This window comes from Microcebus murinus, chromosome 9, assembly GCF_040939455.1.
Source record: "Microcebus murinus isolate Inina chromosome 9, M.murinus_Inina_mat1.0, whole genome shotgun sequence".
Taxonomy (NCBI): Eukaryota; Metazoa; Chordata; class Mammalia; order Primates; family Cheirogaleidae; genus Microcebus; species Microcebus murinus.
In genome coordinates this window covers 10,245,096-10,389,274 of record NC_134112.1, presented here as the reverse complement: position 1 = coordinate 10,389,274, position 144,179 = coordinate 10,245,096, and the positions used below count along the sequence as shown (strand labels likewise).

Here is a 144,179-nt window from a genome sequence, read left to right as displayed (position 1 = left end):
ATATATATATATATATATATATACACACACACACACACACACACACACATTTTAAAACCAAAAAGTATAATAATTGGCATTTTAAAAGTTTTAAATTCCCTGGAAGGTTTAATAGCAGGTTGCAGGTAGTAGAAGAGTCAGTTAACATGATGACAGATCAATAGAAATTATCTAACTGGAAGGTCACAGAAAAAAAGTCTAAAGGGAAATGAACAAAGCCTCAGAAACTCATGGGACAGTATCAGATGGTCTAATACATGTGTAATTGGAGTCTCACAAGGAAAAGTCTGCAAAAATGAGGCAGAATAAATATTTGAAGAAATAATGGCCAAAAACTTCCCAAATTTGATAAAAAAAACATTAATTTACATATCCAATTTTGTCACTAAACCCAAATCAGGATAAACATAAAAATAATGACACTCAGACACACAAAGTTCTGAAAACCTAAGAAAATTCTGAAAGCAGTCAGAGGGTAAAAAAACACATTACATACAGGGGAACAATTTATATAATTATTACCGACGTCTCACCACAAACAACAGAAGCCAGAAGACAATTGAATGACATATCAAAGTGCTGTAAGAACAAAAGCTATTGGCAAAAAGTATTCTTATTCAACAAAAATGTTCTCAAAAATAGGTTGAAATAAGACATTTAGATAAACAAAAGTGAGAGAATTCATTGACAGAAGACCTGCAATACAGTCCAAGCTACGGACGTCCTTCAGGTCGAAGAAAATGGTACCAGATGGAAACTCAGACCTACAGTAAGGAACAGAGAGAGGCAGAGAGACCCAGAAGGCCCCACCTTGACCATGTGATAGAAGTCACCGGCACTAGGAGTGGGGCCAATCAGCACTGTGGGCTCCTGGTATCAGTGCCAAGAGAAGAACACAGTGTCACCTCTGCACAAATTATGACATTATTAAGGCAATAGGCAAACTCTGTGTTTTCTTTTTTTTTTTTTTTTTGAGACAGAGTCTCGCTTTGTTGCCCAGGCTAGAGTGAGTGCCGTGGCGTCTGCCTAGCTCACAGCAACCTCAAATTCAAGCAATCCTGCTGCCTCAGCCTTCTGAGTAGCTGGGACTACAGGCATGCGCCACCATGCCCGGCTGATTTTTTTTTCTATATATATTTAGTTGGCCATTTAATTTCTTTCTATTTATAGTAGAGACAAGGTCTCACTCTTGCTCAGGCTGGTTTCTAACTCCTGAGCTGGAGCCATCCGCCCCCCTCGGCCTCCCAGAGTGCTAGGATTATAGGCGTGAGCCACCATGCCCGGCCAATAGGCAAACTCTGAATGGGGGCTGTGGATTAGATGGAGGTAATGGATAAGGATTAATTTTCTGACTTTGTGAGTTGTACTGCGTTTATATAGGAAGGGAGCCTTGTGTCGCACAAGGGCATAAACAGATAATGAAAAATCGTGTCTACAACTTGTTATCAAATGATTCAAAAATGATATATTTTTATATATACATAGAGAGAGAGAGAGACTTATAAGGCAAATGTAGTAAAATGAGAAGAGTGGGGCAATTTGGTTGAAGAAAATATAGGAGCTCTTTGTACTATTTTGCAACTTTTCTGCAAATTTGAGATTACTTCAAAATAAAACAAACAAACAAAGCAGCTTTGTTAGGGCGTGAAGGACTAAGAGAAGGCAACAGAGTAGAGCAAGGGTAAAAAGGATAATGACTTTAATAATGACTTCTTGGTGAGGTTTAATATAAACACAGAAAAGTGCACAAATCACAAGTATACAGACTCAGTAAGTTCCCACCTTCACTCGCCACCCCAATAAAGACAAAGAACGATATCTGCATACCTCAGATCACCCCTCCCACAGTGCAGCTGCTGTTGTGACCTCTGCCAGCATCCATCAGTATGGCCTGGTTTTGAGGTCTAAACAACTGGAATAATAAAGTAGTTTCTCTTTTGTGTCTGGCCTTTTCCCCTTCAGTGCTATGTTTGTGATACCCAAACATGTTTCTGTGTGTAGCAGTAGCAATTTCTTATGGCTGTATAGGCTCAATCATGTGACTATACTGCTATTTATGCCTCCATGCCACTGCTAATGAATACAAGGGTGGTTTCCAGTTCTGAGCTGTGATGCATAATGCTACTATGAGCATCCTTGTTCAAGTCTTGGTGAACATATGCATGCATTTCTGTTCAGCAGATACCTACGAGTGTAATTTCTGGGTCACTGGGTAGATGGATGCTCACTTTTAATGGACACTGCCAAATGTTTCCAAGTCTGCCAGTTACATTCCCACCAGCACAGTAGGCGGTTCTGGTTGCTCCACAGGCTTGCTAACGACAACTGGTATAAGATTTTTAGTCATTCAGGTGGGTGTGTAAGGGTATTACATTGTGGTTTTAATTTTAATTTCCCCGATGACTCATGAGGTGCTCATGAGGGTGTGTGCCTTCTCATGTGTTCTTGGACCATTTGGCTGTTCCTTTTGGTGAGATGTAGTTCATGTCTTTTTCCCATTTTCCACCGGATTGTGTTTTCTTATGGATTTGTAGATTTTCTTTATATATTCTAGATGGGAGTCCTCTGTCAGATATATGCACTGCAAATCTCTTTTCCCAACCTGGCTTGTCTTTTCAACCTCTTGCACATTATTAATGGTGACTTTCGGCAAATATAAGTTCTTAATTCCAATGTGATCAAATTTATCAACTTTTTCTTCAGTGATGGCATCTGTGCCTTTTCTGTCATATTTAAGAAATTACTACCTGCTTCCAAGGTTATAAAGATATTCTCCTATTTTTTTCTCTACAGGTTTAATGTTTATTCCTCAGATTTAGTTCTACAATCCTTATGCATCTCTGTGTTGTAAAGTAGGCATCAAGTTTTCTTTCCTTATATATATTCAATTCACCAAGCAATAATTGTATTAAAAAATTATCTCCCTATTATATGAAAAAGTGCTAACGTTGTCATAGATTGACACACGTGTGGGCCTGTTTCTGGGCTCTGTTCGGTTCCATTGGTCTATTTGTCTACCTTTGACCAAGTTTATGCTGGATAATTACTGTAGCTTGATGGTGAGTCTTGATGCATGCTAGAATAACTCCTCTCCTCCTCCTCTAACTCTTCTGCCTCCTTTTCAAATTTATCTTACCTGTTCTTCTCTGCAATTTCAAGTAGATTTTAGAACCAGCATGTCATTTATACACACACACACACTTCTGGGATTTGGTGAGGAGGCGTTTGCTTTAAATCTAAAGCTCAGGTTCCAGAGAATTGAAATTATTTCAATATTGAGTCTTCTAATCCACGAACATGGTATATATCCTTCCATTTATCTAGGCATACTTTAACTTATCTCAATAGAGCTAATAACTTCCTGTGTAGAGGCTTTGCATGTCTTTGTTAGATTTATTACTAGATAATTGATGTTTTTAATACTATTTATCATAAATCATAATTTTTGTATCTCATTTTTATTATTTATTATTTTATTATTTATTATTTTTATTATGTATTATTTTATTATTTATTATTAATTATTTTTCACTGGTACATATAAATACAATTTTTTAAATTTTGGCATTTGTATTAGTCAGCTTGGGATTCCATAACAAAATACTGTGCAGCTTAAACAACATAAACTAGTTTTCTCACGGTTCTGGCAGCGAGAAGTTCAGGGTCAGTGTGCCAGGAGGGTCAGGTTCTGGTGAGGGCCCTCTTCTTTGCTTGCAGAGGCTGTTGTCTTGCTGAGTCCTCACTTGGCCTTTCCCCATTGCATGCACAGCGAGAGAGAGCTTTCTTTCTTCCTCTTCTTAGAAGGCCACCAATACTGCTGATTGGGATGCCACCTGTGTGACCTCATTTTACCTTAGTTACCTCTTAAAGCCCCATCTACAGTCAGGCACAACTTCTTTGGAGGTTAGGGCTTCAACATATGAATTTTGAGAGGACATAATTCAGTCCACATTCACATTGTAGCCAACAACCTTGCTAATTTCACATATTAATTCTAGTTGCCTGATTTTCTAATTTCAGTTGCCTGAAATTCTTTTTGATATTTTGTGCACACAATGATGACCTTTGTAAATAATAACTTTTGTTTCTTCCTTTCTAGCCTTTAAAGTTTTTTTTGCTTGCCCTTTGCACAGGACATGCTCTCCAGTAGAATGACAAGTAGTAGTGGTGATTGTGGGTATCCTTGTCTCATTCCAAATGCCAGGGAAAAGTTTTAAATATTTCATCATTAAGGTTTTTTATAGATACTTCTTAACAGAATAAGAAACTTTCCTTCTATTCCTAGGACATGATCTGAATAATTCTAATCTTTCTAAAATGTGTTGAAACTTATGGCTCAACCATATGATCAATTCTTGTAATGTTCCACATGCATCAGAAAATAGTGTGTACTCTGTCATTATTGGGTATGGCATTCTACATATGTCAAACATGTCAAGTTTGTTAATCATGTTGATCAGATCTTCTACTGTGTTTCCCCGAAAATAAGACAAGAGTCTTATATTTATTTTTCCTCAAGAAGACACCGTAGGCCTTTTTTTCAGGGCATGTGTTATTTTCCCCTCTAAGCGTCAGCTTACAGCACACACAGGATGGCTGGGACCTGACGGGGGAGCCGACCTTGTTGGTGGGGCTGCCCGCACCTTTCCGGTCACCTCTGGGACAGTAGCTGTCACGATGGGGCAGATGAGAAGGGCTGCTCGTCTTCTATACCGTTCTGTGACGAAATGCTTGGGTTGTGCAGATGGGCTGCGTAGCCACGCCCATCACTACGTCTTATTTTCGGGGTAGGGCTTCTATTGCACAAATGCTTAGAAGTCCTGCTAGGGCTTATTTTATCAGTAGGTCTTATTTTCGGAGAAACAAGGTATTTAACTGAGTTTTTGTCTGCTTGTTCTCTCATTTATTATGAGAAGTGGGTTAAAATTTTCCATTATGATTGCCAGATTTCTATTTCTCCTTTTAGCATTGTCAATTTTTATTTTATTTAAACGAAGTTGTATTAATTTCATACAAATTTTAAATTGTACATTTCTGATAAGTTCGCCTCATTATCACTATATGTCCCTCTTTATCTGTAGTTGTTTGTCCTTATATTCTTAGTGTCTATTTTATTTAATGATAGTGGAGCTACATTAGTCATTCTTTTAGGTAGAACTTGCATGGGATACAGTAAAAGGTTATCTCATCAGGCTTGGCTGGTCCAAACCCTGCACATTCCAAGAAAGGACTGTGGCCCTTGACAGGTTCCTGGGAGCTAACCTTTGAGTCCTTCAAATATCTTGCCTATAAAGTGTATTTTTGTTTGCCTGGGGCCTTAGGCCATGCTGTACCAGTTAAACTAGCATTATGAACCAAATTTTGTACCCCCTAAAATTCATATGTTAAAAGTTTACCCCCCAGTACCTTAGAATGTGACTGTATTTGGAGATAGGGCCTGGAAAGAGGTAATTAAGTTAAAATGAGTCCCTTAGGGTGAGCTCTAATCAATCTAACTTACATACATCCTTATAAGAAGAGGAGATCGGCACACAGCAGGATGAGCATGTGAGGACGCAGCAAGAAGGCGATCATCTGCAAGTCAACAGAAAGGCCTCATGAACCAACCCTGCTCAACTTGGTCTTAGACTTCCAGCCTCCAGAACTGAGGAAATGAGTTTCTGTTATTTAAGCCACCTTGTCTTTGGCATTTTGTTATGGCAGTCCTAGAAAACCAGTACCACCAGATCGCTTATGCTAATGATGTGACTTATGGTGAATGGCCGCTCTGGTATGCTTGAAGCCCTAGGCTATGCTCTATCAGTTTGGGGGCTGGAGACTGAGTAGCTAAGGTCAGTCATGTAGACAATGCATGCCAATGTGACTGATCCCCCATAAAACCCTGGACAGCAAGGCTTGGGTGAGCTTCCTTGGTTGGCAGTACTTCATATGTGTTATCACACATCATTACTGGGAGAATTAAAAACATTCTATGCAACTTCACTAGAAGGGGACATCTGGAAGCTTGTGCCTGGTTTCCCCTGGATTTGCTCGTGTACCTTTCCTCTTAGCTGATTTTAATCTGTAACCTTCTGCTTTAATAATTTGTGATCCAGAGTATAACAGTTCTTCTGAATTCTGTGAGTCCTTCTAGTGAATTGTTAAGCCTGAGAGTGGTCTTAGGGACCCATCATACACATGGTATATACTTTACATCCTTTTACCTTCGACCTCTCTGCATTCTTATATTTAAGATGTGTCTCTTATGGCAACATATAGTTTAAATTTTTTGGTTTTGATTTGTTTTCATTTGGTCTTAGTCTTTTTCTTAGAATATTTAGTCCACTTACATTTATTGTACTTCCTGATATGTTTTAGTTTATACCTACCGTGCAAGGATTTTTCTATTTATCACACCTGTTTTATGTTCTTTTCCCTCTTATTTCTTGCCTTTATTTGGATTATTTTTTATTATTCCATTCTCTCTACCTATTAGCCTGTTAGTTATGCATTCCTTTGCTATTGTTGTATTATTTACTATTTATATACTTTTCTATTGTTTTAGTGGTTAGCCTTGATGGCCGTGTGCCTAAAGAACTCTCTGTATTCATTTTTATCAACTTTTCTGAAAAATATCTTCATATTACCTTCACTTTTGAAGAATATTTTTGCTACAGAATTCTATAGAATTCTAGGTTGGCAGCTATTTTCTCCAGCACTTTAAAAATGTTATTTCTTGTCTTCTTTTTTAAAAAATTATTTATTTATAGACTGAGTGAGATGGTCTCACTCAGTCACCCAGGTTTGAGTGCAGTGGCACAATCACAGCCCCCTGCAGCCTTGAACTCCTGGGCTCAAGTGATCCTCCTGTTTCAGCCTCCTGAGTAGTTTAGGACCATAGGCAGGCACTACCACACCCACCACATTCAGCTAATTTTTTTCTTCTTTAGAGATAGGGTCTTGCTATGTTGGTCAAGTTGGTTTCAAATTCCTGGCCTCAAACAATCCTCCTGCCTCAGCCTCCCAGAGTGCTGAGATTACAAGTGTGAGCCACCACACTCAGCTTTCTTGCCTTTGGACTCTAAAAATTTGTGTTGAAAAGTCTGCTATCAGTCTAATTGTTACTCCTTTGAAGTTACTCCATTTTCCTCTGTCTCCTTTTAAGACTGTCTTTGTATTTCATCTTGCTTGAGATTTGTCCTGTTTCTTGAACTTGTGAATTGATGGCATTCATTTATTTCTAAAATTATTATACTCTAATATATTAATAAAAGATAATGCTTATGATCCATTCTCTTTTTTTTTTCTCCTTTTGGGATTCCAGATGTACATATTTTAGAACTTTTCAACATGTTCTACATATCTCTTACATTCTTTTCTATATTTTCCATCTTTTAAAAATCTTTGTGCATCAGTCTTGATATTTTCTGCTGTTTTATCTTTTACTAATCCTCTTACACTAATCCTACCAATCTACTTCCATTAATCCCCTCTCCCATTGTGTTCCATCCACTCTTAAACCCATCTATTGTATTCTAACTATCAATTATTGGGTTTTCAGTTATAGAATTTATATACTTTTTCTTCAGTGAAATTTTCAATCATCTAAATTTTCTTTAAAATATTAATAATAGTTATTTAAAAGTCTGTGTCTGATAATTCCAATATCTGTGTCATCTGAGAATTTTTTCTACTACTTTTTCTGGGTCTGCCTATTAATTTTTAATTGAATGTTGAACTTTTTCCATGACAAATTATAGTGGCTCTAGATGCTATTACATTCCTCCTGAGAGGGTTCACCTTATCCTCTGGGGACAGCTAGAGTGTGGGCAATCCACCTCGATCCAAAATAATAGGAGGCAGGATTGCAGTTCTGTGAAGCCTCCTCTCACCTTTGGTTCACACCCACTGCTAGGGTGTTGCCCTCCCCAGGCCCAGACTGAGATCTTAAGCTCCAATTTTTGTCTCTTCATAAGCATGAAATCACTGAAAACGTCACTCACTGACGTTCTTATTAGCGCATTAGCCTCTCACCGTGTGTATTTAACATATAGCCTAGTGCTTCAAGGGAAGCCTTGGGTTTGGAGCTCCTGGCCTCTTGAGTCCTGGATATATTGTCAGTTTTATAATTAGTTTTTTTCTTCCCTTCTCCATGAAATTTCTGAAAGCTTTGCTGGCTTCTTTGCCTCTTAGCAGTAATATCTATATGCTCAGATTCCTAGCCTCTCTCTAAGTCAAGAATTGGTAAACACCTGGAGGGGTAAGTAGTATGCAGAATAACAGCTCCTCTCTCTGCAATTCTTTTCTCTTTGGAAACTTGACTCCTTGAGTTGTCTGAAGGAGTTGTCTGAAGCTCTCTATTGCCTTCAAAACAATTTTTAAAATCTGAATTTTCTAGTTGTTCTCAGTGGGTGCAGTGATCTGCTCCAAGTACTCCATCATAGCTGGAAATGGAAACTCAAGGAAGGGTAATTTTATAGATGGAATCAAGTTGAATGTATTTCTAGACAGAGTGAAATGAACACATAAAAGTAATCATGACAGCTCCCCCTTACTAAGTACTTTTTATGTGCCAGACTTTGTGCTAAGTGGTTACATTATTGTTGCATTTGGTTTTTACAACAATATCATAGGCTGGGTACTGTATCTATTCCCATTTTACAAATGTGGAAATGAAGTTTAGAGGCTAGTTAACTTGTTCAGGCAATCTGTTTATCCCTGGAGCCAAAATGCACAGAAAACACTTTAACATATGACAAAATTTATTATTTTAACAAATTTTAAGTGTACAATTCAGTGGCATTAAGTACATTCACAAAGTTGTGAAACCATCACCACTATATTTTTCCAAAAACTTTTCATTACCCCAAACAGAAATTCTTATAGCCATTAAGCAATTACTCCTCTGTAATCTTTCTGTCTCTATGAATTTGCCTATTCTAGATATTTCAAATAAGTGGAATCATACACTATTTGTCCTTTTTTATCTGGCTTATTCCTCTTAATGTAAAGTTTTCAAGGTTCACCCATATTGTAACACATATTAGAACTTCATTCCTTTTTCTAGCTGAATGATATTCCATTGAATGTATACATACCACATTTTGTTTATCTATTCATCAGTTGGTGGACACTTGAATTATTTCCTACTTTTGGCTATGATGAATAACTGCTGCAGTGAACAATGGCATACAAGTGTCTGCTTAAATCCTACTTTCAATTCTTTCGTGTATATACCTAGGAGTGGTTATTTTATGTTTAATTTTTGAGGAACTACCAAACTATTTTCCACAGCAACTGTACTGTTTTATTAATATATTCCTACCAGCAATGTATGAGGGTTCCAATTTCTCCACATCCTCACCAACACTTGTTATGTTCTTTTCTTTTCTTAACACATTAACTGCCATGTGAGTTGTATTTAACTCATGCTAGTTTTGAGCCCAGGGCCTTGTGAAGCGTATGCAACTCACATGTCTCTTCACCTTGGGAGCCGTGAGAACTCTTTTTCAAGTTGCATATAACTCATGCACAGAAAACAATAAAAATTAACAAATTTTTCATTAAATTAGAAAGGATTGTTTTATTTTCAAAGTTTTTATTCTATTTTTGTAATAAAACACTGTGGCCCAAAGAAAAAAAATTTTTTCTAGTGTGGCAGCCAATATGTTAATTATTGCCATTCTAGGATGTGTGAAGTATATGTCATTATGGTTTTTGCATTGCCCTACTTAATACCGTGTTTCCCCAAAAATAAGACCTACCCATAAAATAAGCCCTAGCAGGATTTCTAAGCATGTGCACAATATAAGCCCTACCCTGAAAATAAGACCTAGTGATGGGCGTGGCTACTCAGCGTATCTGCACAACCCATGCATTTTGTCGCAGAGTGGTAAAGAAGATGAGCAGCCTTTCTCATCGGCCCCATCAGAGCTCTATTGCTCCACACGAGAGATTGGGGCCAATCTCTAGTTTCCCTTAGAACTCTAAAGGAAATAGAGTCTCATGAAATTCAGGATGGAATTCGGGGTTTGGAGAGTTATGATGATGTTCCAGAAGACGACTTGACTATATTTGAATACATGTAGATTGTTGTACCGTACTTAAAACAAATAACACATCCCCTGAAAATAAGCCCTAGAGTGTCTTCTTGAGGAAAAATAAATATAAGACCCTGTCTTATTTTTGGGGAAACATGGTATCTTTTCATATACTCATTGGCCATTTGTATATCTACTTTGGTGAAATGTCTATTCAAGTCCTTTGCCCATATTTTGATTGGATTGCCTTTTTTTTTTTTTTTTTTTTTTGAGACAGAGTCTCACTTTGTTGTCCAGGCGAGAGTGAGCGCCGTGGTGTCAGCCTAGCTCACAGCAACCTCAAACTCCTGGGCTTGAGTGATCCTTCTGCCTCAGCCTCCCGAGTAGCTGGGACTACAGGCATGCGCCACCATGCCCGGCTAATTTTTTTTTATATATATATCAGTTGGCCAATTAATTTCTTTCTATTTATAGTAGAGACGGGGTCTCGCTCTTGCTCAGGCTGGTTTTGAACTCCTGACCTTGAGCAATCCGCCCGCCTCGGCCTCCCAAGAGCTAGGATTACAGGCGTGAGCCACAGCGCCCGGCCTGGATTGTCTTTTTGTTGAGTTGTAGGAGTTCTTTCTACATTCTGGATACTAATCCTTATTAGATATACAATTTGAAAATATTTTCTTCCACTCTGTAGATTGTATTTCCATTTTTTTGATAATGTCTTTTGATGCACTAAAGTTTTTAATTTTAATGAAGTCCATTTAATCTATTTTTTCTTTTGTTGCTTGTACTTTGGAGTCATATCTAAGAAACCAATGTCAAATCCAAAGTCATGAAGATTTACCCCTAAATTTTCTTCTAAGAGTTTTATGATTTTAGCCGTTATATTTAGGTTCTTGATTCATTTTGAGTTAATTTTTGTATGTGGTATGAGAAGGGGGTCTAAATTTTTTCTATGAAATAGGCAAATCCATGGAGGTAGAAAGCATATTAGTGGTTGACTAGGCTTGTAGGTATACAGCAGGAATGGAGAGTGACTGTTAATGGGTACGGGTTTCTTTTGGGAGTGATAAAAATGTCCTAAACTTGACAGTGGTGATGGCTGCATAGCTCTGTCAATATACTAAAAACACTGAACTGTATACTTTAATAGGGTAGATTTTACGCTATGTGAATTATACCTCAATAAAGCTGTTATTAAAACAAACAAACAAAAAGAACAGCTGGAGGTGCATATGAGGGACAGGCCTGGCAGCTCTGCCTCCTGCTTCTGGGTGAGGAAACATGCTGGTCAGGAGCCCTCCTGTAGCTATGAGCTGGACCCCTGCACTGCCAGGGGCACGTTCTATTAATAAATTAAACTAAATCAAATAAGTGGACCCCTGTCACGGCTTTCCCAGAGAGTCAGAGGCAGCTCAGCCGGCCCGGGACACAGGCCTTCTCCATGGGGCCACATCTGCGTCTCCACAGTTTGGGTGGGACACATCTTCCTGTTTTTGGTGTCTGGCTGGCAGGGGAGGGGAATAATAACCAGGCTGCCCCTGCTCCTTAAAGCAATGAGCAAGATACCTGCCTCCCTGAGCCTCCTCCAGGGACCCGGAGCCTGCAGGCTGAGAGTCTTTGATTCCCAGGAAAAGCTGTTCAGCCAAACTTAGCACAAAATGGCAATTCAGAGGCTGAACTCTACCTAGCAACAAGATTAGCAGCTGATTTTGCGAGCTGGTATTTTTATCCCTGGGATGGGAACGGCTGAGAAGAGTGGCCACCTCCTGTTTCCCTGAGGAGCACTACTCCCTCCTGTGCCACCTGGGGACCCCGCCCACCCCCAGCTCCTCCTGGCCTCATGCCTGGCTCTCCCTTCCCTTCTGGCTTGCAGGAGTCTCTGATTCACAGGGATGAGGGTGGGGCCTGACAGTCGCCTAGGGGAAGTCAGCCCTCAGTTCCCTGAGGAAGCGTCCGATTCCAGGGCTCAGAGGCCCAAGCGGGTCTTTCCTCCTCTCCTCACTCTGTCCCTTTTCAGCATCCCTCCATCTCCCACATCCCAGAGCCTCTGCACTTTCCATGCTGTGCTGCAATATCCCTGTCACTTTTGGCCCCTCAGACAGAGGGATCGTGGGGCCAGGGCTCCCTCTTCCCCATGGGCACAGACAGCTGCATGAGGCTCTGGATCGCTCCCTCCTGTTGTCTCCAGGTGGTCCTTTCACCTCCCAGCTCTTCTCTGCATGCCTTCCCACCGCCCCTCACAATAGCCAGAAACTTCTAGTAGCCTAAAGCTCCAGTTCCTTTTATGTGGGCTGCCATCTACCAAAACTGCCACCTTAGGGGCAATGATGGCTCCTGGTTTTATAGAGAAGATACTGTGACAGTAAAATCACCCAGAGCTAGACTTCCAGTTCCAGAACAAGATGGTGTAGACTCACTTTTCCCAGATCTTCCCTCTCTGGACATAATTCAACAGACCTTCATAAAGTGACCTTGGAAGCTGGAAAGAAGGCAGACTGGCTAGGTACCTTGGGACTTGAGAACAACATGGTGGTGATTCCCCTGGGCTGTCTTTTTATCTCCCACCTTCCCTGGACTGGGCACAGGGAGCCCTGCAACCTAAACTGCCAACAGACATAGATACAACAAATGCACAAACAAACTATAAGAAAAGGCCAAAGGACTGGTAAAGGGGAAGCCCAGCAGAGCTAGGGCTTTGTGCTTCACAACCAGGACACTGAAGCAAGGGCCAGTCAACCCACCGGGCCCTGTCCTCCACCTTCTTATGGGCCTGCCATAAGAAGCCACAGGCCCAGTGGAAGCACCTTCCACCCTCCCAGGCAGCAGCACCAGCACAGTACTGCAAGGGCTAGGAAAACTAAATAAACTGCTATTGGAACTACAACCCACAAAAGTAGTCCAGATCTATATGTTAAACCTAAAAAGGGCGACTGCTTGCTAAAATAGAAGACCTAAATAGGAGTAAGAGTCTTCTAATATAACAACCAAAGTGTCCAGGATATAATCTAAAATTACTCATCATACCAAGAACCCGGAAAAACCACAATAATGAATGAGAATAACAATCAACTGATGCCAATGCCAAGATGAATCAGATGTTGGAGTTATCTGACAAAGAATTTAAAGCAGTCATCATGAAAACATTTCAACAAGCAATTTCAAATTCACTCAAAACAAATGTAGAAATAGAAAATTGTAGCAAAGTTTTATAAGTTTTTTTTTATAAACAAATGGAAATTATAGAACTGAAAAATACACTAACCAAATTAAAAACTTTGCTGAATGAACTCAATAGCAGAATGGAGATGACAGAGGATAGAATCTGTAAACTTGAAGACAGATCAATAGAACTTATACATTCTGAACACCAGAGAGAAAACAGACTGGAAAAAATGAACAGAGCCTCAGGAATCTAGGAGACAAGACAAAAGACCCAACATTCGTATCATCAGAATACCAGAAGGAGGGAAGCAGAAATGTGGGGCTAAAAAATAATGAAAGAAATAATGTCTGAAAATATCCCAATTTTAACAAAAGACACAAATCTACAGAAGCTGAGAAATCTAGAGAAGCTGAGAAAATCCCAAATAGCAAAAATCCAAATTGCAAATCCAATAGCAAAAATCCACACCAAGGCACATAATGATTAAACTTCTGAAACCTAGAGACAAAGAAAAAAAATCTTTCAAACAGCCAGAGAAAAATGATATATTACCAATAGAGAAACAGTAACTCAAATGACAGTAGATTTCTCACCTGACACCATGGCAGTCAGAAGCGAGTGGCATAATTTTTTTCAAGGGCTGAAAGGAAAGAACTGGAAACCCCAGTGAAATTATCCTCTAGGACTATAGGGGAAATAAAGACATTCCTAGATGAAGAAAAATTAAGAGAATTTATTGCTAGCAGATCTATCCTTAAACAATGGCTAAAGGAAGCTCTCCCAAACATAAAGAAAAGATAGCAGAAGAAGGTTAGAAACTTCATCAAAGAAAGAAAAAAAAATGGAAATGATAAAGATAAAAGTAAACATAATAGACTATTCATCACTTTATGAATTTCTTTAATCATATTTTATGGCCAAAGCAAAAATACTAACATCACCTGATATGGTTCCTCAACATAGAGAAAATACTTAAGACAGTTATATTTTAAGTTTTGGGAGGAAAAGGAGACATTAATGAAAGTAAGGTTTCTACACTCACTCAAAGTGATAAAATGTTGACACCAGCAGATTGTGACAAGTTATATATGCATTTGGTAATAACCTAGAGCAACTGCTAAGAAAACTATACAAAGCAATTACCAAAAAAAGTACAAGTAAATTTAAATAGCATTGTAAAAAAGGTTCAAGAAATCTACAGGAAGTCAAGAAAAAAGAAACAAGAAGAATGAGAAACAAGGGGAACAAACAAAACAAATAATAATAAAATGGCAGTCTACTGCCTAACATATCAATAATTGTTTTAAATGTATATGGTCTAAATATACCAATTAAAAGACAAAGATTGGCAGAATGAATTTTTTAAAATGACCTAGCTATATGCCACCTATAAGAAATTCACTTCAAAATAGATACACTGAAAGTAAAAAAATGGAAAAATATATATTGTGTAAATATTGATTAAAAATATAATTTTTAAATTTTTATTAATATAGAAGAAGTGGCTATATTAATGTAAGATAAAGTAGAATTCAGAGCAAAGAAAATTACTAGGGACAAAGATTGACATTACATAATGATAAAAAGATTACTCTACCAAGAAGGTATAGCAATCCTAAATGTGTATGAACCAAACAACAGGTCTTCAAAATACATGAAGCAAAACTGGTAGAGCTGAAAGGAAAAATAAACAAATCCAAATTGTCTTAGTCAATTTGTACTGTCATAACAAAATACCTAAGATTGTATAATTTATAAACAACTGAAATTTATTTCTTACAGCTCTGGAGGTTGGGAAGTCCAAGATCAAGGCACTGGCATCTGGTGTCTGGTGAGGGCTTTCTTGCTGCATGCTCACATGATGGTAGAGAGAACACTGTGTCCTCATATGGCAGAAGGTGGAAGGACAAAAAGAGCCTATCTAGTTCCCTCCAGCCCTTTTATAAAGTTGCTAATCTCATTCATGAGGGCTCTGCCTTCATGATTTAATCTCCTTCCAAAGACCCTTTCTCTTAATATTATCACATTTGGGTTTAAGTTCCAACATGAATTTTGTAGGGAACACAAATATTCATAGCAACAATTATAGTTGGGGGCTTCAGGAATTCCACTCTCAGAAATTGATACAACTACTAAATAGAGAATAAATAAGGATATAGAAGAACTGAACAATACCATTAACTAACAAGATCTAATTAATATTTATAGAACATTCCCTCCAACTAACAGTGGCAGAACACACATTGAAGTTGTGTGCTCCATTGACACTCACCAAAATAGACCATATCCTGGGTCATAAAACAAACCTTAACAAATTTAAAAGAATTGAAATCACATAGATTATGCCCTCTGATGATAATATAATTAAAGTAGAAACATTAAGAGAAAGACAGGGAAATCTCCAAACATTTGAATGGAAATTTAACACCATACTTCTGAATAATCCATGGGTCAAAGACAAAGTCCCAAAGAAATTAAAAGACATATAGAACTGAATGAAAACAATCAACATTTGTTGACTGCAACTAAAACAGTGCTAAGAGGGAAGTTTGTAGCACTATACCTACATTAGAAAAGGGGAAAGATCTCAAATCAATAATCTAAGTGGCTACTTCAAGAGACTAGAAAAAGAAAAGAAAAGAAACCCAAAGCAAACAGAAGGGAGGAAATACAAATGACAAGAGCAGAAATCAAAGAACTTGAAACAGGAAAACTATAGAGAAAAAGAATAAAGCAAAAAAAGATTCTTCCAATAAATTGATAAAATTGATAAATCTAGAGCAAGAATGATAAAGATGAAAAGAGAGAAGACACAAATCACCTTTGTCAGGACTGAAACAGGGTATATCAGAACAGACCCTACAGCCATTACGAAGATAATGAGAGATTACTATGAATACTTTTACATTCATAAATTCAACAATTTAGAAGAAATGGACCAATGTCTCAAAAATTATAAACAACCAAACCCAAACAAGATGAAATAGACAATTTAAATAGTCCTGTAACAATAAAATAAATTGAAGTTATAATTTTGAAATTCCTGAAAAACAAATCTCCAGGCCCAAGTGGATTAAGCATTAACACTAATTTCACACAATCTCGTCCACAAACTATGAGAGAAAGGAATACTTTCCAACTTTTTTATGAGGCCAGGATTACCCTGATATCAAATAAAAAAACACAGCATAAAAAAGAAAACTAAACAGCAATCTCTTGTGAACTTTTACACAAAAAGCCTCAACAAATCAAATCCAACAATGTAGAGACCAAGTGGGATTTCTTGCAGATATGCAAGGCTGGTTCAATATTTAAAAATCAATTATTGGTTCAATATTTAAAAATCAATTATTGTAACCCAACATATTAATGGGCTAAAGAAGAAAAACATATGATTATATAAATTGATTCAGAAAAAAACAGGTGACAAAATTCAACACTCATTCATGATAAAAAATCCTCAGCACACTAGAAATGAAGATGAATTTCCTCAACCTATAAAGAGCATCTACCAAGAACCTACAGTTAGTGTCATACCTAATGGTGACAAACTGGGAGCTTTCCCTCTAAGTTCTGGAACAAGCAAAGAAAATTTGTTGTCACCAATCTTTTTCAATATAGTACTGAAAGTTCTAGCCACTGCAACAAGAAAATAAAAATACATAAAAGGCATCAAGATTGGAAAGGAAGGCCAGGTGCAGTGGCTCACGCCTGTAATCCTAGCACTCTGGGAGGCCAAGGCTGGAGGATCGCTCAAGATCAGGAGTTTGAAACCAGCCTGAGCAAGAGTGAGACCCCATCTCTACTAAAAATAGAAAGAAATTAATTGGCCAACTAAAAATATATAGAAAATATTAGCTGGGCATGGTGGTGTGTGCCTATAGTCCCAGCTACTCGGGAGGCTGAGGCAAAAGGATTGCTTGAGCCCAGGAGTTGGAGGTTGCTGTGAGCTAGGCTGACACCATGGCACTCTAGCCAAGGTGACAGACTGAGATTCTGTCTCAAAAAAAAAAAAGATTGGAAAGGAAGAAACAAAACTTTCTCTATTTGTAGATGACATAGAAAATAAAATCCCAATGAATCAAAAAAAAAAAATTCCTAGAACTAATGGGTTTAGTGAGGTCACAGGATACAAGATCAACACAAAAAAGTTTATTTCATTTCTGTATACTGAGAATGAACAAGAGGAAACCAAAATTTTAAAAAATATAATTTATAAAATAATTGATCCAAAGAACATGAAATACTTAGGTATAAATCTAACTAAACATGTACAGAATCTATACAACAAAAATTACAAAATGCTGAGAAAACAAATCAAACAAGATCTAAACACTAGGAGAGACAAGCCATGTTCATGAATTGGAAGACTCAACATAGTAAAAATGAAAACCCTTCCTAAATTGATCTATAGGTTTAATGCAATTCTTACCAAAATCTCAGCAAGGTTTTTCGTATATGTAGACAAACTTATTCCCAGATTTATACAAAAAGATAAAAGACCATAGAATAGCCAAAACAAATATGAAAAAGAAGAAGAAAGTTCACTATGTGAAGGCTTATCATATAGCCACAGTAATAAAGATCACATAGATCAATGCATTAGAATAGAGATCCCAGAAATAGATCCACATAAACATGCTTAAGTAATTTTTTTTCTTTGTGACTCCTTCAAGGCAATCAATTAATTTTTGATTAAGGAGAAAAAGCAGTTCAGCGGAGGAAAGATAGCCTTTTCAACAAATTGTGCTGGAACAATTGGACGCTCAAAAATGGATTGTAGACTTAAATGTAAAATATAAACTATAAAACTTCTAGAAAAAAACATAGGATAAAATCTTTGAGATCTAGGATTGTTCTGGCAAGTGGACAGCAAGTGTAACAGCAAGTGTTAACAGCAACTGACCAGGGAAAGAACCAAATGGCACACAGAGAGTTGAAGAATCACACTTTATTCTGCAGGCTCAGAGGGGCTCTGAGCCCCGCTTCCTTGGTCTCCTCCAGTTTTATACCCTTGGTGGGATTCAAAAAGCATCCAATCAGCAACAAACTTTAACATCCAATCAGCAACAAGCTTTAACATCCAATCAACAACAAGCTTTACATCCAATCAGTAGTGAGTTCAGCCATGGGGGCCCAGGGTGGGGGTTTTTCCCTATCAGGACTAGGCAAGATACTTTTAGACTTGACACCAAAAGCCTGAGGAATAAAAGGAAATTTTGATATATTGGACTTCATTAACATCAAAAACTAACATTTTAGAAAAGACTATATTAAAAGGATGAAAAGACTAATTATAGACCAAGAGAATATATGTGCAAATCACATATCCAGCAGAGGACTTTTATCTAGAATATATTTTTAAAATGTTCAAAACTTGGCTGGGCGAGGTGGCTCACGCCTGTAATCCTAGCAGTCTAGGAGGCCGAGGTGGGTGGATTGCTCGACGTCAGGAGTTCAAAACCAGCCTAAGCAAGAGCGAGACCCCGTCTCTACTATAAATAGAAATAAATTAATTGGCCAACTAATACATATAGAAAAAAATTAGCCGGGCATGGTGGCGCATGCCTGTAGTCCCAGCTACTCGGGAGGCTGAGGCAGTAGGATTGCTTGAGCCCAGGAGTTGGAGGTTGCTGTGAGCTAGGCTGATGCCACGGCACTCGCTCTAGCCTGGGCAACAAAGCAAGACTCTGTCTCAAAAAACAAAAAAGAAAAAATAAATGTTCAAAACTTGATATTTAAAAAACAATTGATCCAATTAGAAAACAGGCAAAAGACTTGACAGAACATTTCCCCAAAGATATATATATATATATCATGGCAAAAAGCACATGAAAAGATGTTCAACATCATTAGCCATTGGGGAAATGCGAATTAAATCATGATAAGATGCCACCATACACCTAAAACAGTCAAAATAAAAAATACTGACAGTACCTATAATAGTTTCCTATTGCTACTGTAACAAATTACCACAAATTTAGTGGCTTAAAACAGCACACATTTATTATTTTACAGTTCTGAAAGTCAGAAGTCCAAAATGAGTTTCGTAAGCATGTTAGCCACCATCCATCTTCAAAGCTATCGATGGCTGGTCAAGTCTTTCTCACGTCACATCATTGTGACACTCTTTTATCTCCCTCTTCCACATTAAAGGACTCTTGTGATTCATTGGGTCCATCCAGATAATCCAGAATAATCTTTTGTTAAGGTCAACTAATTAAAAACCTTAATTCCATCTGAGACCAGAATTTCCCTTCACATAACATATTCCACAGGTTGTGAGGATTAGGACATGGGCTTCTGTGGGGGACATTTTTTCTGCCTATTACAGAACCAAATGCAGGCAAAGATGCAAAGAAATTGGAGTTCATACATTCCTGGTGAGAATGTGAAGTGATACAGCCACTCTGGAAAACTTTGACAGTTTCTTACAAAATTAAACATACACTTAACCATATGACCCAGCAATTGTACTCTTGAGTGTTTATCCTAAAGAAATGAAATTTTATGTTCACTAAAATATATAAATATAAATATATATATGTGTATATATATATATATATATATATATATGAATATTCTAGCAGCTTTATTTGTAATAGACAAAAAAAAAAAAAAGGAAACTACCCAAATGTCCTTCAGTGGGTGGATGAATAAACAAACTGGTATATCCATGTACCCTGGCATACTATTTAGCAATAAAAAGGAATGAACTATGATACACATAACTCCAATGGACCTCAAGGAAATTATGGTGAGAGAAAAAGCCAATCTCAAACATACACATACCACATAATTCCATTTAGATAACATTCCTGAAACAAGGTAATTATAGCTAAAAAGAACAGATTAGCTGTTTCCAGGGAATAGGGATGGGGGACGTGCCGGTAAAGAGGCAGCTTGTGGGAGCCCTGTTGCCACCAAACAGTTCTGTATCTTGCTTGTGTCAGCAGTTATGCAAAGTTACATGTGATGAAATTGCATGCAGCTACACGCCCACAAACGAGTGCATGTAAAATTGATGGAATCTGAATAAGGTCTTTGGATTGACCAGTGTCAGTCCCATGGATTTGATGTTGTGCCATAGCATCACAAGATGTTTCCATTGGGGCAGGCTGGGGGAAGGGTGCATGGGACCTTTCTTCACAACTTCCTGTAACTCTATAATTGTTTCAAAATAAGTGGTGATGGCAGCAAGATGGCTAACTAGAAGCCTCTAGTTAGCTCATTCCCCCTCATAAAGAAAGCCAGAACAACAACATTTTAATGAGAAAACTAAGGGAGAGCACCAAAGTGCTTCAGAAGAGTGACAGAAACTTTGGTGAGCACAGAAACTTGAAACAGCCAAATAAAGGAAGAAAGGATATACCAGACCAGCACCACCCAGCCCCCCATCTGGGATCAGCTGAGAACCAGGAGGAACTTCTCCCTGCCACAAGAAGGTAAGCAGGAGGATTCCAGCAACCCTCATCAACACCTTGGTCACCTAAAGACCTCACCACTGGGGTCCCCTGCAGTCCTCACAGGCACTAAACCCAGCTGAGGGAGCTGCCTGGAGTCCACATAGTTGTGTTCCCCCAAAACAAGGAGTCAACACTGGGCACTGTGCCCTGTGGCCCACATGGCTACTGTGCTATACCATCTTGAATTTGGAACTATGGCTGGAGTATGTCTTGCTCACAGCTCCCCTTCGTCCCTGAAGCTGAATCACCCCAACTTGGCCCCAAATCCCCAAGCTGAACTGTGAGCAACTGTTACACCCTTCCCCATGGGACCAAGCAGAGCTGCTCCAACTATCCCACCCTCTAACTCTTTGGACCAGAGGTAAAGCAATGCCCTGAGTCCTGGGAAAACAATACCTTGGCTGCTCAGACAATCACATCTCCCTGGTGCCTAAGTTGAAGCAGCACCCTGCATCCCAGGAAATGAATGGTGCCTCGGCCTCCCATAACAGTCATGCTCCACAGGCCTGAGCTGAAGCAGCACATCACCCCCTAGGGAATCAGTGCCTTGGCTGAGCTGAGCAGCTGTGTATCCTAGGGCTGAGCTTATGTAGTACCCCAAGTCCCAGGGAGACAGAGCAGTGGTTAAACTGAGACACTCCACCATGCAGGCCAAAAAACTTTAATACCCTGCTTCCTTGGAACTGAACTAGCTCCCTAGAGTCTGAGCTGCTGAGATACCCCTCTCCTTGAAGGGTGGCATCATTGCTGTGCTATTCTCTGCCCCCCTATGTCCACTTGACAGCTGTGATCTACCATTCTGGGGTCACAGAGTCTGGGATACTGCTGAACTCTACCATCCCAGTATCTGGAGTTACTACTACATGGTGCTTCATCCCCTGGGACCCAAATTGCCACTGAGCTCTATTGATTCAGCTTCACAAATTGCAGCCATAACTTGCTCTCCAGGCCCAACGTCTAGAGCATCCCTTCTGTCCAGGAGTCTTCTCAGGAGTACCCTGCCCCCTAGGTGTAGAATCACAGCTATAACCCAGCCTCCTGAGCCCAAGCTGCTAGGGGGTGCCTCAGAGTCACAGGTCTTGGCTCTTTGGGCAACCTACATCCAATTGTACCACACAGAATAAATCTGCACTCCAAGACCCAGGTGCCACAATAGATTACAGACCCTGAGCTTGGGATCCCAGCACCACAGCCACTCCAAGGATCTACAACTGGAACCCAGCATTGCTGCAGCTGCCTGTGGGCTGTGTCAGACCTGATGCCACAGGTCTCCCCATTGTGGGGAAAATGAGAATAGGAGGGCCCCAAACGCCATTGACACTGAGGACATTAACATCCTACACTGCTGCCACTGCTACCCCAAATTTCTGCAGTGTAGGCTGCTGAGATGTCCACAGTTACTGCTGATGTTGAAAAAACCTGAAGAAGCTGCACAGAGATTATACTACTGTACCTATGTAGAAATAGTCACCACGCTCTTCCCAAATAGCACCCTAAGACCCAACTGCAAGCGAAAGACTTGCTCTACAAAAGCCAGACTAGAAAGTTTGGAAGTGATGATCATTCTACCATATACACAGACATCAATGTGGGGACACAAGAAACATTAAAAAGCAAAGAAATATGACACCATCAAAGGAACATAACTCTCTAGTAACAGACCTAGTAATGAAAAGGAAATCAATGAATTGCCAGAAAAGGAATTCAAAATAATGATCTTAAGAAAACTCAACAAGATAAAAGAAAATACAAACAGATAATTCAATAAAATCAGGAAAACAATGCATGATATGAATATAAAATTCAACAAAGATATAAATCATAAAAAAGAAAAAGAACCAAACATAAATCCTGCAATTAAATCATTCAGTAAATGAAATAAAAAAATGCAATAGAGAACTTCAACGTAGACTTGATCAAATAGAAGAAAGAATCTCTGAACTTGAAGTTAGATTGTTTGAAAGCACCCAGTCAGAGGGGAAAAAAAGAATTAAGAATGAAAAAGTGTGAAGAAAGCCAACAAAACTTATGGCATAAGCATAAAATTAAGCATAAAAATATTTGTAATATGGGAATTCTAGAAAGAGAAGAAAGGGGAAAAGGTGTAGCAAACCTATTTAATGAAATAATAGCAGAAAAATCCCCAAGTGTGGGAGAGACATGGACATCCAGATCCAGGAAGCTCAAAGTTCCCAAATAGTTTAAACCCAAAAGTCCTTCCCAAGGCACATTATAGTCAAATTGTCAAAAGTTAAAGACAAAGAGATAATTCTAAAAACAGCAAGAGAAAAGTGTCAAGTCATATATAAGGAAATCCTCATGAGACTAACTATCTAGCACTCTGGGAGGCCGAGGCAGGCGGATCACTAAAGGTCAGGAGTTTGAAACCAGCCTGTGCAAGAGTGAGACGCCGTCTCTACCATAAATAGAAAGAAATTAATTGGCCAACTAATATATATAGAAAAAATTAGCCGGGCATGGTGGTGCGTGCCTGTAATCCCAGCTTCTCAGGAGGCTGAGGCAATAGGATTGCTTGAGCCCAGGAGATTGAGGTTGCTGTGAGGTAGGCTAAAGCCCTGACACTCACTCTAGCCTGGGCAACAAAGTGAGACTCTGTCTCAATAAATAAATAAATAAATAAACTAACTGAATATTTCTCTGCAGAAACCCCACATACCAGGAGAGAATGGGAGGATATATTTAAAGGAATGAAAGAAAAAAATTTGTCAGCCAAAGACACTATACCCAGCAAAGCTATCCTTCAGAAATTAGGGAAAAATAATGTATTTCCCAAACAAGCAAAAATTTAGGTAATGCATCACCATTTAATTTATATGAATGTTCAAGAGACTCCTGTATCTGGAAGTAAAAATATGATAATTACTATTATGAAAACACACAAAAGTATAAAACTCACAGGTTAAGCAGGTATACAAGGGAGAAAGAGAAAAGAATTGAATCTTATCACTATAGAAAACCACCAAACTACAAAAAACAAAAATAAATAAGAGAGGAAGGAAAGAACAAAGGTACACAAAACAACCAGAAAACAATTAACAAAATGACAGGGGTAAATCCTCTCCTAGTAATAATAACCTTGAATGTAAATGAATTAAATTCTCTACTTAAAAAATATAGACTGGCTGAATGAATAAAACACATGACTAGATTATATGCTGCTAACAAGAAAGTCACCTCACCTGTAAAGACACATACAGACTGAAAGTGAAGGGTTAAAAAAAGATATTCTATGCAAATGGAAACTAGAAGTGAGCAGGATTAGCTATACTTATATGAGATAAAACAAACTTTGAGTCAAAACTGTAAAAAGATACATAGAAGGTCATTGTATCATGATAAAGGGATCAATTCAGCAAGAGGATATAACAATTATAAATATATATGCACCCACCACCAGAATACCCAGATATATAAAGCAAACATTATTAGATTTAAAGGGATAGATAGATTCCAATATAATAATAGTTGAGGACATCACCACCCAACTCTCAGCATTGGACAGATCATCTAGACATAAAATCAACAAAGAAACACTGGATTTAAAACACACTTCAGACCAAATGAACCTAACAGACATTTATGGAACATTTCACCCAACAGTTACAGAATACACATTTTTTTTTTCATCAGCACATGGAACATTCTCCAGGATAGACTACATGTTAGTCCGCTAAACAAGCCTCAACAAATTTAAAGAATTGACATCAATCAAGTGTCTTTTCTGGCTACAATAAAATAAAACTAGAAATCAATAATAAGAGAAACTTTCAAAATTGTTCCTCTGGAACATGAAAACTAAACATGCTCCTGATTGACCAAGGGGTCAATGAAGAAATTAAGAAAGAAATTTTAAAATGTCTTAAAACAAATGAAAATAGAAATACAGCATACCAAAACCTATGGGATACAGCAAAACAGTATTAGAGGGAAGTTTATAGCAATAAACACCTACAAGAAAAAAGTAGAAAGATTTCAAGAAATAATGTAATGATGTGTCTCAAGGAACTAAACAAGCAAGAAAACAAGCCAAATTCAAAATTAGTAGAAGAAATAATAAAGGTCAGAGGAGAAATAAAGTGAGACTTAAAAAATATAAAAGAAAAAATAATATTAATAAAAAAGATCTATGAAATGAAAAGTTGGTTTTTTGAAAAGATAAATAAAATTGACAAACCATTAGCTACACTAGCCAAGGGAAAAAAGAGAAAAGACCCAAATAAATAAAATTAGAAATGAAAAAGGAGATATCACAACTGATACCACAGAAATGCAAAGGATCATTAGAGACTATCACAAATAGCTACACGCCAACAAATTAGAAAACCTAGAAGAAATTGCTCAATTCCTGGATACATATTAATACAACCTACCAAGACTGAACTAAGAAGAAATAGAAAACCTGAACAGACTAATTATGAGTAATGAGACTGAATCTGTAATAAAAAAAAGTCTCCCATCAAAGAAAAAAAATCCTGCTGGGATTTTGATTGGGATTTATTGAATCTATAGATCAGTTTAGGGGAAAATGACAGTTTACCAATATTGAGGCTTCCAATTTGCAAACATGATATGTCTCTCAATTTTTTTAAGGTCTTATTTAATTTCTCCCAGCATTTTAAAAATAGTTTTTAGTGTACAGGTCCTAAACATGCTTGGTTAAATTAATTTCTATTTAATGTTTTAGATGCTGTAGGTGGACCCCCAGCTAGGCTCCACCTTGCCCCATGTGGAGGTGACAGTGAGGGATGGGCAAGGTGGGGGAACAGCAGGGGCCACAAAATGCCCCTCTGAGGACAGGCCGAGAGAAGCCTCTCAGCTCCTTTGGTCACAACCCGTTCACCTGGCAGCCAACAGGTGCCTTTGTGGGACCTGCCCCTCCTGTATACCTGGGCCCAGGACTCGACCTTCCTGCTGGCGCCTGCCTTCCCGTGTCCTGGTGGAGCAGGTCTTAGGGCTGGGGCTCCTACCTGGGGGTCTTTGGGGACCACGAGTGGGGAGCCTGTGTGCCTACAGGGAGGAGAGGAGGGAGGGGGGAAGATGGGAGTCGGGAGGAGGAGGTTAGGGAAGGGGAGAGGAGGGAGAGCAGAGCCAGTCTGGGCCTGGGCAGGGCCACAGTGGTGGGGCTGAGGGTGGCCCTGCTCTCAGGAGCATGGCCGGGTTGGGGTGTCCCTGTCTCCCAGTGCCTGGCCTCAGCGTCTGGCTCCTTCCCTGCTCCTCTCTCTGCCTTCAGGGATTTGGGATGAACCCAAATACAGACCATGGCCTTTAAGATCTGGCCCCCAGGGTCCCCACCCTCCTTTCTCACCTCTGTCTCCAGGGCCCCTCCCCTCTGAGGGGATCCCCCCGGGTCCCCAGGCCCTGCAGGGTCCAGTGGAGCCCAGTCCTCCGTGGCTTATGATGGCAGAGTCCTTTGCTTCATCTTTAGCCACTGCCTGTGTAATTTGGGGTTTTGGTGGCCTGTGTTGTTCACTTGGGTCCCCAAAACACGGGCGTGGCTGTCTGTGGCAAGTTGGAGCCAGGCTGAGGCAGAGACAGCTGTCCACTTTCTGGCAGGATGTGGCATGTGTGTCTGTCCTGCAAACACGGGTGCTCACCGCCAGCAGACACGTGGCCTGCCTCCCGAGTAGGAAGGGTCTAGCACGGCGCCCATCTCCCCCAGGCCGACACACTCACGTTGGTGACAGTGGCAGGGTATCCACCAGGCCTGGGGGCTGGGCCTCGTGGCCGGCAGGGGGAGCGAGGCGGATGGAGTGAGGGGTCCCAGGAGGGGCCCGCCCCATAGGGGGGCAGGGGTCTCTGCCTGCACCTCCAAGGGCCCCTGCGCACCCTCCGGGCAGGGGTTGGAGAGACAGCTCCTCAAACCCGACCCGACCCGGCTGCCTGGGGCTTCCTTGCCCTTTTCCCTTCCTTACCTGAGTGAGTGGCGGCCCCTGCCCGGCTCTGCCGCTCAAATCCGACTCGCAACAGCTTGTGGAGCCGCAGGGAGCGCTTCTCGGCCTCCCTTTTCTGAGGAAGCGAGGACTCTTTCCCACACGCAGCCGCCTGGCACAGAGCTCGCGGCACCACGCTGTCCTGCCCACCTGCTTGGCAAGGCTGTGTCCTGGGGTGAACCCGGTGCCTCCTCCATGTGGGCCTCAGCCCACCTGTCCCCAAGCGGCTAACCTCGTGCCAAACCAAAGTCAGACACAGGGCGCTAAGGAGACACCCGCCTGGGGGTTCTGGCACTTTCCCCCTGCCTCGGTTTTCTCAGCTGTCACAGGAAGGACGGAGAGGACCTTGTTCAGGGCAGTGCTCCTCAAACCAGGCCCACCCCCGGGGCGTGTGGTCCCGCAGGATGGGGCAGGGTGGGACTTGCATCCCTCGCCAGCCCAGGCGTTGGGTGCTGCGGGTGGACCCCACGCTGAGAACCGCTAACGACGGGTAGTGAGGAGTGGTGCATGTGTCCCATAAACGCTGTGGCTGGTGACAACCCCTGGGATCAGCACAAGCCCTGCAAAGGGGACAAGATGGCCCCAGTTAGAGCTCTTTTTGCTCTAAAGACACAAAAATGACTTGACTTACCTTCAGCAAAAGAAGGATGTTTATCTTGATAACACAGTGTATTATGCGGCCAGGTAGGGCGGTAGCAAGCACCCAGGATCCCCCTCCCTGTCCCTCCATCCATCTGGGAGTGTGTCCCTCTCCCTCCCTGTCCCTCCGTCCATCTGGGAGTGTGTCCCTCTCCCTCCCTGTCCCTCTGTCCATCTCAGAGTGTGTCCCTCTCCCTCCCTGTCCCTCTGTCCATCTCAGAGTGTGTCCCTCTCCCTCCCTGTCCCTCTGTCCATCTGGGAGTGTGTCCCTCTCCCTCCCTGTCCCTCTGTCCATCTCGGAGTGTGTTCCTCTCCCTCCCTGTGCCTCCGTCCATCTGGGAGTGTGTCCCTCTCCCTCCCTGTCCCTCTGTCCATCTCAGAGTGTGTCCCTCTCCCTCCCTGTCCCTCTGTCCATCTGGGAGTGTGTCCCTCTCCCTCCCTGTCCCTCTGTCCATCTCAAAGTGTGTCCCTCTCCCTCCCTGTCCCTCTGTCCATCTGGGAGCGTATCCCTCTCCCTCCCTGTCCCTCTGTCCATCTCAAAGTGTGTCCCTCTCCCTCCCTGTCCCTCTGTCCATCTCAGAGTGTGTCCCTCTCCCTCCCTGTCTCTCTGTCCATCCGGGAGTGTGTCCCTCTCCCTCCCTGTCCCTCTGTCCATCTCAGAGTGTGTCCCTCTCCCTCCCTGTCCCTCTGTCCATCCGGGAGTGTGTCCCTCTCCCTCCCTGTCCCGCTGTCCATCTGAGCATGGCCCTCTCTCTCTGTCCCTCCTGTCTCTGCCAGCTTCTCACCCTCCAGCCATGGTCTGTCCCCACGCTACTCCCTAGGTGCTCGCTCAGGCCTCAGTGGCAGGTTTGGGCACTGGTCCTCCATCCCAAGGCCAAGGGCGGCTCAAGACAGGCCTCCCTGCTTCCCTGGGGCCGCAGGCAGGGCCGCCCCTCTGAGAGAGGCAGGGCCTGGCCGGTGCCCCTCAGACGTCTCCTTCAGCAGCTGCGTGGGGGCTTCCCGGGGCTTCAGCAGGGGCCCCCACGGAGCTGGGCGAACATGTGTTTCTCTGTCCCCAGCTGAGCCCCTTTCCCTGTCCCTTCCCGTGGGGCTCCAGCAGCGGCCTCTGTCCCCAGTGAGCTGTGACTCTCCGTGTCTGCCTGTCTGTCCAGTTCCGGGGTGACAGTTTGCTGTGTGACTGTGCCGTTGATTCTCAGGTTGCTCAGCTGTTCCTGTGCTGTCGTGCGGACAGGGGTCTCCCCTGCTACCTGCCAACCGCCGGCTGCTCCTCCCCGGCTGCGGTGGGGCTGGGGGTGCCAGGCTTGCTGGCTGGGGAAGCAGCAAGGGACTCCCAGACTCTGGGCTCAGGTGACCTTTCCCTGAAGGCTCCTGGGAGGGGGCAGGGGCAGGCGGGACATGGAGGGCTGGGTCACATGGCCGGCCACATCTCCACCTGTGTTTTCACCCAGAGCCAGCAGCAGAGAGCGCCAGACCCTGTCAGGCGGCTGGACCTCTGAGAGGGGCAGCTTCTTGGCCCTGGTCCTGCAGGGCCTCCAGGCTGAGAGCCAGGAGGGGCCAGAGCTGCTTCGGTGGGCTGGGTCCTTCCTGCCGAGCCCATGGCGCTGGGGCTCTCCCTGGGGACCCAGGCCGTCCTACTCACGGGCCGTCCTACTCACGGGCCGTCCTACTCACGGGCGGTCCTGCTCACGGGCCGTCCTGCTCACGGGCCGTCCTGCTCACGGGCCGTCCTGCTCACGGGCCGTCCTGCTCACGGGCCGTCCTGCTCACGGGCGGTCCTGCTCACGGGCCGGCCTGCTCAAGGGCCGGCCTACTCACGGGCCGTCCTACTCACGGGCCGTCCTACTCACGGGCGGTCCTACTCACGGGCGTCCTACTCACGGGCCGGCCTACTCACGGGCGTCCTACTCACGGGCGTCCTACTCACGGGCCGTCCTACTCACGGCCAAGGGCGGCGCTGCAGACAGGCTGCACGCTGGCTCTCAGCACAGCTGTGGGCCTGACGTGAGACCATGGCGGCTGCTTGGTGCCCTCTGTCTGGAAGCCCTGCTGTGATGAGGAAGTGGGCGAGGGATAGACCTTGCTCGTTCAGTCGCCCAGCAGGTCGTGAACGGGCACCTGTCTGCCGACCAGACAGTGAGTGGGCGCTGCCGCCAGCCTCAGCTGGGAGAGCAGGTCCCTAAATCTGCGGGACAGGCCTGGGGCGCACCTGGCTTTGGTGGGGGTCTGGGCTCCATCCTTGGAGGAGAGGCAGCTCCTGTCCCAGTACCTGCCCTGCAGCCCAGTCCTGCCTCTGTTTTCCACCTGCGAAATGTGGAGGAAATGCAGTGTGTGTCTGGGGACTCACAGTGGCCTGAGGACAGAGTGAGGCGTGATCTCCAAGAAAGCCCCCACCCAGGGTGGACGGGAGCTTAGAGTAAAAAAAGAGGCTTCAGGCTAGGAAACTCTGGAATAAATACAACTGACAAGGGTTTGTATTCAGAATGCTCCTATAATAAAAGCTTAGTAGAACAGCTTAGTAGAATAAATGGACAAAAATACAAACAGAAAGTTCAGAGAAGAAACCTGAATGACTAATAAAAATATACGAAAACGCCCAACCTCACCATGACAAGGGACATGCACAGGCAATCCAACTTTATACTCAGCATGACTGCAGACATTAAAAAGTCCAGGCCAGGTGTGGTGTCTCATGCCTTAATCCCAGCACTTTGGGAGGCCAAAGTAGGAGGATCACTTAAGGCCAGGAGTTTAAGACCAGCCTGGGCAACACCAAAACAAGAGACATTAGCCAAGTGTGGTGGTGCATGCCTGTAGTCCTAGTTACTCAGAAGGCTGAGGCAGAGAGATCACTTGAGCCCAGAACTCTGAGACTGCAGTGAGCTGTGATTGTGCTGCTGCACTCCAGCCTGGGCAACAGAGTAAGACCCCATCTGTTTTTTTTCTTTTTTTTTTTTTTTAAAGAAGCCCATTGAAATGGTGATGAGCTGAGAACAACACACTACCCCCTGCAGGGGTGCCTAGTGTTGTTGCCCTGTGGCCTGCAACTCCATTCAGGGGATGTGCCCTGGGGCGCAAGAATGCCTGCTGCATTGTCGTACTACTGAGAAACTGGGACCAACCCAAGTCCTCACCAGCCGAAAGTGGCTAACTGTGCTATTCACTCAAGGGACACACCGAAGACAGCGCACAAAGGTAAGGACAAAAGAAAGGAAAGCAAGCGACAAAGACATTGATTTATACAAGTTAGAAATATGTGTATAATAAATAATAACATCATGGAAAACTCTGAAAGGCTGTTATCTTGGGACAGAGATGGGGCGACTGGGGGGCTTGCAGGAGTCCCGGCTGCTCCGAAGCTGTGCCGTGAGGACAGCAGCGCCAGCTCAGAAGGCTGCCATCTGTCCAGGGCTTTGCACAGGGCCTGCTCCAGCCAGTGGTAGGTTGTTAGCAGCGAGTGGGGGGGTGGGGGGGGGGACAGGGTGTCCCAGAGACCCTCTGCAGGTCAGTCACCAGGGCCCTGTGCTTAATGCTATGCTGTTGCCATCTTGAAAGTCTTAATAAGTTTTGTACAGGGGACCCCACATTTCCATTTTGCATTAGGCTGAGAAATTCTGTAGCCAGTCTGTGGGGTATTAGCGTGCAGGACGAGGGGCCTTGCCTCCTTGGATTTTTGAAGATTAACACAAACATCCCAAGGGGCTGCTACAGATGCTGGGGAGGGCGTCAGGATGCACAGAGCCTGCAGCCCAGACTAGGCCCAGAGTGTCCTCATAGGAGATGGGGAGCTCTGAGAACGCAACTGTGGGGGCAGTTCCTGGGAGAGTCACCGAACCTTAAGGGCGTCCTGGTTAGAGACATGAGTGTGAACTCCAGGGTGGGGCTGCAGTCAGAGCTCTTTAAAAGCAGTTTGTGAAAAGGACTCTTAATTGGGAAAACATTTTTAAATTGGGTTATAAGTCTTCTATTTAGGAGAATCAATCAGTACTGCCACTATGGTCTTTATATACCACTACCCAAACTGCACCCATCCCCAAATGATTTCTAAAATCTGTGATATTGGAGGAGTCTGTGGACGACCACCTCTGAACCTGACCTGCTTTTAAGAGATGCACCTCCCCAGTTGGCCCAGATTTTTTTTTTTTTTTTTCAGACGGGGTCTTGCTGCTGCCCAGGCTGGAGTATAGTGATGTGATCACAGCTTACTTGCAGCCTCAAACTCCTGGCCGCAAGTGATCTTCCCACCTTGGCCTCCCAAATGCTGGCATTACAGGAGTGAGCCATCACACCCAGTCTAAATCATCCTTTTAAAGCTTCAAAGTGTATTTTCCAAACAGCGTCCTGCTAGTCTGCTCAGATCCTGGGGTATCCTAGTCTAGCCCTATCACTAACCTCACGTCCCCTGGGCACTCAGAGCAGATGGCCTGAGACAGCAGCTCGTGGCTAACTCTGCACCCCAGGTGGCTGTGCGGGCCAGGATGGCACTCACTTGGCAGGGTCAGAGTGAGGCACACACATCCCAGCCAGTGGGTGACAATGTCTCTGAGTGCAGCCACCTCTCCCAAGAGGACAGAGTTATTTCTCTCTTGATGATGTCACTTGACTTCTGGGTGTGCTCGTGCTGCCTTAAATTTCTGGGGACTTCAAAAGCTCAAGATGTGGTTCTTGTCATCATAGGGTCGATCATTTCTGGGGTGAATATAGGAGAACTGTTTAGGAGTTTCACCCAACGCACAGAGAGAGCCTTGTGCCACGGAAGACAGGCTGGCTCGGCTGCAGCACTCTCGGAGGGTGGTGGGGGGACCAGAGCACACTGCAAGGCTCTGAGGGGTGCCATGGGGGTGCGTCTCAGAGTAGGTGCTGCACGGAGGCGGGGAACGGTGGGTGCAGAGCTGGGTTAATGTCAGCACAGAGGTGTGAAGGCAATTCCTCTCTGAGCTAGAGGTGGAACAAAACTGGAAAACAGTTCGGTATGGAGGACAGACCAGCCCCAGGAGCAGATGCAGCATTCACCACCACCAGGCCCCACTGCTTGTGGCTCACGTTCCTCCCAGGACACAACAGCCCATGGTGGCCGGGGTCTTGTCACCAGGCACCCTGAACACTTTGGGGTGGCTGGGTCGGTCCATGTGAGGACAAGCCATGGATTGTACACTTGACCACTTTCTGGATAGGGCCTGTCCCGCCCCTCACCCAGCTCTTCCCTCTTCAGGGCTGCTGCAGACCCACGAGGGGAGTGAGCCCCCTGCCTGGACGGCCTGAGACAGCCCCAGAAGGATGGTCACACACATTGAGCCTGAGTCTGCCTTGCACGATGTCATCACCCTGTGGTGACAAAATCCCTTCTCCATACTGTCAGACTGGGAAACAGGTGGTCACCCAGGGCTGCTGGAACCTTCCTCACCTGAAAGCCTAGCTCCAATCTACACCCTCTTCCCTGACGGATACCTGGGTCTCCCAGCCTCCAATGACCCCAAATTATCTCCTGTTAAGGGTCACTATCTATGGTGTGTGTCCTGTGGGCCACCTGGTGAGGTCTCCCTACAAGCAATCATGGGGGAGTTCCTGAACTTCCAAGCTGGAGCTCAGTAGTCCCACCAGGGACCATCACTGGGTCATAACATGGCCCTGACCCAGGCTGCCTAGGGCAGCCTCCCTGGCCCAGCAGAGACCAAGGCTCACCTCTCCCTGTAGGAAGGGCCTTCTCCACGCCCCCAGCCCACCATCACACACCCTGTCCTCTGGCAGACCCCTCCCCACCTGTGTCTTGTACAAAGTCCACGCTGGGAGGCGAGACTGGTCTCTGCAGTGAGAGGGCAGTGTCCGGCAGGCAGACCAGGCCCAGTGTCCGAGTCAGGAGGTTCCCAACGGCTTCAGCACCTGCCACACTCTGCGTGGGGTCACCACAGTGCTAATGTGCGGGTTGCTGAGGGTTTCAGTGGTGGAATGATGCAGTGTGTGTGTGGGGGGGTCTTCCATCTCTCTTTCCCATCCAACACAGAGTGTCTGCCACATGCCAGGCCTGCGCTGAGCAACAAAGGGGACAAGACAGTCCAAGGCAGAGTCCCATGATGAACCACCTGCTGGGACTGGGGTCTGCAGCAGTCCCTGCCACTCACTTTGGGCATGGTGCTACAGAGCACGTGGCATGGCCAGGACTGTACCTGAGGCAGCTCTTCTTGCTTTTAGTTCTAGAGAGAAGGCAGGCACAGTGACCAAGCTCGGGCTGGAGGGACTGTTGGCCTCAGAAGAGGCTGCTCCAAGAAGCAAGTAGGAAATGAGGAACCACCGGTCCCACAGAGGGGATAGGGCAGTGGCCCTGGGCTTTCCCCAAGCCACTGGCCACATGGCCTTGGGAGTGTCACTTAATTCTGTGACACAATGAGGTATTGAACTACAAAGTCCCTGAGGCCCCGTCCAGCTCTGGGAAGAAAGCCTAGGGCTGAGAGGGGCAGCAGGGACACTGGCCAGGGTCACTCTCAAGATCCAGGCATCTTTCCTGCAAGTGCCTCCTAGGCAGAATGGCCTTGACCCCACTTGGCAGGAGACGGCACTCCGCCCCCAAGTGCCTGCAAATGGCCTCATAAATCCACCTGAGGGTGGCTATGTCCCCTCACCCCACGTGCATCTGCAACTCCATCAGCACCACCGGGAAGATGGTAAACTCCAGCATGCCAGGGGCTTACCCGGCAACCCAGCAAATACCCACAGTGGCCCCGGCAGGCCTGGGCCGGCTGGGCTCCGCAGCAGCTGCTCCTGCCATGGGCTGTGGGTTGCCACCCCCGAGGGGGCAGCTGGGCCCAGCCTGTCTTCCTGGCACAAGGTTCTCTCCACAGGCAGCGGCGTACCTCAGGCACCTGGTGTGTAGGGATGAGTGGCAGATCTAAAATCCCTACCAGGCCCGAGACACAAGGGAGCTCGGTGACGTTGGGTCCCTTCTCTCCCTCGGAAGGCAAGGTCAGTCTGATCAACTTTCAGTATTAAATAAAACCAAGAAAATAAGATAAAATGAGCAAAACCGTGTTAGTGTGAGCTAAGGAGTTCAGTGTGAAATGACGGAATATTAATTTTCCTCTTCACCCCTGAGGTAGTGACTGCACCATCCTGGCCAGGACTGGCAGGGGAGGCCCCGGAGCTTTCCGCCCACATCCACGTGGGCGCCCCCGTGTTCAGCGAATATGCCCTGGGCCACAGCCTGGTTCAGAAGCCAGTCCCCTAGAGCCTTCAGTCAGAGGATGGGAGCTTCACTGGCCACAAGGAGGCCCATGTTCTAGGGACACAGTCCAGTTCTTCAGGCCCTTGGGCCACATGGGATGCTCTGCCTCTGACCAAAGGGGAGGGAACTTATCAAGGGCTGGCTGGATTCCACGCTGACAACTTTTGTGCTTTCCATTTGCAAAGGGAGCCATCCCGTCCTTGGCTGAGCTGGCTGCCAGCTGGCCCAGTGGGGAGCATATTTGAGGTGGGGGTGAGGGTCTGTTCCCCAAGCGCAGTGTTCTGGGCAGTGAGTTCTCTGTGTAGCAGCTGACGCTACACATTGTGTGGACACATTCCACACAAAACACTTCTCGACTGTTCTCCCTCCTGTACTCTTCAGGGGAAACTTATTGAAGATGCCTCTCTTTCTGGTGGGTTATTTCTAGGAGTTTGCTTGGCAATTCTACTCTTAAGCTTTTAAAACGTTCTTCATTCGGTCAAGAAATACTTCTCACACACCCAGGTCCTGCCCTCTGTGAGGGGTCAGAGGAGGCAGAACAAGTGAGATGGATACCCATGGAATGGGGGTAGGGGCACAGAGAGGGACAGCCTAGGATGTGAGTGAGGGAAGGAGCAGGTAGCAGCCTGGGCAGGTTCTGTGTCAGAGCCGGGTTACGATCTTGCATAAGCCATGTTCCGAGGCAATGGCAGGTGTACACCTGGAGACTGAGGGCCAAGAGCCTGGTGAGTAAAGGCAGCCCCCCAGTAGAACTGATTAGAATTCTGCACTCACCCCGAGCTTTCAGGTAACAAGCAGAATCCCAGAACCTGCTTAAAATCATGCAAGATCTATAGCTATATTCTTCTTTTTTTCCTGATCAAAATCTTATGGGACTTCTGAAAGCTGTGTGAAGTCTTGCCCAGGGCATTCAGACCAGATGGGAAATAACTTCTAACAATTTCTCATTCTGGTGTTTGCTGTGCACTTGGGCCTGGGACCTCAAGGCTACAGTTCACAGGTAACGACCACACATAGACAGAACTGTCTCAGCAGCAAATGTTACACACAGACCCAGAATTGCTTAAATACAGATTTATTGCAAACCAACACCGAAGAGCTGGAGCAGCTTTGCAGACTGGATACCCCACTCTCCTGGGCCCCTGGACAAGGGGCATGAGTCACCCTGCTTTCCTCGGACCTCAGCTGGTGGGACTTAGTGGCCAAACTGCAGTTGTCATGTCTAAAAAGAGAAAAAAGGCAGAGTGCACCAGTTCTGGAGGCTGGGCAGGTCCAGGGCACTGCCTCAGGGCACAGAATCACCCAACAGTGCACAGGGACAGGCTCCACAACCACACCAAGCACTGCACAGGGCACAAGGACCAGATGCGGGGTGGCTGCTCCTGCCACAGGGCCAATATCCAACACTGCCCCTCCGCTGCTCTTCCTAGACGCTGGTTTATCATTTATTAAAGCAGGGCAGGGAGTGGGGAGAAATGCACACAGAAAATAATATCAGGCAAAAAGAAGACAACTCACCACAGAAGTGAACAACTCTCAAAGTCTCCCAATAACAAGGTGCGGGGTATTTTCACCCCACTTACTCCTTCTGGAAGACTGCCCATGGGCTGGGGCCTAACTTGGGGACAGGGAAGACAGGAGACATACACACAGGCCCTGAGAGACCCCCTTTCATTAGGCAGGGAAGCTCTCATGAGACAGTAGTGTGCAAATCCTAGGACCTTTGATGGGAACTCCAGGAAAAAATGACAAAGGCTTTCTCAGGACCCTTCATAGGCGACAGAGTTCTGCTACCCAGGGTACAGACCTCTTCAGAGGGGCCTCACCAGCTCAGTGACAGGTATCAGACAACAAGGCTCTGATTCCAAGGTGGGTATTTGGGGCCCTCTGCTCTAGCTTCACAGTCAGACCCACAGAAAACTTCCCAGGGATGCTTCCTTACGAGGACTATCAGCCACCACTGTAAACCAGAAATCTACCCGCAAATGACAATACACCAGCTCCCTTCCACAGTCAAAGGTGGTAGCCTCTGGAAGAACCAATCACCAACTTACTCTCCTAGATAGCCCCTTTCCCCCAAGTATTCTCCGAGAGAGCCTGCAGGGGACAGGGTCCTTTCCCCATGACAGCAGGCTTCCTCAGCATCTGCAGGCCTTCATTCTCGCTGGCTGCAATGGCACCAGGGTGCGGAGACCTGCAGGATGACTTATCCATGCACTGAGCTGATGGCCAAGTGGATGGCACCGGGTAGTGGCAGCACCACATTCCTGGTAATGGGCACACAGAGTGCCACTGTGAGTACTTGGGGCACAGGCCAAGGCCCTGCCCCACAGCCCACGATTGGGTCTTCGCACCTTGGCTAGAGTCAGTCAGTAGCCATGGCTCAGGGCATAAGCTCAGGGGTCCTGAGGTGGTGGCCAGTCCCTGGAGAACTGGTAGGATGGGGCCATGAGCTCCAGGAAGTGCAGTTCGGCACCTGGCACAGAGGATGGGGACATGGTCGTCTTCACTTTCTCTGGCTCAGTCGTGGTGAGGCAATGTACCTTCAGGCCCAGTGCAGAAATTCCTCCTTCCAGAGGCCCCTCGAGGTCAAGGCTGCCAGGACCTTTGGCTGATGTGCTCTGCTGATGGGCTGCTGGACATGCTGTGGTCTCCTCCTGAGGGTGCTGGATCTCCACTCCTGCCCACATTTTAACACAGTGTACCCAAAGTGGAGGTCTCACAGGGAGCCAAGCAGAACATACCATGCAGTGATGGCTGGGCTTAGTTCACTTCAGCAAGAACCAAAGTAAGGCAGCCACAGTCAGACAACAGACAGAAGCCCCACTGCACCTAGGCCTGAGGCCAGAACCCCCCAACATCTAAAACATGCAAACAGGACTCCAGTTTCCACTGCTCTGCCCATGAGGCTGAGGCAGGCAGAGCACATTTACAAAGGGATGAGCATGACAGCATATGCACATACCCAACAGAGGTCAAGGGGCAAGGAGTTTCCCAAAGCAGCCCCAGAAACAGCTGCACAGCATGCCACGCTTGCATCATGCAAGCTCCAAGCTCCACACACTTCAACAACTTCAGCTTCACCTGAGAGCCCAACAACATCTCCACAGCCCCAACCAAAAGCAAAGCAAGCAGAATAACAGCATCGAAACAACAGCAAGCAAAGAGCAAGGAAGGAAACAAATGCTGCCTGCAGTGGCTGGTTGCTGTGGAGACAAAAGCATGTGATTCCCAGTTTCCTGGGATGTCCCCTTCTGCATTTCAAACACCTTCACTCAGTGTCGGCCACAGTGGCCAACATCCAGCAGCTGGCCCCACACCTTCTCTGGAACAGTCTGGAGATGCAAGGTCAAGGTGGAAGGCCTGGTTCATCCTTCATAGAGAGGATGGCTAGGGGTGAACAAGACGAGCGAGTCCCTGGAATGCAGGGAGCTGAGAAGGGCAGCTGAGGACAAGGCCTCTGCCCCCTGATGACAAGGGTTTTCCTTTCCTTCTGGTCATTAAAACTGCACAGCCCCGGGGGAGATGTTGAACATGGCCGGGTCGAATCGCTGGCCTCGGAAGGGAGAGCCTTCAGCATCCCACCCCTTCTTCAGCATCTCATGGACTTTCTACAAACAGAAAATAGAGAGATTAAAAGGGATCGCAAAGCACTGCATACCTTCTCCCAGAGCAGACTCCAACTGCAGGCACAGCCTTCCTGCTCCCTCAGGGTCTCGGATGTGCCTGGCAAGACCAGCTGGCCAGGGGACCATACTGCCCCGGGCAGCCTGCGACCAGGGGACGCACTGCAGACTGCACTCTCCACAGACTGAATTTCTAACCTCCATCTTCTGTCCCCAGCAAAGCACTGGCCACTCTCTATGGTTCAACTTCTGTCCCTTTTCCACCAGGACCTCTGTCCAAATTCCAAACAGGCTATAGGCCCTACAGTCCCACAGACACTAGCTGAAGTGTGCAGGGGGGTGTCCCACGCCCACGGGGGTTGTAGAGAAAGTACGCCTGGCCCAATGGGGACTAAGATGTACAGAGAAATTGGCCCAGCCCCACCAGAGACATGACTAGGGTGTGCAGAGAGGGTGCTTCTTCCTTCCCCAGGGAGGAAGTTCTCAGCACTGAGAACTACGTCATCAGACGATCCACGGCTGACCCAGGGTGTGACGCGGAGGAAGAGGCCGCAGAATGTCCAGTGGTGGACCTGCCAGTCAGGAATGCCCCACTGTTTCCTTGGAGTCAGAGTTGGTTGACTAAGCTCTTCCCAGCATGTGGCCTTTCTGGAACTATCTAGCCACCAAGAGTCAGCAGCAGGCCCAAGCTGGGTGACATACAACCAGGGGATATCAGGAAGACTGTACCCGTGAGGGAGAACCCGCACCCGAGCTGGTGGGCCCTCCTTCCTCACAGCATCTCTGCGTCCACCCTCGTCACCCAGCCCACAAGTGTGCTCAGGGCTGGGGATGACCTCACCTTTCTTCTGACCACAAGAGACAAAAGAAACCATACAGGGCTAGAGGTAACCCTACTGATGTGATCCACGGTCCCTGTTACAGAAAGCCCTGCAGAATGGGCCCAGAAGATAGACATCTCTTCTTTTGTTACAAGATTAACAGACTCGAGCAGTGTGGGCGACTCCTGGCGTCTGATGAGGCTCCTGGACTCTCAGCACCATGGCCTCTCCTTAAATAAAATACAACCTTCCTGACAAGAGGGCTTTCTTTTTCCTATTTTTAAAGCTAAGTAAGTCAGCAACAAGCATAGCAAAGACACTTAATACACATTAGGGGTTAACCAATATTACTTTCAACTTCCTACAGGCAACTCACATCAGAGACTTTGGAAAGACCATTTCAAGAGCAAGGGGCTGCGCTGCAGTGGGACCTGAGCAAGTGGCGCACATCAGGTGGCTGGGGAGCAGGGAAGGCTGCGGGAAGCCCCGTGTGTGCAGCCCTGAAGGCCTGGCCTACCCCTCTGCCCGCTGGAGGTGTGGGGCTGGACAGTCTCAACCAAATACAAGATTGGATCAACCAGATGACCTAAGCAGGTAGCCACACAAGGCCTCTGAACCCCTCAATGGAGCCCAAGCCAGCTGGAGGGCAAGTGAAAGCTGTGGAGCCCTGCAGCCACCACACCCTGGGACCTAGGTGGCTGGGTGGAGACTCGGTGTAGGAAGCTGACAGTGCAAAATGCAAATTAGGAGACTTGATCCTGTAATGAAGTGAGTCCAGGGCATCAGGGTCAGTGCTCAGACCTTTCCTGGGGCAAAGGTGGAGAGCAGGCATTCTTATGTGCCTCCAGATTCACTCTATGACCAGAGACCACGCTAATGCTGGTATCTGCCTGTGTAATGTCACAGCTATTGACAGTTAGGGTCAGCCCCACCAGGCTGGAGAGATCCTAGACATAGTCCCATTGGAGTGTAGACTGAGCCATGGCACCTGTACACCCCAAACTCCTTTCCCAGATGTGAGGATCCTGTACAAAAGAAATTAAATTAGGGAAAAGATGAAGGGTATCAGATTTGTTGACTATATAAAGAAGTTACCTCATAGTGACATAAAAGAATTTAAAACAATAAGAGAAAAATGTTGTTATTTCAAAATAAAAATGCTTCAACTACATGGCGTCTGTGGTGTTAGAAGCATAATTTGAAATTGTGGCAAATTTAGAAAACTCAGAGTTCACACCATAAATGGGCATCAATGCCAGCGCACACTGGTAACTGTGACTATGCCAATGTGCACGGCAGATGGAAGCTGACACGAGGACCTGGCCCTTTCCCATCCTCTCTCACTACTGAGGCCTGGTGATCCCAGCGAAGCGACCCTGACCACAGAACTCTCATGAGGGTCCCTGCCTGTGAGGTGTCCCTGATGACAACTGAGCAAATGTGGCTAAACTGCTACATGAGGCCACGTCAGGGCACAGACCTACCTTTCTAGGTCTGTTTCTGTATTCAATTAGAAAAAAGGCGGTTACAGTCACTAAGGACATTTTACACAGACCCTCTGATTTAGTTAGGGCTCCCTTGTTTTGAAGATCCTTCCCCAGGCCCTGTCAAACCCAGAGAGGAGCTGAGACTTTAGCATCAGCACCAGGCAGATGTTAGACACGCAATCATCCCTGAGCTACCACACGCCTGAGAGGTCGGTTTCTTACTACCTATAGCTATGGGCCAGGGACCTGGTGGCTCCCTGGCTGTTGAAGAGCTGGTCAGCCCTGGTAAGGGGGTCACCTCACCTTCGTGCAACCAGCCCTGGGCTCCTGCATATCACTGAAGGTCTTGCGTGCTCTGGGTGCTATGCTCTGGGCAGGGACACACATCCCCTTAAGAGTCAGCATGCTGCCTGGCCCATGGCAAGTCCACAGCAGAACAGATCTGGATTCAAAATACACAGCTCTTTCCATTAGACCATAGTGTCTTTAAGATTCTTCTTTGGATCCTTCCTAACTGGGTCATTGCCCAGTCCCTGGGTTCCCTAGTGCTGGGTCACAAGCAGCTGTACACTGGGTACAGGCAAGCCCCCCAGGGACTGTCACAGGGACCTTCTGTTCTACATTGGGTGCTGTAGTACCCTGGGGGCCAGGAAGGCAGTTTGCCCAGAGGACACCAACAGGACGACCCACTGTAGTGCTGTCAGAACAGGGTGACAGGGAGCAGAGAAGACACCAGCTGCATCCTGCTTGCACACATGTGCACACGTATGGTGTGTGGCACCACCATCTCCCACCTCTTGAGGCTGATCTGTCCCAGGCTAGCAGTGAAGATCTTGGTGTGAGTCTGAGGCCCAAAACCTGCAATGCCTGGAATGAACAGACCACGCTGTGCCTGGTCCTGGGCAGCAGGCTGTGTGACAACCACCAGAATGAGAAGCCCTTTGGCCTTTGGGAATGGAGAGACAAGAGCAGCTGCTTCCTGAGGAGGATTATTGATGAGATTACGAAGCAAAACTGAAATATTTTTTGGAAAGGGTAAGATTAAAATGGCTGGAATCTTAGTGCCATGAAGGCAGATCTGTATCTGTCCTCCTCACTGACAAGCCCTGGAGAAGGGCAAGAGTAGGCAATGTCAGGGCATCAGCACAGAATGCAAAATCAGGGGTTGGGGAGAGTGAGAGGAAGATCAAGAAGAAGAAAGGATACAAAGGAGAGTAAAAGGAAACAGGAAGAAAAGGAGGAGGAAGGAGAAAAGAAAAAAGAGGGCAGGGTCAGCTGGAGCCCCAACACCCTGTGCATGTCCTGGCACTAATGGCAATTCCCATGATAAGCAGGTATTATTGCTGGCTTTGCTTTTGACTTTTATGTTCTGAAAGAGACAAAAATCACAAGAAATTTGAGGACTCAGAGATGAAAACAGCTGTAGAGTATTCTAGCTTCTGCCTTGTCCCACAGCTAATGTCTACAGAAGATCTTACTGAGGCTCTGACAAATGCACAAATATAGTTCAGACCACAACAAATAATTTTTATCACTTATCTATAACTAAGACTCAGTGTTGGTGTCTGGGGAAGATTTGAGGAACTACCTACCCTTAGTCCCTCCATCCTGTGGCAGAAAGGGGTGCTTAGTAAGACTTCCTTCTAACTTTCAAGGCAGTGGGTGTCTGTCTATGTTCATGTTCTCTAGCCAAAACAGACTCTACCCTGAAGATCAACTTGTGAATACATTTCAGCCCTTCTGTGGATGGAGCACTGAACCTGGGAACAGGGTGGCAGACCCCTCATGTCCCTGCCTCCAACTGCTGCCACAAGAAGCCCCACCCATAGGGCAAGGGTCCAAAGACTGGACTTTCACCTAGTGACTACAGGCAAACACAGCATAACTAGATTGAAATGTGACCAGGTAGGTATGGCTATCTAAGAAACTGAGATGATTTGAGCAAGCGCTGCAGTACTGCCTGAGGCCACCACAACCTGTGCAGGGACATGGGCCAAGCAGGGGTGTCCTTTAACCTTGCTGTGCCCTAGGGTGGAAAAGGGGGCCAAGCTGAGAGGAACATTCTCTCCTATGGAAACTCAAGCCAGGGCGGGTAGGGATAGAACAGAAAGATCTGAAATCAGATGAGAGATCAAATCCCACTCCTGCTGCTTGAGCTGCTGTGGGACCCTGAACACATTCCTGTGACCTCAATAACTCAACATCTCTATTGTAAAAAGCAGACAATCTTTTCAGGGCTTTGTGGGTTCCCAGCCTGGCTGTATGTACTAAGTGCTCACTACATGTGGCAGGGCTGGCATTCCTCTCCACAGGCTCCTGGACTTCACAGGAGCAGGATGGGCTTGTCTGAGAAGACAGGTTAGAGAGGACACACACAGTGGCAGAGCTTGCAGAACCACCGAGGGGGAACGTGCCACACCAGAAGGCAAGACTGGAATAATTCAAGTAAACCACAAAAGAAGGCTCCTCCAAAAGACCAACAGGAAAACATGCGAATCTGAGTGGCTTTGGGAGGTGGGGGGGGTGTCTGTGTTTATGGAACAAAAACAAGGAGACTGCCCCACGCCCAGCAGCTGACCCATCCCTACCGACCGGAGGCTGCACTTGGTCCACACATGCCCTGCCATGCTGTGGCCCAAACTCCCAGGCTGTGTATATGGGACATGGGGAGTTAAGAATAATCTGAGGAAAGCCACCTTTTCTTCCCTAAATAGCTACTCTTGGGATTGTTAAAATAGGAAGAACAAACGTATACATCTAATTAATCATTCTGTTTGTTGAGGCATACTCCACACTGGGCGCTATGCTGGTCAGACATGAACCTTCTTCCTCCTACTCCCCAACCTACCACTGACCTCACAAAGTCCTCACACACAGGCCTGACATCTGGAAACTGGCCCTGCAGCCTGGTGCCTTCCCTTCCTCCACCAAGGGTCCAGGGGAAGAGAGGAGGACACACATGTGGCTGAGGCACAAAGGCGAGAGCCATCTGTACATTCGAGGTTATTAGGCACGTGAGAGCAGTGCACTTCTCAAGACACCTTCAAGGCCCTGCTACCTGGGCTCTTGGCATGTGTGTGAGAATATGGCTGGAAGATCAGAGTGCCCTGTCCTCAGGCAGTGATCAGGGGACAAGAGCAGGTAAGACAGATCCCTTGCTGAGCCAGGACACAGCAAGGCAGCCCATCTGCACACCCTCTTCTTCCCCACCAGCATTGCCAACCCTTCTGTTGCTGCTTGGCCTTGTCACCAGCACAAGGGCCAAAGGGCAAGTTCTCCATGAGGACTGCCATGCTCGTACCAGCTCATGGCTCTGTGGCTTGCCCTGCAGCTTCTGGTGATAGTCGAAGGTGAGCCTGTCCAGCACCGCCTGCTCCTCCTCATCCACAGTGGCCATGGAGCGCTCCTTGTTGATCTTGTCAATGTCGATGGGTTCTTCTCCCTCCAGGATAGCATTCCACCAATACTCGCCCACCTTGCTCAGGTTCACCTAGGGACAAGCAGGGCAGAGACCTGCATCAGGGTCAGGAGACACAGCAGAGCCAGGGCTGGGGAAAGAGCATAGCCTGCTGAGAAACAGGCGCCCAGCCTGACCCCAGGACCAACTGTACAAAGGGTGGTGGCAGACAGGAAGGTGTGCCAGGATCCAAGGCAGCATCCTCTGAGCCTGAGGATGTATCTGCTGCCTGTGCTAACACATCCTGGTGAAGAGCTAGGGTAGAGGTGGGGCGTTTGAGGGGACTGGCATTCTGGTAAGTGCCTTTGTCTTTCTTTACCAGGCCCTCGATCCTCAGAGACAGGACAATGCCCACCCCGAGCACTCACCTCACCTACTCTCACTGAGAGAAGATGTTTTCCAAGATCCCTGATACACCCCTGTGCCAGGACCTGCCCCAGGCCATTCCAGCCTGCCACCCGACACCCACCACAGTAGGCCTCGCTTAGTTCTTATCAACCACCTCCCTCTTCAGTGATCTTTCTTGTTTCCATGACCTACCCTCTTGGGAAGAAGCTAGGATCTGCAAGGGCTCAGCCTGATGCACCACAGAATCTCCTAGGGACCCTTCACCCCCTCGAAAAGAGCCCCACCCCACTTCCTCCCTGGGCCAGGCTTGCTGCATGGATATGTCCTCTCCAGCCCCAGTCCTTGAACCTCCAATGGTTTGTAAAGGAAGAGCCACCATAAACAGCCACTAAACCTGGTCTGAGCCTGCCTGGGCACCACTGCAGGGATGGCCACAGATTCACCCCTAGTCAAAGGAACCAGCATTCACCCACTCACGATATAGCCCTGTACTGGGGTCTGGGAAATTCATGTCATTACCACAAAAACCCAAAGCCAAGTAGAATGGCCATATGGGAGCAAAGATGAGAGGTGTTGTATGAAGTTGTTGCCCAAGTGCCCCTGGCTATTTGGCTTGTCACAGAGACACAGAGAAATGCCCAGGCCACACCATCCCCTATGATCAGGGGTCATGGGGTCACACAGACAGCAAGGACACTAGCTGCATGCTGCGTGGTCAGTGCTGAGCTCATAGGGAAATTCTTGGGTTTGCTCACTTTCTCCTAGAACTGTCCATTCCCTGATGGGATGAAAACACTAAGTTATTCACAGAAAAAGGGAAGAGGCAGCAAAGAGCCAGCAAGTAAGAACTGCTCTTGCCCATGGAAGTGCAGCCACCAGGAGGAGTCATACTAACCAGGTGGCTGAACCCTGACAAGCTACACTCAGGGTAATGTTGACAGCTGGGAGGCCACAGTGAGTCAGCAGGATGCCCTGTGCCCCAGGAAGAGGACTGAAGACTCTGGCATTCACAGGCTTGAAAGCAGTGTCCTAACACAGCATCTCCTGCCTCTCTACCCCCAAGCCCTGCTGCCCAAACCCACCAACACCACAGAACATACTCAGTGCCTGACCCTGCAGAGCCAGGAGTTAGTCCCAAGAATGCTCTCTACTAATGAGGAAGGTGGGCACTGACAAGGAGTGGGAGGGCAAGAAGTGGAGATTTTCCACTATTGGGAAAGGACAAAAAGCTACAATCATGATCTGACACAGGCATCTCAGAAATCTTCTTGTCTGACGTTCCCTGCGCAAACGGGCAGTTGAGAGCAAGAAGTCCTCCCTGCCCCGCCAGCTCTGCTCAGTAAATGCTGCTGCTCTGCCAATGCCCAATTTCAATTTAGAATAAAGTTTCCATTTCCAGATACTCTGCTCAGCTAGCTTGTCACTGACTTTACAGTCAGGGGGGAACCTGACTCACCCTCAGAGATCCTAATGTTTAGAACTTCACCCTGTCTTACAGAGCGGATGCAATGAAAAACCTTCCAAGTGGAAGATACATTGTCTTCCCTATTCCACGAAAGACTCTGAGGAACTGTAGATCTCTGGAAAGAAGAGATCCTTTAAGTTTTTTACTTTTATCTTCACTAGTAATTAACATTATTAAAATCCACATATCAAGTCCTGAAAGCCTCGGAAGTTAGGGCCTTTCCTAGATAGCCCAGCATGAAACAGCAGGACAGAGCCACACTCAAGCTGACAGCCCCACCAACAGCACTGCGAGGCCAGGGGACCGACCCGCATACTATCCAGGGGACTCTGCCATTGCTCTTCCGCCTTTTTATACACTCCATGGGGTTTCATGGTCCAGGTCCAGACTCACACCCAGACTTCAGGGCTCTGTGGGCACAGTGGGAGACAGATCTGAGGATAATGAACCTATGGCCTGAAGGAGGGAGGGGGTTCACCTCTGAATCCTGTGTCTACATGTGTACTTCACAAACCCAACAAAAATCAAGAAGAGGCTGGGCAAGGTGGCTCGGGCCTATAATCCTAGCACTCTGGGAGGCCCATAAGAAGGGACTGCTTCAGATAAGGAGTTCAAGACCAGCCTGAGCAAGAGTGAAACCCCGTCTCTACTAAAAATAGAAAAAATTAGCTGGGTGTGGAAGCGCATGCCTATAGTCCCAGCTACTTGGGAGGCTGAGGCAGGAGGATCACTTGAGCCCAGGAATTTGAGGTTGCAGTGTCCAGGCAACAGTGTTAGACCCCATCTCAAAAAAAAAAATATATCAAGATGAGTCCTGTATTACTTTTTCATCAGATATATTTGATCTGTAGTTAGATTTCATAAAATTTAGAGTTGAAAGAATAGATTAAAATGCTCCAAAATACTTAAAAGTTTTCCAATATCTAAATCAAGTAGTTTTAAAATTAAAATTAAAAATTCAGTTCCTCATTCATGTGAACTACATGTCAAGTGCTCACTCAGCCACCACACATGGTCACTGGCTACTGTACTCGCCAAGATGGCTATCCTTGCTCACATACATCACGTGTCCTAAAGGAGATGTGAGCACACTTTACTTGAAAAAACATTTTTTAAATTGAGACAAAATTTATATAACATGAAATTTACCATTCAAAAGTGGACAATTCAATGGCATTTAGTACATTCACAATGATGTGCAACTATCACCTCTATCTAGTTCCAAAGCCATTTCATCACCCCAAAAAGAAGCCCTATAGCTATTAGCAGTTGATCCCCACTTTGCCCTACTCCTAATGGTCCCCCTCCAACCAGTCCCTGGCAATTATTAATGATTGTGTCTCTATAGATTTGCCTGTTCTGGACATTTTACACAAATGGAATCACACAGTATCTGTCTTTTTGTGTCTGGCTTATTTCAACTTAGCATAATGTCTTCAATGTTCATCCATGTTGCAGCATGAATCAGAACTTCATTCCTTTTTCAGCCCCAGTAAAATAACAAGACCTCGTCACTACAAAAAATAAAAAAAATTAGCTGGGCATGGTGGCGTGTGCCAGTAGACCCACGCAGGAGGCTGAGGCAGGAGGATCGCTTGAACCCAGGAGTCCAAGGTTGCTGTGAGCTATAACCAAATGCACTCTAACCCAGGAAACAGAACGAGACTCTATCTCTTAAAGAAAAAAAGAAACAAAGAAAAAGAAGATAAAAAGAACTTCATACATTTTTAAGGCTGAATAATATATTCTATTATATGAAATATTATGTGTTTATCCATTGATGGACATTTATGGTGTCTCCTCTTTTTGGCTACTGGGAATAATGGTGTTATGAACATTCATGCACAAATATCTGTTCAAGTCCCTGCTTTTAATTCTTCTGAGAATTTACCTAGGAGTGGAATTCCTGGGTCATATTGTCTTTCTATGATTAACTTTTTGGAGACCCACTATACTGTTTTCCACAGCAGCTGCACCACTTATATTCCTACCAGCAATGCACAGAGTTCCCATTCTGCATATCCTCAGTCAATGACACTTGTTATCTTCTGTTTTTTGATTACAGCCATCCTCATGGGTGTGGCTGGCACCACTGGTCTTTTATCCTGACTGTATACAAATAGGCCTGCCTCCTCTGTCTTCTGGCATTGCTCTATAACCTAGTGGCCTGCCTTTAGCCCTGAGGGAGCAGACAAAACCCAAGGTATCTTCTATAGAGGTTCTTATGAAAGCTCTGGAAGACCAAGGTCTCATTTGCAAAATTTTACTAATCCTGCAGGGCCATTTTCTGACACCTGGTACAGGATGCAGTGCCAAGAGGACACAGGTAAAATGTTCCTGGGATGGAGTTTAAGGGTCCCTATCTAAAAATAACACCTGTGATAAAGTAGTCCAATGGTTTAACATTTGGTTTTGTTTTTTATTTTAACATTTTGTTACTTTTTTAAAAGTCAGGTTTGTGGAGAAATAGTTTGCACATAGTAAATCACCCTTTTGAGATTACATCTATACGAGCTACAATCAACCTATACCTCAAAAGCCCCACTTCCCTTTGCCCATGATGCTTGTTTTGCCATCTAGCCTGTGTCTGTGCTCAGAATGTCTCACACATGGAATCACAAAGCATGCAGCCATGTTTGTATCTGCTTCCTCCTCTGAACATGGTGGCTCTGACACTTGGAAACACCATGCTCCATGATATGGGAAGACCACACCCCATCTTATCCAGTGTTTGGTGCTGTCTTTTTAGCAGCCATTCTAATAGGTGTCAAAGGGCATCTCATTGTAAGTTTTTTTTGTTTGTTTTTTGAGACAGGCTCTCACTCTGTTGTTTGGGCTGGAGGGCAGTGGCGTCATCATAGTTCACTGTAGCCTCATACTCTTTGGCTCAAACAATCCTCCTGACTCAGTCTCCTGGGTGTACCACAAGGCTGGGCTAATTTTTTAATTTTTTGTAGAGACAGGGTCTTGATATGTTACTCAGACTGGTCTTGAACTCCTGGCCTCAAACCAATCCTCCCGCCTCAACCTCCCAGGATTACAGGTGTGAGCCACCCCACCTGTCTTACTGTGGTTTTGACTCTCACTCCCCTTAATGACTCGTGATGTTGAGCTTCTCATGTGCTTATTGGCCATCTCATTTTTTTAACATTTTGTTTGGAAATAATTTCAAGCTTAAAGTTGCTAGAATAAGATAAGTATAAAGATACCCATACAGGAATTTAACATACAACTAGCTTGCTGTGCATTTGTAATTTATGTATAATACATAATAACATAGTATCTTCTCTGAACCATTTAAGAGAAGGTTGTATCCATCATGGCCCTTTGCCCCAAGTTACTTCCTAAGGATAAGGAAGTCCCTTTATGTTTTATGGAGCACGGTTCAGTCTAGGGTCCTTACTGGATCTTGGAGGTCCTGTCCCCTCTAATTTGGGATACTTCTACAGCATTTCTCTTTCCTCAGTGTCTCCTCCTGACAAACTTAAGTGTGCAGGCCCAGCAGGACTTACATATGTCCCACTTGCAGGTATACGACATCCACACCCCTGGTGGGTGGCTGTTCACTCATGCCACTTGGCTAAGATGAAGTCTGACCGCTCCACTATATTTACTGGTTCTCAAACACTGTCCTCCATGGAACCCCCTGGCACAGCACTTGCCTGGTCCTATTTCCCCCACAAGGGCTAGAAAATTCTGACTTTCTGGCTCCAGTCCTTCCACACAGACCAAGTAGCTTAGATGCCTTACTAAAGCAAGTGTCTTCTCTGCAATAAAGTTATTTATCTATTTGCTGTCAGTACTGACTCCTGGATTCCTGACTCTCGGTGGCTTATAACGCATTACCATCCTTAATTATGCTTAATTATTTCAGATGGTCTCAGACAAGGTTGTGGGAGGTCACTATGACCTTATGGCACCCCATCACTTCCTTGGCATGTTCTCACTTTGCAGCATAAGATGCTTCAGGTTCCTCTTGTATCTTACCCAGCCCCAGTCCTATAATCCACTTCTCTGAGGAACCCCAGACTGCAGGCTGAACAGTGTTCCCAGTATGTCCTCACAGAAACTTCAACCTCAACGTGAATAAACTTACCTCAGCATCCCCCGATCTGTGCTGATGACTCACCAGCATTTATATCCCTTTCCTTCCTTAGTAACGGAACCTCATTTCTATTCAGGGAAGCAATGTGCCCAGTGAGGACGACTTTACTCCTCACAGCTGCCCGTGTGATCAAGCTTGGGCCAATGAGGCCTACGGGAACGTTGTGGGATGTTCCTTCCGGGAAGGCACCTCGGAATGAAGGCAGTAACAGGGTGAGACAACAGAATGTGGCGGAGGTCCAGAGCACCTGCTAAGCACCTGCTGCTAGGGGAATGTGGGCCATACTGGGGCGGACCCTTCCCAGGACATGCCACAAGTCGGCACTATTATGGGCCATTTCCTGGTTTTTCATGTTGTCAACTATTTCTTTGAATTTAAAAATTAGAAATAAAATTAAGACGTTGTATAAGCCTGACAGGACATGCCACGGTCTGGGTGTGGCTGGAAGGCCCATGTGCTCCAGGGAGAGGGGACGACAAAGCCATGCTGAGCTGTGTTCCTTCTCCTCCCACCACACAGAGAGGAGGAGCCTGCCCCATCCACAAAGAAACAGCTTCAGCTCTGCTCAGCAAACTGCATCCACTCTCGCTGGAACAGGCTGCCTCAGGCTACCGCCTTCTGTTGAATCCCCAAGCTTCCGCTCTTCCCTACTAGAATAGATATGAAGCATTCTGGCTCCCCCTGAAAAACACCGAGGGCTCTCCACAGTGATGGCATTTGCACTGAAGGCGTGTGACGGCTCATGTTTCATTTTACATACTAATTTCCAGGCTTTGGGTTCTTGCCAAAATGCCAAAGTAATTTAATCTGTAGTTTCCACTCTGAATTTATGAAGAAGTATGTTAAGTAATCCATAAGGACAGCCTTGTGGGGCCAGGAAAGGTTGCCAAGACTCTGGATGGCAGCTCACCAATAAGGAAAAGTAGACAATAATCCACTCATCCTCACAATTGTTCCAAGAGGAACAATTGGTGGTATCTAGAAAAACTAGCAGAGATAAATGAAAATTAAAACTCCACTGTTGGTGGGAACATGTGGGAACAGTTATACACGTCATTGGCAACACCCCAGAAACAATTCATCCTCTAAGGAGAACCACACGGCAAACAGCTCATGGACTGTAATTGCCCTGGAATTCCACTTTTGAGAAATAATAACCTAAATTAAGGGGGAGGGGTGAATGCAGCTTGTACAAAAACACTCACAGGGTTCAAAAATCATAAACAAATATACTACAGTGAGTTTTAAAGCCTGAGCTTCAAAGTCCAACTTCTCAGAGAATACTGTGGACTATTTCACTGATTTTCAATGACTTCTGTCTGCATTATGTCAGCACGTGAAGAGGTGTATGTGGAATGGCATTCAACTCACACACAGCTATGATAACCATCTCAAACACAGCCATGTCTAAGAGCCCCTGCAGCAGAGGGTGGCCCTGCCTGCCTGTAGCTGGCCACAACAGTGCAGAGGGCAGCCTGGCAGCTCCCCCAGCAGCAGGAAGAAACGAGGACGATGCACAAATCAACTGCCTGGGTTCTGAGACTGAACAAGCCATGGGGAAAAGGAGCTGGTGCCGTTGCCACGGCTGATTTTACATCTTGGTAACCAAGAAAGGAGCTTGCCTTAGTCAAGAAATCTCATTTAACATTCTGAAGCGTGGGAGGAAGGGAGGGAGGCAAGATCTGTCATACAGTTTTAGCTGCCACCCCTGCCTGCCCTGACTGGCTGATGTGGGATCCACAACACAGGGAGGAGGCTGCATGGAAGGCAGCTGGGAAGTGAGGGGCATGTCTGCACTGGCCTACTGTGAGGTCAGAAGGTCAGAAACTCTAACCAGGAGTCTGGGGACAGACATGGGGGCGGGGAGTGGCAGCAGAGATCCGGATGCCATCTCTCTCCATCCCTCTTGTCTCATGATGCCGGGCTGCACAGCTGTAATGTGATGGGAGCCCTGCCTGCACTAGTGTTCTGGGGCTGCCTAACCATAGACCGGGGACTTAAAGCAAGATAGATGCATCCTCTTCCAGTTCTGCACACCAGAACTTGGAAATCAAGGTGTCAGCAGGGACATGCTCCTGTGAAGACACTAGGGGAGGATCCTTCCTGCCATTTCTAGCTTCTGGTGGTTCCAGGTGTTCCTGGGCTTGTGGCTGCATCATTCCCTCTCTACCCCATCTTCACACGGCCTTCTCTCTTCTGTGTCTATCTGTGACCTCTTCTGTTTATTATAAGGTGGTTGTCACTAGACTTAGGCCCACCTAGATAATCCAGGATGCTTTCATCTTGAGATCCTTAATCACATCTGCAAAGACCCTTTTTCCAAATAAGGCTACATTCACAGGATATCTTCTGGGGCCCTTTAGACCAGAGCCCTCAACTTACTTTCCTTAACCACTCCCAGCACCTGCAACAGGGTTGGGCACTTAATGGTAAGAAACCAACAAACATCTGGAGATCAACCAGACTAGGGTGCTCTGCCTTGTCTGAAGGATGAGAAATGGAAGTCCAGCAGGGCTAAAGTGATGACCAAAGTGAGGCAGCTGGTTGGCAGGGGGATGTCACCTAACACCAGGCCTCTTGATTCATATGCAGCTCCTCTGCGTCTACGGGTTCAAGGGACACAGCGCACCAGGTTATAGCAGATGTGGCAAATGGAAGACAGATAGGATCTTTGTGAATCAAAGCAATCTGCTTATGGATTTATAATTATTATTACAGATATGTGATCAGAGAAAAAATACGGCCCCAAAGGGTCACAAGTAAATAAATAATTAAATTGAGAACACAACAAACCCCTTAGTTCCCATATATAGTAATGTTTCTATGATATATTCTGAATTTCCTGTACTAGAGGCTACATGGTCAGGAAGGGGGTGGAGTCAGGCAGATCCTGGCATGGGAAGAAGACTCCAATGCTCTACAAAACTCCTCTTTATTCAGGGACTTTATTTCTCACAAGTGAAGCTGCACTAGAAATGCAAAGCCATCTACTGAGAATAAATGCACAGTTAAGGGACCACTACTACTTATGTAAATGTCTCAATTCTAGAGGGATTTTCTACCCTACCCCTGCCAAATTTAGTGGAGAACATACAGAAGCCATGTTCATGGGCGATGACAGGCACCCTTTGGTCTACAGCTGGTTCTGCTTTATTTCTATAAACTCTTTGAGTAGCAGGTGCTTGGCCAAAGCTAAGCACCTAACTACAAAACCTAAAGGCTGCCAGGGCACAAGTGAAGCCCAGGTGTGGGTTTGTGGTCTAGCACCACAAGCCCACACCTGGCTGGTCCCAAAGGGCTCTTTCCAGTGCTCTGAGGACTGGGAGTGCCTCAGGAAGGCTTGGCCCGTGCATGGGGAAGGAGGTGTGGGGGTCCCAGTGTGGTTTTCAGAGGCATGTGGTAAAGTTTCAGTGTTGGTTCCCCATGTCAGGTAAATGTGAGGTGCAGCCATCAGGTAAGTTGGGGGCACTGTGCCTAGAGAGGAGGACTGAACATTCCACTCTTATACATGGGCCCCCTGGGCTACAGTGTGATCCCTGCAAGCCTTTCCCCACCTGTGTGTGTGTGTTCTGCTTGAGCCTAGGCTTCACTTGTGCAGAACCAGCTGTAGACCAAAGGGTGCCTGTCATCACCCATGAACATGGCTTTGGAATATCCATGAAGTAGTCAGGGTTACCTTTATCAATGAAAATCCTTAAGAGGAGAGGTATATAGTAATAATTACATATCTATAGAAATAATATAATGTAAAAGGAATCATCAGTACATTGATTATAATCACAACAGATTCTGAATACAGTGGCTATGGGCTCAGAGACCAGCGACTAAGACTGGCTTCTGTGTCAAAGCATGTATAAAGTACAACCAGACCATGTCAGGAAGGCTCACCAAGAACTCCCCACTTAGAGGGAACCCGCACAAGTGAACTGAGACTCACTCCACACTCTGCAATGAGCTCAAACAATGGAAGGCAGAAGAGTCAAGGCCAGTGTTTTAAGGCAGGGCTGTCCCTGACTTCAGTCCACAGAGACAGTAGCCCCAGGATAACAGGACTGCCAGTGCAGTCTGGGCAACTAGAGTAGCCAGGGCTGCCCCTGCAGAGGGCGAGGCAGCCGTTACTCATGCTCTCACACCTTCAGAGCCATGTGAAACTCAAGTGAGGCAGAGGCCATGAGGACACCTGTAAATGTCAAATGATACAAAGGAAAGGAACAGGTGGTACTCACAGGAGCCCACAGCTTGGGAAAAGGCTCCATGATGTGTAAGTAACGCACAAGATTCACATGTTGGGAGCGAAGAGATGAGGGACTGAGTTGCCGCATGATGGGGAGATCATCACAGCATTCACAGGCAGAAGAAAAGCACTTCTCTAGTCTCTGGTTGCTGAATGGCACCCAGCAGGGGAAGCACAACAGAGCAAGATTTTGAACAAGAACTGCTGCCATCTGCCACTGGCCATCAACAGAGGTGGGCCCTGAGTGGCCAGGCGAGTCAGAACCAGGGACAGGCCCAACCTAGCCCCACTGTTGGAAACTCCACACACCACATGTGGGGCCTCAGAAGACCCTGTTTAGGATGAAACACTCACTAGGAGAGGGAGTGGTCAGGGCCATAGCAGCACCAAGAAGCATGCTGTCTGTGCCAAGATCAGCTCCACCACCGCGCAGCCCAGAGTGAGCTCCACTTTCTAGACTTAATAGTGAGACCAGGGTTAAGGTTGGTCCAGGTTCCCACGGCACTGACAAAATATTCTTCATTCAGTCCCTGGCCCACATGTCCTTCCAAGCATGAGGGAAGCCAGGACAGAGCTACTGTGGGTACCTCTGAGCTACTGAATGGCAGTCTGACCCTGCTTGTCAGTACTGGCCAGGGCAGCCCAGAGAGAAGCCTATCCCTACTAAGCATGTCTTAAATCTGAAGAAACTGAAACAGATAATTTGTTTCCTTATTGCATACTTATTTATTGCACAAATGAAGAATATGTTTGTATACAATTCTGAAGTTTTTTTGTCCCAAGATTTATTATTTTTCTTTTCATCTTTATCTCTTTTACCATGCCCTGGTTAAGCCCTTCAGTAGGAGGAAAGAGAAAACAAGTTAGTCCAGAATATGCTGCACCTTGATTTTTCTGTAGGAGGCCTCCACTTGGGCACCAGCACAGTTACCACTGACAGGGCTCAAAGCCCTCACAGGATAAAGCTGGATGCAGTGGCACACACCTCTAATCCCAGCTACTCAGGGGGCTAAAGCAAGAGGATTGCTTGAGCCTAGGAGTTCAAGGCCAGTCTGGGCAACATAATGAGACTCAGTTTCTTTAAAAAAAAAGGAAAGAAAGAGAAAGAAGGAAGGAAGGAAGGAAGATGGACGGACAGACAGGAAAGGAAAAGAAAGGACAGGACAGAACAGGAAAGGAAAAGAAAAAGTGGCAGCTCTCACAGGGGAGAGGGGATGAGCCACCAACAGATCTGCCCAGGGGTGCAACCCAGTTTGTGAGAGTCTGTTAACTGGCCACATGTGAGCTATTCATTTGGATTCATTCCTTAATCTCACTGTCATGAACTCTCACCTATGCCTAGCCAGAAGCTGAGTGAGGAGAGCTGCTTGGTCAAAAGAGTCTGCTTGTCTGAATTTATTTATTTTGCTTTTTTTTTTTTTTGAGACAGAGTCTTGCTTTGTTGCCCAGGCTAGAGTGCCGTGGCGTCAGCCTAGCTCACAGCAACCTCAAACTCCTGGGCTCAAGCAATCCTTCTGCCTTAGCCTCCCAAGTAGCTGGGACTACAGGCACACGCCACCATGCCCGGCTAATATTTTTCTATATATTTTTAGTTGGCCAATTAATTTATTTCTATTTTTAGTAGAGACGGGGTCTTGCTCTTGCTCAGGCTGGTTTCAAACTCCTGACCTTGAGCGATCTGCCCGCCTCTGCCTCTCAGAATGCTAGGATTACAGGCGTGAGCCACCGTGCCCAGCCTGTTTGTCTGGATTTATTAACTCTGTACTCTCCAGATTGGCATCTGTGAAAATCAACCTGCCTTTTCATTTTCAATTTACTTGTTTTTGCCTTAGATGTAAGGAGAGAGAAGCTCTCGGGAATGACCAGGATCTCAAGGGGCCAGAGCTCAAGGGTCCGTGGCAGTGCACTGTAAACAGTGTGCAAAATGCTTGGGAAAGTCCTTCTGCCCCAACTGCTAAAATTAACAGCACTGCTTAAGTGTAAAGAGACTCACTGGTCAAAAGGGGTGTCACAGCAGGTTCAAAGTCTCTGCACACAGGCGCCCACACTTACCAAAACGCACTTCCCTGGCTCAAGGCTCCAGAGGGAACTTTCAGTGTTGATCTTGTGAGTAAGCTTCCCTTCCATGAGGACGCGCTCCCCATTTTCCTCCAGCATGGCCACACGGATGGAGCCACTGCTAAGGGCCACCGAGACCTGGGAACACAGAAGAAAATCAACTCCGGTGTGAGGCTGGCATGTTGTACATTGGAAGGGATGATGGTTTCCAAGGTACCTGATCACACACCAAACACTGTCATTGGGATCACCAGGCACCTCAGTGAAGAAAACCATATTGGCCTAATTTACACTCAGAGAAGGCCACAAATGGTCAACTCCTTCAGGTAAATGCACCAGAAAACCTTGGTAACGTAAGGTACTATGGTGGAAGTTGCTAGTTTTTTACCCAAATCCCTTCCCTATTCTTCAGTTAGGGGAGATCAATTCTCACAGCAGAAGGCAAGCAGAAAAGAGACGGAGACAGGTGGTGGGTGCTTCCCCCTCACCTCCCCTTGTGGCTATCTGAAAGGTGCAGGAGCCTAACCCAGGACAGCAACCAAGAGAGCTGAGCAGCCACATACATCATGTGCCCATCCCAGCACTGCTGTGCAGAGGACAAGCACTACCTCGTCCTTCCATGAGCCATTGCACTGCTTTGTGACTACAGCTTGGTCACAAAGACCCAGACCAGTTCTTGTGGTTTTGCATTTTGTCTTGGTTCTTTATGAAACCCAGCCTCTTCAAGCCTCAGTTTATGCTCCTCCCTCTAAGCTAGTCCTGGCAGAGACTGCCCATGTACCCTCCTCACTGCCCTGGGAATACCTCTCCCTGCTGGGAGCATGGTCCTCTTTCCTTCATACTATCTATCCCAGCCAATAAGACTGTATCCCAGGAGGTTTGTAAGGTCAGTAATTAGGAGAGGAAAGAAAACAAAACTCTTGTTTACATAAGTGTTTTGTAATGTAAGAATCTTTTTATAAAATACTAAATAGACACTGGAGGCCAGTACTTAAAACATTTTTCTAATAGGTATGTGGAATCAAACCAATTTGGAGGCTACTCTCCCATGTCACTTAGTAGATGGCTCATTAAATGTTTATAAAATAATTAAAGAAAAAACTCTCAAAGTTAGATTTTTTTAAGTAGCATTTAGTATTTGCCAATGAAATTCAATACTATAACCTAACTGTAGCTTAAATATTCACAAATTTAAAAAGGAAACAGGAGGCTGGGCACGGTGGCTCACGCCTGTAATCCTGGCACTCTGGGAGGCCGAGGCGGGTGGATTGCTCGAAGTCAGGAGTTCGAAACCAGCCTGAGCAAGAGCGAGACCCCGTCTCTACTATAAATAGAAAGAAATTAATTGGCCAACTAATATACATAGAAAAAATTAGCCGGGCATGGTGGCGCATGCCTGTAGTCCCAGCTCCTCAGGAGGCTGAGGCAGAAGGATCTCTTGAGCCCAGGAGTTTGAGGTTGCTGTAAGCTAGGCTGACGCCACGGCACTCACTGTAGCCTGGGCAACAAAGCGAGACTCTGTCTCAAAAAAAAAAGGGAAACAGGAGACACAATGAGTGGCAGCCACCACCATCAGGCCATTCAACCTAAGTGAAAGAGATTTCTAGGCCATGCAGTGAGCGGCACAAGGTGGCAGAGGGCTACCTACCAGGTGGACACAGCCAGGACATTCCACTGGCCATGGGCTGCACTGCCAGGTTCGCATGTGGACTCTGAGGAGGCATCCTCCCATTAGACTGTAGTTCCACTTGCACTGACCTTTCATGGGAGAATTTACCATGGAAAAACTGTTTACTTGGCTGGTCCTACCCAGCGATGGGCACAAATGAGCTTTGCTCCCTATCTTCTAACAGCAAGAGGAACACAAGCAAATGTGACAGTGGCCCCATTCACTCCTGAAAGGATCCAGACATGTTGGCCCACGTATAACCACGAACTTGCATGATACAGAAACCTGACACAGACAGCCAAGGCTCCTCAGTCCTGGCCTCCCAAGAACAAGCTTGCTTAGCAGATATAATTCTCCCAGCCAGCTCTATGTAACACAGTAATTTCCAAATTTGGGCAAACTTCTCACATTGCCTACCCAGGGGAATGAACCAACTCATCAAGGGAGAAAACCAGACAAGGGATACTTCTGGCGAGCCAGTTGAAGACATCACACTGGGAATAGGTGGTCATCTCTCTGACCTCCTGTGGCCTGTAGAAATGACAAACATAAAGAGAAAAACCCCAGACAGTGAAAGGAGTGAAGTGCGAGGTCAAGAGCAGATGGTATGTCAACAATCTGCTGATGACAGGGGGAGGACAGGAGTAGGGGGCAGATCCTACAGGGCAGGAGACATCTGAAAGCCATAGCTACATGGGCTCTGGCTGGAGATCGGCAGGTACAGAAGGCAGGAGTGAGGACAGTAGCACATATGGGAACAGCTGTGCCCCTGGAAGGCCCATCAAAAGGAACAGCAATCCTACTGTTTGCTACAGAGCAAGAGAGGGCCCTGCTCCAAAGACAGTGAGCAGTAGTCGGAGGAGCCACCTGGTGAGAATGCCCATGCCCCAGGTAAAGTCCTACTCACTCAAGCATTAAGACAGCCAAGGCCCCCATACCTTGTAAAACAAAGCTGACTGGTTGATCGACTCAGCTCTCACTGGTAGTGGGAGGAGCAGACCTCAGACGCACCGTGGAGAAACGCATCAATACTGTCCCTCACACAAGAGAACGAGAAAAGAGGTGTTTATTAAAAAAACAAACAAACAAACAAACAAAAAACCTACTAGGAAACTGAGGATTGCATCTTATCAGAAAAAATAGCCACATGAAAAGAAAGGTTAAAAAAAAAAAACAAAGATCACAGAGCTAATTAGGAAAAAATATTCTTCAATGCTCCTTACTTTACAAAAAAAGAAAAGAAAAAAAACAATAAAAAGAGATCTAAAGTATTTCCATTTTGTATCTTCACAGAGATCTGAGAAAATGCTGTATCTAGAACCAGAATAAAATATGAACATAGGACAATTAGACCAGAAAGAAAAAAACATAAGAATTTAAAATATAGTAGCTAAAATAAAAATTTCAATAGAAATACTGGAAGATGAAGTCAAATCAAGGTAGAGACAGGGATCAATTCAGGCAATCAAATAGGTATTCCAGAAATTAAGACATTCTGGAATTTTCTGGAGCTAAAGAACAATATGCCTTTAGATTGAAAAGACCCACTAAGAGCTGAGCAGAATGAATGAAAGATGACTTATACAAACTCATGAAATTTTGTAACACTGAGTGTTTAAAAAATAAAGGTCCTAAAAGTGGCAAAGAGGAGGAGAAAAAGTTTACTCACAAAGAACCTGAATGGAAGAGACGGCGAAAATTAATAACACTGGATGTAAGAAGAGAAGAGCCTTCAATCTTCTAAGGGGAGAATTATTTTTAAGCTAGAATTCTATACATATCCAACTGTGAAATAAGTGAAAGGCTAAAATAAATACATTTTACAACATACACTCTACATTTACCACAAATCACTCTGAGAAAAACAAAATGAGGACAAAAACTGAAAAAGAGGAATATCCAACTTGGATCCAAAAAATCAGTGCATTTAATCTAGAAGTGCAGGAAAAAAATTCCAGGATGGTAGGTACACAGAAGAACTGGAGATAACTAGTCTGGACTGAAGTTTAGGAAGAAAGCTCAAAAAAGGGATTTCTAGACAATTCATATAGTATCAATGAGAGTCTAGGTGATTCTGAGGTTATGATGAAAGTATACTATTTTTGACAAGATAAAAGGACAGCAAGAACCCTCAGAAAAACATAAACTATATAATAAATTCCTGATCCAAATTTATGTCAGTGAAAATGGTGGAGTAAAGGCCTCCAAAAGAGCTCTCCTCCATAAAAGCAACCAAAAAATTGGCAGAAATTGTGATTATCAACTTCTTACGAACTTTGGAAACTAACCAAAGGTTTGTAGAAAACCAAGGAACACTAATTCAATCAAAACGACGACCTCAGTAAGAACAGCGAGCTCTGTGACATTGTAACTTCCCCTAAATCCATCCCCACTCTCTAGGCTCTTGACAGCTCACATTCCTGGTGTAGCCTAGCAGCCATCAGGAAGTGCAAAACAGAGCCAGACCTTTTTCAAAGCTTCAGTCCCAAAGAACTGTCATTATTTGACCTGTCCAATGGTTCCCCACTTATAAGACTATATTTGACTGGACTCAGAAAAGACTTTTCCCAGGGTAGTGTTTGTTGAAAACAATTATAGGCAAGTGTTTTAACTTTGTATCTGCCTGCAGTGGTGGCTAACAACTGAGGCAAATCAAAGGAAAATGTGGGGAATAAAATGTCTGTAGGAAATTTGAAAAGCTCTGACATATTCCTGGGAATCTAGGATGTATGAATATATGGGGCTCAGTGCATGCTCAAGAAAAACCTGAGAAGGCCTTAAGCTCTCATCTTTGGCTGATCTTGACTCTACCTGAGCAGGAAGTGAAGACTAAGGCAGAGTTTTCAACTGCTAGGCTAAATGCTGAAGGTGTGCCCCAAATGTACATGGAGCCTCTTCACAAAGACTGACATACTTACTGGTACCGGGGGTTTAAGAAATTCTCCATCCAATAATTAGTTAACCACTAAGTTCACCAAGTACAGATTTCAGTATTTAAAATACTCAGTTTCCAACAAAAATATAAGACTTCCAAAGAAAAAAGAAAGCATGGCCCATACGCAGGGGAAAGAAAACAATAAAATCTGTCTTTTAGGAAGCCCACGTATGGGCTTTTAGTATAAAACAGTCTATAAAACAGCTATTAATATTTTGAGTATGTGCAAAGAACTAAAGAAAACCATGAAAAAAAAAACTAAAGGAAAGTATAAGAATGAAGTCTCACAAATCGAGAATATCAATAAACAGATGGAATAAAAAAAAAGAACCTCATACTTTCGAATTCTGGGTTCAAAAGTAATTGAAAAAAAGAAACAAAGAAAAGAAAAATTCACTACAGGGGCTCAAAAGCAGATTTCAGCATTTAGAAGAAAGAATCAGCAAACCTGAAGATAGGTCAATTGAAATTACCCAGTCTGAAGAAGAGAAAAAAAATTCTTCTTCTCTCCTATCTAACTTAAAAAACAATTGCATGAAGCACAAATAACAGCTCAAAAGAGTGGGAAACATGAGCTATACAGAAGCAATTTTTTAGGCACGATTAAAATTAAGTTGGCATTAATCTGAAGTAAACTGTTATAAAATACAATGATAATTGTAATCCCCACAGCAAACACTAAATTTAAAAAAAAGCCTCCAAAAATATAGTTTAAAAACATCAAGAGAATTAAAATATTATACTACAAAATACCTATTTAACACACAAAAAAGCAATAATGAATGAATAGCAGAACAAAAACAAGGAACAAAATTCTCAAAACTTAATACAAAGCTACAGTAGTCAAAACAGTGGCAAAAAACACATACACATGTATAGATGCATGGAACAGAATTAGAAGTCCAGTAACAAATCCATATATTTATGGTGAACTAACTTTAGACAAGAGTACCAAGACAATTCCATAAGGGGAGAATAGTCTTTACAACCAATTGTACCATGACAAAAAGAATGCAATTGGCCTACTACCTCAGAATGAAGTCGAACCACTACCACTACCTCATAATATATAATAAAATTTTCAGCTGAAAATATATCAAAGACCTAAATGTAAGAGCTAAAATTAAAACTCTGAGAAGAAAATATGAGAGTAAATCTTTGTTATCTTGGATTAGATACCACCAAAAGCACAAGCAACCAAAGGGAAAAAAAATGGACAAATTAGACTTTGTCAAATTTAAAACTTGTGCTTCAAAGGACACTATCAAGAAAGTGAAAAGACAACCCACAGGAGAAAATATCTACAAATCATGTATCTGAAAGGTGTAGCATCTAGAATGTATAAAGAACTCTTAAAACTCAACAATAAAAAGACAACCTAATTAACACATGAACAGAAGATTGAACAGGTACTTCTCCAGAGAAGATATACATGTGGACAGTAAGTACATGAAAAGATGCTCAACATTATTAGTCATGAGGGAAATGCAAATCAAAACCACAATGAAATACTACTTCATACCCAGTAGAATAACTACAATTAAAAAAACCCAAACAATAAGTGTTGGTGAGGATATGGAGAAATTTGGACCCTCGTACATTTCTAGTGGAAATGTAAAATATATATAACACGGCATAGGCACTTTGGAAAACAGTCTGGAAGTTCTTCAAAAAGTTAATTATGGAGGTACCATATGATCCAGCAAATCTACCCCTAGGTATATATACCCAAGAGAACTGAAAACATATGTCCACATATGGGTGGCAAGGGAAAGACTGGGGACAAGTGGATGCACAGTGGGGAATACAGAGACGCCTCCTTCTCTCCAGCCTCATCCTGCAGGGCAAGTCCTGAGATGCTGGTGAAGGACATGTGAGGCAGTCTGAACAGAGGTTGAGACCACCTTAGAAATGATCTCGTGGCACATTTAAGTTTGGGGAGATGCATTCACAGGCCAGAGGTTGTCGCCCTGAGGTTCTGATGAAAACCCTACCACCAAGGGCCTTCTAAGACTAGGAACGCTACCCAGCAAGCTGAGCAATGTGTCCCTTAACCAAATAGTAAAATAAGATAAAGATACACATGCAAGTATACTTTGTGTAGATACATCCAAAAAACACATCCACATTTACTAAGCAAAATTAAAGTTATATATTCAATACAAGAACTGGTTTAAAAACCCCACCAACATCCCACACCGTCCTTATCCACATACAACAATTTGGAACAGATGGTGTATACAATCTAGAACATTTCTTTATAATTTTTAAAAGCCAACACTAGGGTCCATTTGTTGCTTCAGTTATATCTAATTTTGTTCAATTTCCTGCTTCAGCCTCCTGAATAGCTGAGACTACAGGCATGTGCCACCTAACTTGGCTAATTTTTCTATTTTTTGTAGAAACTCGATATTAATCAGGCTGGTCTCCAACTCCTAGCCTCAAGTAATCCTCCCACCTTGGCTTCCCAAAGTGTTAGGATTACAGGTGTGAGCCACCACACCCCCCCAGGCTCCACTTATATTTTTTTAACAGTTGCATTTTGGAGTGCCTTTACCTAATTAAATATAATATGAAGGTCAATTCCAAGTGACAAAATTCAGTGTTAGGCTGTTGTTTTTAACAAAAGAGAGAGGCCCCAGTTGCCAAGGAGAAGGGACTTCTATGAGGAAAACAAATCATTTCGGTAACAATTAAATTGGAAACCCTTAGCAGAATTTAGACAAAACTACTCAAATAGGGCAAGAAGATCAAAGTGGATTATAAGGCAGCAAAACTTCAAATGACTGACCATCAAAGAAACTCTACTCAAAATGCAATCTATTCCTAATTCTGATTCAATTCTAGAAGCCACTAAAAAATAAAAAGGACTGATTAATTTGACTACATAAATATTAGTAGGCTCTGCATGGAAAAAACATAAACCAACTCAAAAGATTAATAACAAAATGGGACAATAGACCTACAATATGTATCACAAAAGTCTAATCTTTCTAATATATACAGAGCTCCTAAAAATCAGTAAGAAAAAGTACAACAAATTAATAGAAAATGGGCAAAAGACATAATCAGTTCAAAGGAAAGGCACATGTAGAAAGACACTCCACCTCACTCTAAGAAATACAAATTCATGGCCAGGTGCGGTGGCTCACACCTGTAATCCTAGCACCTGGCAGGCCGAGGCAGGAGGATGGCTCAAGGTCAGGAGTTCAAAACCAGCCTGAGCAAGAGTGAGACCCCATCTCTACTAAAAATAGAAAGAAAATTAACTGGCCAACTAAAATATACAGAAAAAATTAGCCAGGCATGGTGGTGTATGCCTGTAGTCCCTCAGGAGGCTGAGGCAGTAGGATTGCTTGAGCCCAGGAGTTTGAGGTTGCTGTGAGCTAGGCTGACGCCATGGCACTCTACCCCGGTCAACAAAGTGAGACTCTGTCTCAAAAAAAAAAAAAAAAGAAAAGAAAAGAAATACAAATTCATAATATACCTAGATGCTATTTTTCACCTATTCAACTTATAAAACCCAAAAGTTTGATAACATACTATTGACAGCAAATTTGTGAAAAACCAAGGACTTTCGTATATAGCTGATACACATGTAAGTTACTATAGAACCCCTATAGAAGGTAATTTGGCAATGCTTATAGAAATTAGACATGTATATATCTTTCAATCTAGCAACTACACTTCACAGAATTTATTCCATATGGAACTGTACATATGCAAATAAAGTTTACTGAAGGACATCACTGCTTTATTATTTATACATTCTTTTTTTTTTTTTTTTTTTTTTTTTTTTTTTTTTGAGACAGAGTCTCACTTTGTTGCCCAGGCTAGAGTGAGTGCCGTGGCGTCAGCCTGGCTCACAGCAACCTCAATCTCCGGGGCTCAGCGATCCTACTGCCTCAGCCTCCCGAGTAGCTGGGACTACAGGCATGCGCCACCATGCCCGGCTAATTTTTTGTATATATATTTTTAGTTGGTCAATTAATTTATTTCTATTTTTGGTAGAGACGGGGTCTCGCTCAGGCTGGTTTCGAACTCCTGACCTTGAGCAATCCGCCCGCCTCGGCCTCCCAAAGTGCTAGGATTACAGGCGTGAGCCACCGCGCCCGGCCTCTACATTCTTTTTTTTTGAGACAGAGTCTCACTCTGATGCCCAGGCTAGCATGCCGTGGCATCAGCCTAGCTCACAGCAACCTCAAACTCCTGGGCTCAAGCAATCCTTATGCCTCAGCCTCTCGAGTAGCTGGGACTATAGGCATGCGCCACCATGCCTGGCTAATTTTTTCTATATATATTTTTAGTTGTCCAGCTAATTTCTTTCTATTTTTAGTAGAGATGGGGTCTTGCTCTTGCTCAGGCTGGTCTTCAAACTCCTGAGATCAAATAATCCACCTGCCTCGGCTTCCCAGAGTGCTAGGATTACAGGCGTGAGCCACCACACCTGGCCTATTTATAAATTCTTAACAGCAAAAAATTGGAAACAAACTAGATGTCTATTAACAGGGGACTGGTTTCATAATCAGCCTGCTGCCTGAAGGGGGCAAAAGTAAAGAACAGAAGCCCCAGGAATGAGGAGTGATGGGCTTGGGGCACTTGAGCCGGAAGACCAGGGAAAGCAAGGTCTACAGAGAATTTCCTGGGTACCCCTCAGGCAGTGGGCATATGGAGGTAAACAGAAGAGACCAGAGCTGCTCTTGTAGGGCCAGGCTAACACTGGGCAGGGTCACTGAGGTCATGTCAGTGAGTGGGATGTACCATCTGTGCTAAAGGTGGGGATGAGGACATATACGTTTGTACTTGATTATATATACATAAAAATATCTGAAATATCCCCCAAACCAGTTACATGATAACTTAGGTCAGAACTGGGGGGTCAGTACAGAACAGAAGAACACACAAACTCAACAGTGATTTTTTTTCATTGTACATGTTTATGCTTTCAAACATGTAAATGTATAATGCATTTAAAAATTAGGTAAATTAAAAAATAAAGTAGATAAATGCAGCCTATTAGCCTTTTCTGTTCTGGAAGTTTCCTATAATAAAGTCTTCCTACATTTTTACAAAATGAGTTCTAACAAGGGAATGCCACCTGTTATGAAGCTTTTAGCACAAATTCCAGCACCTGCATCAAGCTCAGAGACAAAGTATCACCATAAATCTAAGCCTGGGCATCACTAAGAGCCATACGAGACACACCTAGGGACTAAGGTGCTATTCCAGAAGATTCTATTTAGAGAAGACTCTGCAGTGGGGACAGAGACTGCAGCAGCAGGGCAAGTGTGTGCACCAGCCTGCAGGACCACCCACAATTTATGAGAGGAAGGAGATTCAGGAGGAAACAGATTCCCATGTTATTCAATGACATCCAATTATGACTGCATTTGCAATAATACCACAGCATTTTCCATGCAAAAGACAGTTGATAAAACAGGGTGCAAAAGGGAAAGGCCCCTGGGTTCTGGTCTCTGCTCTGTCACCACTTTACCAGGAGAGTTTTCTCATCTGCAAAATGAGAGGTTAAACTAAAAATCTCTGGAGTTCAACTTTCAAAAACATTAAAATCCTATGAATCATTGAAATGCTAGCTAGGTTTGTAACCATCCTGGTCTGACATGAGCAATCCCATAAACATCTATGTCATGAACTCAAAAGTTCCTTGTCCCTATTCTGTGGGTACAGAGGGGGAAAAAAGTCAGCTGCTTTTCCTAAACAGAGCAGAGTTGATGGAGCAGAGACCATGGTAAAGGAAAGACCTAACCATATTTTACTAATGCATGAAACTAAAAGCTTCATTTTGAGAAGTTTTTCTTCAGATTCACCAGCAAGATGATTTTTTTAAAATGTTGCATGTAAAATGAGAACGCTTTCTATTTTTCTTCTGAATAACATAAAGCATTATGCACACACTCTCATTTGTCTCCCACCCCTCTTGAGAGGCAAGTGTAACCTATTTCTACAGAAATCTATTTCTACAGAAAAGGGATCAATGAGAGAGACCAGGAGAGGCAAAGCTCTGAGAATACCAGAATCAAGCTACAGCTGGAGAGCAGAGAACCTGATTCTCCTGCGATACTCTATCCCACAGCCCTAACACAAACACAGAGCTGCCTGCACAAAGCCCCTCAATCACAACCAGAATAAATTCTGATTTTATCTGCTGAGTTGCTGCAGCCAGGGCTACCATCATGATGATATCTGCTAGGTGTCACAGACAAAAACCAAAAATAAACACTGCTGACAGGCAGCCGTGACAGGTACACTTAGGGAACAACTAACTGGAAAGGAGCCAATCCAGAAAGTGCAACTCTCAGGAAAAACCCTTACACCAGCAAAATCCAAGAGATACAAAATAAACTTAATTCCAAAGTTTTTAAGTGAGGCATGACTAAAACTCCTAGATCACTAACAAACTAGGACCAAGAATTTTTCAACCATGCCGGAGATGAAGCACGACACTAAGGCAGGTCACCACGACGAATTAAGTCAGGGGTGTCACAAAAAACCAACACAAAATTAATCAGTGGCTGATGTGGGAAGTCCCTTCCTTCCATCTTTCTGTCCTGGTCTTACAACCAAACTTCACATTCAAGCCTTCTCTGAGGTGAGAGGAAGCACCCGCTCCAGAGCAAGCCTCGATCTTGGCCTGGCTCTTATTGGCTGGGACCCTGCACACACAGCTCTCAGCAGCCCTCAGGGCTATACAGTGCCTGCACAATGGTCAGAAGGACTGGAGGGGACAAGTCACTGCTCCAAGGAACAGAGAAAACACTGTGTAAGTGCTGGTCAAATACACAAATCACCCAGTTTCACGTTCTGCACCACACTTGCCCTTAACTAGAAATACCTTGCTTATTTATTTGTTGACTTACTGCCTGTTGCCCACTGAGATATGGCTCTGGACCAGCAATCTTGTCAGTCTTGGTGACCCCATACACCCAGCTCCTGGGACAGAGTACAGTCAATATACTCCAAAAATGTCTAGTGCAGAATGAGCCAAACCCAGGGTTATCCTTGATAAAAGGAGAGCCACCTTATCCTAAAGGTCACATCACATGACAAAGTACACGGGAAAGAGGTGTAGCTCTGAATTTGAAACAAGACATAGGGCAGGACCCTCACAACATAATGCCCACCACAGATCAGAATCATGGCATCAACCATGATTACTTGGCAAGCCCATCTGAGACACCATTTCCAGATGGGCTCAGGTAGTTGTGCAAAGTACACGGCAAAAGCTGTTAAGTAACTTAGGTCTCCTGAGTCAAAGAAAGAGACAATAAGTACTGTGTTTCCCTAAAAATAAGATGGGGTCTTATATTTATTTTTCCCCAAGAAGACACCCTAGGGCTTATTTTCAGAGGATATGTTATTTTCCCCTCAATGCCTCAGCTTGCAGCATGCACAGGATGGCCAGGACTTGACAGGGGGAGCTGACCTTGTTGGTGGGGCTGCCCGCACCTTTCCCATCACCTCTGGGATAGTAGCTGTCACAATGGGGCAGACGAGAAGGGCTGCTCATCTTCTTTACCGCTCTGTGACAAAATGCATGGGTTGTGCAGGTACACTGCATAGCCACGCCCATAACTAGGTCTTATTTTCAGGGTAGGGCTTATATTACACAAATGCTTAGAAATCCTTCTAGGGCTTATTTTATGGGTAGGTCTTATTTTGGGGGAAACATGGTAGTTTTAGGCTGAGCCTAATAAAAATCCTTTCAGGGAAATCCCCAGAGGTTCATGGAGCAGTTTAGAAGACAGATAAAGGACCAGGAAGCTGTAATTTTTTTCAGCCAAGTTAATGAAGCATGATAACACTTTTCATAATTTGTACAACTATATAACAAAAAATGAAATGGAAATCAATACTTAGCCCACCTACACCCCAAGAAGATGCTGGGTAAACTATTCGGGCAGGGCAGCTAGCACCTGCTCCTGACCTATTAAAAATAGACAAGAAGTAGGCCAGGAGTGGTGGCTCAGGCCTGTAATCCTAGCACTCTGGTAGGCCAAGGAGGGAGGAGCACTTGAGCTCAGGAGTTCGATACCAGCCTGAGCAAGAGTGAGATCCCAATTCTAATAAAAATAGAAAAACAAGCTGGGCGTGGAGGCATGTTCGTTCCTGTAGTCCCAGCTACTCAGGAGGCTGAAGCAAGAGTACTGCTTGAGCCCAGGCATTTGCAGTTACAGTGAGCTATAGTGACACCAGTGCACTCCAGCCTGGGTGATAGAGCAAGATTCTGTCTCAATAAAAGAAAAGCCAGAAGTAGACATTCAAAGCTGGAATTCTGTGTGAATAATCCCTAGTGATCTGGTCTGACTTGGATGCTAAACTTATGATTCTAGGGGTCACCAGGTGCTAGTAAGAGAACTATCGAGACGGCAGGGGGGAGGAAGGGAGAACTGAGCTGATGGTTATTTCCTGCTGAAGCCAGGCCACTTGCAACTCACTGATCCACATCCATGGTCTTTGTTCCATTAACAGCCAGTGAGTGTGTCCTGTCTTTTGTGACACAGAATGAGTTGCATTCATCTCACACCAGCCGTTTCTCCTTACTAGAAGTCACAGTCTTTTTAAGACTGCCACGGACTCCACCTACACTCCTATACAGAGGGCAGGTTTAGGGCAGGTTTAGGGCATGTCTGCCTGTTTCGAGTGGAGCTTGGAGAGCTAGTAAGAGATGGCAGAGGAAGTGGCTATAGAGTGGGGAGGCACAAGACAGAATGGCCAGAGGGACTGGGATTGAGCCTGGCGGTCTTACTGTTATCATGTGGGGTGTGCGGTGCCAGCCAGGCTGCCTGCACTGTGCACAGTGAATGGCTTCCTGAAAACACATATGCAATTCAACTTCTGTGTTACATGCTCCAGGACAGTCTCTCCTAAGCAGCCAGGAGTGTAGCCCAAAGGGAAAAGTATGAGCTTTAGAAGCAAACACATCTGAATCAAACCACAGCTTTGCCACTTCATTCAGTCATTCTTTCATTCAAAAACTTATCTATAGTGTTCACCGTTCCATGCATAATGACAAGGGAGACAACACTATGTATTTCTTGTGTTAACTTGGATAATTTAGTAACTTTTCTCAGCCTCAATCTCTCATCTATAAAACAGACATTACTTACTCTGCAGGTTGCAGGTTCTCATGAAGATTGAAATAAAAATATAACTTCTGGCATATATCAAATTTTTTTTTATATTGTGGAGTTGAATTATGTAATTTGCTATTTTGCATTGCTACATGAGGTGTTTTTTTGTTTTTTTTGAGACAGAGTCTCACTTTGTTGCCCAGGCTAGAGTAAGTGCCGTGGCATCAGCCTCGCTCACAGCAACCTCAAACTCCTGGGCTCAAGTGATCCTGCTGCCTCAGCCTCCCGAGTAGTTGGGACTATAGGCATACGCCACCATGCCTGGCTAATTTTTTGTGTATATATTGTTAGTTGACCAATTAATTTCTTTCTATTTTTAGTAGACACGGGGTCTTGCTCAGGCTAGTTTCGAACTCCTGACCTCAAGCAATCTGCCTGCCTCGGCCTCCCAGAGTGCTAGGATTACAGGCGTGAGCCACGATGCCCGGCCTTACATGAGGTATTTTTTAAATAAAGTGAAGCCTACTTATTTATAACCTATGATAATGTTATTCTTATCAAAGTTCCCTGAGTAAACATCTCTCTCCCACTAAAAGATTAAACTTCTATTCACTGACACTCATTAAATGGAGGTTACAGATACCTTAAGTTTCTGAAACTCAAGTCATGAACATTACAGCTACACCCTGACATGAGTCCCTGCTGCATGGAAGAGAACTGCAGCGCAAAAACCTGGAGGTCCCCTTCATCCTGTGACCTGAGTTTTTGCCTCTCAGGACTACTGGCTGGGGCTTCAATGGGACTCAAAACTGACCTGACTTGATTTAAAGGGGGGGTGGAGGGAGCATGGCTGAAAAAAAGGAAGGACTTTTGTGTTTGTTTTTGAGGGAAGAAAAGGCCCACAGTGTGGCAGTTGGCACCAAGGAAGCTGAAAGAGTTCTCCATGAGGCCCCTGTGAGACGAGGCACAGCTGTCCTCAGTGGGTGGCATGAACTACAGGCCCAGCCATCTTGCCCCTGAGCAGTTAGGGAGGCACAGAGAGCAACACTACAGTGTTGGTCCTGGCAGGGATGGAACACCCTCTGAGGACCCCAAGTCAATCTCAGAAAGGAAGACCTGGGGACAGGGAAGCTTACCATCAGCACACAAGTGTCCTATGGGAATAGAAGGAAATGAACAGATAGCAAGGAAAGCAGGTGGGAACTCTAGGGTGGGCTGAGCCTATCCCTCCCTCTCTCTTGTGTAGCCATCTCACTGCCCTGGGAGGACTGCAGGGTCTAGACTTCTCTTTCTCCCATGATTAAAGGTCCTGGGGAATTAAATCATTAGCCTTTTGTCTCTGTGACATACAGTACATCACCTCACATAGGGAAATGGTGCCCACTGTGTCACTTTGCCTAAGGTGAGTTTACTGGACCCTGGGCTGGCAAAGCCTGGAAATTCACATGACAGATGCTATGTAAATGAACCTTAGCTATCACTGAGAGTTTAGTTGCCCAGACTTTTCTTAGGGAGACTGAAGGCAGATATTATCTTTAGGAAAAATGTAGGCTTCACCAAGGTAATATTTGAGTATTCCCTTGTAAACCTAGAGGCTGGCCATCTCTAATGGGGGCTCCAAGAGTATCTATGACTTTATTTAGTAAAAGAGGAACAGTACATCAGATTTGTGGGCTTTCTCTCTTGTGGGCCACATGCACATCTTGGTGCTGAGTGCTGCTCAGGGAGTAGGACTCACTGTCTCCTGAGGGGGGTCTTCTATAGACCAGCTGGCAGGACCTCACGGACAGAAAGAGAGGAGCGAGGATGGTGCATGAAGCCCACTCCCAGGACAGGACACCCTAAAGCCCATCCAAACCCTCCCTCAACAATGCTGGATTCTTCCTGCAACAGCTCCATCCAGCTTGGGTGAAGTCATTCCCACCTCCCCCACCCAATGCAGTTACCTGCTTCCCCTTCACCACGTGCTTGGGCACTGGCACCCTGACCTCCAGGTCGGTGTAGTCCTGTGACCAGGTATAGTTCTCACGGACAGCACCATTGTAACTGTCAGGGTTTTTCTGGAACTGCTCCTGAATCCTGAAAAAGAATAAGAAAGGTTAAGATGCCAACTAGGCAGACATGAGCAGGGGACCCCACCAGCAGCCCAGCACATGCCACTCCTACATCCTGAAGGAGTGACTAACTTGAGCTTCATCTCAAGCTCGCCTCCCTTTGCATCTGCAAACTCCCTCTTTTTTGGGTGATTTTCTTTCTGACCCTTCTACATAGTCTCCCAAGAAATCACAGGACAAGGGAAAAGCTATAGAGAAGAAACTCAAGTGCAGTATCCTTGAGTTTAGGAAAAGTATCTGCGACCACAATCAAAGCACAGGCTGGTCCTGCTGGCCTTCACAATAGGGACCTTTCGAATAAGATCCTTGGGCTCATGGGTGCTTAGTTTCTTATAAACTGCTTGTCAGGGTCCATCTTTATTTAAAAAAAAAAAAGCAAAACAGTTTCATCCTGCAGCTGCTAAACTTCAATCCTAATCCAACCCCTGGTCTCTAGTTTCTCCCAGTAAATAAATTAAAGCCAAAGGGGCTACATTGAAATCGTATATATCATTATTAAGATGTAAGCAATACATGTAATGAGACAGCCTAAAAAATCCAACCAACCAAATCCTATTGTAGATGCCTGTTTAAAAAAATAGCACAGATGCAAATAGGCCTAGCCAAGAAGCTGATGTTAAAAATATTTTCCATAAAACTTAACAATGTTAATAATATAAACACTATATAAAAATAAATTTAGGAAGGGGGGGCAGGTGGCAATAAATAAATTAATTAATTAATTAATTAATTAATTAATTTAGACTTCTGAGTCCATTACAGTGACAGACAAAAGCCTAGTCATGAAGGAGGCAGCAGCTATTAAGACGAAACATCCCAATAGAAGGGACAGCTCCATCCACTGGGTCTGCTCAGACAAGTAGACGAAACCTGGCAGGGAGAGTGCCCCATGGGCCCACAAACAATGTGTGCACCGTAATTTCACTCACGCAGGAAAAGACAAAACTGTGTGTACATCTGTGTAGATGCATATATGAGACAAGAGTGGGGAAGGGATAAAGAGGACACACTTTCTCTGGCCAAAGTTCTAAGACAGAATATATTTACCTACAGTTGGTATGCCCACTGTATATGCGCGAGGCTGGGCCTCTACCACAGCTTAATTTCTCAATGCTGGGTAACTGGTAGCTGTCAAGAGCTGAATTATGTTCCCCAAAATATTATGTTGGAGTCTTAACTCCCAGAATGTGACATTACTTGGAAATAGGGTCTTTACCAGGGGGATCTACTTACAATGAGGCCATTAGGGTGGATCCTAATTCAGTATGACTGGTATCCTTAAAAGGGGACTTTGGACACAGAGACAAACAGGCACAAGGAAGACTATGTGAAGAAGGCCATGTGAAGAGACTGGAGTGATGTGTCTACAGGCCAAGGAATGTCAAGGACTGTCAGCCATCAGTGAAGCCGCAAGAGGCAAGGAAGGAGCTCCCTGAGGGCCTTCAGAGAGAACACAGTCCAGACGACACCTTGATCCTGAACTTCCCACCTCAGAAGTGTGAGAGAATCAACATCTGTGGTTTAAGCCATCTATTTTGCGGCACTGTTTTGCAGCAGCCTGAGCAAACACAGGAGCTAGGGAAACTTATTTCAATCACAGGTGATATTCAAAACTCAGCACTGAATACTGGCAGGACTAGGCACTGACTAATTAGAAGGGATGCCAGGCTGAAACTGCCCATACAGGCAGGCCATTGTGGGGCACAGTGATGAAATATGGGAACCAAAAGCCAAACACACAGAAAGCCCAGCTCAATGGCACAAGAAAACAGAGTGGGGGAAGGAAACTAAAGAATGGTCAATACCTTGAAAACAGGCAACAAAAGAAAGATTAGACTAGCTACAACCAACAAAGTATTTTCAAAGACTATTTAGTGATATGGAAAAAGCTTTCAATATATTATAACTGAAAAAAGGGTATATGACTTTTAAGTATGGTATGGTTTCAGTTTCTAAGAAGAAATATATATACATACTTTACACATTATATATGAAAAAGACTGAAAGGCAGTGTGTTAAATCTTTGCGGTTATCTCTGGTCGTGGAGTAACAAGAAATCTGACTTTCTTCTTTGTATCTAGGTATTATCCAAATTCCCTAAAATAAGTAGACATTTTTATAACCAAGAGAAAAACAGTTCTCTTTAAAAACTGTTGATGAGACAGCAGTGTGCCCTGCAGTCCCGATACCCAGGAGCCCTGTTAGGGCCTGACCCCTGGAATAGGGTGCGGAGGAGCTGGCCACAGCAAAAGAGACTCACCCAGCCCCCAAGTTTCCACAGGATCCTTCCACGTGAGCACCAACAGCAGCTTAAAGCTCACATCTGATATGGATACACTTGAACCTGTAGAGAATATCTCCAAAAGAACAACAGGTAGCAGCAACTCCTCTAGGGCTGAGAACTGGGAAGAGACTTCCAGAAGAACTGATGGCCTTATGCACAATTACTATTTGAAAATAATAAAAGTTATGAAAACAGGTAATTTTAATTATTCCCATACAAGCAAAATGAAGACCAACATGGCCCTAGTATTTGACAGAAATCAGGGAATAAACATGAAGACTCTTTGTTGGAGAAGAAACAGTTCTGTCAAGAGAGGAGAAAGAGCACAACGGGGGAGGGAGGGCACCTTGGGGATGCTGCTTCCAACAACACAGCAGTCACTCTGCCCACACCACCGGTGACGCCCACACATCCTCTGCCTCTTCCAGGGCTAAGGGCTGCCAGTCTCAGCCTGGGCGGGGCAGGGGGCGGGATGACATCTGCCACCCTCACCCCCACACCCTACCGCCAAAGCTGTGTGCTTGTGGAAGGGGCTTTGACCACATAGGACCCGCCTTGCTTTGTCCTCCCACAGTGTCCTCAGTAGCCCCAGCCCCAGCTCCCCCTGCAGAGAACCTGCAGCTTCCTTCCAAAGGAGGCAAGAGAATCGCTCCTAAAACAGCCCTAGCAAGTTGTTGGGTGCTTTTTTTAACACTCTGAATCCATATTCTCTTTAAATAAAGTTGATTATTTCCAGCCGACAGTATGTAAAAATAAGCGTCCTGTCAAGTGCAGGTGTCTCTGGCCCCCACTGTGCCACCATCGGTCACCCCTGCAGCTGCGGGCCTGGGCAGGCAGTGGGAGGCGGGGGAGCGAGCAGTGATGCTTCAGCACCAAGGGTGGGAGTAGGAAAGTGAGTCAGCAGCCAGGTTGCAGATTATGGAGTAGGTCTCACTGTGGCTCCCACTGCTGATGAGCTGGGATAACAAGGTTCTAAACGTGTTAAAGGAAAAACACAGAACAGGCTCCCACTGCCTCCCAGGTGCTGTGGGCGGCAGAGCCCTCTGTCCCCTTAAGGACAGGCCCTGACTGTCCCTTCCTGGCAGACTGCAGGCCTGGGTGCTGCTGAGTGGGGCAAGTTGGGTACCAGGGTCACCTGTAGGAAGAGCTGGAGGCACTCTTGCAAGGAGACCCCATAATGCAGGCAAGCAGGAGTGGGAGTCACACCTGGTCTGGATCCTGACCCACCTAGTCTGCCTGTTCGAGTGTTGCTACTAGGAACAAAAGGCCCTCTCTTCTTCTGTTTGCCCTTAAAGGTCCCATAAAGGTCGTACTACCTCTGTACACTGATGACAATGTCCCCATCACCCTCAGTTATCCCAGGTGTGAGAGCTGTCATGATACCTTACCACCCACCTGTTGACTCTACTTCCACCTGTGTCCTCAGAAGAGGTATTGCAACATGTATGTGCAACATGCATATGTGTGTCATGGTCTGAATGTTTGTGCCCATCCTCTCAAATTCATATGTTGAAATCCAAACTCCTAAGGTGATGGTATTAGAACGTAGGGCCTTTGGGAGGTGAATAGGTCAGGAGGATGGAGCCCTCATTAGTGAGATTACTGCCCTTATAAAGGAAGCCCCAAAGAACTCCCTCACCTTTTCCACCATGTGAGGACACAGCAAGAAAACACAAGTCCATGAACCAGAAAGTAGGCCCTCACCAGATACCAAATCTGCTGGTGCCTTGATCTTGGACTTCCAGCCATCAGATCTGTGAGAAATACTTAGGTTATTAAGTAGGAAACGTCCAATTTCCTTATGTGCTAAGTTTGGCAGTTGACATCTCTGATATTTCACTTTGACACTTCTTGTTTTATTTTTATTGTGAAGGTACACCCTCATTCTTTCAAACTCATGGTTTGGCTTGTGATTATCTTTCAAATTTTTTCTTAGAGTAATTTTTGTGAAACCATGGATAAAGTCAAAAATTCCTGTTATTTTTGAATATGAGTTCCATCATGGAACCAATGCTATGCAGACAGCTCAAAATATCAATGAAGTGTTTGGGAGGTATGTGGATAATGAACGCACAGTACGTTGATAGTTTCAGAAGTTTTATTCTGGTGATTTTAATCTTGAAAATGAGCCACATGGGCAACCTGAGACAAAGATGGATAATGATGAAACGTGGATGATAATGAAAGTTGTAGTGGAAGTGACTCCATCTCAACCTACACGTGAATTAGCATCAAAGTTTGACATTACTGTTCCAACAATACTAGACCATTTGAAACAAATAGGCAAGGAAAAGAAGCCAGATAGAAGAGTTCCACATGAATTAAACAAGCATCAGAAGGGAAATCATCTGGAAGCTTGCCTTTCTTTGCTGTCACCACATAAAGGCAAATCATTTCTACATGTGTGATGAAAAATGGATTCTTTTTGACAATCGCAAGCATTCAGCACAAAGGTTGAATGAAGATGAAGTGCCAAACATAGTCTAAAAGCGAATATTCATCATAAAAAGCTAATGGTGTCTGTTTGGTTATCCAGCACTGGCATTATCCACTAGACCAGGGGTCCTCAAACTTTTTAAACACGAGGCCAGTTCATTGTCCCTCAGACCGTTGGAGGGCCGCTGGAGAGTGCAGAGCACATTCCACACATGCGCACTGTGGGCCTGGGACGAGTTGGCTGCTAAGCAGGACAGGCAGCGGTGGCAAAAACACCCAGTGGGTCGGATAAATGTCCTTGGCGGGCCACATGTGGCCCGTGGGCTGTAGTTTGAGGACGCCTGCACTAGACCTTCATGAAATCTGGTCAATCAATTACAGTGGATGTCTACTGCAACCAGCTGGATGAAATGATGAGGATGCTTACAATTAAGCAGCTGAGATTGGTTATTAGAGACAGGCCAATCCTCTTGCAAGACAACGCTTGGCCAGATGTTGCACAAACAACACTGCTCAAGCTACAGCAGCTAGACTTGGAAACTCTCTGTCGTCCACTGTATTTACCAGAACTCGTACCAACTGACTACCACTTCTTCCAGGCTTTGAACCACTTCTTGCAAGGAAAAATATTCAATTCTCAAAAAGCTGTGGAAACTGCCTTTTCTTGATTTCATCACCACTTGCTCTCCAGGCTTTTTCACTGCTGACATAAACAAGCTACCATTAAGATGGCAAAAATGTGTCGATAGTTAAGGCGCATACTTTGGTTAACTGTACTGCTTCTTGTTTGAGATATAATAAACTACACTTCTGATTCGAAATCAGACATTCTGTATCTAATGACCTAAATGACCTTCTGCTGTTTATAAGCCATCCATCTATGGTGTTTTGTTATAGCAGCCCAAATGGACTAAGACAGTGTGTCTATGTGACGTGTGTGGGTGGTATGTACATGTGGCATATGTGTAGTGCATGTGTATGGCATGTGTGTTATGTGAGGGATACATGCATGTGTGTATGGTGCATGTGTGCAGTGTGTGTGGTGTGTGTGCATGTGCATGGTATGCACAAGTATGCATGGACAATGTGTATATGCATGTGTGTGATACATGTGTCATGGATATAAGGCAGCTAGCAGACCATGACTCATTTTCTCCCATTATACTCTCACCTCTCTTCTATCATTTCCTTCTCACTTCACTGATCTGCACATCTCACATTTGGATGAGAGCCACAACCATAGCCCCTCTCGACCTCTTCTCATCCCACTGTGACCATACTGTCCTCAAAAGCCTCTATGGTTCCCCACGGCCCAGGAGACAACATCCCAGACCTCGGCAAGGTACTTAAAGCAGCCCACGGGTGAGTCGTCCCAGTTCCTCCCTCTCTTTTTCCTCCTGCTCCCACAAATGAATCCTCCTCCTCCTCCTCTGTCAACTCTTTCCTGCCTGTGCTCAGTCTCAATTCAAGATTTACCCAAATCCTTTCCTCCTGGTGGAAATGCAGTGAATTTTCCTCTGAGTCTGTTCATTGTTGAGGCTTTATAAAATGAGCATTGTTATAAAAATGGCCCACCCTTGAGGCCTGCTGCCCTGCTTCTCTGAAACCTAACACTTGTGGTCTGACAGGCCACTTCCAGCTTCTTGGCTACACCTTCCTAGGAGCGTCCACTCCTGAGAGCTCATCCACTCGTGCTGCTCTCAGTGCTCTGACATGACACTATGCCTGGCCCCTGAGCCGCCAGCTGCCAGGTCTCCAATGACCCAGAAACAGCCTGAGCCTTGGCCTTCACCTCTGCAGTCTTCAACCTTCTCACAAAGGAGTAGGGGTAGGCCAGTCACCACTCTTGGGCTTACACACAGACAAGCAGCTCATGCTGACCAGCCCTCCTGGGCCCCTGGCCAGGGCATCTCTGCAGGGCAGCAACTCCCTGTCTCCTTTATGGCTCCTGCTGATGCTCCCTACTTGACAGGCTTCTTTCACTGCTGCGTACATGTTATTTCTAAGTTCATGCTTCTTCACTAAAGTGGACATGACCCCTCATCAGGCCAATGCTGTGGACACCACATGACCTCATCAGCCAGCCACACATCAGTCTCAGTGCCATCCAGCAGCTACCCCAAGCCAAAGGCTCTGGTCTCAGGGTATCCTACAACTCAATGCCTCCAGGCCAGTCCTCTGGCAGTCAAGCAGTTTCCCTGAACACTCTGTGTCCACAGTATTCAAACCTGAGGCCAAGCCTGGCTTCGCTGTGCCCTGTGCATCAACCACATAATGGTGATTATGTCACTTGGCCTCTCTGTGCCTTGGTCCGCTAACCAAGAGGGGAAAATTAACAGCATCTGTCCCAAAAGGTAGCCATGAGGAATGAGACAATCCAAGTAAAATAGCTAGAACAAGGTCTTGTAACACTCAGTATTTCTACTCTTACTCAGTGCTTTCCCATTAGAAATTCTTTGGCTATGAACAGAAGACTCATCGAGAAACTTTTATGAATAAGGGATGATTCTTGTACTCTCTGAGACATTTACAGAGATAAGTTATACATTTTGCCAGTCGCAATCTGGGGCCAGAATGCACAGGATGAATTTAAGCTATCTCTCCTCCCAGCAAGCAACGAAGCATCAGAGACCAAGAGGGTCATGCTGAAAGGACACATGAGCCAATTTCAAGAGGCTCCCTGCTGACCAAAGATGGGACAACCTGAGCATCAAAAAGAATAAAGTCCACAATAGACTGAGGCACATACCATATTAAAAATCCATGAGTTCAGGAAACAAAAAACCCATGGGTCACCTTTGGTGACCAGAGTACAACTCAATCTGAAAATTCATCAATAAAATGGTTCTGTAAGAATTGTAACTTCAGAAAAGCCAAGTCCTTAAATAAGAATTCCAGATAATAAACAAAGAAGGTAAGACAGAATGAGAATATCCCGATTTTGTAATATGTAATAAAAACAACTGTGTCTGATAACTTTCCTCCATGGCTGCTGAGCACCAGCTGAAAGCCTGAGGGAGAACCTGTTGGAATGATCCAGAACACCCCAAACATTTGCAATCCAGATGCCACACACCTCCTGAGAGGATCCACCTGTGAGGTACTCTGGCCTGCAACACGAGGCCTCAAATCCATTCCACCTACAGGTCTAAATACCAGTTTACAGAAAAGATGAGAGTCATAGTAGCATGGCCATCAAAACCAGGAGCATGTAGTCAGACAAATGCAGAACCTGGGAACTACACCAGACAAAGCTTCAAGTTTCTTTAACAAATAAATGGCATGGGATAAAAACAGAGAACAGGAATTATTCTAAATTAAGAGATTTATAAGACTTATCAACCAAATTCAATATTTGAACCTTGCTGAAATGCTAACTTGAAAAAACCAAGTGTACAAAAAAATTTTTTTTGAGACAATCAGGCAAGAGAGAACACAGATTGGGTATTAGATGACTGTAAGGAATTAGAATATGATAATTACATTAAATTTAAGGCCTTATTTTTTACTGAAGTGTTTATTGGTGAAATTATGTGATGTCTGGGATTTGTTTTATCAAAAACAAAACCAAAAAAAGTCTGGGGGTAGGGAAAAAGATGAAACAAGAACCATGGCATGTTGCTAAGTGATGAAGCAGGGTGAAAGTTTTGTGGGCGTTCATTATGCCTCCTTTTTGTGCATTTTTGGGAATCTGAAAAATGTGACTTGGCCATACAACTAGGAGTGGAAATGCTTGGTCAAAGAGTGCATACATGTCCAACTTTAAGAGATAATGCCAAGCTGTCTTCCAAAGGGACTGCCCCAATTTACTCTTACCAGCAATGTGAATGATGCTATGGACCCACAGGATCCATGCTTCATACTGTCAGACTTTGTGAAATCTTGCCAATTACATATACATAAAAATAGTATCTCGGTATAGTCTTAATTTCCATTTCCCTGCTTATTAATGATGCTAAATTATCTTCATATACTTATTAGCCACGTTTCTTCTGTGAAATTCCTGCTTATGTCTTTCGCTATTTTTCTTTTATCTGTAATTTCCTTGATTTGTGGAAATTCTTTATATATTTTGATAAGAATTCTTTGTTAGTTTTATAGTTTATAAATACCTTCTTCTAGTTTATAAGTTGTCTTCATACTTTAAGATGTCTATCTGGTCAATACAAGTTCTTCATTTTAATAATCAAATGCACTTGATCTTTTATGTCCACGCTTTCATATTGTCACAACTCCTTGCTTCCTCAAGGTCTGAAAGAGTCATGTCAATTTTCTACCAATACACTCTACCAATACTACAACCTTTGTTCCTTCGTGAATTCTCCTTTCTTCTCTTGATCAGTTGTACCAAAAGTGTGTCTGTTTTGATGGTTTGTTTGTTTTTTTAAAGAACTTTTGCCTCTTTTGCCTTTGAAGATCTTCTGGATTGTACCATTTAATCCAGCTGAGGAACAGAGAGGAGTCTACCCAGGACTACCCTGTCACTGACCTGACTTTGTTCAGTTTTGCTCCAAGGGCTGCTGCTCTCTTGGCAGGACCCTCAGGGTATGGGTAGCAAGGCTATTTCGTGTCCCAAAGTTGCGCGTACATGGCCAGGACTCTGGACAATGATTAGTCAAAAAGGCTCACATTAATAAAAATTCTATAAGAGGTATATTTTGAAAATTTGTTTCACATTTTAAAGTTATAGCTACAGATAAAAAATACTAAATGATTCCATATTTACCAAAAATAAATAAGGCAAGGTACCCAGAGTCACTCATAATATGCCAATGAATAATTCAATAGGCCTAAATGCAAATTTAGGGAGTACTTCTGACAATCTACATTAGATGGTCAGCCAAAATGAGCAAAATCAATCAATATTTACTATAAAACTATTGTCATTAACTAAAAATAGTGTTTGTAAAGTGAGCCTTTTCTTAAATCAGGTTAATTATTTTCACAAGGGAAAGAGACATTTTTTATAAGTACATAAATGTGAAATATATTTTTAAAACAAAAATCAGATAATCTACTCCATAAATATGTCAATACAGGAACTCTAAATTATCTAAGCATCTTAGTCTTTAACTTGACTTTATTTTCCTGTTCATTGAAATCAGAAAAAGTAAGACCAGCTTTACTATTTCAATTCCCAAGACTTTTCAAATGAGAAATAACTAGGCCAAAGAAAACTACTAACACTCAAACCTATAGTACCTATAGTATCAAAAAGGATGCATCCTAGCAACACAACAATTTCTTAGAAATGTTCTTCTCAGAAGTGGAGAAAATACAAAAGGCACAGGTGCCTGACCCTTAAGAGAGGGCTAGGAGAAGGGGACTATAAACTTTCATATACCACTAGAAGATGTACACGAAACAGTATTTTTCAAAGAGTAGGTATAAAATTTACTTAGCAGAGCAGAACAGAACAAAATGGAATGGAAACATGTAAGATGCACCGCACAGAAAAAGATCAAGCTCTGTTTTGTGAAACTGCCACTATCTAGGCATGTGTGTACCGGGGAGCCCAGTTACATGCAATTCTCACTATCACTACAGGTCACAGCCAAAGTTTGAAAGCCACTGCCCATGAAAACCTATTACATATGTAGGTGAGAAGACAAGAACAGCAGTTATCACTGCACCACGGTGAGGAGATAGCCAGTCAGACAGGAGGAGGCCACAAAGTCAGGAGAAAGCCCACATCAGAGACAATCTAATGTCCAGCAAGGGAATGAACAAAGTAGTGGTAGGGACCACCACAGCAATTACAAGCATTACATGAGGATGAGTAACTCAAAACACAGAAAGCAGGAGAAGCAGCAGGTGAGCACTGAGGGCTATGGCTTAGTGGGAAAAAGGATGCACCTATCATTACTGGGAAGAAGATGAAAAAAATAAGCTGGGGGCTTATACCCACAGTAGCCATAAGAGTGAGGATACAGGGTCCTGTTGGCCAGCAACTTGTCTGGGACACATTTACTCTGTGACATAGAACTCACCTATTAAAAGAGATTTGCTAAATGCAGGTGACAGCTCATACTTGTTTAACATAAGCCCAGAGAGAAAGACAAAAGTAAAGAGGCATGTGTGCATAGCGAGGTAGTAAACACATATCCATGTCTTGGCTTAGTCCACTGACAGGGCCTAGAAGCAGGAGCACTGTGCCCTCTGAGTGCCCAGATCTTGGTTTCTAAATACCATTCTCCAATAAAGGGAAATCAGACTCCTTGGAGAGTAACTGATTCTAGGACTGGAACAGAGAAAATACAGAATGAGTCCACAGCCTCTTGTAGTGCCAGAAAGTAAAGAATTGCTGTGGAAAAAAAGTTATGTAGGGACATCAAAGGACACAGGAGCTAACCTGGGAGAGCCCAAGATAGCCAGAGTTGGAACAGTGTGGGCAACATAAGACCAAAGAATAAAAGAACTACCCATTAGTCCATTATTTATATAAATAACTGAATAAATAATAAATGAATGTATGAATGGGGGAAGGAGACAAAGCTTCCTTACAGAAGAATTCCAATTAAAAATGCAGGAGGGAAGGAAATTGGAAATTTCCCATTAAAACATCATAATAATTGCTGCAGGCAAGAAGAACCACTGATGATGCTAAAATGAGTGGGTGGAACTTTAAGGAAAAACAGGATATTTGCCAAACCTCTAAGTATCTTCCCCCAAATATTTATCAATTACTTGTGGTGGTTTTAACATATGCTAAGAATTTAACAAATTCTTTGAAACTCCTCTGTCTTCCTGGAGGTACAATTAATTCCCCAACCCTGGAGTGGGGGCTGGACTTAGTGGCTCCAATGAACAGAAAACAGAAAGGGGACATAAGTCACGTGTTGGGGCAGAAACCTGGCCAACAGGCCTCTGCCAAGTGATCTAGGCTAGCATCACGGTAATAACTCATGTTGACATTGTGTACTCCTGTCATGATGTGATGAGAAGGGCACACCACCTCTGTGGTCTTCCTCCCGAAATCCTAGCCCTGGTCTAATCATGAGAAAACACTGAACATAAACTGGGAACATTCTACAATATAACTGACCTCTTCAAAAGTGTGAATGCAGGTCACAAAAAACAAAAAAGACAGAAACTGCCACAGACTGAAGGTGATGAGACATGATGGCTAAATGAAAGGTAGATCCTAGATCCAATTCTGAAATAGAAAAGGGACACTAACTGGTGGGAAATCAAAATCAAAAAAAGCCATGGTCAATAATATTGTATTGATGCTAATTAGTTTCAATGAATACACCATGCTAACATTCAGAGAAGTGGAAAGTGGTTTATATCTGCAGCTGTGATAATTCAGGCCATGGGGTTCAACCCAGCCCAGAGTTTGAATCCTCAGCTTCAGCTAGTATGGGCTTCAGCTCATACTAGCTATGTTATCTGAGCCAATTCTTCAATTTTTTTTTTTTTTGAAACAGAGTCTCACTCTGTTGCCTGGGCTAGAGTGCCATGGCATCAGCCTAGCTCATAGCAATCTCAAACTCCTGGGCTCCAGCAATCCTTCTGCCTCAGCCTCCTGAGTAGCTGGGACTACAGGTATGCACCACCATGCCCGGCTCATTTTTTCTATATATTTTTAGTTGTCCAATTAATTTCTTTCTATTTTTAGTAGAGATGGGGTCTCGCTCTTGCTCAGGCTGGTCTCGAACTCCTGATCTTGAGCAATCCGCCCACCTCAGCCTCCCAGAGTGGTAGGATTACAGGCGTTAGCCACCGTGCCGGCCTCTTCAATCTCATTAAACATCAATTTCCTCATCTATAAAATGGGAACAACAATGATCCCAACTCTTAGGCTGCTGTGAGACTTACAAGCTCCTGAAGTCTTCATGCACCGTGAGTTCTATAACCAATGCAAGATTACTAATAAGACCAGAGTTAACACTTCATTTCCTTCCCTTAATACTGAATCATACTCTCTAACAAAAAGGTTCAGCATCATTTCAATTCAAGATTACTGTATTTACTCTTTTTTTCCTTCTTTTCCTCCCATCTCATATTTCTCCAGTCCCATCAATTTTGAGAAGCAAATAAAAGGGCTTTTTCCCTCTGCATAATTTCCCTGCTGGCTGCCACTGTTCACAGCACTTGATATAGCAAATTCTGGCAACGTTTTCCCATTTGCTTTATCTAGAAGGTTGTTATTTACCGCTCCTGCTGTTTTGGGGGCGAAAATGTTAGCGATCTACCAAAAGGGCTTTCCACAAATAACGAGGTGTGTTTTCACAACAGTCAGTATGTGATACTGAGGGCACCATTACATTAGTTTCTTAACTTTACTCATAGTATAGCATTGATAGATTCTAAAGGATTCTTAGACTAAGTTACTTAGATATGACTAGTAAGATGGTCTTTTGTTTTCTTGGGGATATCATATCCTGGGAGGACTTTCAGTATCAACACCACCCAATCTGCTAGGGGGAAATAAACTCCACATTGTCCAATTTTGCCTCCCACAACAACAGCACAATTTACTCTGCCTGGAGTATGACAGCATTAGGCACCCTACATGTGGCCTATCCAAGGACTTGCCATGCCCTATCTATCCTTCTACCTGCCCTGTCCAGTCTCTGCCCAGGTACTGGCCTCTTTGTGCCATCTTCCCAGCTAGCACTGCCCACACTTGGATTCCAGGCCCCAACACAAGGTTCCATGGGCCGGTCTGCACATCAGAGCCAGCCCCACTGGCCACTCAACAAGTACTGCCCCAGTGCCTGCCAGGTACCTGTCTTGTAGGCACCAGGGACACAGGCAGGAGCAATATGAGACTCACAAACTTGGAGTTAATCGAAAGTGAGCAAGTTGCCCTAAGAACCTCTGGTCGGCAGAGAAGGCCCCTGGGAGGAGCTAGACATTCACACTGAGGTCTGATAAATGACAAGACAGGACCTACTATGAAGATTGTGGGGACAAGCAGTCCAGGGAGCTGCTCAAAGTCCTTGGTTCATGGACACAGTACTGGCAGGGGTCCCAGCTTTGTTACCAACTCATTGTGCCCTTAGGCTCATGCCTCTGTTTTCATACCTATAACATGAGGATACGCAAGTACCTCCCTCTGAGATGTTACTGGGGTTAATAAGTGAATAGATACAACACACCTCAGAACAGGGTCTGGTTCAGGGTAAGTGTTAGCTGTGGTCACCACTGTCACCATCATTAATATTCTAAATAATGTGGTTTATTAATACTTATGATACTGTTATCATCAAAGAGGAGCAGCTGTCATACTGGGCAAGATCAGCATAGGGCTATTTAAACCGGAGTTCAGAATTTGATCAAAAAGTGATCACAAGTCACTGCAGGGTTGGAACAGGAAGCAACATTATTTGGTTGTTTTAAAATGTCACCACACAGCTGCCACGTGGAGAATGGACTGCACAATGCTGAAGGGAGTAAATCCGGAGGGTATTTAGGGGCATCACCCTGGAGACCAAAGGCAGGCCTAAGGCTGCAAGGATCCGCAGGAGGGCAAAGCATCTGAGTGAGGGACTCAGGGCAGAGCCAAGGACACTCAGATCTGAAGGTAGGAGGAGGGAGACTGAAGATGGGAGGGGCCAGGACGACTCACCAAGGTTGAGGCTCACCTCCCCTCATCCACCTTCTCCTGTCACACCTCACTGATCCAATCACTTTCCTCTTAACCCTTCATCCTTTAACACAACTGAACTTCCTCCCTAAGCACATGAGGGGTGAACTCTTCCTGCTTCTTTACAGCTCCTTTACATGCAACAACATAGCATCAAATGATGACAATATTCACACAGAAAGCAGGCATTTTGTTTATTGGTTTATTTCATGTTTACTGTGTAGTCATGAGATTCTGTCATGGAGCCCCACATGAGATTATAAACTTCTAAAAAAAGAACAATCACATCCAACACAGTTTCTAACACATTCTACAAACAGGTGAGACAAGCTTTGGACACATTCAATATAAAGCACAAACCTCAAAGAATAGGTACTGCACACTATGACACTGAACACCAATCTTACAAAAGACATTTCATATTTGTTTCCTTCAAATTATCAGCTTTCCTCGCACATTTAACAAGACTCAAGCAACCAAAGTCTGAGCTTCGTTTTCAACTTTACAAGAACATTTCTGGAATTCTAAGAACAGGATGGGTGTTTAGTCCGATGTCTTCAACTATCCTGGTAAAAACCTGGAACCCAGCTTCTGGTCAAGACAGTGGTGAGGAGGCTCTAGTGCACCTCAAGGCTGGCCTTCAGTTCTCCTGGGAGATGGTTTATCTGAAAGTCAGCCTTCTTTCTGGGCACTAGCCTCCTCTCATAACACCCCGAAACTTCTTTGTTTACAAGCAAAAATGTACAACTGGAATTCAAGAGTATAATCTATGAAATTCTAATAAAAGTGAGATTCCAGGTGTGTTCATCTAAGACTAATGCATTTAGACACCTCTCAGCTTCAAGAAAAGCTACCACAAGAAGAGACAAGATTGTTCTGCAAGAAAAACCAGAAGGTCCACTGTATTGAGAATGGAAATTCCAGAATAAGGAAGGCTTAGGCTAGCACATTACAGGCTCAGGGTCCCCACCCGACATTTTTACCTTCTCACCTCACTGCCTCCTATCACCTGCTCCCAGGCCTGGAATCCAAAAAAGGAAACCAAAAAAAAAAAAAAAAAAAAGGAAAAGCAACCTCTCTACCCCTCTTATTTCTGGGAAAGTACCCAGGTAAACACAACTTTTGCTCCCTCTAAGCCTTGTCCATCCCCAGCCCTGTGTCCCAGGCCTAAGGACAGGGGAAGGTACACAAAAAGAACAGAAAGCCCTTCTGGCTGGGAGACAGTCCCCAGTCACTGAGGATCCTTGTAAAGGTGCAGCATTCATACATATTCACAAAGAGAAAATCCCAACGAACTCAGGAGTTCGCTATTTAATAGAACCTTTCGGTAAATCCTTTTGGTAAAGCGAAAAATTACTCTGACAGAGCAAAGCTCCTTTCCTAATTGAAAGCTTATATAATACAACTTTTTTGACATTAATTAGCACACACCCACTATCAGTAACTTGGAGTCCTATAGGCCTGCAAAAGGCTTCTGCTCCCACCCCCATGGGACCCTGTGCCATCAGTGTCACTTGGTCTCTTACATCCCCAAGCTCTTCTTCCCACTGACTCCTTGCCCTCATGCCTCACCATTCCATAAAATGAGTCAAACACAAGGACTTACAACCTTTTTTCAATCAGCCTTTTGTTCAGACTGCTGCCTTCTTCTTCCTTTTATTCCCAGCAAAATGTCCTTTCTCCCCACTTTACCTACCAGCATGCCCCACTCTGAACTCTCTGCCCATCAGGACTGACTTCCAAGCATCAAAACCAAACTTATCTTTTTGTAGTTTTTGTCCATCTGATGTCTCCACAACATCTTACATCAATGCCCCTTGGCCTCCCCAAGCCCCGTCCTCTACCCCGCCCACTCCCCCCTCCTCCAGCCCACCTTCTCCTGCCCCCTACCTCCCCCACCCACCCGCTCCATCCCCACCTGCTCTCCCTCTCTTCCACCCCCACCTAGTTCCCTTTGGCCAACCTGTCCTGTGCCCTACCACCAAGCACCAAGGAACACAGTGCTATCCCTGTATCTTCCACAAACACCTCTGAACCACTGCAACAGCCGCCTATTGAATATCCTTTCGGTATCCCCTACTTTGTCCACTATGACTGCTACCTAACTTTCCAATAAATCTGAACATAAAACTCTTGAGTTAGAAACCACTGGTTATCTCAATCTCTAAACATAAGCCCCAATTCTTTAAGCATAAATAAGGGTCTTAGCAGAGCCATGCACGGTGTGGTCCCTGCCAGCCTCATCCCAGCTCACTGTCTTCCCCCAGAGTCAGTGCCTCCTTAATGCCATCATGTATGTGCATAGGTTATTCTTGTTGACCAGGTGCTTGCCCCTTACCAACTGCTAACCCCCAATACCATCTTCCTTGTAAAGTCTCTCCAAGTTTCCCCACACTCTTTCTGGGCTTTTCCTGTTTGTTTTGGTTTTGCAGAGGAGGTGGGGTGATTGTTGTGCACAATGGTAGGTACACCTAGACAGAGTTTAACACAATATAGTCACACATGCTGCATGGAAACTGGGTACAGCAGCTCTAAGCTAATATGAAGTTCTACAAAACAATGAAGTCCCTAATGAGAAAGTGAGCAATCAGGCAAAGAGGTTTTACATGTCAGATTTGTTTAATGCAAGGGACATCTTTCAAGAATTCCAGATAGGCCGGGTGCAGTGGCTCACACCTATAATCCTAGCACTCTGGGAGGCTGAGGCAGGAGGACTGCTTGAGCTCAGCAGCCTGAGCAAGAATGAGACCCCGTCTGTACTAAAAAAAATAGAAAAAGTTAGCCAGGTAACTAAAAATAGAAAGAAAAAAAAATTAGCCAGGCGTGGTGGCACGCACCTCTTGTCCCAACTATTCCAGAGGCTGAGGCAAGAGGATCACTTGAGCCCGGAGTTTGATGTTGCTGTGAGTTAGGCTGATGCCACAGCACTCTAGCCTGGGTTACAGAGTGAGACTCTGTCTCAAAAAAAAAAAAAAAAAAAAAAAAAAAAATTCCAGATAAAGAAGAGAAAGCAGTATCATTTAGTGCGTAAGGACACAGACTCTGGAGTCAAAAATACCTGCTCAACCACTGGCTAGCAATACAACTGTGGACTACCCTGGCTCTCTAAGACTCAGTTTGCTCATCAGTAAAGTGGGAGAAACGATACCTCCACTGCAAAAGTGGTACAGGGCTCAGCTGAAACAACATACTAGCTGTATCTGACATTACTGCACACTTACCTAAGAGTCCATGCCAGTCCAATTATTATCCCCAACTGGCACATAAGGTTGGACTATTCAAGTCCAGGCAGACACCCTTGGCCCAGCCTGTGATCTCTGAATGCTACTGCCCTCAGTTACTGAGTGTGCATGTGGTCACATTCTCAAGATGACAAAATAGGCTTTCCCCATGATCATCTTGGGGCCTTGGTCAGAGTGCTGCTGTTTTCACTATCTAAAACAATAGTTCGATGTGGAAGGGAATGGCCATCCCAGAGAACAGCAATTGTAACCATCAGCGACAAAGCATCATGGCAGCATTCAAGTCAGTTTGCTTAAATCTCTGCAAACAGTATTTTTCCATTCTCATTAGTTAGAGACTGCCAGGAAATTTTAGCTGTGAACAGAATGAAGACAGGCTGGAGAAACAGTCCTACTATTTATAAAGTGTCAGTGTTAGCCAATTTGATCCTCTTGTGCATATAAATGGGCTAAGATCCTCCAGGCAAGCCTGTTCTGAGGATGGCTGGACAGCTGGCAGGGACACCCCAAGACCCAGGCCATAGGCTCCCCAATTGGGTCCTTCTGATGCACAGAGTGTGACTGTGATTTTATTGATTTACATTTGACATTTGGGTAGGAGACTATCTGCCTATCTCACTGTAAGCAGCAACAGTCACTTTTTATTGCCTCAATTAAAAAAGTGTTTCAGAGGAACATCTTTGACTAATGTATAAATTAGCAATCCCCATACTATTACCTTTTTAACTAGCAGAACTAGACACTCCACCAAATGTAATTATATAATTTGACTGAAAATCAGAAAAGTAAATAAAACAATGCCTCAGAAATCCAGCCCAGTTTTTGGCAATGTTCATTATGTTCATTTAAGAATTCTCTGTAGTGAATTATGTAAAAGTCTTTAGATAAGTACAGCTGCAATGAAACAAATGTCAGAAAGTCATCTTTGACGGAAAGCATTTACTTAGGCTGCCGAGAAAAAGCAATTAGTTCTTGCCTTAGAAAAAGCCTAACAAAGAGATGCTTTGCTGTGGTGCTATTTCATTCCCTGGGGACAGGGCTGGTGGGAGAAAACCTGAAATACATCTTTAACATACTTACTGAAGCCCCATCTCAGCATGGGATGGTCCGTGCTAGTTTGGCAGCCACAACCTTTACCTGCCAAAGCCAATCGTCTCTATATAAAGACAATAAAAATGCTTCTTTAAATGATGAGGCTGAGCAGCCTATCCTCAATGCCAGAAAACGCTGTGATAAAGGCCTTCTGTAGAAAGCTTCCAAACATTTGCCATCTGCTATGGTTTGACCGTGTCTCCTCCAAAATTCATGTGTGGAAATTTAATGGTCAATGTGATGGTATTAACAGGTGACTGGGCCAAGAGGGCTCTGCCCTCATGAATGGATTATTTAAAAAGCTTCATGCAGCATTCCTCTCTCTTTCCTTCCATCCTTTCTGGCATGTGAGGACACAGCAGTCCACACCTCCAGGAAATATAGCAACAGGTGCCATCTTGGAAGCAGAGGGCAGCCCTCACCAGACAACTGAATCTGTCAATGCTTGGATCTTGGACTGCCAAGCCTCCAGAACCATGGGAGAATAAATTTCTGTTCTGTATAAATTACCTCATCTCAGGTATTCTGTTATAGCAGCACAAATAGACTGAGACACCATTAACCATTCTCAAAGCCATGGATACTAGGTGATGCCAGGTTCACACAAAGGACCAGAGACAGATAACATCAAGGAGAAGGGACTAAGAAAGAGGGACGGGCTGTCAGCAAGGCGTACCTCTGTCTCGGCACATAGGACTACATATGTGATTAACCACACCCCTGGGGGAATGCCATCTCCACAAAACAAAGGCTCTCAGAGGCTAAAGGAATGGTCCAAGGTCACATACTCTAAATGGCTGAGCCAAATTCTGGCCTTGCCCCAGTTCTCCAGACCAAAATGCATCCCTGCCTATCCCCACCATGCTCAAGACCTGAACTCAGGCTTCCTCACTGCACACTTGCCTTCCTGACGCTCACCAGCACTGCTGCAGTCTGCTCCTCCCATGTGCCTTCAGCCTCCACTCTCCTTGGCCTTAATAGGCTTCTCTCATTTCCTTCACTGTGCTACTCCCTGCCTGTCCCAATTTCAAGAGTCTAGCAGGCAGAAACTGGAGTTAATTCCTGACCTGTGCAGCACAAGAACAACACCAGGGTCTCTAAGAGCCATGGGCAGCCTGTTCGTCTGTCTCTTGTCCTCACCTGAGGACAAGAGCAGCCCTGCCTGCCCCAGAGGAGACATGCGGAATGACTGCTGACCCAACCAGAGACTTTCCATGAAGCCCCAGAGACCTGCACAAGGTACTGGAGAAACAGTGTGATGTAATTCTGCCTTAAGCTTAATTCACAAATGATAATGCTATACTACTTTCCAATGTTGCTGGAACTGAGAGAAGCCTCTTTGGCTTCCTTGATTCCCATCCAGAACCACAATTGAACCACAGCAACATTAATATCAAGGTGAAGGCCGGGCGCGGTGGCTCACGCCTGTAATCCTAGCACTCTGGGAGGCCGAGGCGGGCGGATCGCTCAAGGTCAGGAGTTCGAAACCAGCCTGAGCGAGACCCCGTCTCTACCAAAAATAGAAAGAAATTAATTGACCAACTAAAAAATATATATACAAAAAATTAGCCGGGCATGGTGGCGCATGCCTGTAGTCCCAGCTACTCGGGAGGCTGAGGCAGTAGGATTGCTGAGCCCAGGAGATTGAGGTTGCTGTGAGCCAGGCTGACGCCACGGCACTCACTCTAGCCTGGGCAACAAAGTGAGACTCTGTCTCAAAAAAAAAAAAAAAAAAAAAAAAAATATCAAGGTGAAATCAAATGCCACGATGTAGGGACTGTCTCCACCAAACAATTTAGTCTAAACTGAGTGACATATTCCTGAGATCCTGTTCAGCACCGGCAGCCACACAGACCTACCCCTAACCCCTGTGGCCATGCTCCAGCTCAGATGGGAAGCTGAACATTGACTGCCTGCCACCTCTACTCTCCTATTCTCATTCCAAAAGAATTCAGAGAGAGGGGGAAAAATAATTCATAGGTCTTTCTAAGGATGTGCTCACTTTGCTCAGAATATCAAGGGAAATCACAGTGACTCAATGCATGGTGGTCTGAGCTTGGACAACAGGGAGGATGGTAGGACTCTTCCTAGAGAAAGGAGCTGAGAAAGCTGAGGTGTTCCCCTGTAGATCTGTAAGACATGAGGATAATTAAACTCCACATTAAACTAGGACCAAACATAGAGGCAGAGAGCAGGGAACAGAGGTCAGAGTGAACCACAGATATGTAGCTATGGGCTCAGGGATGAGATGTGCTCTCCAATGGAGAAGACTGCAGAAGGAACAAAGAAAACAGCAGATTATAGACATAATCTTGAGAACACCCACGTTTAAGGGGTGGAAAGACAATAAGCCTAAGAAACAGGCTGAACGACTAATCACTAGAGAGGAAGAAAATCAGAGGAGTACACAAGCCAAATACATTTGTTTCAAGGAGAAGGGGCAGTTGACAGCATCAAATATGAGAGGAGATCATGAAAGGGAAGCCTAAGGAAAGACCACTCATTCTAGCCTTAAGGAAGTTGTCCCACAGCTAGTGAGAGAGCCACTGTATTAACTTGAAATGGTAGAAGTCAAACTGCTGGCATTAGCCTAAGAGTAGAAGACAAGAATTGGGTGGAATTGAAGACAAAAAACAAAAGCATAGGGCACAATGAAAGGGAATAATATGCTCGATGGGAAACAAGGCAGAAGAAGGTATTATGATAAGGGAGGCTTGGCGTGCAAAGAGGCAGAAGACAGAGCAAATGGGAAAGAACATATAAAAGTTTAGTGAAGAAATGTCAGTACTTTCAACAAATTATGCTGACATAACTGGGCATCTATATACAAAAAAAGAGGACCTTTAAGCCATACCTTGCATATACTAAAAATAACTCAAAATGGATCACAGACCTAAATACAAAACTTAAAACGATAGAACTCCTAACAGAAAACATAGGGAAAAATTTTTGTGACTTTGAGTTAAGCAAAGATTTCCTAGATGTGATACCAAAAACATGATCCAAAAAAGAACAAATTGATACACTGCACTTCATCAAAATTAAAAACTTCTGTTCTTTGAAAGGCAATGTCAAGAAAATGAAAGATAATTTCAAGACTGAGAGAAGAATATTTGCATGTTACATATCTGACAAAGTACCTGGATCCAGAATATACAGAGAACTCTCAAAACCAAGTAAGAAAACAACCCAATTTTTAAAAATGGACAAAAGGTTTGAACAGACATTTTACCAAAGAAAATATAAGGGACTGCAACATAATTGCTTATTAGAGAAATGCAAATTCAAAACACAATGAAATACCATTACGTACCTATGAGAATGTCTAAAATTGTTACTAAAACAAACACCGAATGTTGGTTAGGATGAGGAACAACCAGAACTCTGACACATACTAGTGCAGCTGTAAAATGTGCAGTACTCTGCAAAACAATCTGGCGCCTGCCATGGGGCACAGCCATTCTACTCCTAGATTATTCACCCAGAGAAATGAAATGTATGTCCACATAAAGACTTCTATACAAATGTTCATAGCAGCTTTATTTGTAATACCCAAAAGGCAAAAACAACCCAAGTATCCATCAATAGATGAATGTATAAACAATAGCAAGCAACAAAAAGGAAATTATTGATACACATAACACAGATGAATCTCAATATAATTATCCTGAAAGAAACCAGAACAAAAAAAGTAAATACTTTGCATATTTGTGCACTCATGTTCATAACAGCATTGTTCACAATAGCTGAAAGGTGGAAGCAACCCAAATGTCTATCAATGAATGAATGGATAAACAAAATGTAGTATATTCATATGACAGAATATTATTCAGCCTTAAAAAGGTAGGAAGGGCCGGGCGTGGTGGCTCATGCCTGTAATCCCAGCTCTCTGGGAGACCAAGGCAGGCAGATTGCTCAAGGTCAGGAGTTCGAAACCAGCCTGAGCGAGAGTGAGACCCCCGTCTCTACTATAAATAGAAAGAAATTAATTGGCCAACTAATTAGCTGGGCATGGTGGCACATACCTGTAGTCCCAGCTACTCAGGAGGCTGAGGCAGCAGGATTGCTTGAACCTAGGAGTTTGAGGTTGCTGTGAGCTAGGCTGACACCATGGCACTCACTCTAGCCTGGGCAACAAAGTGAGACTCTGTCTCAAAAAAAAAAAAAAAAAAAAAAAAAAAAAAAAGGTAGGAAGGTGGGCACAGTGGCACATGTCTGCAATCCTACCAATCCTACCACATTGGTAGGCTGAGGTAGAAGAATCACTTGAGGAAAGGAGTTTGGAAACCAGCCTGAGCAACATAACAAGACCCATCTCTATGACAAAATTTAAGAATTAGCCAGGTATAATGGTGTACACCTGTAGTCCCAGATACTCAGAAGGCTCGCCTGAGCCCAGGAGTTTGAGGTTGCAGGGAGGTATGATGACACCATTGCACTATAGCCCTGGCAACAGACCAAAACCCTCTCTCCAAAAAAAAAAAAAAAAAAAAAAAAAAGAGGAAGTAAATTCTGACATATGCTACACCATGGACAAATGTTGAAGACATGTGTTAAATGAAATAAGCCAGCCAGGCACACACACAAAAAATCATTATATGATTCTACTTATATGAGGTATCCAAAGGAGTTAGATTCATAGAGACAGAAAGTGGAATAGTGGTTGCCAGGGGCCTGGGAGGAGGAAGGGGAGTCACTGTTATACGGACAGAGTTTCAATTTTAGAATATATGAAAAAAGTTCTGGAGCTGCACAGTGGTGATGGCTAGGTGGTGACAGCTACAAAACCATGTAAATGTACTTAATGCCATAGCACTATACACTGGAAAATGATTAAGATGGTACATTTTATGCTATGTGCATTTTGCCAAAATTTTTAAAAAGAAATAATTTTTAAATACATACGGTATGATTCCATATATATAATCTAGAAACATAAACTAATCTGTCGTGACAGAAAGCAGAACAGTGGCTGTCTAAGGATGGGGATGGAGGTGGAAGGATGGGCACCAGGAGGAAGTCCAAGAAAACTTCTGGGGGTGATGACTGTTCATCAGCTTAATTGTGGTAATGATTTCACGGGTGTGTACATATGTCAAAATTCATCAAACTATATTTTAAATATATACAGTTTAGTATATAAGAAAATAAAATGTGTTAAGTTGAAAAAAAGGTGGGTAGAGAGGAGGGATAAAAAGAGAGGAAGCCAGAGCACTACTTGTGGTTGACAGAGTCATCTCTAAAGAAAAAAGAAAGCAAACTATTCACTGTGGATTTTGGCATGATCTTATGAATAAAATCAAAGGCCGTTGGTGTAGAAAAGTCATCTGCGGAGAAGGAAAAAAGGCACAGAGGAGAGAAAGTATCATTGATGAAGGCAAAAGTGTCCTCCATGCACCATGTGGACAGCAGGAGCTACGTTTCAATACTAAATACGAACCTGAGTCAAGGGCAGCCCAGGAGGGAGGGAGCCCACCCCGAGTCTTCAGGACAGGCAACCAAGAGTAAAAAAGTCCCAGGGACAAAAGAAAAGAAGCAGGCAAAACCAGGGTGTAGAGACCCTGTTTAAAGGAATTTAAAAATACCTAAATAATATGGGACGCCATCCCAAGTTCATGGATTGGAATATTTAAATATTGTTAAGATGGCAATACTCCCAAGACTGACATACAGAGTCAATGCAGTACCTACCTATCAATATCTCACACTGGCTTCTCTGCAGAAATAGACAACCTGATTCTAAAATTCATATGGAAATGCAAGGAACTCAGAATAGCCAAAACAACCTTGAAACAGGAGTACAAAGTTGAAGGACTTACACTTCCCAATTTCAAAGCTTACTAACAAAGAGTAATCAAAAAGTATGGTTCTGTCTGTGGAAAGCAATATGGAGATACCTTAAAGGGATACAAGTGAATCTACCATTTGATCCAGCAATCCCATTGCTGGGCATCTACCCAAAAGATCCAATGACACTCTACAAAAAAGACACCTGCACTCGAATGTTTATAGCAGCAAAATTCATAATTGCAAGGCTGTGGAAACAGCCCAAGTGCCCATCAATCCAAGAATGGATTAATAAAATGTGGTATATGTATACCATGGAGTACTATTCAGCTCTAAGAAACAATGGTGACATAGCACATCTTATATTTTCCTGGTTAGAGCTGGAACCCATACTATTAAGTGAAGTTTCCCAAGAATGGAAAAACAAGCACCACATATACTCACCAGCAAATTGGTATTAACTGAACAGCACCTAAGTGGTCACATAGGTACTATAGTAATAAGGGTATTGGGCAGGTGGGAGGGGGGAGCGGGCGGGCATATACATATATAATGAGTGAGATGTGCACCATCTGTGGGATGGTCATGCTGGAGACTCAGACTTGTGGGGAGAGGAGGGGAAATGGGCATTTATTGAAACCTTAAAATCTGTACCCCCTAGGCCGGGCGCGGTGGCTCACGCCTGTAATCCTAGCTCTCTGGGAGGCCGAGGTGGACAGATTGCTCGAGGTCAGGAGTTCAAAACTAGCCTGAGCAAGAGCGAGACCCCGTCTCTACTATAAATAGAAAGAAATTAATTGGCCAACTAATATATATAGAAAAAATTAGCCGGGCATGGTGGCGCATGCCTGTAGTCCCAGCTACTTGGGAGGCTGAGGCAGAAGGATTGCTTGAGCCAGGAGTTTGAGGTTGCTGTGAGCTAGGCTGATGCCATGGCACTCAGTCTAGCCTAGGCAACAAAGTGAGACTCTGTCTAAAAAAAAAAAAAAAAAAAAAAAAATCTGTACCCTCATAATATGCCGAAATAAAAAATAAATAAATAAACATAAAAATAAAAAAAATTTTAAAAAGTATGGTTCTGGCATAGGGAATATAGATCAATAGACTTGAGAACCTAAAAATAATCCCTCAAATTTATAGCTGATTTTCAACAAGGGTACCAAGTTAATTAGATAGGGAAAAAAATAGTTTTTTCAACAAATTGTGCCAAGACAACTGCATAATCACAGGCCAAAAAAAATGAAGTTAAATCCCTACCTCACACTATATTCAAAAATTAACTCAAAATGGATCAAAGACCTAAATGCAAGAGTTAAAGTTATAGAACTCTTTTAAAAATATATAAATCTTTGTGATCTTGGAGTAGGCAATGATTTCTTTGCTATAACACACACACACACACAAAAATAAATTAGACTTCATCAAATTAAAAACTTTTATACTTAAAAGGACATTATTAAGAAAGTGAAAAGACAACTCAAAGAATGAGAAAAATATTTAAAAATTACATATGTAACACAGGATTTGTATCTAGAATATATAAAGATGATTAAAGGATCTGAATAAGTATTTCTCCAAAGAAGATATACAAATGGCCAATAAGCTCATGAAAAAAATACACATTTTTTTAGTCACTAGAAAATGCAAATGAAAACCACTTCATACCCACTGGAATCGCTATGATCAAAAAGACAGATAACAACAAATTTTGGCAAGAATGTGGAGGAATTGGAACCCTCATGGACTGCTGATACACAATGGTGGAGAAGTTCCTCTAAAGGTAAACATACATTTACTGCATGACCCAGCAATTCCACTCCTAGGTATATACTTGAGACAAAGTAAAACACATGTCTATACAAAAACTTATATACAAATGTCCACAGTATCATTACTCATAATAGCCAACTCAAATCCCTATTAACCACTGGATGAATAAACAAAATTGAGTGTATCCATACAATGAAATATTATTCAGCCAATAAAAGCAATGAAGCACTGATACATGCTACAACATGAACCCTGAAAACATTTCACTAACTAAAATAAACCAGAAACAAAAGGCAATATATTGAATGATTCCATCTACATGAAATGTCAAAATTGACAAATCTGTAAAGCAAAGTAGATTGGTGATTATGAAGGGCTGGGAAGTTTGGAAGAAAATAGGGAGTGATTGCTAATGTATACGAAGTTCTTTTTGGGGTAATAAAAATATTCTGAAATTAGGTAAGAGTGGTGGCTGCATGACCTTGTAAATATACTAAAAACACTGAATTGTACATGATAAAGGGTAAATTTTAAGATATGTGAACTATATCTCAATTTTTAAAAACTGTGAATGTGTGTGTGTTGGTATGGTGTGTGTGAGTGGTGTGATGTATGCACATGCATGTGAGCCTGGGTGTGTGCATGAGCCTGGAGAAAGGCATACAAGGACACACCCCACAGTGTACTGACATTGGCTGCAGGATTAGAAGTGGGGAGGGTAAGGGTTTATTGTTATGTATCTGTAATTCACCAGTCATTGTGGCCATGTATTTTCTAATATTAAAAATACCTAATAAAACACCTTTCACCTCTCACAAAAATCAACTCACGGTGGGTAACAGACTTAAACCTAAGGAGTGAAACTATTAGAATTCTAGAAGAAAATGTTAGAAAAACTCTTACAGACATCAGCCTAGGCAAAGAATTTATGAAGAAGACCCCAAAGGCAATCATAGCAACAATAAAAATAAATAAATGGGACCTGATCAAATTAAAAAGCTTCTGCACAGAAGAAACTGTCAAGAGAGCAAACAGACAACATACAGAACGGGAGAAAATATTCACATGCTACACATCTGATAAAGGGCTGATAACTAGAATCTATTTAGAACTCAGGAAAATCAGCAAGAAAAAATCAAACAACCCTATCAAAAAGTGGGCAAAGGACATGAACAGAAACTTTTCAAAAGAAGACAGAATAATGGCCAACAAACATGAAAAAATGCTCAACATCTCTAATCATCTGGGAAATGCAAACCAAAATCACAATGAGCTATCACTTATCTCCAGTGAGAATAGTCTTTATCAAAAAATCCCAATCAGGCTGGGTTCATGCCTGTAATCCTAGTACTCTGGGAGGCAGAGGTGGGCAGATTGCTTGAGGTCAGGAATTCGAAACCAGCTTGAGCAAGAGTGAGACCCCGTCTCTACTATAAATAGAAAGAAATTAATTGGCCAACTAATATATATAGAAAAAATTTGCTGGGCATGGTGGCGCATGCCTGTAGTCCCAGCTACTCGGGAGGCTGAGGCAGCAGGATTGCTTGAGCCCAGAGTTTGAGGTTGCTGTGAGCTAGGCTGACGCCACAGCACTCACTCTAGCCTGGGCAACAAAGCGAGACTCTGTCTCAAAAAAAAAATAAAAATCCCAAACAATAAATGTTGACATGGATGTGGAGAGATAGGAACACTCATATACTGCTGGTGGGACTGCAAACTAGTGAAACCTCTGTGGAAAGCAATATGGAGATATCTCAAATGTTTATAGCAGCACAATTCACAACTGCAAAGATGTGGAAACAACCCAAGTGCCCATCAATACATGAGTGGATTAATAAAATGTGGTATATGTGTATCATGGAGTACTATTCAGCTATAAGAAACAAAGGTAATATAGCACCTCTTGTATTTTCCTGGATAGAGATGGAACCCATTCTACTAAGTGAAGTATCCCAAGAATGGAAAAATAAGCACCACATGTACTCACCATCAAACTGGTTTTAACTGATCAACACCTAAGTGCACATATAAGAATAACATTCATTGGGCGTTGGGCAGATGGGAGGAGGGAGGAGGGGATGGGTATACACATACATAATAAGTGCAATGAGCACCATCTGAGTGAGGGACGCACTTGAAGGTCTGAGGGGGGAAACACAGGCAATATACATAACCTAAACATTTGTACCCCCATAATTTGTGAAAATAAAAACAATTACCTAATAAATAACTAACAAATGTAATTTTTTTTAATTAGGAGGCAGCCAGGCATGTTGGCTCATGCCCGTAATCCCAGGACTTTAGGAGGCCAAGGTGGGAGGATTGCTGGAAGCCAAAAGTCTGAGACCAGCCTGGGTAACACAGTGAGACCCCCAACTTTACAAAAAAGTTTTTAAAAAAAATTAGAAGGAAATTCAACAAGATACTAATAGTGATGGCACCCGAATAATTTTCTCTATTTTCCAATTTTTCTAAATTATTTTTATAATTAATTAAACAATTGCTTTCCTAACTCTTACACAGCTCTAACACGTACCGTGTTTCCCCCCAAATACGACAGGGTCTTATATTTATTATTCCTCAAGAAGACACCCTAGGGCTTATTTTCAGGGCATGTGTTATTGTCCCCTCAAAGCCTCAGCTTGCAGCATGCACAGGATGGCCAGGACCTGACAGGGGGAGCTGACCTTGTTGATGGGGCTGCCCGCACCTTTCCTGTCACCTCTGGGATAGTAGCTGTCACGATGGGGCAGATGAGAAGGGCTGCTCATCTTCTTTATCACTCTGCAATGAAATGCATGGGTTGTGCAGGTACGCTGCGTAGCCACGCCCATCACTAGGTCTCGTTTCCAGGGTAGGGCTAATATTGCATAAATGCTTAGAAATCCACTAGGGCTTATTTTATGGGTAGGTCTTATTTTCGGGGAAACACGGTATTAGGAAAGAAGACACCATTCCTAAAAAAAAAGCAACATAAACACTATCACTATTAATGAAACTCAGGACACATGAGATTTATGTATAATTCTCCAGGGTAACTTTCTGTAACTGAATTTAATGGAAGAAAAAAAAGAAGCCACCTACAATGGAATGATATATCTACTTTTAATGGGAATATTCAATGACAGTAAAATTGATCATATTCTTCAAGTTAATATGCAGTTTTAACATAATTATCAATTAAAGTCCCCAAGGGGTATAATACAGAACTTGATCAAGTAACAGTGAAATTCATATTAAAGAAATCAAACACTATTAAAGAACAGTCTTGAGCCATTTAGTACACAATGGAATAGTACATTTAGCCTACAACATTAAAGAAGAGAAAAATTTCTAAAATCTAACACAAAGGAAATATCACTGAAGGCAAGTCTGATGTGGTAAAATCCCCACACAAAATTTGGTGACTCAACTGCAAGAAGAAAGCAGTAAATAAGAAAATGTGAAGTTTTATTTGTAAAATTCTACAGAATGGCAATACCTAGACTCTCGTCAATGAGTAAATGGAGTTAATGAGTTAACAAAGTAGGAAATACCAATGGTAAATCATTGTGTAGAACATGTAATCTTTCTTATAAGAAATGTAAACTGTAACATGGAATTACTTGTTATGACCAATTATGGCCTGTCCCAAGAAAGGAAAACTTAGGCGGCCATTGTAAACAGGATCTACTGCAGTAACAGGAAGTAGGCAGTTATCAGAAGACTGACTGCTAATATATTAATAATAGTATGCCAGATTCTACTTACAAGCCCTTTTTAAAAAAACCATCAGCATATATAATACTTACCACCACCAAAGCTAGACTAACGAAGGAAAGTGTGTGTAGATAGGCTATCATCTATTTTCATTTTAGGTTAGTAAATGGGGGCGTCACAAAATATTTGTTATAAAAGCAGAGCTACTAGTCTGGTAGGGTAAAGGTAGTAGAGTTTAATTTGAAACCTAGTTTTTACATTTTAAATCAGGCGTCCTCAAACTATAGCCCGCAGGCCACATACGGGCCGCCTAGCACATTTATCCAGCCCTCCGGGTGTTTTTGCTGCCACTGCCTGTCCTGCTTAGCAGCCGACTTGTCCCAGGCTCACAGTGCGCACTCTCCAATGGTCTGAAGGACAGTGAACTGGACCCCTGTTTTAAATAAATGGAAACTTAGCAGCTCTTCAGTAGAATCATCTGTCTAGAGATAAACTGTCACAGGTCTGAAAAGCAAAACAAGCTATAAGGAAAGACAGGACATCCCAGCATAACCACATGGCCCCATGCCACATGGCTTTTCCTCCAGAAGAAGTGAATGTACCCACCAAGGAAAACACACTGTGCACCACCAGAGCTCTTACCAATGCTCAGAGACAGTACACTCAAAATGCCATTCTACCTGTAAGATTCCATGAAGTCCTATAAACATTTAGAAAAATCAGTGCAACATTATGCACCTACAGTGTCACAGATCAGAATAACACACCTGAGCCAAGTCCCCATCTTTCAGATCAAAGTCTCAGCCAACGGCTCTCACCCCAAGGCATTACCTAAGAGTCTTCTTGCAAAACACAGCCCTTTCATTTTATAATAAATGCTGTTAGGACAACTGAGTAGCCATTTGGAAAATGATACAACTGGACCTATACCTCACAACAAGAACGCATACTTCAAATGAATCATATATAAAAACTGAAACCACACAGAGTTCCTTTTCACAGAATTACAGAAAAAAAAATGTAAGTACTACAGGAAAAATGGGTGAAATCCTTCAAAACATTAGTGTAGAGAAATACTTTCTAACTCTGACTCAAAATCCAAATGCAAGGGAAAAAAAGATTGAAAAATTTTGTAACAAACATTTTAAATATTTAAAAAAAACTTATTTGGCAAAAAAAAAAAAAGGAAAGAAATATCTATCATAAACAAAGTTGAAACATAACCTGGTAGGGGGGAGGGGTGCAGAATATTAATACTATAGATGAAGTTTTAACCTCCTCAATGTACCATGAGTACCTAAAATCTGAAGTAAAAAAATAATAAAACCCCAAGAGAAAAATAGGCAAAAGACATAAACAGAGTACTCTCCCAAAAAAGATACATAACTGGCTCTTCAATACATGAAATTATGCACAACTGCACACATAATAAAAGTAAATATTAAAATGCCAGCCAGTGCAAGGCAGGGTACAGTGGCTTACGCCTGTAAATCTCAGCATTTTGGGAGGTTGAGCAGGAGGATCACTTGAGGCCAGGAATTCAAAATCTGTCTGGGCAACACAGTGAGACCCATCTCTACAAAAAAAAAAAATATATATATATATATATGTATATATATATATATATATATTTTTTTTTTTTACTTAGCTGGATGTGGTGGTTCACACCTACAGTCCCAGCTACTCGAGAGGCTGAGGCAGAAGGATTGCTTAAGCCCAGAGTATGATGCTGCAGTGAGCTATCTTGACGCCACTCTACTCCAGCCTGGGCAATACAGAGAGACCATGTCTCAAACAAAACAAAACAAAACAAAACAAAACAAAACAAAACAAAACAAAAGTGCATATCAGCTTTCAGATGAGTAAATTCAAATCTTATGCACACACCTCACTAGCCAGCTGCAGAGAATAGGGCTTCTCTTATACCTTACACTGTGGTAGGAATGCAAAATGGTACATCCCTCATGGGGGATTTCATTGACATTATCTAACAAAACTCTACAGCCATTTGCTATACAAATCCCACTTCTAGGAATTTATCCTGAAGACGTGCGCCTTCATAATTAAAATAATATACAGCACAAGGTTATCACAATGATATCACTTTTACCAGCAAAGTAATGAACACTGCCTGAATGCCCCAACACAGAAGGCTGGCTTATCAATAAGTGATGATGCACAGACACACAGTGGGGCTGATGCTACAGTCAAAGAAACAGCACAGGTTGCAATGAACTGCTACGGCAGGATTCCCAGGGACATGTTCTTAGCTGAAAAATCAAAATGCAAAAGTATATAGAGTATGATATCTTTTGTGTAAGAAAGGGAAATAAGAAAAAAACATATATATATGCATGTAGCTTTATTTGTTTCATTTTGCAAAAAGAAAGACAGGAAGAATATACCAGCAACTAATGAAAGGCATTGGGGTGGGCGACCACTGGAAGCAGATAGAAGGGTCAGGAGTAAACTTTCTCTGAGGACATTTTTTTCATAAAGCTTTCACTTGTGAACCCTGAAAATGTTTTACATATTAAAAAAATAAAAAGAATGAAAGACGCAAACTCTAAAATTACACACAAATAGACACAAGTGTACCTAACTATATATTAAATTGACAACATAACTACAAGAAAAAAAGAATTAATTCAAATAACTTCTGGACAGCATTCTGATCATATCTAAGTAGGATATATTCTAATAACAAAAAGAACTGCAGAGAAATCTTCAGCTTTAACTGGTAGGTTTGCTGTTGATGATGATATCGGTGTTGATATAATTCTAAACTATTCTGGCACATACTGTAAAACAGAATAAGTAAATATTGATCCTGGAAACTGGGGTCTCACTGTGAGAGAAGGAAGCACAAATTCAGAAAAGATAAGTAAGAGAGAGGATACTGTAATGCTGGATCTGAACTGCAAGTGTCAAAAGGAAGTTGTGATTTTTAAAAAAACATAATTCCTAGCTCTGTCTACTAAAACAGTCTAGAAGCACTTAACCCCCAACCATGAGCACACCTTCTGTCCATATTCTAAATACCATCCCATTAAAACAGAACCAGAGCTTCTTGAGGATACAGCTGGCTCCATAGTTGAAGCAGAGAAAACACAGACAACCCTGGTACATTCTATGCCAGAGCAAGGAAGTGCTGAAAGAATGATGGGGATGCGTGAGACAGAGGAGCAGTCTGGGGAGCTTCCCATTGGCCAAACCAGGGACAATCTGAGAATCAAAAGGAGTAATAACATTAATGAATTATAACACAGAATCAAAATCCTTAATTCCATAGTAGTCCCTTAATTTCATGCATGGGAGGAAAAGAATGCCAGCTAATACATATAGAGGGAATAATAGAATCTTTTAAGTAATCGTTTTGCAATCACTGATGCTGTTACTGATACTGAGCAGAATCATCAATATATACAAAAGGCTGTGGTGGCCTCAAATTGTCTCCCTGCAATTTATTTATTAACATGATTTAAAAAGCTGAGCTGCCTCTGCAGCAGAGCCCCTCGTAGAAACCAATTCACCCAAAGGAACTGATCCCAAGTCAGCCAGCAGCAGTGGACACCCTACCCTCACATAGCTCCTAGCACAATGACATACAGTGTTGGACTAAAGCAACTTATTTGAATCTAATCATGGGGAGCAATCAGACAGACCGGGATTGTAAGACATGCTACAAAACAAATAGCCTCCCTCAATTCTACAAAAAGCCAAAGTCAGAGATGACATACAAAACAATGACTATTTTAGATTAAGAGAGACTAGAGACTCAAGATAACCAAATGCAATGTGTGGTCTTTGGATCCTAGATAGAAAAAACAACAGGTTTTCAATAGTAGAATGGATTATGTTGTAGTCATAGAATTCAAGATCTTATGAAAAAGAACTACTGATTCTGTTTGTGAATGGGTTTCACAAACATGAGAACAAAAGAAGTCAGACAAAAAAAAGAGTACATACTGTATGATTCTATATTATAAACTTCAAAATCAGGTAAAACTCCCCTAAGGCTGTAGTGAGTTGAGTAATGCCTCCTAAAAGACACAACCACATCTTAATCCCCCAAATCTGAATGTGATCTTAACAGGAAAAAGGGTCTTTGCAGATGTAATCAAGTTAAGGATCTTGAAATGAGATCACTCTGGATTACCTGGGTAGGTCCTAAACCCAGTGGCAAACATAAGAGTCACATGGTGGAGAGATACACAAGGAGGAAGGCCATATGATGACAGGCAGAAAGTGGAGCTACACTGCCACAAGCCAAGAAACACCTGGAGCCACCAGGAGCTAGAAGAAGCAAAGAAGCATCCTCCCCTAGAGGCTTCAAAGGGAGCATGGCCCTGCCAACACCTTGATTTCGGGCTTCTGGCCTCCAGGATTGAGGAAGCGTAAATTTCTGTTGTTTCAATCCACAAGTTTGTGGTGCTTTGCTACAGCAGCCTCAGGAATCAGAACAGCTGGGTAGCTGGCGGTAGGGACTAATAAGTAGGAGGCAGCATGGAGGACGCTTTAATTATTGCTAGGTTTTTTTACTATCTTCTTCTTGGTGGTGATTCCATGACAATGTTTAGCTTGTAAAAATTCATCAAACTGTACTTTCAAAAAACTGCACACACTAACTGTATGTGTGATTGTATTAACCTGATGAAGCTGGGAGATGTCTCCCTGAACCACTTTTCCTGGTGACCTCTGAAGACAACCTTGAAAAAGATTTGGAAGATTTGAGAGAAGCTGTAGCCATGACTATCCAAAGACCGTCACAGTCACATGCTGTCACAGATGAGCAACAGTCTCACTACAGTATGCTCAACTTCATTACTCTGACTAGTTTCCTAGCAACGGCTTAACAGAGAAGCTTTATCCCCCAGCTCTAGCTGGGACCCCTAGAGGATGGGGCTGACACAGTCCTGAATACTGTTAGACCTACAAGAACCTCCATTAATACTGCACAGCAGACAGAGCCAAATTTACCAAGTATTTGCAGCACACTTCACACACACACACACACACACACACACACACACACACACACACACTCAGGCCAAGACAGACCCTATAGGTCTGGCCCTAGAGGGGTGGGTCCCATGAGCCAATGAAAGCAAGCAGAGTGATGAGATGCGGTGACTTGGGAGATGTCCCAGAATCACATGAAATCAGCAAGACTTCAGCAGTATGCAGGGGTAACTGTGTCCCCTAAGCAGAAATCTCTGGTTTCTCTCTGGATTTACAGCTAACAGAAGGAGGAGGGAGCACAGTTTACTTATCAAGGGGTCAACAGCCCTGCACACACCCTGCCCTCCACAATGAGGCTTCCTGATGCTGGGGAGGATGGAGCAAATGGATGAGGATAGTCAGTGTTTGTGTCGCCTCAGAATCAGGAAAGTGGACAGGGCTACAACAAGAGATAAGGACAATTCAGTTACTATGTATTCAGTTACTATGACATTTTTGGCTTCTAATTTATATTTTAAAACAGAAAATAAAGTATTAATGGATAATGAGCTGTAGACCTTAAAACTTCAAGTCATAATTATCCACATGAAGAAAGTCTGAAATGCAGAAAAGTGATATGAACTGGAGAGAGACATCACAGGACTTCAGTGGGTGGCACAGGCCTGGGTACAATGGGAGTGTGTGTGTTCACAGAGCAGGATTGGAAGGAGACAGCAGGGAAGGGGGAGGGAAACAGGAGAAGAATAAGGAACAAAGGGCTCAGGAGAGGCTGGGGCGCGGTGGCTCACACCTGTAATCCTAGCACTCTGGGAGGCCGAGGCGGGCAGATTGCTCCAGGTCAGGAGTTTGGAACCAGACCCCGTCTCTACCATAAATAGAAAGAAATTAATTAGCCAACTAATATATATATAGAAAAAATTAGCGGGGCATGGTGGCACATGCCTGTAGTCCCAGCTACTTGGGAGGCTGAGGCATCAAGATTGCTTGAGCCCAGGAGTTTGAGGTTGCTGTGAGCTAGGCTGACGCCACGACACTCACTCTAGCCTGGGAAATGAAGCGAGACTCTGTCTCAAAAAAAAAAAAAAAAAAGGCTCAGGAGAGAGGTGTCCTAGAAGGTGAGGAAGGAGAGAACCTTAGAGAAGAAAGGTCCAGAGTCAAAAACCCCATCAAGAGATCAAGGAATACAACTAGGACAGAAGGGATCAATATGACAACAGAGTGAGTTGGCAGAGGAAGGACAGAACATGACTTCGACAAGCTCAGTTGTGAAGGGAAGAACCTGGGTTAATCAGAAGACTTGCAAGGTAAGAGAGGAGTTTGCTGGCTTTTCTGGAGTTATTTTAGTGCATTGTGTGTGTGCACTAAAATTAACCCATTTATAAGCTGCCTCAGTCTTAAACCCATTTATAAGCTGCCTCAGTCCATACATGCTGCTGTAATAGAATTCCACAGACTGGGTAATTCATAAAGAACAGAGATTTATTTCTTACAGTTCTGGAGGCTGGGAAGTCAGAGGTCAAGAGGCTGCATCTGGCAAGAGCCTTCTTTTTCTTGGACACAGAGTCTTGCTCTGTTGTCCAGGCTAAAGTGCCATGGCATCAGCCTAGCTCACAGCAACCTCAAACACCTGGGCTTAAGCAATCCTTCTGCTTCAGCCTCCCGAGTAGCTGGGACTACATGCATGTGCCACCATGCCCGGCTAATTTTTTCTATATTAGTTGTCCAGTTAATCTCTTTCTATTTTTAGTAGAGACAGGGTTTCGCTCCTACTGAGGCTGGTCTCAAACTCCTGACCTCCAGCGATCGTCTTGCCTCGGCCTCCCAGAGTGCTAGGATTACAGGTGTGAGTCACAGCACCCATCCTGGCAAGAGCCTTCTTGTTGCACCATCCCATGGTGGAGGGCAAAAGAGCATGAGAATGAGCATGTGCAAGAGAGGGGGGAAAGAAGAGGAAAGGAGGAGGGAGGGAAAGGAGTTAAACTCTTCCTTTTATCAGGAACCCACTCTCATAACAGCATTAATCCATTCGCGAGGGCAGAGCCCTCATAACTTAATCACATCTCCAAGGTCCCACTTCTTAACACTGTTGTATTGGAGCTTAAGTTTCCAACAGATGAACTTGGAGGGACATGTTCAAACCAAAGCATAAGCTAAAGGGAAAATCAATTAGAAAGGAAAACATATGAACGATCAGAGGCTGATAGGGGCTCCAACATTCAGTTCTGAGCTAAGAGGAAGACATATCCCCTAGGATACATATCCCCTAGGAGGACATATCCTCCTAGGAAGGAGAGATGCCCAGAAACCCCAGCCAGCTCTATAGTTTGTCTTCACACACATTAAAAGACAATGTGGTTGGGGTACAACAGAATGGCCTTCCCCCCCCCACCCCAATACACACATGTAACTCAACTCACTTGAACCAAAGTGGCATCAAGCCCACAGAGAAGAATAAAGAGTAGATATTTGGCTTGGGGGAACAGGCTGATGACAACCACAGAGGGCAGGGAGACTGTATTCCCTGAGAACCGCAGCAGGCATATTCCATCCCCTGCCAAGGCCCCAACAATGTCTACAGACCAGCAGCAGAAACTGATGCAACATCCAGACAAGTTAGTAGGAACCTCAAATACAAAATGAACACAAAGCTGAGTATCCCCAAACCCTGAGAAAGAGACACTAAATTCTATAACCTAAAGAGGTGATGCTTCAGGACATAGTCAAAGCAACAGGACTCTAGATCAGGCAAAATGAATAGCCTCCAAGCGGTGTGGGTGTAAGAATCAACCAGTGATCTTAAACATTAAAAGCTAAGATCACTAAAATTTACATAATAAAACTCAAACTGTGAACCCAAGAACAATTCTCTGGGAGAGCACTAGGATTGAAGGTTGATCAAAAGGGGTCTTTAGTTTTACCTGTTCACAAAAGGAATGTACTTTTACTAAAAAAAAAAAAAAAATCAATGCACATTTTCAAAGAAATATGTTCTCTGGATGAAATGATAATTCAATACTTCTACAATCTTTCAGGTAGTATGAACGACCAAAAGAATCATTTTCCAAATTGAGCTCCTCCAAATAACTGCCCCTTAAAACAGCAGCAGGCCATCTAGAAAGGAAAAGAGTGCCACAGTCCCATTAATTTGGTTTAAATTGCATGTTTTTCACTTCAGGACCTCTGGGTTAGAACGACATGGCACAGACAAATCATTCACCCATGTCTCAGAGAACATCAACCACAGAATAATGTACCTTGACAAGGAGACCACCAAATCTTTACATAAGCTTTAATTCTTTATTATCCTATGGACCAATATCCTTTAAGAAGCAGGGTAACCATTCCTTGGCTTTTAGATTAAGATTCCCAACAATGCTGACATTTAACACAGAATTTCTTTTTTTCTTTTTCCGCCTGCCCCACCCCCAACACAGAATTTCAACCCTCTTTTCCTTATTCTAAATCCCCTGCTCTTACAGTGCCACAGACAATAACCCACATCCCTTTGGGGGGCAAGGGGTATGGAGGAGTTTGAAACCTTTTTAACATGTGCTGCAACAGCAATTTTTAACTCATGTCACTTATTTAGGAAATTCTATTTTAACTGTAAGTATTTACAGTACGGCAAAGAAACTCACAGGGAGAAGTGCTTGGGGCTTGTGTGAGCCGCGCCAGGGCCCCAGAAGCGGATGCCTGTGCTCTGCTCCACCTCAGGGCACCACAGCCACTATAGACACATGCTCTACACCACCTGGCCCCACACCCCGAACATCCCTAGAACACTTTCAAGTCCTTTAGTCTTTTTGGTTTTTACATGTATTTCCTAATTTTGCTCTATACAACTGCTAAAGAAATTTTCAGTATTTTTAAAAATCTCACTGTCATCTCTGTTTTAGTCACCATTCTCCTATAATTCTACCAGAAATGAGGCTGAGAGACCACATACAAAGACAGCCGGAGTACAGTTCACAGTTCACGCAGTAAGACATTGTCAACACCTCAAGGCCCGTGCACATGAAGCGGGAGAACGAGGGGCAGCCACTCTAGAGGCAGACACTCACTGAGGCTGAAGCAGCTGAGCAGTGTACGCAGCACACGATTATCCACGGAAAAGATAAAATCTACAAAGTAGGGGGATGAGGGACATTGATCGTGGAGGCCATAGGGGAAGACAGTATATGGGAACTCCCTGAACTTCCTGCTCAATTTTGCTGTCAACCTAAAACCACTCCAAAAACTAAGGTCTATTTTTTTTAAAGGTAGGGAGAGAGGCATAAGTAAGTATGCTTATATTTTCATAGACTATCTCCTGACCAGTACACCAGCCACTGGTAACAGCAGTCACTTAAGGGTGGGGCGGATACTCACTTACCTCTCTCTGTGGAGAGCGGAAGAGGGCCAAGACCATGGATGAAAAGATCACCACAGTTCCACGACACAACTCTCCCATACTTCTTGAATTGCTTTTGAGATATATATAGATAGATAGATGCGGCATTTTTAAAAACACCAGTAAAAAAAACATATAAGCAAACAGAGAAAGTTCCAGGATAGGAGGGGTACAAGAGAGTCAAATCTAAATAAAGGCTATGGCAGCAAAATTATAGGAGCCTGGCTGCAAAGACACCAACCCAACCTCAAGAGCACAGTATTTGGAGAGAAATCACCACTGAACATGGCAGCACAAAAGCCTCAGTAGCTCAGCCACTCCAAACAGGACATCTCAGTAGCATAAGAAAGACACTAGTTGCCAGAAGTCTGCACTGCACCTCCCCCAGAAGGGAGAGCAGCCACCTATGGCCAAGCTGAGAAGGAAAACAGCTAAAAAATGGGGAAAAGTCTAAGAATCCTCACTTCCAGAGCTAACTTAAATCTGAAAACACTAGCAGGCACAAAAAGCCCCTCAAGAGGGCATCACCAAACTGCTGGCAGAGGATCACACCCACACACCCGGAACACCCTCTAGGGCCACCATTCCCAGTTTCTTTCCTTATTCTGAGTTCTGGGAGGTACCGAAATGGGTTTTATTGCTTGTTTTCTTTAGGATGAGAAACAGTTTTCTGTTTTTCTTATTTAAGACCCAGTACAAGCCTGGGCGCAATGGCTCATGCCTGTAATCCTAGCACTCTGAGGCTGAGGTGGGTGGATCATTTGAGCTCAGGAGATCGAGACCAGCCTGAGCAAAAGCGAGACTCCATCTCTACTAAAAACAGAAAGAAATTAATTGGCCAACTAAAAATATATAGCAAAAATGAACCGAGCATGGTGGTGCATGCCTGTAGTCCCAGCTACTCGGGAGGCTGAGGCAGAAGCATTGCTTGAGCCCAGGAGTTTGAGGTTGCAGTGAGCTAGGCTGATGCCATGGCACTCTAACCCAGGCAGAGTGAGACTCTGTCTCAAAAAAAAAATACCCAATACAATCAGCAGGGGATTCAAAGGCCTCAGGAAGAAGGCCGCTAATCATCACACCAATCTGCGCAGCACCACCCTGCCAGCCACACAGGTTCCAGGCTCAGCCATGCTGCCTTCAAAAATGAGAGGAAACAAAGATCTGGAGGTTTGTTCTCCCAGGTGAACTTGAGCATCCAAAGTGACATTTCTCCTGCTTTATTCAGCTTTTCACTAAGGACACCCAAATAACACTTAAGTGTTGTCTAGGTCATGGCTGTATTACCTACCCACTTACTAGGAATCTCTGGGTGAGTCTGCAAAGTAGAAGGCTTGCTGGTTAGGACAGGAAGGAGAAAGTATGCAAACAGTGCTGCTCCCATGAACTGCCAGGTCACAAAGCCCCACAGGGCAGGGGGACACATGAGCAGCCCAGACTTGTGTTTCAGACTTTGCCCTGCAGGTAATGGGAAGAGAACACTGGCCCTCCCAGGAAAAGATTCTGGTCTAAGCCTATGGTGGGGTTTGGCCACCGGCACTGAAGACTAACAAAGCCTGGTTGGTTTCCTTCCCCACATCCACCCTCAGCAGTGAAGGTCTCCTGCCACCCCTTCCACTCCCTAGAGGGCAGACTGGGCCTGTTATTTCGAGGCCTGCTAAGCCAGCACCCAACCCCTACTGAAGACTGGGTCAATAAAGACACGAGTTGGCCGGACGCGGTGGCTCACGCCTGTAATCCTAGCACTCTGGGAGGCCGAGGCAGGCAGATTGCTCAAGGTCAGGAGTTCGAAACCAGCCTGAGCAAGAGCGAGACCCCGTGTCTACTATAAATAGAAAGAAATTAATTGGCCAACTAATATATATATAGAAAAAACTAGCCGGGCATGGTGGCGCATGCCTGTAGTCCCAGCTACTCAGGAGGCTGAGGCAGTAGGAGCACTTGAACCCAGGAGTTTGAGGTTGCTGTGAGCTAGGCTGATGCCATGGCATTCATTCTAGCCTGGGCAAAGTGAGACACTGTCTCAAAAAAAAAAAAAAAAAAAAGAAACGAGTTAATGCCAGAAAAGTAGGGAAGAGAGGAGCCCCTTTCAATGTACCACACAATAATACCACCCACAGATCAGTGTAAAGTTTTGCTTTCAGAAGCAGAATCTGCCCAGACAGAATCAGGACTGTTCATTTAACTTGGGGACAGCAAAGCACCCACTCTGAAACTTCTGCTAGTGGGTGGCCAGAAAGAAGCCTTTCTCCCTCCCTTCCTGACTCAAACTGTACAACAGCTCAAGGGAACAAGGAGAGAAGTCAGAGGCTCCTCTGCATTAGCCAGAGGCTGAGCCCCTTGATCAGGCTGGCAGGTCAGAAGATGGGGCAGGCTTGGCACTCCTAAATCCTATTTGCCCTGAGGCCTTGAAATACATATTTATTCCATAAATACTTGCTGAATCCAAGAACCAAACCCAGCACTTAGCTTGTACTGAAAGCTTTAATTATACTATCTGATTTAACCCTTACAACAACCCTCTAATTATTATGACACTACTTTATATATAGGAAAACTAAGCCCCAATGAGAAAAATTCCCCATTAAGGGCATTTTCCCAAGGCCAGATAGCTTAGCAGTGTCAGAGCTAGCAAATGAATGTAGGGTTTGTTGACTTTAAGTTTCACACTCTCACTCCATAACAAATTTTTTAAAAGGGGAAAAAAAGACTGGAATCAGGAAAAATTCCAGAAAAGATGAATGATGTGATGGTTTCAGAGGGTAAAGAAGCAAAACACTAAAAGGGCAGGAGACAACAAGTACCATCTGCTGGGAGAGCCTAAAAGCGTAACACCCCAGCACCAACAAACACACCAGGCCCAGCTCTTAGTTTCTGACCCCAATCTCTAATCAAAACACCACAGCTCAGCCAGGCATGGTGGCTCACGCCCGCCTGTAATCCTAGCACTCTGGGAGGCCGAGATGGGAGGATTGCTCAAGGTCAAGAGTCAGGAGTTCGAAACCAGCCTGAACAAGAGCGAGACCCCGTCTCTACTAAAAATAGAAAGAAATTAATTGGCCAACTAAAAATATATAGAAAAAAATACTAGCCAGGCATGGTGGCTCATGCCTGTAGTCCCAGCTACTCGGGAGGCTGAGGCAGGACGATAGCTTGAGCCCAGGAGTTCGAGGTTGCTGTGAGCTAGGATGCTACGGCACTCTAGCCCAGGCAACAGAGTGAGATTCAGTCTCAAAAAAACCCAAAAAAAAACAAAAAAAAACCCACCATGGCACTTTAGGGAGATCTACTCCACAGCTGGGGCAAAAAAAAGAACATAAACCTGGAACACCCTGTGGTGCAAGAAAGTAAAGAAGTGCCTGAAAATGATGGCAACATGTCAGAAAGAAAAGGCAACTAAAAGAAGCCACTTGAACATTAAAATAATAAGATCATAACCTATGGAATAAATATCCATGACTATACAATGACAAAAACAAGCAATGAATGAATAAATAAATAAGTAGAGGAGAAACAAAAATTCTTGCTTACAGCATGTTAAACAAAAATAATTGGATGCCACTGTTTCGGACTGACGTCCTGCACGAGGGCCCAGTATACCAGACCAAACCAGAATGGATGAAATCAAACTGAACTTTGAAATGAGCCAGTTTTCCAAAAAACAGAATATTATGGCTAACCTGAGACAGCATAAGGAAATTCCCTTTGTTTTAACCCTGCAAGAAAAGTGACTTTGAAACTACCCATCGCTTTTTGTTCTCTCTGCTTTCCTTAGCCTTTTTCTGCATATAAAGCAGAAAACACCTACCCTGTTCAGCTCATAGGAACATTCATTCTATTATAGAATGAAGTATTGCCTGATTCTAGAATCACAAATAAAAAGTTAACTAGATTTTTAAGCTAAATTGGTTATGTGTCTTTTGACAAGCATAATTCCAATTATTAATAATAAATGTAGAAATAATGATGGAGGCTAGGCATGGTGGCTCACGTCTATAATCCTACGACTCTGGGAGGCCAAGGCAGGAGGATGACTCAAGGTCAGGAGTTCAAAACCAGCCTGAGCAAGAGCAAGACCTGTCTCTACTAAAAATAGAAAGAAATTAATTGGCCAACTAAAAACATATAGAAAAAATTAGTCAGGCATGGTTGTGAATGCTTGTAGTCCCAGCTACTCGGGAGGCTGAGGCAGGAGGATCACTTGAGCCTAGGAGTTGCTGTGAGCTAGGCTGACGCCACTCTAGCCGGGACAACAAGAGTGAGACTCTGTCTCCAAAAAAAAAAAAGATGATGGAAATAGAAAATCATTTAGCAAACATCACAGTAATAACTGTTTCTGGAAGAATACTCAGTGGTTGCCAAGATTAGGGGGAAAAGTATGCTGAGAAACAAGTCTCAAAGTATCTCCCCACAAGATACTTATTAATTACAAGGGGAAACATAGTAACTGCACAGTGAAAAACAACAACAGCCACCACTTCAGCCAAATGATCTCAGTAAATATTACAGGAATCGGACAAATCAACACCATGAGCCTCCTCATATGATGCACCATGGATATAATGTCACTTCTCTGGTATTCTTAACAAATACATTTAACATGAATACAGTCATAAGGAAGTATCAGACAAAACCATAATGAGGGATATTCTACCAAAAAAAGAAAAAAAGAAAGAAAAAGGCCAGTTCTTTAAAAGTGTCAAGGTCATGAGAAAGCAAGGACTAAGAAACTGTCCCAGATAAAGGAGACTGAAGAGATGCAACCGTGAATACAATGACAATAACAGACTGAACCCTGGGCCAAGGAAAAAGGACACAAATGGAACAAGTGGAATCTGAACAAGATCTACAGATGAGTCTAATAGTAGTCCCTGGTTATAAAAGATACTAACATTCGGTGAAGTTGGGTGAAGGATATGTGGGAATTCTTTGCACGATTTTTGCAATTTTTGTGGTAGATCTGAATTATCCAAAAATCAAAGTTTATTGGTTTTTTTTTTTAAATACCAAAAAAATACACAGACATTGACAGTTGTATGGGAGAACATGCTAGTCCTTAGCTGGCTAAGAAAAGAATGACTCCACACTATGGCTGCCAGCATCCAGACCACAGACCTGATTCTCACTCTTCAGAACCCCACAGCCGCTGTTTAAAGAACCATACCTCCACAGGCTCCAAATCTGATTTCTCAGCTCACAGGACTCAGAGAAAGTCACCTGAGATGACCTATTCCAGGGGGTCTCAGAGCTAACTCTACAGGACACAGCTGCCCACACACATGGGCTCTACTTGAGGTCCCCCCACATTACCCAGTCACTTAGACACCACTTCCACAGCAAATTCCTAAGCCTAATAAAGAGATATGAAAACTCAGGTCACTCCAACTCCCTCACAGTGTGGCTCAGAGCTCAAGGCCGGTGTGGACCGAGGTCTGCACAGTCCTGGGCTTCTGTCGCTTGGGGGCTGCAAGCTAGCTGGTATGGGAAAGAAGGGCAAGAGCACAAAAAACAAAACCAGAAGGGCAGCTGACAGCTCAGCACAAAGGCAGGAGAATGGAGAATGGCCTTAGGACACTACTATTGAGTTTATTTATTTTGTTTTATTTTTGAGATGGAGTCTCGCTCTGTCACCTGGGCTAGAGTGCTGTGGTGTCAGCCTAGCTCACAGCAACCTCAAACTCCTGGGCTCAAGGGATCCTCCTACCACAGCCTCCCAAGTAGCTGGGACTACAGGCACATATCACCATGCCCGGCTAACTTTATATATATATATATATATATATATATATATATTTAGCTGTTCAATTAATCTCTTTCTATTTTTAGAAGACAAGGGGTCTCACTCTTGCTCAGGCTGGTCTCAAACTCCTGAGCTCAAACGATCCACCTGCCTCGGCCTCCCAGAGTGCTAGGATTACAGGCGTGAGCCACCATGCCCGGCCCTGAGTTGCCTTAAGAAGACAGAGAAGTACAGAACATAAACACATGTGAAAACATAAGAAAATTAAATGTTACCATATAATTGGCCTTAATGAGATATGTTATAATTCAAAGGTTCATCATCTTTAACATGACTTTTAACTTGAATCAATCATTCATTCATTCAGCTATTTACTGAGTGTCAACTATGTGGCAGGTGCTGGAATCCACAGTGAACAAGGTAGACTAAGTCTCTGCCTCCCATGGAGAAGACAGACACTACCTAGCGAGTAGATATGTTGTCGTCCCTCGGTATCTGCAGAGGATTGGTTCCAGGAACCCCATGGATACCAAAATGGTCAGATGTTCCTGGTATCTTGATATAAAATGATGTCATATGTACATATAACCCATGCACATCCTCCTGTATACTTCATCTCTAGATGGTATCTTGATATAAAATGATGTCATATGTACATATAACCCATGCACATCCTCCTGTATACTTCATCTCTAGATTACTTGGTATAGCTAAAACAATGTAAATGTTATATAAACATTTGTGCTATTATTTTTATTTGTATTGTTTTATCATTGTATTATTAAAAAATATTTTCAGTACACAGTTGCTTGGGTCCATGGATGCAAAACCTGGGGATACAGAAACCAGGGATATAGAGGCCCAACTGCAACAATCAGCTCAAGCCCAGGTGTTCTAGGTCAGTTCCAGCCCCATCCCTTCCTGCCAACTTCCCTCCTCCTGACTTCTCTACTGACAGAATGAGCAGGGTGGGCACGAGCAGCCAAGGAAGAGAAGTTCTGCAAAGGGCAGTTTGCAAGAGATAGGCACATGGAGAGGTGGGAATGTTTACATCTCTCACCCACAGAGAGTGAAGGACCACCTGCCCAGGGACACACAAAGGCCACCACCACACAGCAGAGGTGGCACAGAGACTTCAGATATGCCTCTCAGTAGAAAAGGGCAACAAAGACTCAAAAAAAAAGTGTCCAGGATTTTAGGTGCTCATCAGGACTCCAGGAACAAACCAAAGTGAGCTGTAGCAGCAAGTGTGATCGCAGGGTTATTGCACCTATCACAACTGCTCCCAGAATGCTCCCAGGTTTGTCTCAATCCTCTGATCTCAACCTGCTTGCTCATGTGACTCATTCTCCTGGCTCCCTCCTCAGTCTCCTAGGCAGAGAATCCTCATTTCATATCCTCCTCATGTGATGACACTCAGGTCTCAATCCTTGGACTTCTTTCCTCCATCCACATTCACTGCCTCAATGATCTTACCTAATCTATGGTTAGTTACATGCATCTAAACACTATTGCTTTTCAATGCTCATCCTAGTCCCCACACTCCCCAGAACTCCAGACCCTTTGACCCAGTAATTCCTGTTGTGGGAATCCACCTAACTGGTATTCATATACGTGCTCCAAGAGACACCTACAAGCAAATTCACTGCAGCATGATTTGTAACACTGGCAGATTGGTAACAACTTAAATACACACCCCCATGGGCAGTCACTGAATAATAATGTTAAGATCTACATGATGGAATACTATATGGCTAGTCTGTTCTGCATTGCTATAAAGGAAACATCTGAGGTGGGGTAATTTATAAAGAGGTTTATTTGGCTTACAGCTCTGCAGACTTGTACAAGAAGCACTGCGCTAGCATCTGCTTCTGGTGAGGATTTCAGGGAGCTTCCAATCAAGGCAGAAGGCGAAGAAGGGGAAGCAGGCATGTCACATGGTGAAAGAAGGAGCAAGAGAGGGAGGAGATGGTGCCCGGCTCTTTTAACCAACCAACTCTTACATATACTAATAAAGTGAGAAATCACTTATTCATGGGGAGGACACCAAGCCATTCATGAGGGATCCACCCCCATGATCCTCCAAACACCTCCCACCAGACCCCATATTCAACACTGGGGATCAAATTTCAGCATGAGATTTGGAGGGGTCAAACATCCAAATGATAGTAACAGCTAAGAAAAATTTTGACCACACATCAGTCACCTGGAAAGTTTCTAAAAATTCAGGCATGATACAGAAGCCACACCCAGACCAATTAAATCAGATCTCTAGAGCAAGGGCCCAGGAATCTGCATTTTAACACATTGACTGCCACACTAGAAAAAAAATTTTTCCCTGGGGCCATGGTGTTTTATTACAAAAATAGAATAAAAACTTTGGAGACAAAACAATCCTTTCTAATTTAGTGAAAAATTTGTTATTTTTTATTGTTTTCTGTACATGAGTCATATGCAACTTGAAAAACAGTTCACAGTGCTCAAGATAAAGAGACCGTGAGTTACATATACTTCATGAGGCCCCAAGGTCAATACTAGCATTAGTTAAATACAACTCACATGGCAGTTAATGTGTTCAAACCCTTAGTGACTGCAAGAACAGCTGCAGTAAAGAATCTCAGGACAAATCACCCAAAAACAAACCAGGTTCCATTGCTCAACAATATGAGCCTGGGTCAGTTTCCTTAACTGCAAAATGGAAAGGCAACAGACCTGCCTGAGAGTTGTGAGGACAGCAAAACACCTATCCGTACCCTAAGGGGAAGGGTACCAAGCAACAGGAAGTACTCAGTGTCAGCTGCAAATGCAAGTATTCACGGCACATTCTGGGGATATGACAAAGTCAACACAGATTTTTTTTTGTGTATGTGTGTACTGTATAAAATAGTGAAAAAATACATATACATATATAATATAAAAATTTTACAAAAGGAGCTATTAGCAACAGTCATCTCTAGGAATAACTCACTTCCATTATATACTCTCCTAACTTTCAAAAAATGTTACCCTATCACAATTGCAAAGAAGTGGAATCAACCCAAGTGCCCATCATTTCATGACTGGATTAATAAAATGTGGTGTATGTACACCATGGAGTACTACTCGGCCATTAAAAAAAACCATTAATACCTTTTGCAACAATCACCATGGAAATGGAGGCCATCCTCCTAAGTATTGCAAGAATGGAAAAACACACACCACATGTACTCACTATTAAATTGGAACTAACCAATCAGCACTCACATGCACAGAGGGAAGTAAAACTCAATGGAAATCATGCAGGTGGAAGGTGGGAAGAGGGGATGGGTGAAATCACACCTAATGCGTACAATGTACACTATCCGGGTGATAGGCACACTTATAACTTTGACTCAAGCAGTAGAAAAGCAATCCATGTAACAAGACATTTGTTTCCCCATAATATTCTGAAATAAATTAAATAAATAAATAAAAGCTGTAATTAACAGCTCTCACTTATGAGTGTAATTTACCTGGGCTCAAATCCTAATCCATTGCTACCAGTGTGTGATGCTGGAAAAACATTTAAATTAAAAAAAAAAAAAAAGTTACCCTAAATCCAACTCCAACTTACAGGAAATAGGACAGAGGACATGCTAAATCACACCACAGAAACAATCAGCAAAATTCAGACAGAGGGCCAGCCATGGTGGCTCACACCTATAATTTGAGAACTTTGGGACACTGAGGCAGGAGGATTGCTTAAGGCCAGAAGTTTGAGGACCAGCTTAGACAACACAGTGAGACACCCATCTCTACAAAAAAATTCTTAAAAATTAGCAGTTGTGGTGGTACATGCCTGTCGTCCCAACTACTCCAGAGGCTGAGGCAAGAGGATTGCCTGAGTCCAGGAGTTTGAGGCTGCAGTGAGCTGTGATTGTGCCACTGCACTCCAGCATGGACAACAGAGTGAGGCCCTGTCTCAAAAAAAATTCAGAGGGAAATTTTAAACGAACAACCTGATTTCTTTTAACAAATTTCAAGGAAATGAAAAAGAAAAAAACAGAGGGTCAGGTATGAGCCATGGGTGTTTGGAGCCTTATTTGTATACAACCCTTTAAAAAAAAATTACAACATAATGACAAAACTGGAAGTTTAAACACTGGCTGAAAGCATTTACAGATAAAATGATATGAGAATTTGGTTCAAAATAACACAGGAGGGAGAGAAATGGGCTGCTGCTGCAATTAGGCAATGAGCACATGAGGAGTCATATTCTCTCTACTGTGGTTTGTTTTTTAAATTCTACTTAGTAAATTTTTGTGAGGTACATATGTTACCTTTTCAATATAAAAAAACAAGCTAGCAAAAAAAGGTAACTATTGCTATAGAAAAATATTAAATAGAAGTTGGTTATTTTAAGAAAAGTTGGTTAGTTTTAAAAAGTGTATCTCAGAAAGTCTGGTATTAGTTGCTTTTTTCTTAATACAACAAAGCAAATAAATCCATCTTTAGCCCACTGAGGTAGTATGGCTTCAATTCCCAATAACTCTCTGGCCTTACCTTCTAACTGTATGATTTTAAGCAAATCACTAGACCATTGTACATCTCAATTTCTTTATCTGTAAAAAGGAAGAGGATCATTGGTTCTCAATATTTTGAAATACACATTTTTTCCAGAGGAACTCCCCCCAGGTGATTCTAATATGTCTCTCCTTCCTCCCCAACCTACGTTCTCCCTGAGACCCTTCCAACTCTGACAGGTTAAGATCCCAGGTCATTTTCTTACATTGCTTCAATATCCAACAATCTCAAAATAAAGTACTACTTTCTAAAAGTGAAGGCTACAACCTTCACTGCAAAATAAAAATAAAATAAATTGCAAAATAAAAAACAAAAATGCAATGTTTCTAAAGAGAAAAAAGGTCCTCCTATCAACCTTAATCAGGTTTTCCTGACTTGTGATTTAAATCAAATCATTTGGAGGCCTCTTACACCTGAGCTTCCTTAAAGAAGGAGCAATTTCAGGGTGAATCATTGGAAAGATGCAATAGCAGCTATGACACAAGATGAGGTGCAGTCCACAGATGGCTGAATCTAAAGGGAAACAGGCGGCCATCCCTCAACCCCTGGCTTTCTATTCCTTATTCTCTCTCCTTGTATAATATGCAGCATACACCCTTATCCAAGAACAAGCGCAACTTTAGGCACACAACACTCAGCAGTGTATACCACAAATTCAAAATCAGCACAAGGAATGCAAGAAATGCTTAGGGTACAACATTCAGCAAAAAAGAAGGCACAGTGTAAGAGTTTTAGAAATATATATATGTATGCATGTTAATATACATAAGAAAAACTATAGAAAATATATTAACTATTAACTATAGAAAATATATTAACTCCCAAAAAGTTAATAGGGAATGGTTGGGATTTTTTTTCTTTCTTTATATACTTGTCTGTATTTTCCAAATATTGTACACTGAATGTAGTCAGAAAGGAAATGAAAATCTTTTTCTTTTTAAGAGAAATAACAATAGCTAGTGCTTACTTGAATGTTCACTCCATGAGAATCATACTAAGCAGTTCTTAAGGATTTACCTCATTCAAGCCTCACCATAGCCTATGGGGTGGGTACTCTGATTATGCCCCCATGGCTCTACAAAGGGGCTTCCTACAATGGGCACCTGAAAAAGCCTCAACTAGCAAAGAAAGAATCTGTTTAAAGACAAACCACAGAACCCAACTTTCTCAGGTAGTGTGAGACTACATGTGGTGAGAAGTCCCAGGCCCAGAGTACAGGCTCCTTTCTGTTCTCCTGATAGCCCACCTGAGGGACATCAAGCGGCCCAGATGTCATGATATGTGCATTAGTGCTATAGAATAATGTTTGTGTCCCCCCCATTCATATGCTAAGTCTTAAGCTCTAAGGTGATGATATTTGGAGGTGGAGACTTTGGGGATAACAGGTCATGAATGTGATTAGTGCCCTTATAAAAGAGGCATTTGCGCTGTCTGCCATGTGAGGATTCAGTGAAAAGACAGAGGTCTAAGAACCAAAAAGTGGGCCCTCACCTGACATGGAATCTGCTGGCACCTTGGACTTCCAACCTCCAGAACTGCACATTATAAATGTCTGTTGTTTATAAGCCACCAGGCTATGGTATTTTTGTTATAGCAGCTCAAGATGACTAAGACAGTAAGCAAAACCAAAGAGACACTAAGAAATAGAACTCAACATGCACTGAAGTGATCACTTCACACAGGACTAGGAGATGAGAAAAGCAGAGTAAATCTCTGCCCCCAATAACTGATGATGCAGGAATAGCCAGCCATAAAGAAACAAGGTGAAAATGAGTGTACACTCAGAGGAGGCACAACTACCTACTGGGGAGAGCAGAGGGACGGAGTGCTGGGAGACTCTGCTGATGAGGTGGAAATAGACAAGAGTGTCAAAGAAAATGAAGAATGCCCACAACTGGGTAGGCAAAGTCAGGAGGTAAAAGCCTGAAGAAGCTGAAGTATTTGCCATGGACATTATTAGGAAACCTGAAACATCTCTTCCAAATAATGCCATTCCCTTCCCAAGAAGTGCCCAGGTCCCTGTAACAGATGCAGCACAAAGGCCACAGCACCCAAAGCAAGGGAACATACTGAACAGTTTCCTCAGGTACCATGCTTGACCACAGGCTTGTCAAACAGTTCCATGATACCCTCTTTGCTGCCACTACTCTGCTTTCCTGTCCAGGGCAGGACAGATAGCCTAGTGGCACAAGGGCCCACAGCATTGCCCATTCAACACCAACAGCATAGGAGTACTGTGTCCATCATCTGAGGAAAAAAAGACACCAAGTCCCAGCACTCAGGACAAAGAAAACTGTTTCCAGGCAGTAACTGACATTCTTATTGCTACTTTCCCCCCCCCCCTTTTTCTCTTTTAAAGAATTCTGTGAGTGATTTATAAAGGAAAAGCTCAGAACCCTTTTAGAGATTTTTGTCAGCACCAGCAAATGCAAAGTCATCATCCTACTACCTACAGCAACACCTGCAGGTCAACAGCCTGAACTGCAGGTACTATGACTTAACACCTGACAGCCTATGCCAAGGAAACCAACACCAAACCCTACTATGATGGAATCCAAGAGATGCACCCTGACAGGCAGCTCTTGAGAGGTAGCTGATTAGTGGCTATATATAACATAAGGTGCTGCAGACTTTGTGCCCCTCACTCCTTCCACAGTATTAATCACGGCTATAAGGCACTGATCACCCAGTCAAGTATTAATACAACATAAACACTGAGACTCTAACAGCACTTTTTACAAAGTCTTTACTATGGACAACTTTAAAACTGTAAAGTACCCTTACAGAATGTAAGCACATTCCCCAAAGCTATCTGTGCAAACAGGGAGATTTCTGTGTGTCCAAATTCTCTCTTCTCTGAAGAATAAACACTGGGGTGGAAGCTATTCTGATCTTCATTTGGAATGTCCTGGTGACAGGAGGGCAAGAGCAAGAACAAAATTCAGGGCATTTGTAGCTTACTAGTTGGGGAGGTGCTAAAATCACAGTGGATCGTGAAATCAGGTCAAGATAAAATTTTCCTCAAATTTCCCCCAACTCACCAAAACAATACTGTGAATGAGATCTATACATAATTATGTATAAATAACAATGCATACTGCAAAAACTTTAGGGCAGAACAAAGGTCCAGGGTTGCCAGGGCCTGGGAGTGGGGACAGGAGATAACTACAAAGAGGTGCAATGGAGTTGGGTGCTAACAGAAATGTCATCTATCTTGCCTGGCCACAGTGGCTCATGCCTGTAATCCTAGCACTCTGGGAGGCCCAGGTGGGTGGATCACTCAAGGTCGGGAGTTCGAAACCAGCCTGAGCAAGAGCAAGACCCTGTCTCTACTAAAAATAGAAAGAAATTAATTGACAAACTAAAAATACATATAGAAAAAATTAGCCAGGCATGGTGGTGCATGCCTATAGTCCCAGCTACTCGGGAGGCTGAGGCAGAAGGATCGCTTGAGCCCAGGAGTTTGAGGTTGCTGTGAGCTAGGCTGATACCATGGCACTCTAGCCGGGCAACAAAGTGAGACTGTCTCAAAAAAAAAAAGAAATGTCATCTATCTTGACTGTGGTGGTGGCTACAAGACTATATTTGTCCAAAGTCATAAACTGTCCAAAAAGAGTAAATTGTACTGTTATATAAATTATACTTTAATAAAACACGAAACAAAGAAATTGTACTGTATATAATAATGAACAGCCCATAATAAAAATACATATAAAATACAAATGCATAAATTTTTATTACCCTGTTTAATTTTCTTCCCCCAAATTTTTAAAATTAAGCAAGCATATGATGTGACTTTGCTATAGAATAAGAAAAGGAAGTGTTTGCCTGATACTGGGTAGAACCACCAGCAAATATGTCAAACAGGAGTCATCAAAAATCAGCATTCTAAGATCTAGACCCTAGGTAACTGATCTCAGACAGAATGCCCAGAACGGGTTTCTGTGTGGTCTTTTAAAGAGTAACTATCTTGGCCGAGCAAGGTGGCTCACGCCTGTAATCCTAGCACTCTGGGAGGCCGAGGCGGGAGGATCACTCAAAGTCAGGAGTTCGAAACCAGCCTTAGCAAGTACAAGATCCCTATCTATCTTTACTAAAAATAGAAAGAAATTAATTGGCCAACTAAAAATATATAGAAAAAATTAGCTGGGTATTGTGGCGCATGCCTGTAGTCCCAAGCTACTCAGGAGGCTGAGGCAGTACAATTGCTTGAGCCCAAGAGTTTGAAGTTGCTGTGAGCCACTGCGCCTGGCCTAAACCTCTTTTCTTTATAAATTACCCAGCCTCTGGTATTGCTTTACAGCAAAACTGGACAGCTACCAAGCAGAAAGGTTAACTTTCCTGAAACATATCCAAGTTTCCACATTCTATACTTAATACTAGGGTAGAACTCACAAAACTAACTCTAATTCTAATCCAGAACACAATTCGTTGGTTCAAGAATTTAAAAATTAGGGTCCCTACAAGACAGGAAGATAGCTATTCTAGTCTATTACTCAGAACCAAAAAAAAAAAAATGCCCTTTTAAAATATTTTAGAAATTATAAAAGGAACACAAAAAATTAAAACAAAATGTATGCTCACTGTAGAAAAATTAGAAAATAGGCCAGGTGCAGTGGCTCACACCTATAATCCTAGCACTTTGGGAGGCTGAGGTAGGAGGATTACTTGAGGCCAGGAGTTCAAGACCAGCCTGAGCAACAGAGGGAGAACCCATCTCTACAAAAATTAAAAAAAAAAAATATTAGCCAGGCATGGTGACACATACCTATCATCATAGCACTCAGGAGGCTAAGGCAGGAGGATCATTAAGCCCAGGAGTGTGAGGTTGCAGTGAGCTATGATGACTCCACTGCATTTAGCCCAGGTGATAGAGCATGAGATCTTGTCAAAGAAAGAAAAAAAAAGGAATGAAGGAATGAAGGGAGGGAGGGAGGGAGGGAGGGAGGGAGGGGAGAGAAAATAAAATAATGGACAAAGATGAAAATGAAAAACAATCATAATTCCACCACTGTGATTACCACTATTGATAACTTATTACCTTCGAGGCTTTTTCTCTGCATATATATAATTTTAAATGTTTTTCAAATTTGATATTAGACTGTGCAGTTTGAATCTTCTTCTTACTTAACTTTTACATAAAAATATCTGTGTAAGTCAAGGTTCAACCAAAGAAACAGAACCAGCAATAGATACAATCCGCCCTCAATATCCATAAGTTTCACATCCATGAGTTCTATAAACAACAGCAGATTGAAAATATTCCCCCAAAAATGGATGCTTTCATCTATACAGAATTTTTCTTGTCATTATTCCCTAAACAATGAAGTATAACAACTATTTACATAGCATTTAGATTGTACTGGGGATTATAAGTAACCTAGAGATGATTTAAAGTATATGAGAGGATGTGCATATGTCATATGCAAATACTATACCATTTTATATAAGGGATCTGAGCAAACATGTTGGTATCCAGTGGGGGTCCTGGAATCCATTCCCCATGATACCAAGGGATGACTGTATTTACTAAAAGATTTATTGTAAGGAATTGGCTTACATGGTTGACTAGCTAGACCAGTCCAAAATCCATATGGCAGGCCACTGTGGAACTCTCTAGAAAATTAGTGCAGCTGCTGTCCACAGGAGGAATTTCTTCAGCTTCAGGGAAGTCTCTGCTCTACTCTTCAGGCTTTCAACTGATGGATCAGGCCCACTCAGATCAGCTAGGACAATTGCCCTTACTTAAAGTCAACTGATTATGGGCTTTAATCACATCTACAGAATACCATCAAAGCAACACCCAGATGAGTATTTGATTCAATAACTGGGGACTACATCCTAGCCAAACTGACACACAAAACTGACCATCACAATACCCAAGTCAATAACCCTTAAAAACATTTTATAAAGGCAAGGCATGGTAGCTCATGCCTGTAATCTCAGAACCTTGGGAGGCCAATGAAGGACAATAACGTGTGGCCAGGAGTTTGAGACCAGACTGGGTAACAGAGCAAGACCGTGTCTCAAAAAAAAAACAACAGTATCTGAAATTTAAAATTCACTAGGTGAGTTTAACTAAAGATTAGAGACTAAAGGAGAAAAGACAGTAAACTTGAAGACAGGGCAACAGAAACTATTCCAAAGGAAGCACAAAGAGAAAAGAGACTTTAGGGGATAGGAAGGAGAGAGCCTGAAAAACACTCAAAAGTCCCAAAGCAGTATAAACACAAAGAAAATCACACCAGAAGCCAGGCGCGGTGGCTCACGCCTGTAATCCTAGCTCTCTGGGAGGCCGAGTCGGGACGGTCGCTCAAGGACAGGAGTTCAAAACCAGCCTGAGCAAGAGTGAGAAACTCTACTAAAACTCTACCCGTCTCTACTAAAAATAGGAAGAAATTAATTGGCCAACTAAAAATATATAGAAAAAATTAGCCAGGCATAGTGGTGAATGCCTGTAGTCCCAGCTACTCGGGAGGCTGAGGCAGAAGGATTGCTTGAGCCCAGGAATTTGAGGTTGCTATGAGCTAGGCTGACGCCACGCCCTGGGCAACAGAGTGAGACTGTCTCGGAAAAAAAAAAAAATGGAAGACGAAATAAAGACATTTTCAGTAAACAAAAGCTGAAAGAATTCATTACCAGCAGACAGGCACTAAAAGAAATATTAAAGAAAGTTCTTCAAGCTAAAGGGAAATAATAGATCTCTACCCTCCCCATCCTATCCCTCCCACTTCCAGACTCTAAACCCTTATTTTGTCCCTTTTCAATCAGAGATCCATACTCAAGACCTGCTCACCTTCTCCTTCAACTTGGTTCACCCATCTAACAATTGTTTTCTCTGAACTCCCTTATTTACCTTGGCCTTTAAGACTCTGCAGTCTTGCCCCGTTCTATCTTTATAAAACTTAGTTTCTCTTACTCCATATTTTAGCAGTCATTCCAAGTTGTTCACTTTGCTTCATTAACTAGAAACTCAATTCAAAAACTCCCCCAAAATCAGGTCAGAGAGAGAGTGCAAAGAGTAGGAAGAACAGAAGGGCAGTCAAGGTAGCTGGGGAACAAGTCGCACCAAAGAAGAGAAAGAGTAGATTTTCCTAAAAACAAAGCAGGCCAGGAGGATCACTATCTGGCAGATAATGCCACAATTCCCACACAAGGACATATCAGATCCTCTTACTCAGACCACAGGGGAGGACTGCATAAGTTTACAGTAGATGAGAAACATAACTCTTGAAAAATGAGTCTAAGTACAGGACAGGGAAACTGTGTCATACTCAAGTGGTACCACTCATTAGGTGCTTGACCACTGGCTCATTTAAAATTCACAATAGCCTAATAAAGGCTATAAGGCAGGTACTATCATTATCACTTTCATTTTACAAAGCAGAAAACCAAGACACAAAAAAGTTATATTGCTTGTCCAAGGTAATACATTCAGGAAGTGGCAGAGCCAGGATGTGAATCCAGTCTATGTAAGACTGCCTCCTCACATATTCATTATACCTCAAGCATGGTGGGTACATCCCAGCAGTGCTCCTGCAGGGAGAAAAACACAAAAGACTCTGGACACCGAGACTAAGCTTCTACACACAGATAAAGTCAGGTATTTGTGGGGGGAGCCAAGTGCTCAAATTTTGGCTCTGGCTCTTAACTGGTTATATGACTGCCAACAGATTATTACCTTAGCTTATAAGGAAGCAAAAAAAAAAAGAAGACTGAAGCCAAATGACCTCTCATCCTATGTAACTGAAGGGCTGTAACGCAATTTGCAAATATTAAGAGCTAAATAATAATTAAGAGCTAAATAATTAAGAGATAAAGAACTGATGTGTTACAAAATAAGAATGAATAATGGACAACCCCCCAATACCAGATGCCACACAAGAAAGAAGGAAGCTACAAAATAGGAATTCCTACCTGGGAAGACCTGGTGGTTCCCTAGGGACTTCAGGAGCATCAGCCACTGCTCCTGGAGCCTCTGCCTCCTCTGAGCCATGGGCAACCGCCTGCACAGTGTCCTGTGTGCCTGGAGGCTGCACTTTCTCTTCCAGAGATCCACCCAATTCTGTGGTAGTGTCAATCTCTATTTCCTGCACTGGTACTGGGACCAACTCCTTCTCAGCTGCAGTGGCCACAGCCCTGGCCTCTTCTTCTTCCTTTCTTCTGATTTTCTCTTCAAGTTCCTTCTTCCTCTTCTCATCATCTTGACGGGCCATGTGGTCAAAGGTTTTGAATACCTAAAATCAAATAGTAATCCAGCAATCAGTTCATCTGCCAGCAAAGTACCACACATTCTGCAGAAATGTGGCAAAATCTGGTAAGGAGAAAACTAAAAAGCAGTAGGGCAAAAAGTTTTCCCACTGGAAAAATGAAAATACCCTAAAATTTCACCAAAAGCTGATAGGAAAATACTCTTTAACAGCAGGTTCCAAAATCAACAAAATCAAAAACTTACAAGCCAAGGCTAACAATATTTACAATACCTCAAGATGAATAGCTAGATGATCTTAGCTGTCATTATTTTTAGACTCCAAACAGTCTTGTTCATAACGCAAAGAACACACACTGCCTTTTAGGCTATCAAGGCACCAAAAATTCAGACTCACAAATAAAAGATGAAAATGTTGAACCTCAATCCACAAAATACACCAGGCTTTACTGAACTACTGCTATCTTTCACCAAATAGCAAGGGCTGAAGGGGGGTATGGGCATTCAATTCAATAAACATCCACTATGTGCCTACAATGTGTAAGGAACACATGCAAAAAAAAAAAAAAATCAAAATGATAACTCCTGCCTCCTAAGAACTCAAAATCCTGGTATGTACACAAGTCCTTAACCTTCTCTAGGACACAGTCACATCCATGAAGGTGCTGGGACCTCTCCACCAGAAAAGTACAGTCAAGATGGACCCACACATGACAACTCTGTTACAAGTAGGTTATAATGGATCCCTTGATACCCTGTCAGACTGTGGGTGGGAATGAGCATTTCTAATAAAAAAAAAAAAAAATCTATGGAGCCTTCTTGGAACAAAGAGAATCTCAACTAGACCTTGAATGAGGGGCATATCTTCCATAGGAAACCACTGGAGAAAATGCCACAGCTTCAAGAATAGGCTCAGAGAAAACAGCAAGAGTTCCTGCAGTAGCTAGAGGAACGAAGGATGAGAGACCAACCTGGGAAAGTGGGTGGGAGTCAGAGTCCAAAGGGCTAGAATGCAGACAAGTATCAAATAATGTTCTGTGGGCTGCACAGGAAGACAGAACAAAAGGGTGCTAACATATGAACTGTGTCAAATGCTTCTACAAACATTCTCTCAGGCCCCTCACAAAAATCCTGTGAAGATGACAGCATCAACATTTCAAAGATGAGGAAAAATAAGGCTTGAAGAGATTAAGCAACTTACCCAAGGTCCAGCCAGCAAAAGAAGAAAGTAAAAAATTACATGGGAAGCACCAAACTACAAGGAGATGATATAGGCAGAGGAAAATCAATAAAATCCTAAAAGGTTAAAAACTGGAAACACCACCAGACCCACTTGTACTTCTGTTGATAATCTGAATCCCTGACTCACTTCCAACATTCATGTTTCCAACACTTTGCATCCTTTGCCCTCAAAGCTGCTCACCCTCCTGATACCCTAGGTCTTCATCTTAACTCCACAAGAGCAAAGCAACAAGGACTCTCTCATAATACCTGGGACTTTTAACACAGGACTCACCTAGGCCCTCAAGATCTGATGGCCTTCATGGTGTCCACTGACTCTACACAGTACATCCAACTTCCTCTGACCTGTCTATCCACACCACTAGGAAGCTCTCTCACATCTCATGGACACCTCAATCTCTACATGTTCTCAGTACTCATTCCAGAGTCACAGAATTTCAGAGCTAGAAAAGACCTCCAATCTGTGACTACCAATTAACCTTCTCAGCTGATAAGATGTGAAATGACTCTCCCAAAATTTCCCAAAAAGTTGCATAAGTAATAGGATACAGTCAGCTTTCTCAATTCTAATGCCGAGCACTTCTCCTAAGCAACACTTCTCAAATTCAACTCCAGAACACAGATTTGTCAAATTTAACGCATGGCATGTCATTCTAAACTCTTCTTGTCTTAAAACATGCTAACATAATTTTGAAGTGGAATGCAATTTTCACATACATCATTCCTGCTGAGCATTATTCAAGCTGTGCATCTAGACCATGCAAATCCTTTAGAATTAGTAGGAAAAGTATGAGAAGCCTTACACTATACCAACAGTCCACTCTCCGAACCAGCAAGGGAAAGCTTTCAAGTTCCAGAATGGTGAAGCCCAACACTGCCATCCAAACCCTCTGTGCCTAATTTTAGCAGAGCCACACAAAGGAGTCTTATGCCCTCAAGTCAGGGGCAGAAAAAGAAAACTACTAATAGGCAAATGAGTAGGGGTAGGAAGTCAGGACAGCTTTGCTGGTACCAAGTCACTCAATTTGATTCAATATTGTAATGTCCTACTCACAACAAAACTGTTGCCAATACAGAAATCACCTTTATAAGCCTCCTGCCAAATGAGCTTCTGTGGATAAATGAACAGGTTCCCAAGATTCACCCTGATCTACCAAACCAAGATATCCAGGGAATATGTGCTTTTAAAAGTTCCTTGGGAGGCTGGGTGCGGTAGCTCAGGCCTGTAATCCTAGCACTCTGGGAGGCCAAGGTGGGAAGACTGCTTGAGCTCAGGAGTTCAAGACCAGACCGAGCAACAGCAATACCCTATCTCTACTAACAAAATAGAAAAAATTAGCTGGGCAACTAAAAATAGAAAGAAAAAAAATTAGCCAGGCATGGCACATACCTGTAGTCCCAGCTACTCGGGAGGCTGAGGCAGGAGGACTGCTTGAGCCCAGGAGTTTAAGTTCGCTGTGAGCTAGGCTGAAGCCAACAGCACTCTAGCCCAGGTGACAGAGCGAGACTCTTGTCTCAAAAAACAAAATAAAAAATAAAAATAACAAAAGTTCCTAGGGCAATGCCAATTGTTGAGAACCACTTCCAGAAAGCACAACACCCCTCTTAACCATCTGCTAGAGACTGTCACCTTGGTTTCTGTGAAACTTACTACCTACCACTCACTGTGATCATTCCCCAAGGCCTGTCATCTGTACTTTTGGCTCTTCTCTCTCCCTCAGACCACTCCAGTTCCCCCCATCTCCTGCAAGATCCAGTCCTGTGATTCTAAGAGCCTATGGACAGGGACTCCTGTCTACAATTTCAAGTTCAACTTTTCTAAAACTAAAAGTTTTCCCCTAAACCCAGGTGACAGTTCAAATGAATGCATTATCATTATTCCAGTCACCCAAGTTTGAAACCTTGGACTGTCTTTGACTGACTCATCCCTCTCCTTCCTATGTCCCTGTCCCCCACTTCCACTACTTCATTACACTGGTCACTAAACCCTAACCTGTAAGAGTGTCTTGGCCAGACATGGTGGCTCACGCCTGTAATCCTAGCACTCTGGGAGGCCGAGGCAGGCTGACTGCTCGAGGTCAGGAGTTTGAAAACAGCCTAAGCAAGGGTGAGATCCCATCTCTACTATAAATAGAAAGAAATTAATTGGACAACTAATATATATATAGAAAAAATTAGCCGGGCATGGTGGCACATGCCTGTAGTCCCAGCTACTCGGGAGGCTGAGGCAGCACAACTGTTTGAGCCCAGGAGTTTGAGGTTGCTGTGAGCTAGGCTGACGCCACGACACCCTACCCAGGGGAACAGTGAGACTCTGTCTCAAAAAAAAAAGAGTGTCTTAACCTACAAGGTGTTTTATAAATAATTACCAGATAAAGGAGCATACTATCTGTCAGTTCATCCACGAAACCATGACAAAGATCAACATCTCAGGTTATGTTATGGGTTAAATAATACCCCAGAATGTAAAATACCTGATACTAGTACGTACAAGGTGCTCAATGTTCCTTTCTCCTCTACACCTTTTTGCAATCCACAATCATCCCAGACAAAAGTGTTCTCATCCTACTATGGAATGGTTAAATGATACAGTACAAATATTTGGAATCAGAAAAACAAAGTTTGAGTTCCAGCTCTAGGAGGAACTAGTTGTGTGTTCTACTTAACCTTGCTGAATTGGTACATCAAATTCAACCTCATCCAATTCAGAGCATTGTGAAGATGAAATGACAGGACTTCATTACACTGCCATAAGGTCCTGCTAAATGCCACCTCCAACAGCTCTCTGATCATTCAGATGGCACTTGGGCCACTGATAAAGACAAGGAATAGCCTTAAGTTCTGAAATTGAAGCCCAATGGAGCCCCATCTCCACCCATCATTTGACCATATTACCTTGGTAGTTACGGAGACATTCTAAACTTTGGTTTCTTCCTGAAGGCACTGAAGAAAGTAACACATGATCAACCTGTAGCCTGCAGTAAGACTTCAGGAGGTAACACCTGAAGCACTTTATAAATTGTAAAGTGCTAGAGCACTGTGGGAGGTATCAGCATTTCTATCTTCTCATGTTTCTACAAACAGGCTCAGTGTGCTTGGCTGAATACTTTCTCCAAATCTCATCGAAAGACCCACCTACAAAACCATATTGATTTCTCAACCATCAATTTCCTTTCCGCCTAACAGGCTCTGTCACATAATTGGCCTTGCAGAGTTCTCTTACTTTCCGTGTTTTCTCTCCTTAACTATAAGTGTTACAAGGAGAGAGAGACCATTACTAAACATCCACACTACCAGTGCCTGTGGCAGCTTACAGTGTAACTACATTCAGTAAAAGCTTGCTTACTATTACAATGCATGCAGAAGTGCAACTTCACTGATTGAGTACTAACAGCGCTTCAAACATACAATATATCTAACCTGGGTTATATTTAAGTCCAACTGAAAACTTAATAATCACTACAGTGATTGTTCTCGACCTGGAAAGTCACATTTCAAACAAGCGGCCACACCCACTGATCAACACAAAGCCACTGTCATCCCTGCCACCTCCAGAGTGTTTGGAAGTTCAGGGTGATACAGGTTTCTGTTGTTGTAAATATCCGTCCTCCCGTTTTGCCTGCACGGATTTCACTCCCTGACTAGAAGACCCCAGCACCGTGTGAGGTTTGCTTTGCGCTATGCTGAGCAGGGCCCCAACAGCTGGCTGGCTGCTTCTGACACCTCAGGACGTCCTGGGCAGGCCCCGGCTGCTCCCTCAGCAGAATAACCTGATATCTGATCTGCGCTTCGAATTACTAAAGCCATTCTCACAGGCTCACCCCCACGGCGCCAGGGAAAGGAGAAAACAGGCTGGGAAAGCTTGGAGGAGTGGCCGTGCGGGGGCAGGGAGTCGGGGCAGGCGCCGGGACAGAGGTTTCCCAGACCGCAGGCCTGCCCGCCTCACCTGCAGCACTAGGGCCTGGGCGGCCCCGGGCGGGAAGCCCATGCGGTCCGATGGGTGGCGCAGCAGGCGATAGAAATCAGTCTTGCGGTAGAGGAAGCCGAAGAGCACTCGCAGAAAGTCCTGGACATTGCCCACGTGCTGCAGGATCCCCAGCAAGGCCTGGTCATACAGTTCGGCTGCCCCGGGCTCCATATCGCCGCCTGCCCAAGGGACGATGCACACTGCTGGCGCCGCCTCAGACCGGCCTACGGGCCACTTCCGGCGTGCGCGACTAACTGCTCCGCCGGACTGCGCGGCCGCGGAACTTCCGGTCCGCCTTCGTGGGGCCCAGTAGCCCGGGGCTGCTTTCCCCAGACCCTGCTGACCCTGCTGACCCCCTGTGCTTTATCCTCTGGCTGCCCTCGCTAAAAGAGCCCAACGTGGGGCGCAAACATGGTTCCCACGCGCAAGGAGTCCCGTGAGTGTTGCGCTGGGGACGTCCCGATGCCTTGTTTGAAGCGGGCGGAAGAACTGTGGTGAGGGAAGCATCACGTGAGGCTCGGTATGTGTCACGTGGTCTGTGGATCTTTGCTTGTTTCTGGGTATCCTGAGCCAGTAGTATAAGCTGGGGCTACTGTGACCTTTTTGTTAATAGGTTAGGTAAGGGAAAATGCGCGTATGTGGGTTGTATGGAATTTTTTTTTCGAGACAGAGTCTAGCTCTGTTACCCAGGGTAACAGAGCGAGTGGCGTGTGCAGTGGCGTCATGGTAGCTAGCTCAAACTCCTGGGCTCAAGCGATCTTCTTGCCTCAGCCTTCTGAGGAGCTGAGACTAACTGGCACCATGGGCGCCCGTCAGGATGCCCGGCTAATTTTTCTACTTTTAGTAGAGATGAGTCTCGCTCTTCCTGGAACTCTTGAGCTCAAGCAATCCTGCTACCTCGGCCTTTCAGAGTGCTAGGATTACTGGCGTGAGCCGCTGTGCCCGGCCTGGATTTCTTATTAATAACACAGAGTTGTCAGTGAAACTCAAGGCATTGCATCAGAAGAAATCAAAGGTGACAAACAAAAGAAGGAAAAAAATGCATGTTAAGTGGAAAGAGCTGGATGCAATGGGGAATCTAGTTTGCCATCCTTGTAAAGTATGTACTCCTGTGTGTATATAGTACATACCCACGTATACACATCATATATGTGTCATTAGTATCTGTCAAAGTATAATCTTGAAAAAGTTAAAAATGTGACACTTATACAAATATGTAATGAACACATGTCTAAGATTTATTCAACAAATTAATTTATGAAGGAACCAGTGCTATGGTAAAGCTGGTTCAAAGAGTATTTTGAAGAACTGAGTATTTGTAAACATTTTGAGAAAACGTTAGTGTAAGATTGTTAGGTTGGGTCCAAAGCCGGCTGATGTTCTACAAGATGATAAAAGCATAGGTTATCTTTTCTAGTTGATAGAAATTATTTGAACCTCTACTGGACTAAAACAGACAAGTTAACATATCTTCATTGTGTATGGGCTATAATGAATTGTAAATAAAATCAAACTCAAGTAAATTATGCTAGAACAGTGGTTCTCAAACTTTTTCGATTTAGAAACGATGCTCTTAAAATTTGTCGACTCCAAATAATTTTTGTGTATATGAGTTATGCTTATCAATATTTAACATGTTAGAAATTAAAACTTATAAAATGTTAAAATATTAATTCATTTTTAAATAACTATAAGATACATTACATGTTAACATACTTTTATGAAAAAATGTTCTTCAAAGCAGTGAAAGTTTAGTCAGCCCAGCTACTGTGGAGGCTGAGGCAGGAGAGGATTGCTTGAGCCCAGGAGTTTGAAGTTGCTGTGAGCTAGGCTGACGCCAGGAAACTCTAGCCCAAGCAACAGAGTGAAACTCTGTCTCAAAAAAAAAAAAAAAGTTTAGTGAGAAGAATAGCATACTTTTACATTTTTGTAAATCTCTTTAATGTCTGGCTTCCTAGAAGACAGATTCTCACATCTGCGTCTGCATTCACTGCATTGCAATATGTTTTTTCTCCCATTTTTAGCAAAACAAAGCATTTTTATTTTTTTTTTTTTGAGACAGAGTCTCGCTTTCTTGCCTAGGCTAGAGTGAGTGCCGTGGCGTCAGCCTAGCTCACAGCAACCTCAAACTCCTGGGCTCAAGCGATCCTCCTGCCTCAGCCTCCCGAGTAGCTGGGACTACAGGCACGAGCCACGATGCCCGGCTGATTTTTATATTATATATATTAGTTGGCCAATTAATTTCTTTCTATTTTTATGGTAGAGACAGGGTCTCACTCAGGCTGGTTTTGAACTCCTGACCTTGAGCAATCCACCCGCCTTGGCCTCCCAGAGTGCTAGGATTACAGGCGTGAGCCACCGCGCCCGGCCCAAAAGCATTTTTATTTCCTTGTTCTCTTACTTTTTTTTGGTTTCAGCATATTATGGGGGTACAAATGTTTAGGTTACGTGTGTTGTCTTCCCCCCTCAGTCAGAGCTTCAAGTGTGTCCGTCCCCCAGATGGTGCACATCGCCCTCATGTATGTATAGAGATAGGATACACTCCTACATTGCAATGTGTTTTAATTGAAGTATATATATGAAAAAATCCAATTTCATTCAGATAGGTAGTTAAAAATGAGAGGCCTGTTGTGTCATTTCAAATAAATTTGAATATTTGTCTTTAAAACTACATTAAAATTCTGCAAGTGGTAGTTTCTTTAAGGTTACTTGCAATATGGAATCTAAAACCATATCAATAAATTTTTCCTACTCTGTTCTATTAATATTGCTCTTCCATGCACTTTGAGTAGATCTTTACATAAGTACATGATTTTGGACCATCATGCAGTAGTCATTTGAAAATGCCAGTTCATTTTGTTTGTTATGCAGCTCTTTCCAAATGTTCACTCATTTCATTAAACAATATTAAAAAATCACATTTGTTAGAATCACCGCTAAACTCATCAGAGAAGTCTTTAATTATTGAGAAGCTGTCAAGCTTTGGAGGCAGGATATGGGTTTTTTAAAAATTCTAATTTTAGCTTAAAAATATGAACTTTATTATTGACAATAGATACTATCAATTGTTTTCCTTGAGATAATAGGCTCACTTCATTCTGTCATACAAGTAAAAATAGTACTTCATGAAAAGAGGTTCAGCTCACTCAACTTAATTGCACAAGTGCTTTGCAAGCAACCATTGTCCTTCAATATGAAGCAGAAGTATCTTATGCATAGTTGTCTGTTAATGACACAGAATATTAACAAGACTTGTTTTCAAGTGTCAAAATTAAATTAATAATTTTAACACAGAAGCATTATTAAATGAAACTGGCAATTTTTGAACTATAAATAGAAGGCAGTGAAGAATATGATGCTTACTAGTAGAGTTTGATGCCTTTTATGGACTGAATGTGCCCCCTACAAATTTCCTATGTTGAAGCCCTAATCCCCAATGTGACTATATTTGGAGTCACACTGGTGACTAGGAGGGCCTTTAGAAGGTAATTAAAGGGGACCCTAGCCTGATAGAAGTGGTATCCTTATGACAGGAAGAGACACCAGTGATCTTGCTGTGTGCATACACAGAATAAAGGCCATGTGATGACACAATGAAAATGCTACAAGCCAGGAAGAGAATCCTCACCAGATTCTAACATCTTGATCTTGGACTTCTGGCCTCCAGAACTGTGAATGAATAAATATGTGTTGTTTAAGTAACCCACATGTGTGGTACTTTGTGACAACAGCCCTAGCAAATTGGTATAGTGCTGCTGCCTCGATTCCTGCTGAGACACTTGCACTTTTACCCACCATTATTATTGCACCATTATTGCAAATGTCAACATAGTAGAGCAAATAACAAACTATTGTTATTTTGACCTTGGAGACGCCCCAGGGACCACATACTACACTCTCAGAACCACTGCCCTAGAAAATTAGTGAATCCATGGAGAAGCCTGTTCTATAACACCTCAGTATGACTTTGAAAAGACATGCAGCCATCTTCCTGCTAAATTTCAAAATTTTGAATAATTTCCTCTAGCACCTAAAGTATCACAAGAAATATAACAAACATTCCTCTGAAGAGGGGAAATCAAGGGAACTGGGAGTATAAAATATGAAGAAGGCTTACTTTTGCATTTGATACCATATGCATGCATGTGTTACCTATTGAAAAAGTAAGTAAAATAATTTTAAAAATTGAGTGGAGCCGGGCGCTGTGGCTCACGCCTGTAATCCTAGCTCTTGGGAGGCCGAGGTGGGCGGATTGCTCAAGGTCAGGAGTTCAAAACCAGCCTGAGCAAGAGCGAGACCCCGTCTCTACTATAAATAGAAAGAAATTAATTGGCCAACTGATATATATAGAAAAAATTAGCCGGGCATGGTGGCGCATGCCTGTAGTCCCAGCTACCCGGGAGGCTGAGGCAGAAGGATCACTGGAGCCCAGGAGTTTGAGGTTGCTGTGAGCTAGGCTGACGCCAGGGCACTCACTCTAGCCTGGGCAACAAAGTGAGACTCTGTCTCCAAAAAAAAAAAAAAAAATTGAGTGGAAAGCTAAACAATCTTACAATACAATCCAGCAATCATGCTCTTACGTATTTACCCAACTGACTTGAAAATTATGTGCACCCAAAACTACATTCAAATGTTTATTGCAGCTTTACTCATATCTACCAAAAACTAGAAACATCCAAGTTGCCCTCAATAGGTAGAATGGATAAGCAAACTGGTACTTTCACACGGTGAAATACTGTTCAATAATAAGAAGGAATAAGCTATCAGTTACCAAAAAGATATGGGGCCCAGGTGCAGTGGCTCATGCCTGTAATCCCAGCACTTTGGAAGGTCAAGGCAGGAAGATCACTTGAGACCAGGAGTTCAAGACCACCCTGGGCAACATAGCAAGACCCAGTCTCTACACACACACACACAAAAAAAAAAAAAAAAATTAAAAATTAGCCAGGTGTGGTGGCACATACCTATAGTCCCAGCTACCTGGGAGGCTGAGGCTAGGGGATCACTTGAGCCCAGGAGTTCGGGGTTTCAATGAACTATGATCATGCCACTGCACTCCAGCCTGAGCAACAGAGAGAGACCCTGTCTCTAAAATAAATAAAATTATGTATATATATCTATATGTGTGTGTATCTTAAATGTATATTGCTATGGGACAGAAGCTAGTCTGCAAAAGTTACCACCCAATTATATGACATTCTGAAAAAGGCAAAATATAGGAACAGTATAAGATCAGTGGTTGCTAGAGTTTGGGTGTGAGAAAAGTTTCAATAGGTGAAACAGAGAGAATTTTTTAGGATTAAAGCTATTCTATATGATATTAATAATAGATACATGCCACTATGCATTTGTCAAAACTCATAGAAATTTACATAAAGAATGAACCTTAGTACATACAGTTTTTTAAAAAATAGCACTTAGGAGATTGGGGATCCCAGATGGGGTGCAAAATGTGACAAAACAATCTGTGTTACAAATATATGAAAAAACCCCACTGAAAGTGATAGAAAGAGATGTTGACCTACATAACTTTGGAAATGAATGGAGTCTGTAAAACTAAAGACAAAAGGAATTGTGTATAAGAACTGAACTCTAGTTGATAAAGTTATTTCCTGTGGGGGGTATAGTTATCAATTCTGAAACCACTAGATATGTATAGTGGAAATACTTCAGTAAATGGTTGTGGGTGGTGGGACCCAGGTTTCTTACTGGTGGAGTGAGAGGTTATAAATAAGCAAGGTACAGAGGCTATAATGATCCATGTGGTAATAGATCAGAATTGCAGACAGTATGAATTCATGTTTAGCTTACTATACATATGGATGGCTACATATAGAAATATTAATAGAAGTGTATATATATTCAGGTTACTGTACACACATTTCCTTGCTTTCTGCTGAGAAGGTCCAGAAGCAACAATGTCCCTGTAGCAATGAGTATTCCTTGTGCCCAGATCTTGGTTTCTAATATCATTCTCCAATAGAAGGAACTAGGGCTCCTTGGAGAAATGGGCTGAATCTAGGACTGGGGCAGAAAATGTACAAGATGAGCCTAGAGCATCTCATAGTGCCTCAAAGTAAGGAAATGTTTGTTTTTTTTAAAAAAAGCCACAATGATGGGGATATGACAAAGTGATAAGCGCCAACTTGAAGAGATTCAAATGGCCAAAACTGGAACAATTTGAGCAACAAAATGATGTAGTAGTATATTAGAACCAAAAGTACAAAATAAATATCTGTGAGTCCATACTGATATAGATATAAATATGTTGGTATATATTGATATGTATATGATATATTTACATCATACTGAATAGAGAAGTAGAGGAGAATAGATAAATTTGCTGTTCAGAAGAATTCCAAATAATTTATAAAGATACTTTGCCCTCAAGGAGATGGAGCATGCCTCCCCACTCCTTATGTTGGGATGAACATACTGACTCTTCCTAATGGTAGACTATGGAAAGGGAAAAAAAGAGTAACTTTACAGTGGATAAACCTGACATGGAAAGCCTCAGCCAGATGATCAAGGTCAACATCAACAGTTATAAGTAATGTTGATAGTATGTATCCTTGACATAATGTAGTAAGAATGGCACTTTATCTCTTTGGTCTTCCTTCCAAAAACCCATAACCCAGTCTAATCATGAGAAAAACATCAGACAAACCCCAATTGAGGGACATCCTACAAAATACCTAGCAAGTACTCATCAAAACTCAAGGTCATCAGAAACAATGAAAGTCTGAGATACTGTCACAGCCAAAAAGAGCCTAAAGAGATGTGACAACTAAATGGCATGTGGGATCCTGAGTAGGGTCCTGGAACAGAAAAAGGACGTTAGGTAAAAATTAAGGAAGTTGAAATAAAGTTTGGACTTTAGTGAGTAGTTATTGATATTGATGCATTAACTGTGAAAAATGAACCATACTAATATATGAATTTTTTTTTATTTTTTTATTTATTTTTTTTTTTTTGAGACAGAGTCTCGCTTTGTTGCCCAGGCTAGAGTGAGTGCCGTGGCGTCAGCCTAGCTCACAGCAACCTCAAACTCCTGGGCTCCAGTGATCCTTCTGCCTCAGCCTCCCGGGTAGCTGGGACTACAGGCATGCGCCACCATGCCCGGCTAATTTTTTTATATATATATCAGTTGGCCAATTAATTTCTTTCTATTTATAGTAGAGACGGGGTCTCGCTCTTGCTCAGGCTGGTTTTGAACTCCTGACATTGAGCAATCCGCCCGCCTCGGCCTAATTTTTTTAATTATTTACTTTTTAAATAGGTAATGTATGCACGTGGTATCAAATACAAAAGTAAGTCTCCCTCCTGTTTTTTTGTTGTTGTTGTTGTTTTTGTTTTTTGAGACAGAGTTTCGCTTCGTTGCCCAGGCTAGAGTGAGTGCCATGGCGTCAGCCTAGCTCACAGAAACCTCAGACTCCTGGCTCAACCAATCCTACTGCCTCAGCCTCCCGAGTGGCTGGGACTACAGGCATGTGCCACCATGCCTGGCTAATTTTTTCTATATATGTTAGTTGGCCAATTAATTTCTTTCTATTTATAGTAGAGACGGGGTCTCGCTCAGGCTGGTTTTGAACTCCTGACCTCGAGCGATCCGCCCACCTCAGCCTCCCAGAGTGCTAGGATTGCAGGCATGAGCCACCGCGCCCAGCCTCCCTGCTGTTTTATACTCCAGTTTCCCTTCTGCGGTCACTTTCTTGAGGTGGAGTCTCATGACTGCAGCTCTCCTAACCTGGGATTGCACACTGGTAGCTCTACAGTTCTAGAGTCACAGTGATGGCTCTACCTGCAGCTCTATTTAGGCATTGCCCTGGTGTGAACTTTCTGCAGAAGCTCTGACCCCACATTTCCCTTCAGCATTGCTCCACCCACCTGTGATAAGTCTCTGTCTGGGCCCCCAGGATGTTTGATACATCCTTTGAAATGCAGGTGGAAGCCACCATGACTAGATAGCTCATGCTCTCTGCATGCCTGCAGAGTTAGCACCATATGGATGCTGCCAAGGCCTACTGCTTGTGCCCTTCAGAACAGCAGCCGAAGCTGCACCTGGGCCCACTTGAGCATCAGCTGTGGCAGCTGAGGAACACTGTGCCAGAATTTGGAGAACAGAGTTCCAAGGCACCTCTGGGTAAAGGGCATAGAGGGCCCCCAGGCCTGCCCCCAAAACATCCTGCCCTCTTAGAATTCTAGGCCTGTGATAGAAGGGCCAGCCTCAAAAATCTCTGAAATTTTGGGGGTCTTTCTCCCACTGTCCTGGTGAATAGCATATAGCTCCATTGTATGCATGTTGCTCTCTTTAGCAAACAGTCTCTGGGACACACCCTGGGGCATCAGTGAGTTGTGGGACAACTTTATCTGGTCTAATATATGTGTGATCAGAGTTCCTGAGGTTTGGGGTGGGGAATTAAAAAATATTTGAGCCCAAGTGCCCATCAATCCAAGAATGGATTGGTATATGTATACCATGGAGTACTATTCAGCTCTAAGAAACAATGGTGATATAGCACATCTTATATTTTCCTGGTTAGAGCTGGAACCCATACTACTAAGTGAAGTATCCCAAGAATGGAAAAACAAGCACCAGATATATTCTCCAGCAAACTGGTATTAACTGAGTAGCACCTAAGTGGACACATAGGTACTACAGTAATAGAGTATTGGGCAGGTGGGAGGGGGGAGGGGGGCGGGTATATACATACATAATGAGTGAGATGTGCACCATCTAGGAGATGGTCATGATGGAGACTCAGACTTTTAGGGGGAGGGGGGAAATGGGCTTTTATTGAAACCTTAAAATCTGTACCCCCATAATATGCCGAAATAAAAAAAAAAAATATTTGAGGCTAGGCATGCTGGTTCATGCCTGTAATCCTAGCACTCTGGGAAGCTGAAGTGGGAGAATCTCTTGAGCTCAGGAGTTTGAGACCAGCCTGAGCAACAGTGAGACACCATCTCTACGAAAAAGTAGAAAAAATCAGCCAGGTGTGGTGATGCTCACCTGTAGTCCCAAGTACTTGGGAGGCTGAGGCAGGAGGTTGCTGTGAGCTAGTCTGGTGCCATGACACTCTAGCCTGGGTGACAGAGTTTTATGATCAAATTTATTTATTATCAAATTAGTTAATTAATTTAAAATATTTGAAAAAATGACCGAAAATTTCCAAATTTATTTAAATTACAAACCCATGATCCAAGAAGCTCAGTAAACCTCCAATCACAAGAAGCATGAAGAAAATGACACCAAGGAACATACTAATCAAATTTCTTAGCAGTGATGGTATAGAGAAAAATCTTAAAAGTAGACAGAGAAAAAAGACAAATTATATATGAAGGATAATAGAATAACAACAGACT

General features: G+C 43.5%; 1 protein-coding gene across 1 annotated transcript; it reads right to left on the bottom strand.

The window, feature by feature from the left end:
* Positions 1 to 35,507: 35,507 nt before the first annotated feature.
* NUDCD3 (NudC domain containing 3) lies at positions 35,508 to 135,297 on the bottom strand. Its single transcript, XM_012763368.2, has 6 exons — positions 134,793 to 135,297; positions 129,313 to 129,632; positions 71,692 to 71,824; positions 56,044 to 56,187; positions 43,684 to 43,872; positions 35,508 to 38,059 (listed from the first exon to the last, which is right to left on the bottom strand). The coding sequence occupies exons 1-6, from the start codon at positions 134,982 to 134,984 to the stop codon at positions 37,949 to 37,951; spliced, it is 1,089 nt and encodes a 362-aa protein (XP_012618822.1). The 5' UTR covers positions 134,985 to 135,297; the 3' UTR covers positions 35,508 to 37,948.
* Between the last annotated feature and the right edge of the window lie 8,882 nt (positions 135,298 to 144,179).

Coding starts and splice junctions, on each gene's coding strand:
- NUDCD3 (XM_012763368.2), bottom strand. CDS start 134,984: ATGGAGCCCGGGGCAGCCGAACTGTATGACCAGGCCTTGCTGGGGATC. Junction 129,633..134,792: donor CCCAGGCCCTAGTGCTGCAG/GTGAGGCGGGCA, acceptor ATTTGATTTTAG/GTATTCAAAACCTTTGACCA. Junction 71,825..129,312: donor GAACCACCAGGTCTTCCCAG/GTAGGAATTCCT, acceptor ATTCTTTTTCAG/GATTCAGGAGCAGTTCCAGA.